Source organism: Rattus norvegicus, chromosome 20, assembly GCF_036323735.1.
Source record: "Rattus norvegicus strain BN/NHsdMcwi chromosome 20, GRCr8, whole genome shotgun sequence".
Lineage (NCBI taxonomy): Eukaryota > Metazoa > Chordata > Mammalia > Rodentia > Muridae > Rattus > Rattus norvegicus.
This window is the reverse complement of record NC_086038.1, coordinates 37,500,519-37,644,697: the sequence shown is the minus strand read 5'-3', so window position 1 is coordinate 37,644,697 and position 144,179 is coordinate 37,500,519. Positions and strand designations below refer to the sequence as shown.

Below are 144,179 nucleotides of genomic sequence, written 5' to 3'. Positions count from 1 at the left end.
AATTCGTAGGCAAATGGTTGGAACTGGAAAGTATCATCCTGAGTGAGCTAACCCAATCACAGAAAGACATACATGGTATGCACTCATTGATAAGTGGCTATTAGCCCAAATGCTTGAATTACCCTAGATGCCTAGAACAAATGAAACTCAAGACAAATGATCAAAACGTGAATGCTTCACTCCTTCTTTAAAAGGGGAACAAGAATACCCTTGGCAGGGAATAGAGAGGCAAAGATTAAAACAGAGACTGAAGGAACACCCATTCAGAGCCTGCCCCACATGTGGCCCATACATATACAGCCACCCAATTTGACAAGATGGATGAAGCAAAGAATGCAGACCGACAGGAGCCGGATGTAGATCGCTCCTGAGAGACACAGCCAGAATACAGCAAATACAGAGGCGAATGCCAGCAGCAAACCACTGAACTGAGAATAGGACCCCCGTTGAAGGAATCAGAGAAAGAACTGGAAGAGGTTGAAGGGGCTCGAGACCCCATATGTACAACAATGCCAAGCAACCAGAGCTTCCAGGGACTAAGCCACTACCTAAAGACTATACATGGACTGACCCTGGACTCTGACCTCATAGGTAACAATGAATATCCTAGTAAGAGCAACAGTGGAAGGGGAAGCCCTGGGTCCTGCTAAGACTGAACCCCCAGTGAACTAGACTGTTGGGGGAGGGCGGCAAGGGGGGGTGGTGGGGAGGGGAACACCCATAAGGAAGGGGAGGGGGGAGGGGAACACCCATAAGGAAGGGGAGGGGGGAGGGGAATGTTTGCCCGGAAACCGGGAAAGGGAATAACACTCAAAATGTATATAAGATATACTCAAGTTAATAATTAAAAAAAAAAAAGAAAAAGAAAGAAATGGAGTCTGCCCTGGGAGAACACGGCCCACAGAACTGACTAAGCAGGGCCTACAGGGGTTCCTAAACTGGGAAGCATCAATCACAGAGCCTGCCTGGGTCTGTGATAGGTCCTCTGTGTATATGTTATAGCTATTAGCCTGGTGGGTTTGTGAGACTAACCATAGAAGAGGGGGTGTCTCTCACCATTTTATTTGCTCTTGGTACACTTTTCCTGCTATGTTGCCTCATGTAGACCTGACAGAAGTAAGGGTTTGTGACTAGTTTTATTATATCTTTTTATGTTGTGTTTGGTGATATCCCAGGGAGGCCTGCTCATTTCTGAAGGGAAACAGAGGAAAAGTAGATCTGGGGGAGATATAGAGAAAGAGGGAAGGAAGGGAGACTGCAGATGGGATGCATTACATAAGAGATGATAAAGAAAAGGGAATGGGAGGCTTAAAAATGAAAAGAAATGAAGTCTTTGGAGGGAATGAAATCAGAAGGGTGGAAGTGTTATAAATTATTGGCATTGTCTTAAAAAATAGGCCCACACCAAACATGGAGTTTGCTGAAATCTTGATCTTGGACTCTTAAGTCTTCTAGATGACAAGAAAATAAATTCTTCCCTTTGAAGATTGCAACATCTTGAGTATTTTGTTACTAACAATTGAAAGCCAGAAATGCTGCATCAGGGCCATAAGATAGAACTTGAGTTGAGAAACAGTCAGGCGCTGATGATTATATCCTAGGGGAAGTGAGTGACTGGTCCCCATTACTGTTTTCATAGAGATAGCTCCACTGATCCTGTGAGTGTAACCCTGGGAGCCAAGATGGTCTCCACAGCCTATGGAGTGGAGAGTGGAGAGCTCGCAGTGAAGCTTTTGAGGTGAAAATGATTGAATCGTCTGAACTACGAAAGTCTAGACCTGTGAAATTTTAGGGCAAATGAAGAGTGGCGGAGGGGTTAAATTTGGGAGAGAAAGAAGTAGAAGGATGTGAAAGCCATAGTGTGGTTTGTCTGAAGTAGAAAAGGAAGTCTTGTGGGCACCAAGGCCAAGAAGCTAGCAGATTCTATGGAAGAAGGATGGAGACTTACTTGATTTTCAAATGAAATATGACATGTTTATCAACCATCAGTGAACAGATTATCTAGCATTAATGAAGAAACTATTCAGTGTATTCCCTATTTGAGAGAAAGTTTGGAGAAAATAAAAGATTTTTTAAAAACAATTAAATTGATTTATTATTTGGGAATGATGGCATGCATGCCATGGCATGTGTGGTGGACAGAGGACAACTCATAGGAACGAGTTCTCTTCTCCTACCATATAGAGCTAAGGGATTAAACTCAGGTTGTCAGGCTTGGTGACAAGTGTCTAACATGCGGAGCCATCTTGCTGACTCCACAAGTCATAGTCTTATGTAACTGAGGTTTGAAGATGACAGTCATACCCAACATGTGTTTGTGTTATTAGTACTCCATTAGACATTCCCACTCAGACACAGTCCATAGCCAACTGAAAGTCTTTATTCCAGTCAGCTGGGACCACACCCAGTTATTAGGATACCTAGCTATAACTCCAAGTGTCCAGTGCACAGGAGTTTTGAAGACAAAACTATGACTTAGGATCTTGAGGGAATTCCACAGAAATTGACAGTTTAACAGAAGATAAGACCAGCTAGGTATAGGGGGTTCTAGACAAACAAGCTAACATGAGTTAGCTAGGAAATTCTGACCCTTGATTCCTAGAATAGAGTTGGGTAATTATCATGGGATTCTTCATCAAAGAGATCAAATTCTAGTTAAACTTGATATGGCCTCTACAAGAATACATGATGGAGGAAGTTTTGCATTGTCTTGCCCTGTTACATATGTCTGTGGCAAACATGTACATCAGAGAATATGTCATCTTGTAATAACAGACTACAAGGGAAAACAAGCACATGGGTTTGTGTCTAACTCTATAATCAATAGCAGTTAAAGTTAAAAAAGGATAAACAACAACAAAAGCCACTAATGAGACTTAGCAAATTGCTGAATGCTTCAAGTTTGCTGTGAAGATACACACGAGTCTACATAAGGAAAGATATTAGTCAAAAAAGCTCCTGAACTATGAGATATGAAAATAAATTTTGTTAAAGTTTATAAGGTTTGGGGTATTTTGTTATTAGCAGCCTTGTGAATTGCCTTAGCAAGGCAATGGTAACACCTAAGGAAAAGTCAATACTATATATTTAGCATCCATATTTTTTGTGCATATCTTCATGTCTGTCTGTGAACAAATCTGTGCGTGCATGTATGTGCAACTGCACATGCAAGTGTGTTGTGAGTGGAAGCTAGAAGTCAAAGTCAGTATCTTTCTTTCTCAAGCATTCTTCCCCTCATGTTTTGAGAGAGTATGTTGAAACCTGGAGCTTCTTCATTCATCTAGAATAAATAGCTCCCATAAGCCCCATAAGCTTTCCAGAAGCCCCAAGGGTCCTTCTGTCTTCACTTTGCCAGAGGAATTACATAGACATGTTATAGAACTCAGCTTTTATACAAGAATGTCAAGGATCAGCTAAGGTTCTCATGCTTGGAATGGAAGAACTATAGTGACTGAGCTGTCTACCTAATCCCATTTTCTTTAAGCTCTGGATGTATTTCTTTAAAGGTTGGGAGTGAATATCTATAAAATCCATAGCAGGGCAGTCTTACTTACCCCTTTGAGCCTGCCACACTTAACAGTAGTCTCAGTACACACTGAAGACAGATGGTAACATGTAAAGGCCACAAAGAGACTCTCCCTCTTCTTTCCCAACCCAACCTCATCACTAGTCCTGTAGCAGACAACCTGCTGTGATCTTCCCTCCTGTTCTTCCCAACCTACAGCATATCACCCTTATCTTCTCTTCCAACCTTCTTTACCCATATTCATTCCTGTATCCCAGCCCCCAACACTAGCAGGCATTCCCTGGAAATCCACAGGCCAAGCTTGCCAGACAAGCACACAGGCCAATGAAACAGGCAGGTAAACGTCAGATCTTAACTTTCCTTCCTTTTAACCAACTCCAATCCTCCAGCCTCATTCCAGCTCAGTAACAGACTATCTACTGTGGCTTCCTCATCCTCTGTTCACATTCTTAAGGGACCAAGAAGATCCTAGTGAAACATCCTGTTTTCCTCCCTCCTGTAGACCTTCTCATTGTCCCACTTCTGGCCCATCTCAATTTCTAAGTGTCAGCTCCCTACCTAGAAACACATTATACTTGGAACACGTAGTGGCCACACCTGGAAGGATCTTAGAAACATTCCCTTCCAGGTAACAATCTGTCACCACACCCTCCTAAGAAACAAAGAGGACAATAGAAACCAAGGAACAAGACACCCACAAAACAATGAAAGATATTAAAGACCAGGTATCATTATCTGAATTACAATTTTCCCAAACACAAACACAGATGCTAGGTGCTATAACAGTCAAGACAATATGTCTCCACTACAACCCAGCAATCCTGCTAGATTAAGCCCTTAAAAATACAATCTAGCTGAAACTGGAGGACCTTAAAATATTCTTTATGATTATGATAGAGGTACTTAAAGATGAAACAATAACTCCCTTAAAGAAATATATAAAAACACAAACATGTTAACATGTTGTGGAAGGAAATGAATAAAACAGTCCAAGACATGAATCAATAAAAATCAACAAAATCAAATAGAATCAATAAAGAAAACCCAATATGAAGGCAAATGAAATATGGAAGTGAGGAAGAGAGCCTTCTTCTGGCCTCCTTCAGATCAAGATGTAGAACTTTCAGCTCCTTCTTCAGAACCATTTTTGTCTGTTGGTTGCCATACCAACACAATGATGATAATGAACTAAACCTCTCAAAGTGTAAGCCAGTCCCAATTAAATGTTTTCCTTTATAAGAGTTTCCATGATCATGGTGTCTCTTCACAGCAATAAAGCCCTAATTAAGGTGTGCAATAATCAAAACACTAGGTGTACAGAACAAAGAAAGAATATTAAAGGCTGAAAGGCAAAGGAGTAAGTTAACATATTAGAATGACATCTGACTTTTCATTGGAGACTTTAAGAAGCCAAAACCATCCAATGGAAAAAAGATAGCATTTTCAGCAAATGGTGCTGGTTCAACTGGAGGTCAACATGTAGAAGAATGCAAATCGATCCATGCTTATCACCCTGTACAAAGCTTAAGTCCAAGTGGATCAAGGACCTCCACATCAAACCAGATACACTCAAACTAATAGAAGAAAAACTAGGGAAGCATCTCGAACACATGGGCACTGAAAAAAATTTCCTGAACAAAACACCAATGGCTTATGCTCTAAGATCAAGAATCAACAAATGGGATCTCATAAAACTGCAAAGCTTCTGTAAGGCATAGGACACTGTGGTTAGGACAAAACGGCAACCAACAGATTGGGAAAAGATCTTTACCAATCCTACAACAGATAGAGGCCTTATATCCAAAATATACAAAGAACTCAAGAAGTTAGACCGCAGAGAGACAAATAACCCTATTAAAAAAACGGAGTTCAGAGCTAAACAAAGAATTCACAGCTGAGGAATGCCAATAACTGAGAAACACCTAAAGAAATGTTGAACATCTTTAGTCATAAGGGAAGTGCAAATCAAAACAACCCTGAGATTTCACCTCACACCAGTGAGAATGGCTAAGATCAAAAACTCAGGTGACAGCAAATGCTGGCGAGGATGTGGAGAAAGAGGAACACTCCTCCATTGTTGGTGGGATTGCAGACTGGTAAAACCATTCTGGAAATCAGTCTGGAGGTTCCTCAGAAAATTGGACATTGAACTACTTGAGGATCCAGCTATACCTCTCTTGGGCATATACCCAAAAGATGCCCCAACATATAAAAGAGACACGTGCTCCACTATGTTCATCGCAGCCTTATTTATAATAGCCAGAAAATGGAAAGAACCCAGATGCCCTTCAACAGAGGAATGGATACAGAAAATGTGGTACATCTACACAATGGAATATTACTCAGCTATCAAAAACAATGACTTTATGAAATTCGTAGACAAATGGTTGGAACTGGAAAATATCATCCTGAGTGAGCTAACCCAATCACAGAAAAACACACATGGTATGCACCCATTGATAAGTGGCTATTAGCCCAAATGCTTGAATTACCCTAGATGCATAGAACACATGAAACTCAAGAAGGATGGTCAAAATGTGAATGCTTCACTCCTTCTTTAAAAGGGGAACAAGAATACCCTTGGCAGGGAATAGAGAGGCAAAGATTAAAACAGAGACAGAAGGAAACCCATTCAGAGCCTGCCCCACATGTGGCCCATACATATACAGCCACCCAAATAGACAAGATGGATGAAGCAAAGAAGTTCAGGCCAACAGGAGATGGATGTAGATCTCTCCTGAGAGACACAGCCAGAATACAGCAAACACAGAGGCGAATGCCAGCAGCAAACCACTGAACTGAGAACAGGACCCCCGTTGAAGGAATCAGAGAAAGAACTGGAAAGCTTGAAGGGGCTTGATACCCCATATGAACAACAATGCCAAGCCACCAGAGCTTCCAGGGACTAAGCCTCTACCCAAAGACTGTACATGGACTGACCCTGGACTCTGACCTCATAGGTAGCAATGAATATCCTAGTAAGATCACCAGTGGAAGGGGAAGCCCTTGGTCCTGCTAAGACTGAACCCCCAGTGAACGTGATTGTTGGGGGAAGGGTGTCGATGGGGGGAGGATGGGGAGGGGAACACCTATAAAGAAGGGGAGGGGGAGGGGATAGGGGGCCCGGAAAACTGGGAAAGGGAATAACACTTGAAATGTAAATAAGAAATACTCAATTAATAAAAAAAAAGAACTAAAAGAGCCTGAATAGTTATCCAACAAAATCTGAGACCACAGATGCTGGCCCAGATGCTTATACCCATCAAAACTTTCAATTACAATAGATGAGGAAAGACATTCCATGCTGAAAATAAAATTTAATCAGTATCTACATATTCATCTTTACAGAAGATGCTGAAAGGAAAACTTTACAAATGCACAACTAATTTATACTGTAAGAGCAGAAAATCAAAAAAGTAGGAAACAGACATAGAGACAGACAAACACATACACACACATATCACACACCAACACAACAACAAAATAACAGGAATCAACAAATTCTTCTCCTGGATAACTCTCAGAATCAGTGATCTTAATCCTTCAATAAAAAGGCACTGACAGAATGAATGCAAAGAAAGGATCCATCCTTCTTCTGCATCCAAGAAACACACCTTATCACCAAGGACAGAAATCACCTCAAAATAAAAGCATGGAAAAGATATTACAAGCAACTCGACAAAGGCAACAAGCTGTGTCAATTTCTGTCAAAATACCCTTTAAACCAAAACTAGTCATCAGGCATTACATAGTCATCAAAGGAAAGCCTACCAAGATGATATTGCAATTCTAAACATTTATGCATCAAATAAAAGGGCACCCAAGTTTGTAAAAGAAATACTACTACAGCTAAAATCATGTATTAGCTCTCACATACTGATAATGGGTTACTTCAATAATCAACTTTCACCAATAGGCAGGGGATCCAGACCAAAACTAAACACAGAACTGCTGGAGCTAAATGGAATCATAAGTCAAATGGACCTAACAGATAATTGTTTATATAATATTTCACCCAAACACAAAGAAATGTACCATCTTCTCAGCAATTCATGGGACTTTCTCCAAAATTGACCACATACTTAGAAACAAAGCAAGTCTCAATAGGTACAAGAATCCTCTGCATCCTATCTGACCACCATAGATTAAAGGTGGGTATCAACAATAGAAAGATTATAAACACATAGGAACTGAAAAACTCACTACTGAATGAATAATGACTCAACACAGAAATTAAGAAAGACATTAAAAACTTTCTATGAATGCAAATGAATAAACATACTCAAACTTATGGAGCCCAATGATGATAGTCCTAAGTTCGCAGCAATGAATGCCTGTATTTAAAAGAAAAAAAATGGAGAGATCGAATACTAGTAACTCAATATCCCTCCCGAAATTTCTAGAGCAAAAAGAATTCTATCCAAAGGAAGTAGATAGCAAGAACTTGTTGAAATTCATAAAATATACACAAACAAACAATACAAAAAATCAATGAAACAAAGAGTTGATTCTTTAAGGAAATCAATAAGATTGGCAAACTTTTAACCAAATTTACTAAAAGATAGAGAGAAAGGATCCAAATGAATATAACTAGAGATGAAAAGGAAGGACATAACAGTAGCTATCCAGAGAATCAGAAGGCATACTTTAAACACTTGTAATCCGCAAACTTCCATTAGAGAGACCAGGGATCTAAATGATGATACAAGGATATTTCATATTTGTTATCCATGAGAAATCACAGCTACCAGACAGGCATGGAACAGGAAAGAAAGGAAGGGAGATGAGTGGAGACTACAGAGAGCTTTTCAGCTAATAGTCTCTGAAACATTCAGGAGGTTAGCCACCAAGTGGAATGAGAGATGGTAATAAACTTTCCTTAGCTTCCTGCTGAGGCAGCAGCTCTTAGAGTGTTGGAGTAGAGGTAACCATTTTCATTATAGGTAGCTGTGTCTAAGGTACAATTTCCTGAGCTAAGTGTCTCTGTCAACTTTTTATTTAAACTTTTTATTTTTTGAGAGGTTTATACATGAGTACCATATTTATGTCATCTCTACTCTCTCGTCTCCTCCACAGACTCAGGTCATGTCTCTTCCTCCCTCTTGAGTTCTTCTAAATTTTTTTGTTACACACCCATGTGCACACATGATATCTTGAGTCCATTTAGTTGTCTATTTTTCACAAATAGCACTTTGCTGTTGAATAACCATTCACATACAGTAGTGTCTGGTAAGACTGCAGCAGAATTGGGATTTCAAAGTGAATAGTTATTCAGCAGTGAACAGGTTGGAAGAAGCCACTTTTGACAAATATTACCACAACGTTAATACAGTACTAGCCAGTAACCAGTCACACCAAGGTCACTGAAGGTGAAAAGATGTAACATGGAGTAGCTGTCAGAAATATCAACACATTTTAAAAGTAAACACTTTCAGTTTCTCTTCCTCTCTGCCCCTCATCTGACCTGTGGCCATCAAGAATAGTCTCCATTGATTGCAGAATATCCCAAAGACCTTACTTAATTTCCAGGGGACCCCAAGCATTTGAGCTCAAGAGTAGTACAAACAAAGCACTTCTCAATTTTATTATTAAAGCAAGAAAAACATGAGGTGATGTTTATAATTAGCTGAAACAAAATCAAGTTCAAAGAGGTCTTACGTCTTATCATCGTTGTTAATGTGGAAAGAGTCAAGAATGTTCCTTCTGCGCCTAACCAACCTTGTACATTATGTCAGAAGTCTGAACGACTAAGCAGCCCATGCCCAGAAATTGTTTACAGCCAATGTGTCCTTTTCAGCAGTACACAATCAATCGCCACTCAAAACTCTAGAGGCTTGTAATTTATCAGTCAGATGTACATTAGTAAATTCTCAACCCACAAAACACCCACACAATGAACTCAAAACTCAATTGATATAAACACAAGCTACACACCTAAATGGGGCAAATACACCCTACTCATTATTTTACCATCTATCTAAGAAATCCTCAATACTTATGGCTCCTAGGACTGTGTGGTTCTGGCTCCTCTTCCTCTCCTATATGTTCCATCTTGTGTCCTCTCCATCTCTTCCTTTGTCTCTCTGTGCTCATCTCTAAAACTCTCAACCCGCCTTCCTTTTCTACTGCCCAATCGCAGGTCCTCACCTAATCTTGAGCCTACCCTCACCTACATATAGACAGCAATTCACAGACTGACGCTTATATTTTTATCCCATTCCTGATTTCTCTCCACCAGTATAGTGTTGGTAATGTTGTAGTTCTGCCGAAGGCACCTGCCACTTTCCTTAACTCCTTCAACATCCCCACCACCCATCCAGGCATAGAGAGTAGGAACGCTGCAGCAATATCAAAGGAGGTCAGGTCCAACACAGGAAGGTTATCCCCACACTCATCAAGGGCAGCTTGTGTATGTCACAAGTGATTTGTAAGTGGTTTTAGCAGGATAGGCACAATACAACCCAATCCACAGATTCTGAAATTTTCTTTCATAAATCTGCAAAAGTATGGTGATAGATCTTAGAGTAGAACCCATTCCTGACATTTTCCTAAATCAATCTAGCTTCTAACGATATTCTACATATTCTTCCTCATATTCTCTGATAAGCATATCATATCTCATCAACAAAGTTGCTTTTTGCAACAGAGATCCACAGTTGGGCAAAATGCTGAGAATAAGTGGCCATGGAGTGCCCAACCCTAAATGACACATCAGCACCATAACCCCTACCACTATGGTGACCTTCTGATGAGATCTTAAGTCAAATTAGACAGCTTTGTTTGCCCATAAGATCCAAGCCTATTAATTGCACATTGAGGATGCCTCATTGGGCCAATCATGATTTAGAGTCCTTACAGCTGGGTGAGACTACAGTTTAGTTTTCTCCATTGGCAACTTGTACCCGGTATCTTTTCATACTTTAGGAGTTAACCTCAAAGAAGAGGCTTCCATGTCAGTTTTAGCTCAATTCCTCCACCCCCTATGTCTGAAGTGTGCGGTGTTTTCAACAACCTGTAATTTATGGGAAGCGACCAAGGGCAGTCTTGATAGCTTATATTGTTTTAAGAGTCTCTCTGGCCCCTGGTCAACAAATCACAGGAAGGTTCCCCTTGTCTGACACTAGGGTTTTTGATAGTCTATGAGTCCTTGAGGTGGAAGGGAGTGTCTATACAACAAAGAATGTAATCTACTGAGTATATATAGAAACTGTATATATATACATATATATATGTATATATATGTATATATATATATTTAGTGTAGAAACTCAAAGAATAAAGAGTGAAGAAGAAAGAAGGAAAGAGGAAGGAAAGAAAGAAGGAAGGAAGCCAACCAAAGACAATAGGCTATGGAAATAAAAATGGCTAAGAAATAAAAATGGCTCTGTGGCTAAATGGCTATAAGTGCTCACCATACTTAGCAATCAGATAAATGCTAATTAAGGCTATGTGTCTCTCCTGTGACAATGTGGCTGTGTAGAAACAGCTCGGGGTAAAGCGAAACCAAAAAACTCTGGGCAAGATGTGGTCATTAACAACTCTACAAACTTTAAAGAAAGATGGCCTCTCAAAGTAAATGCCTTAATATGCAGACCTTGCAAAAGAGGGGCCAGATACACCCCACAGCACCCTGCCCCTGGACTGTTAGCACTCTAACATACATGTAAATGAGGGACAACAGAGTGGATGGATCCAGTCTACAAAAGCCTTTTTCAAGGTCCAGACACTATTCAGTTTACATATGATTATGTATTTAATTCACATGCTTTAGTACATAGGCCACAGAACAATTAGTTTGCAGATGAGCAAGGAGACAGCTGAAAGTGCTGAATTCATGTAGAGCAGAGTGACCAGACTGATATCATCATTGTGATAGTCTTTTCTTCTTCTTCTTCTTCTTCTTCTTCTTCTTCTTCTTCTTCTTCTTCTTCTTCTTCTTCTTCTTCTTCTTCTTCTTCTTCTTCTTTTTCTTTTATTGGATATATTTCTTTATTTACATTTCAAATGTTATTCCCTTTCCTGGATTCCTGCCCATAAGCCCTCTATCCCCTCCCTCTCCCCCATAAAGCTGCCCCACCCCATCCACCTCCCCTTACCACCACTCCCCCACATTCCCCTGCACTGCGGTTCCAACCTTGGCACGACCAAGAGCTTCCCCTTCCACTGGTACCTAACAAGACTTATGCAGTTTATGTAGTTGGAGCCCTGGGTCAGTCCATATAGTCTTTGGGTAGTGGTTTAGTCTCTGGAAGCTCTGGTTGGTTGGCATTGTTGTTCTTATGGGGTTGCAAGCCACTTTAGCTCTCTCTAATTCCCCCAACTGGGGTCCCGTTCTCAGTTCAGTAGTTGCTGCTAGCATTCGCCTCTATATTTGACATACTCTGGTTGTGTCTCTCAGGAGAGATCTATATCCGGTTCCTGTCAGCATGCACTTCTTAGCTTCATCAATCTTATCTAGTTTGAGTGGCTGTATATATATGGGCCACTTGTGGGGCAGGCTCTGCATGGCCGTTCCTTCAGTCTCTGCTCTAAACTTTGCCTCCATAAACTCTCCTATGGGTATTTTTGTTCCCCCTTTTAATAAGGAGTGAAGCCTCCACATTTTGGTAATCCTTCTTCTTGAGCATCATGTGGTCTGTGGATTACATCTTGAGTAATTCAAGCTTTGGGGCTAATATTCATTTATTAATGAGTGCATACCATGTGTGATTTTCTGTGATTGGGTTACCTCACTCAGGATGATATTTTCTAGTTCCATCCATTTGTCTATGAATTTCATGAAGTCATTGTTTTTAAGTAGTACTCCATTGTGTAGATGTACCACATTTTCTGAATCCATTCCTATGTTGAAGAGCGTCTGGGTTCTTTCCAGCTTCTGTCTATTAAAAATAAGGCTTCTGTGAACATAGTAGAGCATGTTTCTTTGTTGAATGTTGGAACATTTTTTGGGTATATGTCCAAGAGAGGTATAGCTGGGTCCTCAGGTAGTGCAATGTCCAATTTTCTGAGGAATCTCCAGTCTGAGTTCCAGTCTGGTTGTACCAGTTTGCAATCCCACCAACAATGGAGGAGTGCTCCTCTTTCTCCACATCCTTGCCAGCATCTGCTGTCACCTGAGATTTTTATTTTAGCCATACTGACTGCTATAAGGTGGAATCTCAGGGTTGTTTTGGGTTACATTTCTCTGATGACTAAGGATGTTGAACATTTCTTTAGGTGCTTCTCAGCCATTCAATATTCCTCAGCTGAGAATTCTTTGTTTAGCTCTGTACCCCATTTTTAAATAAAGTCATGTGGCCCTCTGAATTCTAACTTCTTGAGTTCTTTGTTTATTTTGGATATTAGCCCTCTATCAGATGTAGGATTGGTAAAGATCTTTTCCCAATCTGTTGGTTGCCATTTTGTCCTAATGACAGTGTCCTTTGCTTTACAGAAGCTTTGCAGTTTTATGAGGTCCCATTTGTCAATTTTTGATCTTAGTGCATAAGCCATTGGTAATTTGTTCAAGAAAATTTCCCCAGTGCCCATGTATTTGAGACTCTTCCCCAGTTTTTCTTCTATTAGTTTTACTGTAGCTGGTTTGATGTGGAGGTCCTTGATCCACTTGGACTGAAGCTTTGTACAGGGTGAAAAGAATGAACTGATTTGCATTCTTCTACACGTTGACCTCCAGTTGAACCAGCACCATTTGTTAAAAATGCTATCTTTTTTCCATTGGATAGTTTTAGCTCCTTTATGAAAGATCTAATGACCATAGGTGTGTGGGTTCATTTCTGGGTCTTCAATTCTATTCCACTGATCTGTCTGCCTGTCTCTGTAACAATACCATACAATGTTTATTACTATTGTTCTATAATACAGCTTGAGGTCAGGGATGGTGATTCCTCCAAAAGTTCTTTTGTTGTTGAGTATAGTTTTTGCTATCCTGGGTTTTTTGTTATTCCAGATGAATTTGCAAATTGCTCTTTCTATCTCTATGAAGAATTGAGTTGGAATTTTGATAGGGATTGCTTTAAATCTGTAGATTGCTTTTGGCAAAATGGCCATTTTTACTGTATTAATCCTGCCAATCCATGATCATGGGAGGTCTTTCCATCTTCTAAGATCTTCTTCAATTTCATTCTTCAGAGACTTGAAGTTCTTGTCATAGAGAGCTTTCACTTGCTTGGCTAAAGTTTCTTCTAAAGAGCTCCAAAATTAAAATTCAAAGTATTTGCTTGTTTATTATATCTGAATTTTCATAAAGAAACTTGAACTCATGGAAAAGTTGCTTGTGATGAACTTTTAGGTGTGTGTCATAGATATCCATCAGGTAATGATCAGATTAACAAGATGTTAAGCAAAAGAGCCCAGGGTGAGTCAGAATAACACAACAGTCCAGAAATACAGTCAAAAACTTTGCTCCTAACCTAATATTTCCACAAGGTTGCATTCATCAGTTAACTCTTGCTTCCCTTTTTCTTTCAGCACAGCCTTTGTTCTAGACAAAAGACTTCCAATGCTGCTACTATGGGCATCTCAGATCCTCTCATGATTAAATCTAGAACAGGTTTCTTGCTCTGATTAACTGCCTTTAACATTGTTTCAGAGGAAGACCCATAAGTCAGGAAGCTCCTGTCCTATCTTCCTGTGCCAACCCTAGTTCCAGATGAGCCCTCTGTTTGTTTTTACAGCAGTAAGGAAAGCCAGTATAGGTCAATGAATGATTGGCCTCCAGATGATCCAAGATGATTCATGATAAGAACAGATCTCAACCAAAAGGATCAAATTGTCCCAGACATGATTTGCTGTAACTCTGGTGGGTAAAGCAGAAATTAACCTCTTATAGTATTTAAAAAGAGTGTTATCTGAACTGAGAATAGGTCCCCTATTGAAGGAATCAGAGAAAGAACTGGAAGAGCTTGAAGGGGCTCGAGACCCCAAAAGTACAACAATGCCAAGCAACCAGAGCTTCCAGGGACTAAGCCACTACCTAAAGACTATATACATGGACTGACCCTGGACTCTGACCCCATAGGTAGCAATGAATATCCTAGTAAGAGCACCAGTGGAAGGGGAAGCCCTGGGTCCTGCTAAGACTGAACCCCCAGTGAACTAATCTATGGGGGGAGGACGGCAATGGGGGGAGAGTTGGGAGGGGAACACCCATAAGGAAGGGGAGGGGGGAGGGGGATGTTTGCCCGGAAACTGGGAAAGGGAATAACACTCGAAATGTATATAAGAAATACTCAAGTTAATAAAAAAAAAAATAAAAAGAGTGTTATGTTGATAGGCATCTCCATATCACATGACTTGTCCTAGTTTGAAAAGTCAAACCCAGCTGAGACAAGCAAAACAAAAGAATGTGAGGCCTGTTGACAGCTAAACTGAACACTGACTTGAATACAACCAAGCCAGATACAGAGACTGCATATATTCAGAGCTGAGCAGCATTATGAATGCCCATGCAACTCCTCTTCAGAAAATGCAATGACAGTCAGATACACAAATCAATGCTTTTCTCTCCCCCTTTACTTAAATGCAGTGTGATTTGAGTTTGTCTTGCTATCAAAGGTACAGATAAATGCTTCAAATTCTCCACGACATATTAGGTTTCTAAAAAAAAAAATGTAGCTCAAGATGACGGACACTATCTAGAAACTGCAGTTAGAGTTAGAAGATGGTAAATGGTCACATTCTCAGGGGATGTGCAGGTCCTCAGCCAGGCTAGAAAAACTAAGAGACCTTGGAGCTGCTTAACTAAATTAGGGCCAACAAACCCAAGAAACTTGACTTAAGGGGACAAGGTTAAAATAATGACTGGTTACATACTCTGAAGAGGATGGGCTCACCACTGAGAAGAAAGTCACTGTTGGGCCTTCCATCTGTACTACCTGTACTTATTAATGATGTACCCCTTCTAGAGAATGCAAGGCCCGAGGATTGGGGACTTAGTTCAGTGGTAGAGCGCTTGCCTAGCAAGCACAAGGCCCTGGGTTCGATCCCCAGCTCTGAAAAAGAAAAAGAAAAAAAAAAGAAAAAAAGAGAATACAAGGGCCCAGAAAGGGTAGGGCAGCTTAATTATTGAAACTGTTTTAGTCTGAGAAATGTTTTTTTAACATGACAAAGAAATAAGAAGGCAGCAACGTTCGAGAAAAATAATAGAAAATGAGGTATTTGTGAAAATTCACTTGGTTTTAATCACCACTGTATTGAAGCATCGGTGACATAAAGAAAGCTGTGCATATTTAGCATAAGTTGGGAGCTAAAAATGCATAATGACTATTAAGGCATATGTGAAATACCAAGAGCTAGATGAAATGTTGAGGCCTAGGTAAAATGTCGAGTCCTAGGTAACTTACCTTGCCAGCCTAACATTTTGTTCATGACTAATACTCTAAGGAAGCTTTCACATACGTTGTTTCTTCCATTACTAGGAAATTGCTCCATGCCCAAGTTGACTACATATGCTGTTATGTTTGGTGCCCTTGGAAACCAGTCCCAATAGAAGTCAGTAGAACTGCTTTGTCTACTTATCCACAATAAGCCTGAACCAACCACCCAGCAGCTCTTCTGCATCTATGTAGAAGCTTTTATAATATCTGTCCTTATAAGCTGCCTCTGGGATGGACTCCAACATAAGAGAGACAACTGCATCTATTTAAAATAAGACCTCTATTTTGAGTAGAAGTCCAATGAGCTTTAAGTTCGTAGACGTTTCTGGGAACTGACATTCTACTTGACAAAAGAGACATGTACGTGGGTAACTGATATCTTAGTTGGCAAGTTAAGACATGAATATTAGACAAGTCCCATCCTGGTATAAAAGTTAAGACCTAAATATTAGGAAGGGCAAGTCTCCTACCACAGTTGAATACCGCAACCAATGGAAACAGGATAAATATATAACAAAGACATATTTCTAAGGGAATTTCTACTCCTAAATCCTGATTAGTGGAATAACTTGGCACAGGTGTTTGTGGATTTTAGGCTTAAAAATGCTAATGGATCTTAACTCAAATCACAGGCCAGTTCCCTAATCTGAACTTTGTCCTTGGTCAATCAATCTTGGGACATACCTGTCTGACTGAGTGTTCATGTGGTTTGTGAGGTGATTTCTGGACTCCAACAATGATACCATCACCACAGTTTATTTTATAGATACATCTACTACTAGATTTGAGTAGAAAAATCTCAGGGCAAGCATATGAATCCCAAAAGCTATCTTAAGGAGAAGTATGGGGGACAAAAGGAAAAAAACATATCACTTGTGCTGACATCTAGTTCAGACAACATGGCAGACAAACAGACACCTGAAAGGAAGAGATGCTCTAAAGAGTAAGGAAGCCCAAAGGAAAGGATCAGAGTGTTAAGAAAACATAGTTGTCATCTGAATAATACTCCACTGTATAAATGTACCACCATTTCTTTATCAATTCTTCAACTGAGGGACATATAGGTTGTTTTCAGTTCTGGCTCTGATGAAAATCTGCTATGAACATAGTTGAGCAAGTGTCCTTATGGTAGAATGCGGCATCTTTTAGGTATATGCCCAGGAGTGGTATAGCTGGGTATTACCATAAATCAATTCCTAATTTTCTGAGAATCTGCCAGATTGATTTCCAAAGTTGCTGTACAAGTTTGCACTCCCACCAGCAATGGAGGAGTGTTCCTTTGTTCCACATTCTCACCAATATGAGCTGTCACTTGTGGTTTTGATCTTAGTCACTCTGACAGGTGTAAGATAGAATCTCAGAGTCATTCTGATTTGCATATTGAATTTCTCTGTAAATGTTTCTTGGGGATTTGCTCTGTTGATGATTCTCTGTTTTTATCTGTACTCCATGTTTAAATGGATTCTTCAGTTTGCTGATGCAAAGTTTCTTGAGCTCTTTCTATGTTTTGAATATTATCCCTCTGTGAAATGTGGAGTTAGTAAAAAAAAATTACAGGCAAATGGATAAGACTAGGAAAAAAAAAATCAAGCTGAGTGAGGTAACCCAGACCTAGAAAGGCAAATGTGTTTTTCTGTACTCATTTATAAGTAGATAATAGTTGTAAAGTAAAGGGTAATCATGCGATAAACCACAAATCCAGAGAGGCTAAGTAACAAGGATGGCTCCAAAGGGAACACATGGATCTCTCTGGGAAGGGGAATGAGAATAGATTTAGAAGATGGACTGAGAACTGTTGGGGATCGGAACAGGTAAGAGAGTTGAGGGGAGAGAGTACTTAGAAAGACTACTGGAATTGGGAGGGGACATTTCAGGGGCAAGGTAGAAACCTAGTACAATAAAAATTTCCAGGAATCTAGGAGGGTGACATGACTAGTCCACCTTGAGACCCATGTCATGAGAGGAAGCCCATGTGTGACACAGTTGGAAGAGCAGAAACCAGAGGTCGGCTAGACTAGCAACGTAGGGTAAAACCAAACATGACTGGCAACAAAAAGACAACAAAAGTCAGTGAAATGGTTCCTAATGATACTCTGCTATATTATAGAATGGAACCCAGCATAATCTTCATCAGACAGGTTTCAACCAGCAACTGACAGAAACAGATGCAGTAGAGACCCACAGCCAACCATTAGATGGAGTTCAGGAATCCTGCTGAAGAGGGAGACAAAGGATTGTAGAAACCAGAGAAGTCTAAAATACTACAAGAAACCCCACAGAATCAACAGGCCAGGGTTCATAGCAGCTCACAGAACTTGCATGAGTTTGACTGAGGCCCTCTCTGTGTATACGTTATGGGTGTGTTGCTTGATCTTCCTGTGGGACTCTTAGCAGTGTGTGGAGGTGCTGTCTCTGACTTTTTTGTCTGCTTTTAAGAGACTTTCCTCCTACTGGGGTGACTCTTCCACCCTTAATATGAGGAAAGAGGAATGAAGGAAGCTGCCTAGACTTATGCAACGTGGTATCCCATGTTCGGTTGACGTTCCTTGGAGGCCTGCCCATTTCTGAAGAAAAGAGAGGAGTAGATCTGGGGAAGAGGAGAGAAGGAAGGAAGAGTCTAGGAGGAGAGGAGAGAGCAGGATTGGAGTCAGGGTGTAATATAAGAGAGGAGGAGAGGAGGGGGGAGATTAGGTGGAAAAAAAGAAAACTTACTTAGAAAATAGAAAACAACAACAACAAACGTTCTATGCTTTTAAATAATGCAGAAAAGCCAGCTAACTTACAAGCCATGGAGATATTACCATGAATCCTTGCAAGCTACTATATGAGGAGCAAGAATTCTGTTCAGGAAATGTATAGCATATCATTAAAGGGGTAGTTATTCCACCTTTTAGCATGGTTTAAAGTAGGACTTCCTTTCTAGGGGTGGCCCCTGAGTCAAAGTAATAAACCTAGATCAATTGGAATGTGGCCCCACCCGGGCCAGAACTTCTATACTTTTAACGTTATTTTCATTCTAAAAGGTCCCTACTAATAAAATCCTTACATCGCATAAAGAAATAAGAAATGTGGTTAAATTTCTGGCTTGTTTTATGTGATAAGTAGTAATACCAGTGCACTTACCAATCAAATAGTTGACTGAGTCTAGACTATATTTTGGCTCTTTGTTGTTTTTGAGGTAGGCACTTGAGGATTGTATCAATGATTATTACAAATAATTTTAAATAATCAACATACCAGCAAATTTAATTTTTGTATACAGAATGTCATGGTTAATTATTTAAAATTAAATCTAGATTTCATTACAAAACAGATAAAACTTCTCCTTTACTATTTATGAGGGTTTTTAAAAACCACTTTAGCCTTTGTTCTTTCATGTGTGTGTGTGTGTGTGTGTGTGTGTGTGTGTGTGTGTGTGTGTGTGTATACATGCACAACTTATCTCATGAAATGACATACTGAGTCAAAACAGCTTAGAACTAACTAGCCTTTGCTCAAGACTGGAATATCTAGGTTCACTCTTGTATTAAACAAACAAACAAAACCTACTCAATGTATGTCAAATACTATTAAATATGACATCAATATCACCTATTTTTTAATTAAAACATCTGTACTCCTCTACATTTATATTCACTTGAATAACAAAGATCTATTTGAATAAAATATCAGTTACTGTGCTAATTAATAATTCAGCCAATTCACTATTAACCATTCTATGATGTGGGAACTATTTATATTTCCAGTTGGAAGTAAGGGATATAGATTTGCCTCACGTGTGTGTGTGTGTGTGTGTGTGTGTGTGTGTGTGTGTGTGTGTGTGTGTGTGTATTACATGACCATTTCTATCTGATACGTCTTCCTCTTTGGCTCATGGTTTGAACCACTAAACCATATCTTTAATGTTGGTAAATAAAATTTTTTTAAAAAAGATGGGACTGTATTGTTTTAACTTTTTAAATTTGATTGTGTGTGTGTGAGTGTGTGTGTGTGTGTGTGTGTGTGTGTGTGTGTGATGTAAATGTAGATGTGTCTGCATGTGCCATGATGTTTTGTATAGGTCATGACTCAGTTATTTCTCTCTACTGTGTTTTTGAGGCTGAGTCTTTTGGTTCTGCATTGCATGGTCTTGTAGGCCTACTAAGTTCCAGCACCTACTGCCCTCTCTCCCTCCTCCACCAGATTGCTGGGATTACGGGTGCACACCAGGTTTTCACAGGGATGTGTTCCAGAACATAGCACAGATAGTCATCTCTGGGTGGCAAGTGCTTTTAGTTCCTGGGCTTTCTTGCTAGTTCCTTTTATTATTTTTCAAACATTGGGTATCTTTTTGTTGGTCACTTATTTTAGGATTTGAATGTTTAAATTTTTATCATTTTATTTTACTATTATCTATGTAACTAAGAAACACTTCCCCATTTAAAAAAGCCTCCTCTTTGTTTTTTAGGTAAGTAATGCTTAAACAGAAAAAGAACTTAAATAGGAAAATAACTTTATCAGAACATTTTAATAGATGATCCAGACCAATTTCCTCAGGTAATTGTTGAAAAGCGGGAAAGTCACAGATTCCCCTAAATTCTGGTCTTTGAGTAAAGCTAAGGGTAGGGGCATCACATAAAGCATACCAAAGATTTCATCTTCCAATTATTAGTATTTCTAAAATTATTTCCAATATTATATTTACCGTTGTTCACCTTAGTGTTTTCGTTAAAAATAGAACGTTTTCATATGGTATATTCTGATTAGTTTCCTCTTCCCCAATTCTTCCAAGATCCTCCCAACTTTCCAACACATCCAAATCATACCCTTTTTCTCATTTATAATACAGACAAATGTAATAATAATAATGATGATGATTATAATGATGATGATGATCATAATGATAATAAAACAAAACAAGACAAAATAAAAATAAACCAGAATAGGGCAAGACACACTGAAGAAAAAAACAAAACAGCTAAAGAAAAAATACAGACACAGAGATTACTCACATTAAACACACAGAAGAAACATAAAAACAAAACTGAAAACCAGAATATACATGCAAAAAAAATTTTAAGGTTAAAAAATCACTGCCCCTGGGAAAGAGAGGATATTAAAATAAAATAATGCCCAGACAAAGCACTGTCAGATGAAAATCATTTACAAATGTCATTGAGTTTACATTGTATTGACCATCTACTACTGAGTATAGGACCTGTGCTTCAGTGTAGTTAGAATATCTATTGAGAATCCATTGGAGAAACTGATTTTTCCTTTGTGAATGGTTATCAACTGGACAAAGCTTCTGGGTTAGTGAAAGTGTCTTCTGTCTATTTCCTCTATGTCTCTGATATTCTATCTGAAAGGGTCAGGCTCCTTTGACCAACGACTTTAGGATGTCATTTAGCTCAAGCATTTCTCTGTTGAGTTTTGATCTGGGTGACCTGTATATTGGTAAGAATGGGCCATTGAAGTCACTCACTCTCATCGTGTGAGAGTCAATATGTGATTTAGCTATAGTAGTGTTTCTTTTAAAATTGTGTGTGCTCTTCTAAGAAAGTTTCAAGCATCCTTCCTTGGGCCTTCCTTGTTATTTGGTCTTTGGGGGTCTGTAGATTGTAGCATGGTTGTTCTGCAATTTATGGCTAATATCCTCTTATAAATGAGTACATGCCATGCATGTCCTTTTGGATCTGGTTTGTCTCACTCAGGATAATATTTTCAAGTTCCATAAATTTGCCTGCAAAATTCATGATATTTTTGTTTTAATAGCTGAGTAGTATTCCATTGTATAAATGAACCACAGTTCCTTTTTTTTCTTTTTCTTTCTCTTTTATGTTAGAATTTTTAAATAGGGAGCACAGAGATTGTTAGAGGCAGAGATGATGGATGACTTCAAAGAAACAATGCTTTCCAGATACAACACTCCAGGTGCACCTATGGACTCCCAGGGACTGTGACCTCACACACAAGATCTACAGAAGCTCCAGCTACACAAAATCTCAATGTGGAGGAGGGAAGGTAAGCATGCAGTCTCTCTCCTAGCTTGGATGCTTGTGCACTGAATTCCTCCTGGAAGAAAGTCAGTTTTCTTCAATGGAGTGACACCCAGTTGTTGTGTTTTATAAAAAGCCAAGGATGTTTGACAGAGTGCAGTATGGTATGGTGGAAGGAAGTCATAACCATGATGAGGGACCCCATGCCCCCAGGTAACAGCCATAGGACGAGTGTAAGTAGAGAATAGAGTTTATTTGGGGGCATGGGAAGGGGAGTTAAGAAGGGAGCAGAGATAGAGAGAGGGGAGAGAGGAGGGAGGAGAGAAAGAGAGATAGAGATAGAGATAGAGAGAGAGAGAGAGAGAGAGAGAGGTCATCTGGGAACACATGGAAAGAAAGAAGGAAGGGGAGAGGAGAAGGGGAGAGAGGGAGAAAGAGAATCAGAAAGAAAAGAGGCAGAGAGCAGAACCACAGTTTCTTTATCCATTCTTCAGTTGAGGTGCATCTCGGTTGTTTCTAGTTTCTAGCTATTATGAATAAAGCTGCCATGAATAAAGTTGAGTAAATGTCCCTGTGGGATGGTGGGGAATCTTTTAGGTATATACCCAGGTATAATTGGATCTAGAGGTAGAACTATTCCAATTTTCTGAGAAACTGCCAAATTAATTTCCAGAGTTGTTGTACAAATTTTAACTCCCATCAGCAATGGAGGAGTGTTCTCTTTGCTCTAGATCCTTCTCAGAGGGGAAAATAAAATAGGTATCAGAGGTGGATGGAGGGAGAGATCAGGGTAGGAGGAAGATCAGGTATAGGGAGAGAGAACAGAAATCTGGAGATGGGGGATTTAGAGGTGAGGAGTATTTCTAGGACATGGCAGAGACCTGGGATGGGGGGAGGCCCCAGGGAGTCTATGAAGGTGACTTTCCTAGTGGTAGTAGATGTAGGACTTGAAGTGGCTACCTTCTGTAGCCAGGCAAGACTCCCAGTGGAAGGATGAGGACAGAGACCCACCCATAAACACCTTCTACTTAAAATGTGTCCTGTCTAGAAGATTCACAAGGAAAAAAGATGGAGCAGAGACAGAAGGAATGACCAATTAATGACTAACCTAGACTGAGATTCATCCCACAGGCCAGAACCAATCTCTGGCATTATTAAGGATACTCAGTTATGTTTGCAGACAGAATCCTAGCATAATTATCATTGAAAGGCTCCATCCAGCAATGGAAATAGATGAAAAGACCCACAGCCAAACATTAGAAGGAGCTCAGGGAGTCTTGTAGAAGAGTTGAGGCACTGACTAAGAGAACCAAAGAAGATAGGGACTCTACAGAAAGACCATCAGTGTCAACTAACCTGAATCCTTGGTGGCTCCAGAGACTGAACCACCAACTAAAGAGGGAGCACAGGCTTGACCTAGGCCTTGTGAATATATGTAGCAGGTGTGCAGCTTGGGCAAGTCCCCCAACAACTGTAGCAGGGAATGTTCCTGAATCTGTTGCCTGCCTGCTTGCCTGTGGATCCTGTTCTCATAACTGGGTTGCCATGTCTTACCTCAGTGGGAAAAGATGTGCCTAGTCCTGCAGTGACTTGATGTCCTAGAGTGGAGTGATACCCAGGTAGTAGGGCCTCAGGAAAGAAGGAGAGGGTGGAATGAGGGGAATTGTGTGAAAAGGGAACTGGGATGAGGGGTCCGATATTGGGATGTAAAGTGAATAAATTAATGGAAATAATCGTGCTCCTGTGTTTGGTGCATAAATATTTAGAATTGTAAAATCCTCTTGGTGAATTTTTTCCCTTTGATGAGTATGTAGTGTTCTTCCTTATCTCTTTCATTATCATTTTGGACCATTCATACCATTAATTTTGGTGTGAATTTTCTTTTTTCAGACATTGAAATGGGTACACCGGGTTGATTCTTTTGTTTGTTTGTTTGTTTGGAATATCTTTTCCCATTCTTTTACCCTGAGGTGATATTAAGGTGTGTTTCTTCAATGCAGCATGCTGGATTCCCTCTTTGCATTCATTCTATCACAAATCTAATCAGTGCATTTTTATTGAGGAACTAAGACCACTGATGCTGAGAGTTATCAATGAGTATTTGTTAATTCCTATTTTGGTGTGTGTGTGTGTATGTGTGTGTGTGTGTGTGTGTGTGTGTGTGTGTGTGTGTGTTTGCGTGCACGTGCATGTGTGTCTTTCCTGCTCTTGATTTTCTGGTCTGGAATTATAAGTAATACATTCTTGAAGTTTTCCTTCTATCACCATCTGTAAAGATAGATATGGAGATAGTGACAAAATTTGGTTTTCATCATGGAAAGGCTCCATCTATTGTGATGTAAGTTTTGCTGGGTATATGAGTCTAGTCTTAGTCTTTAGAGTATCTGCTCAGGCCCTTCTGGCTTTTAGAATCTCCACAGAGACTTTTATTGAAAAGTCAGGTGTTACTCTAATAGGTCTGTCTTTATATATTACATGAAGCTTTTAATATTCTTTCTTTGTTCTGAACATTAAGTATTTTATTATATTTGAGGGGGTCTTTCTCTTCTGATACAGTTTATATTTTATATGGTGCTCTGTACACCTCTTGTAGATATCTCCTTTTTCAGATTAGGGTTTTTTTCTTCTGTGTTTTTGCTCAAAATAGTTTCTATACCTTTGATCTTGGTTCCTCCTCCTCTTCTTTCTCCTCCTCCTCCTTCTCCTGCTTTTTCTTCTCCCATTTTTTTATAAACTTAATCTTTTCAGAATGTCCCATATTTCTCAGATGTTTTGTGTCTGGCTGGATTTTTTAAGACATTTTCTTTGACCGAGGTATCCATCTCTTTTTCATTTTGTCTTCACTGCCTGGGACTCTCTATCTCTTGGTTTCTCTTGGTGATGCTTATCACTGAAGTTCCTATTGGAGTTCCTAAATTTTTCATTCTCAGAATTCCTTTAGGTTGGGTTTTCTTTAGTGATCCTGATACTATTTTCAGGACTTGAACTACTTTCTTCATTTAATTCTATTTTTTGTATTTTATAGAATTCACTAAATGGGTTTGTTCATATCACTTTCAAGGTCTTTAAACACATTCATCATAGCTATTTTGAAGGCCCTGTCTTGTGTACCAAATAGGTTGCATTTCTCAGAGGCTAGTGCAGTAAGATTGATGGATTCTGGTGGATATATATTTTCCTGGATCTTTGATTGTGTTTTTATGCTGGTGTATAGATGTCTGAGTTTGTGATGATCTTTAATCTAGGGGTTAATATATGGTCTTGTCCTTTCTTGGATGGGTGTTCCATTCCTTAGTCTTTGTTGCCCTCTCTAGTTCTTAGGAGAGTGTTGTGGGTGAGAGTTCAATGATAGGGAGTGCTTCTGTATCCATGCCAGGAGTGGCCTCTAGGGAAAGAATGTGTTTCTAGGCATTAGGGTCTATTATGAAGAAATGGGGTTGGGATAAGGGTGTTCCTGAAAAGATCCACAGAGAAGAGGAAATGTAGGTCTGCCATGAAGATCTGAGAAATCCCCAGGGAGTGAAGTAAGAGAGGTGAGACAGGCCCCTTTAGGTGGTCTGGTACAGGGCTGGGGATGAGCTTTGAGGAATTTCCAAAGGTGAAAAGGATGGAGAATGAAGTCTCACTTTTACTACATTTCTGGGCTTCCACCTTATTATTTCTTTACCTTTTATTTTGAAAAATATGACCACTTCTGCTTAGAAGTTTGCCATGGGAAATTCAATGTTCAATATGTCAGTGCCTTTAATGTGTTTATTTTCTAGTTACTACTAGTAGAGCCAAGAAGGAAAATCACTGTATCCCTCAACAAACATTCAGGAGAAAGAGGACCTCTCCCAGTTATATTCCCTGAGTAACCATCTTGGGAAGTTTATGTAGCTCATTTTCTGTTTTTCTAGAACTGTTTCATTTTCTCCATACATATTTTTCTTTACTACTTAGTATTTCTTCTCCTATGTTGTCCTCCCCAATCCTTTGATCTGTCAATAGTGATCTAGTACTTTTCCTTTTCCCATTGAGAACAAGTACACTGAAGTTGTCTTCAGACACACCAGAAGAGGGCATCATCAGATCCCATTACAGATGGTTGTGAGTCACCATGTGGTTGCTGGTATTTGAACTCAGGACCTCTGAAGAGCAATCAGTGCTCTTAACTGCTGAGCCATCTCTCCAGCCCCCTAAATCAGTGTCTTTAGGACTGAGACCTTAACTACAAATGATCCTACTACATTGCCTTTCCCAGGAAACAGCAACCATGTCCTTTTTATCCAAAAGCTTGCTGTGAGCAGCTTATTAAGCTCCCATTTTGGTTCTATAACCAGGATTACATGCAATATTCACCACTTTCTGGTTTTTGCCTAATAAAAAGAGTTGAAAATTTGGTTTGCGTTGATCTCAATAGCCCTTGCCTTAGAGGAAGACACCCACAGATTCAGTTTGGGTGAGTACACAAGTAAAGCTTGGTTTAATTTGGCCATGATTTGGGTTGATTGTCTTTTTCCTTGTGTCTGTGGGGTTAACAGTTACTGCTTTACTCCTCAAATTCTCCTTGAGCATAGAAATTCTACTGACTTATGCTACCTGAGTGAGCCTGGTTTTGTGTTAGTGTTAGCGCCAACAATAGTTCAGAATCCAGTTTTGTTTGCCTATTATTTCCAATGCTATTTTTTTTCAGGCAATTCCAAAACAAACAGAGAAGAAATTTTTCATCTAAGGAGAGACTGCTTTTGTCAAGAGACCATCAACTAAACAAATATAGATATGCAATAAATGTATCACATGTCATCAAAGAGGTACGTGTGAATAATGAGCAGAGAAGTCTGTGTATCAAAGGATTGTGGGTTTTAATTTTGTTCAGTCAGATTTACTAATACTTTCCAGATCTTCATTTTCTGATGGGACTATCTTTTTTTGTAGTCAGGTAGGTATCTTTGTCAACTTCACCCAGCCTACAGTCATCTGATAGGAAAGTCTCAGTTGAGAAATTTTCTAGATCAGATTGGCCCATGAACATGTCTATGGGTGGAATTGTCTTTTGTTACTTGATGAAAGAGGGCCCAGCCCACTGTTAGGGTGGCCCTTCCTTAGACATGTGATCATGAGCTATATGAGAAAGCTGGTTCAGCTTGAGCCTGTGCATAAGCCTCAGCTTAGGAGGAGATTTCCTGTACTATCCTCAATGGTGAACTGTGACCTAGGAGTTTAAGCCCAATTCTTTCCTCCCATAAATCATTTTTGTCAGAATATTTTTATCACCTTAACAAGAAGGAAACTGCAAGTCACTTTTTGCTAATTGTCAATCACTTCACATTTACTGACGAAAAGGTAGGATTGGCTTTTGAGTGCATTTGTTTACAAGGGAAAAAAAAAACCCAGATGTCTTAGCCTGGTCTTCCTGGGTCTTCAGGATCTTTGCAGAACCTCATTTTTGACATTGAACCTTGTGTTTCTCATTGTTTCTGTGTGTACTTCAATAATCCAACTATGTGATTCTGTATCCACTCAGCACCTCTCGTGGGAATTATCTGCCATTCCAGCTGTGTTCAGCCTTCCTCTGTGAGTTCATTCCATTGCTTCTTTTGTACCCTTCAGTTATCACAACTTACTCTGTCATGTGACCCTCAATGATGCTGCCGCTCATCATCTGGCTGATCCTGAACTGAGGAGACAGCAGAGGCTCTTCAAAAGCATCCAGAGACGCAGCCACAGGGGAGGCCCTCTTCTTGCTCTCTGGCCACTGAAGACCTCAGAGTTCAATGAGAGCTCCAGAGCCATCCAGAACCAGAATGGGCTGCAGTGAAGGGAAATGGGAAGCTGTTTCCACAAGGAAGGAAATTCTTATGAGTTCAGTTCACTGACGTAGGAGGGCTCATTACCAAGGCAGCACCATGTAATATGCACGCAACCTAGGAAAGTGAGGCAGGTGTCAGAATGAAACTAAGTGTTTCTATATCTTGGAGAGGCAGTGAGGACTGAGGAGGGCTCAGCAGACACATGTAGAACTAAACTGACATGTAGCATTGAAGAACTTGTCGATAATACCTTCAATGTTGAGAAGCAAAGCCACCAAGTTTGAGTGTACTTTAGTAGAGATCAATATGCCCCATGTGTCTCTTCTCAAACTAGAAAAAAAATCAAATAGTGCAGGATAAAAATAAAATATAAATTTGTTTGCAAGAGTGCACATATCATTGTCAATGTTTTATTTTCTCAACTATCTTCCAAAATGAATCCCAAAACTCAGATAATCAAGTCTATGTTGTTAGATGGTTTTCCTATAACTTCAGTTTAAGAAAACTGAAACTCTAAGAATGTGCAATAAAAGAGTGTCTGCAAAGAATCAAACCACTCTTTATTCCTCTTTTGGATTTGGTGACAGAATTACCCACCAGCTGAGCCTCATTTTCTGCAAAGTTAACTGACCAGTTCTCTGTTCATCAGGGAGTAATCATTGCCTCATTGCCTCCTGGTCCATTTCCTAAACTTCCATTTTCTTGGTACAGAGATGTTCTGATCTGAGGAGAGAGACTGTTCGTTTGTTAATTATCACTGGGAGATGAACGCATGATCCAGAGACCTACAGACAGCCTGACTGTGTCAACAGGAAATACTAGCAAAGACAGGCTGATGACAGGAAGCAAGCAGACATTTGTGTCATGGTCCTGCAACCTTTTGTAAAACTAGTAAAAACAGAATTACTACAGGGTGTGGCCTACAGTGCAGAGGAAGTGAACTAAGTCGTGCCTTGCTTGTTCTGCATGTTTAGTGACTCTGTGTGTGTGTTGCCTGTGCTGTGTATACTTAAATCCTAGCTAATAGGCGCCAAGAAAAGAACAGAGATGATAGAAATCCAGTTTGAAAGCTTAGTTTCTAAAGCAAGCCTGCCTTGCTTTAAAACCTGGCTTTGCCCCTTACTTGGGTCATCGTGGGTAGCCACCACTTTCATGCATAAGGCTATAATCAGAATGAAATTATATATAAAGCACTCAGGATAATAGTTAATGCTTAGTGTTAGACATTACATTCTGCTTCTTCTCATGCTACCCACTTGTATGTGTTCTGTCTAGGAATAGAACTCGCATGGTACCAGCAGATATACTCATGGCCTTTATCCTTCAACAGTTCCTTGCCAAGACATCTTGGCCAGCATCCTCTTTGTGCACTCAATGTTCCCACACAACACACAGTGAGAAAAAAAAATCCATCTCTCCTATCCCTCATCCTGGAAAGACCAGGCAAATCACTTAGTCAACCTCATGTCCTTTCCTTTAGGAGTCCCATTTTCTCACTGCGGGGTTGTGCTCTGATAGAAGACAGTCTGAATCAAGGCAAGAATAAATCCACCCATTCACATGTTATTCACTTGGGCTCAAGCTGCTTTGAGAGCTCCAAATAAGTCTTAATTGGAAATAGCGCTGCTAACTTGAAAGGCCTCAAAGGCCTATTTGAATGTTAAGGTTTTAGACAATTCAGAATTGCAATTTGATTTTAATGAAAAAAGCATTTGTGCACAACCATATTAAATTAATAAAAAAAAAATCCAGCCATTTGTGTTGCATATAAAAAAGACACTCTTTGTTGAATAGAAAAAGCTGTAACCTTTACACACCCCTAAGTACATTTTAAAGGTGCATTATAGCCCCCTCTTCTGGCACCTAAGGACAACCGTGTTTCCTAAAATTGAAACGACACCAGTAGCCAGATTAGAGTACTTTATTATAGTCCAGTAAGCCATCTTTGGGGGAGAAATGTGTTTGAAAAACTGTAGTTTTGTGATTCCACACCTCCCCGCTTAAGATAATCCCCACCAACGCAGAGCAGAATCAGTAAAAACAAAGCAACAACAAAACACCCTGAAACCTAGGGCAATTGGGCAAAGGGTAGCTTTGATGGGTTAACAATGGAGTGACATCGCCACCTCGTGTCAGTTTTAGGAATTTTCATATATAAGCATTCAATTCGTGAACATGTAAGCAAAATAATTTACCCAAGAAGCAATATAATTTACTCAATTTTAGGTAAAAATCAACCCAAATCCACATAAACTTGGCCACCTTGCTCTGTCTCTCTTAGTAGCCATCACTTTGCGACACCGAAAAATGGAGGGGAAAAGTGATTGCAACTCCACATCCCTTATTGTGACTGCAAATCCAAATCCGGCTATTTTTTTCTTTTTTAATAAAACAGGGATATCTGAACATCTATTTGATGCACTGAGAGCTCTCATAGAACTGCCAAAGTCAAGTCCGTGGAGTCTAAGGAGTAGCAAATCCTTTGTTCTTAATTTCTTCCTCTCTGAAGAACGGCTCCCTAAGGCCTCAACGACTTGACTAGCCCGCACCTCAGAGAAGCTCGAAGTCACCGCTGCAAACACGTGCCCTCCAAGGCACAGGGAAGAGCACACATGAGACCAGCTCATGTGCTCAATGTGCTCTGTTTTTAAAATATTCGTCAGTGGATATCAGATTGTTTTTATGCTTCCCCTGCTACAGTCTGCATCTTGACTGTACCGCAAGGGGTTCCTTCATTGGAGCCGTGGAACTACTCAAAGCAGTGGGAGGCAGGACCTATGACAGAAGGATAGAACTCTGAAGGAAGCTTGTGACCTTGATCTTTTTGCTTCCCAGCTACTGTGAGACGAACAGGTCTCCTAAACACAGGCTCCCACCACGACCTTGCACAGAAACCTGTGAAATCGCAAACACACCTGTTCAGTTTCTCAGTGATCACAGGTACTTTTGCTGTAGTACTCCAAAGGTGCCTAATACCATTTCAGGATGTCTGCCCCAGGACACACAGAAAGGGTTAAGCTTGGGAGCAGCGCTTCTTCTCCCTCACTTCTCAACATCTCACCCTTGCTTCCTGCAAGTGCTGTCATCTACGCAATCTGTGGGTTTCCTGTTCTGAAGATTAAAGATAAGTTAAATGATTCTTGTGTTTGTCATCTAAAATCTTCCATGTGTTGGAGGGGAAGAAGAAAGAGAGAGGGAGAAGAAAGAGAGAGAGAGAGAGAGAGAGAGAGAGAGAGAGAGAGAGAGAGAGAGAGAGGGAGGGAGAGGGAGGAAGGTGGAAGAGGAAGGAAGGAAGGAAGGAAGGAAGGAAGGAAGGAAGGAAGGAAGGAAGGAAGGACAGGCAAACAATAACTCTTGAGCGATTCTCCCTGTATACAACTTTTTGCTAGGATTGGGGCAGACTGAATAAAACTCTTGCCTGAATGAATGTGGACAGAGTGGCCTTTTGGTTTAAGAGAGGCAGTGCACACCCTGGCTCAAAGAGTTCTCTGCCTGGCTACTGTGTGAATTCTCAAGGACACCCTCCGAATTCACTTTACTCACTTGTGCAAGTCAGCCGCAACACTTATGTATGGTTATTTCCCTGAAGCTTCAAATAGCTCTATTATGTGCTTAGCAAACACCAGTTCTCCAGAAGCGTGAGTTCACGGTCTCTACTGATTTGTGCTCAGTGAGAAGTTGTTTTCTGGATTCAAACAGGTGTTAACAACTCAAGCTTCAACCTTTCCTTTGAGCCAGGGATCTGATCCTTCAATAGTATCGAGTAATGTTCTGTCATTAGTAATTGGGCAGAGAAAAGGAAGGCGCTAATGAAGCTGTCGTAGTTTCAGACAAAATGCTGTGAAAGTGGAGAAAAGACTAAGGAGGGAGAAGGGACGTCTTGATAAATAACCTGGAAATAAATTGAGAACCTTAAAGCTGCGGTAAGCCTCAATGCTCTGGCAAAGAGCAATTTCTGTTGTGTGGCACTGTGCTCAGAATTTTGCCAGTATTTGATTCCTTCACTTTTATAACAATTTGCCAGTTTATACATTAATAAATTGAAACAAACAGCATAAAATAATTAACCAGGGCCATGAAAGCAAGCACAGTGCAGGGCTTGGAAGATGCCAGGTATGCAGAGACAGGCTGGTACGCTTGTTACATTCTCAGCACACCTTTGTCCCGCCCCTCTCCCACCTTCTCTTCTTATCTACTCTCCCATCTCCCTGTCCTTTCTCCTCTCCTCCATCGCCCTTCATTCTGTCATCTTTCTTTCTGTCTTTCCTCTCTTGGTTCCTCTCTTTCTCTCCTCTTCTCCCTCTCCTCTCCTCCTCACCCTTTGCCTCTCCCTGTCTGTCTTCTTTCCCCCTTCTTCTCTCCCTCCTTCCTCACTTCTCTTCCCTCTTCTTTCCTCTCCTCCCCTTTTTCTTACTCCTCCTTCCTCTGCTCTCTTTCCTCCTCTTCTTTCCTCCCCAATCAACCTCTCCCCTCCCCCTTTCCCATGCTCTCCCTCACCCCCTGTAATCCATCCAACATGCCCGAACCCCTGAAGATAATGCATTTCTTTTTGCAGTAAGATGCTCGAACCTTCGTCACATCCCGATAAGACTCCCCCGCCCCAACCCAGATCACAAAAATATCTCCGGCACATGACACATAATGGATCACTTTCATTCTTTCTCTTCGTCTGCAGAGAGTTAAGTTTGTGGGCAGCCACTTGATAGCTTTATTGTTCCACTTTAGCCTTCTTATCTGACAGGGTTAATTAAGGCTGTCTAATAATTAACTCAAGCAGGAAGCTTACACAAAGACAATGCAAAATTTGGCTGAAGACTTTCATCAATAAGCTACAACTGCCCAGCCAACCAATTTCTGTTGAAAGTGTCTACTTCCCTAAAACATAATAGTCTTTACACTAAAAACAAACTGATCATGAGAAATTTCAATTTTGTCTTTAAATAACTTCTAACCTCAAATTCTCCTTTGTCTTGGCTCCTCAGTGAAATAACAAATGCATTCTTTTTCTCTAAAATATTTTTTATCAGCATGTCTGATATCTTTATCAGACAAACATACACATAATATATACATATAATATACAATATACACACATATAATGGGGGATTGTATGTGTGTGCGCACTATGTTATATTGTGCTGCAGGAGATACACAATACACAATATTTATCACTGCTAGAAATAATGAGGAAAGACATTTCGGGTGTAAGTGAAAGAAAATGCCATTATTATGATAATGATGATAAAATGCTTATTTTCCTAGAAAAAAATTACTCATTTAAAGACTAACAATTATTTTGTTGAGCAACTGTCATAAAACCCTAGTGGCAACCATAAAAAAAGCAATATTCAAATATTTGATCACATTGTGAACCCTGAGATTTTGTTATTTACTGAAAAACCCTGTTTTTAGTTGTGGTGTGGTTCATTCCATTGCATTCACCTTTAATCACTCTGGCAGGAATACAGACACACCCTTAGTACATGCCCATAGTTCCAAACAATGACGGGCAATTTAGTTTGTTAAAGGAAGCAACCTTGTTTAAGAGTGATATCTAATTGAGTGGCAGACAAAGTGATAAATCAGAGGAAGATTTGACAAAATAAGAAATGCCCAATTCTCAGGAAATGAGAGGAAAGGGAAGCTACTTAAGAGACCAGTGTACCTCATAGACCTTCCTGCCTTCCTGCTATGTTCAACTGCATATCCCTTTCAACAGTGAAAAAGTACATCCTTCCTCCTTAACTTGATTATCTAATGCAACCAGAAACTTCTGCTATCAAGAACAGAGTTGCCATGATAAGCCTGGTTATGTGCTTCACCAGCCTTTAAAACCAGCTTTGAGGAGGAAGAGTTTTGAGCTCCAGGCTGGAAAAAAAAAAGCCCTAGAATGTTAAAAAGCAGTGCCTGGCTGACATTACTGGTAGCCCTTGGTTAGCAGCCAGGGCAGTAAGCCAAGGATATGACTATTCTATCAGGCAAATACAAGACACATGTATACTCGTCACCTGTCAGAAACTTATTAATATGACTGAATTTTCACGGATGTGGTAAATACTTCCAACTGTCCATTTCTAACAGTATCTATTCTCCCAACACTATGAATTAGGGACACTTGTAAAATTAGAGTCAACTGACCAATTAAGCTTCCTACTCACCTCCTGACCAATCAATAAGACCAAGTGCAATAGAGTGAAGCATGATGCTAATAACAGCTAATATTTATCAAAACATTTCTTCCAGGCATTATTCAAGTGCTTTACATGTACAGTCTCATTACTGGTTACACCCACTGCTTTAGTTTACCAATACAGTTGTGATAAAATACCCTGACAAAAGCAAGTTGGGAGAGACAGGGTTTATTGTAGGTAACAATTCCAGGTTACAGTCCATCTCTGAGAAGAAGGCACAGTACCATTTCAAGGCAGCTGTCCGGTCACATCCAATAGTCCAGAGCAAAGCAGAAATCAATGTAGGCATACCTTACAGGTACTCTGCCCATTTTCTCCACTCATGAAATCTAGGAGCCTAAACCTAGGGAATAGTACCATCCACAACAGATGGGGTGTTCCCATATTAATATAATCAAGACAGTTTCCCAGAGGTAAGCTAATCTAGAATATTCCTCAAAGAGACTCCTCCTCCCCCAGGTGATCCTAGCTGTGTCAAGTTGCTGATCAAAACAAACCATCACACTCACTATAAAATGGAGATTGTTATCAGTGCCTTTCCGCAGAGGATAATTTAACAGACAGTATCTTCTTTGCTCAAGATCACATCGCTAGTGCATAGGAATGAAACTCAACCCCAAGGAGTTCTTTCTCCAATCTCTCCACCTCAGTATCACTGACAGCAAAGGCTATACAACCTTGCTGTGGAGGCTTCATAAAGGCTACTACCTGTTAATAGCAGCATCTTAGCTCTGCCCTCTCCATTCCAGCAGCAACTTCGTCCCCACTTCCTTTCTCCACTGGTCTCCAGACTGTGTCAAAGTCCTCTAGGAGGCTGAGTTGTAATCCCAGCCCATTTGGAAACAACTGTTCTCCTTGTCACGCTGATCATTCACCATAACCCCGTTAGACAAGTTCCTAAAATTTAAAAAAAAAACTTTTAAAACTAATATATTTTGTTGAATATTAACTTAATGCACACCTCATACTAGGGTTGATAATTTTATCAAAAAAGATAAACAATGAAGCTCTTGGAAATCTGCCTCTGTTTGCTACAAAGTTGACCTGTTAAGTCCGAATTCCTCAGCCTCGCTCAATTCGGGAAGGAGCGGTGCCCAAGAACCACAAGAAACCAAGTTCGATGCAAAAGCAACAAGCTGTATTTGGGCAGAGCTCTGGACCAATACGTACGGGAGGCAGAGGGATTGGCCCCGAACCACAAAAGCACAGAGTTTATACAGGGTTTTGGATAAGGAGCGGGAAAAGGATGGCGGGGCAATACATGATTGGTCCTCGCGCTTATTCAAACTTAAGCAAGTTTTGAGCAGGCAAAAGGGATATCTGGGGTCCCCCAGATGTTCTTTGTGGCTTTTCTCGGAACTCTGGGTACAGGGTGGAGGGGGTCGTTTACACCTTTGGAGCACAGCTCTCTGATCTCATGATGCCTCCGAGTTCCTGGAACACAAACTTCCCAGTACATGGGTCATGTAAGAGTTAACTTGTACAGGCTGAAAGCCAGGTTCAGGCCTTGAGTGGGTAGGCGATGGGACGAGTTTTTGAACAACATTTCAGACCTTTATCCATACAGGTACCAGCAGCAGGGAACTTAAGATACAAGACCTCCTCAGTTCTTTCCTGTGTAATGGTCACTTTTTACCCAGCCCACTTCAGAAGACAAAATGAGGGAAATTTCTATCAGTTATGAATTTCTACTGTGGAATATTATTCAGTTAGTGTTTCTGTTCTCTTTTGAAAAGAAAACTATTCTGTGGAAGATGAGGAGGAAAGATTGAGGATACCAGAACATGGCCTACAGAACCAGCAAAGCAGGACTCCTATGGGCTCATAGAAGCAGCAAGCACAGGGTCTGCAGGGGTCTGAAGCAGATCTTCTGCATGTATGTTGTGGCTGTTAGCTTCATGTTTTTGTGGAACTCCTAACAATGGGAGTGGGTGACTCTGATTCTTTTGCCTACTCTTGGGACTCTTCTCATCCTACTGGGTTGCCCTGTCCAGACTAGATCTGAGGGCTTTTGCCTTGTCTGAATGTATTTCCTTTGTGTGTGTGTGTTTCCTGTTGTCTCTTGGAGGCCTGCTCTTTTTCTGAAGGGAAAATGAGGGAGTGTGGATCTGAGTGGAAGAATCTGTGGGGAGGAACTAGGAAGGGAGAGAAAACTGTGGTTGGAATGTCTTGTATGAAAGGAGAATCTATTTTCAATTAAAAAAAAGGAAAGAAACTTATATTTAAACATATATTAAAAGCATTTATTTTGCTATTTTAACTTATAGTATTATACTTTGGAAAAATATAAAAACTAAGACCAGCATTCCTGATGAAATTACTCTAGCAACAATTTGCGTACACACACAAAAACCTAGAGACAAACAGTCTAAGAAAAAGAGCACAATATCTTGTACAATCCATATTAAAATGAGAAGCACACATATAACCAAGTTAAGGAATATAGTGAGATTTATTCAATACACATGTTTCTTTTAAGCAAGTTTGTCACAAATTTTATGTTATGTGAGTCCATATTAAAAATCACAATACATCGAGACTAGATGCAAAATACATTAGACAAAAACATCATAGAGATGTTTAAGTTGTTACAACTTTTACAATATTTCCAGATCTCTCCTAATATTTTGCAGGAAATATGGTGCAATTTTAATGAAAAATAAACACATTTTATAAGAGTGATTTTTTTACTACTAATTCTATCTCACCAAAAATATAATTTCCTACAAATTCTACAAAGTATTAAATTAATAGGTATCCATTTATACATACCAAGAAAAAGGTTCTAACTTGCTAAGACAGAATTAAACATATATCTGACTAAGTAAATCCCGAGATAGACAGATAGGATATTGTTGGGATATAAACAGTGTGTCCTTCCTTGGGTGCAATTTGAAGGTAATAACTTTTAATATTCTATTTCAGTATCATAGCTGCAGTTTAAGGATAGCATCATAACAAAATTACTGAAAACACACACACACACACACACACACACACACAGAGGTTACCATGGGTTACCATGGTTACTACCAGATCAAACACCCCAGGAATGCATAGCTATGTCTCTCAATGTGCATAAAATCAACACCCTTGATAAATTCTAAGCCTTTATTTGTCTTCGTCTAGGGGCTTTTTCGGTTGGCCTTGGTCTTTCTCTTCATTCTTCATTTTTGCATCTGCAAAAATAAAAGATTTCTCAATCATATGCAAAATATGGTGAAATACATTCTATGTTTAGAATGAAAGTTCTTTTGTCCTTTGCCTCCTCATGTAGTTTCCATCCTGACTAGATCATATTTTGCCTTCAATATGGATAAGAATCTGCATAGAGAGGAAATACTTGAGTCCTTTATAGGTCTTTCTCCTAGTCAACTTCAGGGTCTATAGTTACTCCATGCCAGGCCACCTCTTAAGATGTCATTATACCCTCCACCAACAGCAGTGTTTCTCAACCTATGGGTCGATATCAGATAACTGCATATCAGATATTTATATTACAATTCATAACAGCAAAATTACAGTCACAAAATAGCAATAAAATAATTTTACGGTTGGGGCAGTCACCACAACATGAGAGCTCTACTAAGAGGTCACAGCATTAAAAAAGGTTGAGAGTCACTGAACTAGAGGGTGGCAAACTAAAGTAGAATCAGATTAAATGACTTGTGGAAAATCACAACTTGAACCTTGATCAAATGGCTACTTGGGCCCTCAATCATCCCCTTTTCCTGGGACATACTTTCTCTGTATTCTTTATATTTTCTATTTCCTTTGTTTCTTGGAAATACCCTTACATTCTGCCCTTTGTGAAAAATAAAATAAACGCCATCTCACCTTCCTATGACCAAATGCCTAAGCTCTTCTGTTACCCAGACTTATTTCTGCCCCCTCCCATAACAATGGAAAATGTGCCTCTCAGGAATCATTACGGAACTTGTTGGCACTCATAGGAAAATGAAAATGAAGCGACTGTACTGGTAAGCTGTAAAGAAAGAGAAGAGGGCTAAGCAAATGCAACCCTTTGTGACTACAGGAACCCTGTTCATTGCCGAGGACACGTTTGCTGTTGGTCCTAGTAATGCTCTTACTTCCAAAGCCTAATGCCCTCATGGCTCCAAGTCCTGTCAGTTTCAAACTCATTAAGAAGCTGACAATTCCAGCCAAACTTCCCTACTCTTTATTTGACTGAACTTCCCCTTTATTTTATAGATTCATTTTAAATCACTACTATCTTGAGCCATTCCTCCCCGCCCACCCCCAGAGAGGATCTCACTGTGTAGATCAGGGTAGCCTCAAACTCACTGAGATTTATCTGCCTCAGCTTTCCCCGTGATGGGACGGAAATATACAGCTCAGTTGCAATGCTGTTTTTCTCTTTCATCCTTTGAAATGTCCCATATTTGGCTCTCTTCATTTAAATGAAATTATTTAAGTCTCAACCATTCCCTCAAACTTTCTCCTAACAAAACCATCTTTTGTATTTTGAATATAAGTCTGATATTTAGGAGTTTTCGTTTGCCAGCAAATTATAGCAACCTTGGCTATATAATGACTGCAAGCCAGCTTGGACTATAATGTGAGACTTCCATCTAAAAATAAAATTGTACCAAGCTAAGCACATGTAGCAGTTCTCAGGTAACATTCAGTTAACCATGTGAGAATGACAATAAACAAAATATGTGGACTGTATCATTTTTAAGAAATGAGGTTATTAAATCAGGAGTAGAAAATAGGAATGGTTAAGCTGTCTCCAGGCCTGATACAGGGTAAGCTGGAAATAACATCTAAAAATGGAGGGATTTTAGTGAAAATCTGCAAAGGGAGGGTAGTATACACAGTTTGTATCACAGGAAGAAAGGAATTTTAATAAGGCAACAGTAAAGTCCAAGTCAGTGATTTGTGAGAGACACAACAGAAAGAAATGAAAAAGCATGAGACGGAGCACCAGGTAACAGGTAGAAAAATGGCAGATGTATGGACCAGTTCTGAAAGCGTAGCTAAGAGTATCCATTAAATGATGAGAGACAGAATGTGCAAAGTCAGAGGGAAACACGGATGAACCAACACTTCTGGGCAACTGGAGCTATCAAATAGCTGCTCGCAGTGATTGGGAAAATGCAGGAAGAATGGAGTTCCGAAGGAAAATCCAAAGATTGCTTTTATGCCCACTAAAGTTGATAATCCTGTTCTGTACCCTAGCAGTGAAGTCATGCAGGTAATTCACTCTATGAAAGCAAACTTCAGGGGCCTCCAGCCTGACATCCATGTCATTAATTAATGACAGTTAATCTTCCCTATCAACTTAAATGGATCTAGAATTACCCAGGAGATACGCATCTGAACATATATGTGGGAGTAGCTCGAGAGAGGCTGAACTCAATGAGACTTATCCTGAAGACACACAGCATCCCTCCACAGGATCCCAGACTGAATAAAAAAGGAAAGAGGAAAAAGCCAGCTGAGCGTCAACATTTATATCTCCCTGATTCATGCCTGCAAAGACAACAGGAATATGCACCTCGCCATCCTTCCTGCTATGTTCAACTGTACATCCCTTCAAACAGTGAGCCAAAGTACATCTTCCCTCCTTAATTTGACTGTCTAACACATTTGGTTATAGCAACAAGAACTTCAGAATACTACTGCTAAGAACAGAGCTACTGTGATTAACCTGGCTATGTGCTTCACAACTTTGAGGAGGAAGTTTTGAGCTCCAGACTGGGAAAAAAAAAACAAAACTAAAAGTCACCAACCAACAAGTGATTTACTGAAAGGTCCACTCTATGACATGGGTGCCTTGGTAACATGGAACCTGAGACTAGATAGCCCAGGGACATAGCATAAAACCAAATGCTACTGTTCTTTAAAAAAAAGGGGGGGGGAGCATAAAATGACTCCCAATGACACTCTGCTATACTCATAGTTCAATGCCCTGCTCAGCCATCATCAGGGAAGCTTACTCCTGTCGCAGATGGGAATAAACACAGCAACCCAGAGCTAGACATGCAACAAGTGAGAAATCTTGGAATACTAAGCCTTAATTGGGATATCTCCATCAAATCCCTTCCCTCAAGATCTAGGAACTCGGCATAAGAAGAGACAGAAAAAGTGTTCGAGCCAAAGGGAATATAGGACACACATGTGTGCCCGTGCGCGCGCACACACACACACACACACACACACACACACACACATACGCACGCACATGCACACATGCACACCACACACACCACACACACACACACACTACCACTGCTCTCTGAGTCAGCAGAATGGAGGCAGTTACAGAGACTGAGGCAATACACACAGGGACTACATGGGTCTGCACCAAATGCCGTCACAGAGCTGAAGGGAGAAGTAGACTCATGCCCCTACCCTTAGGCCAGAAGCAACTGCCAAAGGATAGCCACTCCAAGGGAGTCCCAATGTAGAAACAAAGTTCTCAATGGTAGGCTGCAGGCCCGGCAGGGGATGGTCAATGAGAAATGAACTCAAAGATATTTTTGGAGGTTCCGTGTCAGGACATTTTTTTAAAATTTTTATCTTATTTTTAAAAATTTTATTTTATACATATGTATTTTTTCCTGATCTTTTACCCTAAAAGTCCTTTGCGTACATATTACGGTTTCCAGTTTAGTGTTTTTATGAGATTTCCAAGGGTATACATGTGTGGGTTTATACTTCTATGTCTGTTTCTTGTGCTTTTTCTTGGGCTATTTTCCTGTTTATTCTGTCCTACTCCAATGTGTTAACTTTGTTTTATCTTATTGTATTTTATTTTATTATTATCCCTTAGAAGCCTGTTTGTTTTCTAGTGAAAGACAGAAAGAGAGTGGGTCCAGATGAGAGGGGAGGTGGAGAGGAACCAGAAGTAGCAGCAGGAGGAAAGTGTAATGAGGATATAATATGGGAGAAAAAAAAATCTGCTTTCAAAAAAACATTCCTTTCTTATTATGATTTTGTCAGTCTGTTAGTCATTGCAACGAGAACAGTAACTCATACAAGTTACTCAGTAACTCATAAATCTTAGAATCAGTAGGATAGAAATTATCCAAGGAAATCAGATAGCATTAGAAGCAAAAAAGCATTGAACAAGTTGTCCAAAAACTCTACTTTTTGCCTTCTATTCTTTTAAGTAATTAATGAGATGAGCAGAAACCCAAAGTGAAAAAAATCAATGAGTGGGGGAAAAAACACAAAAGCAAAGTGTCCAGGGAACCAAAGGAGGAAAACTGTTTAAGGGAAGAAGTAATAACCAGTCATGCTAAATGCTCTGAAAGATTACACAAGAGAAGAGCTAAGAGTTGACCAACAAATATAGCAAAGGCAATGTCATAAATGTATGTGTGATAGGATGACATCTTACTAGGATTAGAGGAAGAATGGAGAAAAGAAAATTAAGAAAGCAACACATTCTCATGGTACTTTTCTATGAAACAAAAACAGAGATGCAAATATCCGTTATAAGAAGACTTGGGCTATGAAAACATCTGGGTCATGGTCACAGCCAGTTTTTTTTCTAAAAGAACATGGTAGGCATTTCATGAATGTTCATGGAAAGAACTTCAGAAAGGATGTTTGGAGGAAAAGAGTATACATGATGTCGTGCAGCATTATGAAATACAAGGCACTAAGCTAATCCTGCTATCATTTTGTCATCACTGATTCTGAAGCAACCACCCACAAAACATCCTTCTGGGAAACGCTATTAGAACTGATAATCCTAGACCATATTGGCTTCTTCTATAAGCCGAAGAAGCAAATTATTCTGCAAATTATATTCTTAGTCATGGTTGGTCAAATGAGGTAGTGGTGTGAAGGCTTCCTAATTATTCTTCTTAAAACCCAACTAGAAACTCCCAACAGAAGAGACAAACAGGGTAGCACCTATTGAGAATTACTGATGAGACTATGAACAGTGTCTACGCCATCTGAGGAGCTATTTGCAATGGATGGCTGCTGGGATGGCAAGAGTCAGTTTTCCTCAGGGATGCGTCCCAAAGTCCAGCAGATATCCTTCACCCATGCACACAAAGGTAGCATGAGGAGGACTCAATGAATTCTTGTTTTTGTTCTGTTTTTTGCTTTTTAAGAGCACAAAAAGTTGTGAGGAAGAGTGTAAGGAAGACAGGGGAGGAGCTGAAGGGGAAGAAATACAAGCATAATCAAAATATATGCATGTATGAAATTCTCAAATTTTAAATATATTTATTATATATATATCAAATATATACATGTATACCTATATCTATACCTATACCTATACATATATTGTCTTAGTCAGGGTTTCTATTCTTGCCCAAAACATCATGACCAAGAAGCAAGTTGGGGAGGAAAGGGTTTATTCAGTTTACACTTCCACATTGCTGTTCATTACCAAAGGAAGTCATTAACAGGTCAGGAAGCAGGAGCTGATGTACAGGTCATCGAGGGATGTTTCTTACTGGCCTGCTCCCCGGGCTTGCTCAGCTTGCTCTCTTATAAAACCCAAGACTACCAGCCCAGGGACTGCACCAACCCACAAGGGACTGGGTCCTTCCCCTTTGATCACTAATTCAGAAAATGCCTTACAGCTGGGTCTCATGAAGGCATTTCCACAACTGTGGCTCCTTTTCCTGTGATAACTCTAGCTTGTGTCAAGTTGACACACAAAACTAACCAGTACATATATATTATGTAAATACATTAAATTCAGGAGACTTTCCATGACAGTATGTTGAGAAAGCTGGTCCTTAGTTTAATGGTCTTAAAGGTAGACACTGTGATGTCCTTGTTTTGCACATAGCCTGTTAGGGCTTAACTCTTCACAAAAGAATATATAAAAGTAAGTAAATGGATAGATTAGTAAATACCCTGAAGAGAACCATAACACTGAACTGCCCTACAAACCATGATCCTGTTGAGTGGGCATGACTCTTGCAGGGAAGCAGTGGATAAAGGCTTGTGACACCATAGTAGCTCATGTGGCACACAGGGCTTCTGTAGCTCCGTTGACCTTGTCTCCCCGAAGTCCCCTGGTGAAAGGGAGGCACAGAGAACTGACCCCAAGTCTGTTTTACCACCCTGAGAAAGAGTCCCATGAAAGAAGACTGTGCTCCCAGGCTGTCTGCTGACTTTCTGTTAACTGTACACCACAGAATAGTCTGGGATTGCATGTTTCCTTGTGAATACAAAAGTTTAATTTGGCCTAAAAAGATTTTTTTCCAGTGGGAATTTTACATCCATAATCTAACATAAATGCCTCCCTACCACCCATTTCCACTTCATATTTAAAGAAAAAGACTTTAAACATAAATCAGACGCCAACTGATCGATAGACCTCCTCTCCTTGGAAATGAAAATCCTTTGCTCCACCCACATTTCTAAAGTTTCACAAGATCTGGCCTTTGCATCTGTGCCCAAAGCTATCTTGAGGAACTTGTTCTCTCACTCACCCTCAACCCACAGTGGCCAGTTTTCATTTCTAGACTGCATCAACAGTTCATTCTGCATTCTTATTCTTCCTTCTCCTCTATCCATCCCCTTAGAGCTGGATTATTATTGTATGCACAGAGGAATCACTACATTTTTATTTGTTTTTAAGTATTTTAGAAGTTGTGAGTTTCTTTGAGGACTTCATTCATAAGCACTGCATCTGAGAACTTCATTCATAAGCACTGCATCTGAGAACTTCATTCATAAGCACTGCATCTGAGAACTTCATTCATAAGCACTGCATCTGAGAACTTCATTCATAAGCACTGCATCTGAGAACTTCATTCATAAGCACTGCATCTGAGAACTTCATTCATAAGCACTGCATCTGAGAACTTCATTCATAAGCACTGCATCTGAGAACTTCATTCATGAGCACTGCATCTGAGAACTTCATTCATGAGCACTGCATCTGAGAACTTCATTCATGAGCACTGCATCTGAGAACTTCATTCATGAGCACTGCATCTGAGAACTTCATTCATGAGCACTGCATCTGAGAACTTCATTCATGAGCACTGCATCTGAGAACTTCATTCATGAGCACTGCATCTGAGAACTTCATTCATGAGCACTGCATCTGAGAACTTCATTCATAAGCACTGCATCTGAGAACTTCATTCATGAGCACTGCATCTGAGAACTTCATTCATAAGCACTGCATCTGAGAACTTCATTCATAAGCACTGCATCTGAGAACTTCATTCATAAGCACTGCATCTGAGAACTTCATTCATAAGCACTGCATCTGAGAACTTCATTCATAAGCACTGCATCTGAGAACTTCATTCATGAGCACTGCATCTGAGAACTTCATTCATGAGCACTGCATCTGAGAACTTCATTCATGAGCACTGCATCTGAGAACTTCATTCATGAGCACTGCATCTGAGAACTTCATTCATGAGCACTGCATCTGAGAACTTCATTCATGAGCACTGCATCTGAGAACTTCATTCATGAGCACTGCATCTGTAGTCACTCCTTTCTCTAAGATCCTTCCTTTCCCACACAAATTCACAACCTCTTTTATTTAGTGTCACATGTATATACACATATACATACATATTAACATACAATCATATATGTATATGCACTTGTATGTATAACCTACTGAGTCTATCTGGCGTGTGTGTGTGTGAGTGTGAGTGTGTGTGTGAGTGTGTGTGTGTGTGTGTGTGTGTGTGTGTGTGTGTGTGTGTACGTGTTCAGGGCTTACCATTAGGGCTTGGGCAAACTTAGTGGGAATTCCTCTCTGGAAGTTAACTGACTCTTTCTCAGTGGGCACTGACCTTCCAAGGATCTACTTAATGGTAGGACCACATGGAATTTCACCTCTGCCTTGGTGTGCAAACTGATATTGTTATTATGTTGATTTTGTTTGAGAAAATATTACATTGTAGCTAGCACAGGCTGTCCTGGAACCTACTGTTATAAGATATTTGAACTTGTTTCTAGTTAGACTATGGCTCAGTCCTTAGCCATACCTTTAACCCTCCTGGCTGAAATACAGGCATGCCCTTAGTATGCCTTTAATCCCAAACAATGAAGGTAAAGTTACTTTGTAAAGGAAGCACTCATGTTTGAAAGTGATGTCTAATTGAGTAGCAGACAAAAGTGACAAACCGGAGAAAGATTTAGTAGAATGGGATATGCCCAACTCTCACAAGAAGAGAGAGGAAAGGAAAGCTACTTAAGGGAGAGACAGACAGTTCAGGAGTAAGAGAGAACAGTCCAGTATAAAGTAGAGTTCTTGGAGAGCAGTGCAGCAGAGTTGAGAAGGAGAGTAGAGTAGCACAGAGAGGGAGAAGGCCATTTTTACCAGGAGAGTTTTACAGAGACAGATTGAAGAGAGAATAAGCTAGACTCACATTAAGACAGAATGAATTTAAAAAAAATGAGTAGACCGAAGACTAGAAAAGACTGCTAGAGTTAGTTTGAGGCCAAACAACAAATTTGGAGAAACCGAGAGAAGCCAGATTGGGAAAGGGGTTTGAGGCAGAACAGCTGAGTTGAACCAGCCAAAGCTCAGAAAGAACTAGAAAGGGTGAGCCTCTTCAGCAGTCAGTCTCAGAGGCTGAAAACATTTTAGGTCTGGATAAGATTGTACAGAGGCTAGAAGCTTCTAGGACTAGGCCTAGGCTAGCAGACTGAGATAGTAAGCCACCCGAATGACAATTATACAATAGAATAAAAGGGACATTATACTGTGTAATTCCTGGATAGCAACAATCTAATAGCAATCCTTCTGCCTCAGCCTCATAAGTTATTCTGATTTCAGTGATGGATGCTCTGATTTCTTTTGTAATCACTGAGGAACTCTCTACAAAGCACAAATTCCAGCTTTCTGATAAAGCCTATCATTGTTAGGTTATATATTTATTCATTAAAAAACCTAGCATTCTCATTGGACTAAATTATTGTCAGAGTTTACATCTGCCCTATTCAACACTGGGGTTCCTAGCATTTAGCAGTTGTAAAATTGAACAGTAGACGACATAGTAATGATAGAAGTAAGAAAGACACCTTATGACTAGGATCATCTCCTATTGCCTCTGGTTATGTTAGAAGATACAGCAGTCATTGGCTTCTGAATTAGGCTTTCAAATTGGAAGTGGCAGATTAAGACAGCCAATGAACTAGAATTCAAATCCAGTTAAATGATTAATATTCATGATTACTTAATTACTTTTGTATTGGAGGTTGAACCTAGAATCCTAGCACCCGATCATGCACATCCAATAGTCAGAACTCCAGTTTCTATGTTCACCCTTAGGCCATAACAATGAAAGGCACAGAAATCCACTTAGCCTTAAAACCTTAGTCAAGAAGAAAAGAGGTCACTTATAACTAGTTAAAAGGCTGCTCTACAAAAAATGATTAAAAAGAGAGGCATGACCAGAGTTTTAGTTCCAAGGATTGGGAGTTTTACCTTCCTTCACAGCCAATGCCTCCAGCTTCAGTGCAAGATCAGGGGATCCACCTGTAGCCAGTGAACTCTGGATGTCGGGTAAGGCATTGCGGCGGCCCGCCCTTGCTGAAGACGCGAAGCTGCTGATTACAGATTCCACATCAGTCATCTCCGATGAATCTGTCCTCATCACAGAGTCTACAGATAGAATGTGTACATTAAAAAAGGAGCCTGTTCAGAGGTATAGAGGGACACCTTAGAGACCAATGGCTATATCAAAATCGCTACAGGCTAGAAAAGCTCATCTTAGGTGGCACAGTCAGGGTATCTGCGCCTTGGCTCCAGGATGCCCACGTGAGCATTTGCTGAATAGGGCAGGAAGTACTTCTGTGAACCAGATTGCTATAAATAAATCCGGATCCCAAGGCACCACTCGAACGCTTGAGGGTGTAGAAAGCCTGGACTTTTGTTCTGCTTTTTTACGGAAGAATCAGCCGACCCAGGACTTGACAACCAATGAAGACAGACTGGAGTGGCCACTCCCGTAGAATTTGTTTGTGGTACTTATTTGGGCTGAAACCAAATCACTGTAATTGTGGGGAATAAACAAAGCACGTTTCTTACTCTTTAGAAATTCTGTTTTATATCTGAGGTTTTTTCCCTCCACAGCTGTGACGTCATTTGTACTGATTCAGATAGGTTTCAGTAGGCTCAAGTTTATGCTAGGCAGTTTTGCTTGACATAGTGGACATAGTGGACATACCACCTAGCAATGACTCCTAGTAACCCTCCTGGTAATGATCCTTCTCTGACAATTCCTAAGAAACCATTCGTTGTATATGAGGTAGCAATTAGTACATGTTCTGAAAAACTAAGCTGACTGTCTTTCAAATAGGATTTTTTTTCTTAAGTTTTCCTAAGAATTGATTTTGAGCTGCAACTCAGAAGCTATGAAGGTATTTGTTGAATTTGCTGAGTAGGTATCACGTGTGAAATCTTAGAAAGGCCTTGAGAATGCATATATATATATATATATATATATATATATATATAGAGAGAGAGAGAGAGAGAGAGAGAGAGAGAATCTCTCTCTAGCTCACATTGCTGTAAGGCAAAAAAAAATGGTCTAGCTCTCCCCTACTCACACCCTTGTGGCCAGCTCACTGGCACCCCATGCACCCTCCTGTGCAGCTCAGGTGAGGAACAAGGCCCACTCTCCCTAGTGTAGCTCCGAGCTGCAGAGACATCCCTCCCACTCCCATGCCTCCAGGGCTAGCTCCCCCATGGATGCTCAGGCAAGGGCTGGAGCCAGCTCTGCACAGCCCTTAGACATGTCCCTGGGTTCAATCCCAGACCAGGGAAGTTCTCCTGGCCTTTGGTGGTAACAGACCCCCTTGCAGGTTTTTGTACTCAGAGGGAAAGCGCAGGGTTATCCTTTCTGACAAATTGCCTCAGAACACAAAATGTTCCCGGTGCCTAGCAAAGGATGGTTTTAATCCTCTTTGGTGTTTATGATGTAGCAAACTGTGACCTGAAGAAATCAAGCCAGTCTTCTCTCAGTAGTTGGGAGGACAGCTTTTCACAATCGATTTCCATTAAGAAAATGCTAACAACAATATGAGAGTGTGAACATATGATGCATCAGGAATTAGGAACACAGCTCTTGTTCATCACGTGTAAGAATTCGTGTGGTGCCCTGTGTGTTCTCAGGAGTGTTGTCGTAGTCTAAAGTGCCCTAAAAGAGGCCTTCTCTTACTGTGCTAGCTAGTCTCCTTTTGTGAGCATCATATAAGGTTTACAGACACAATCTGGAATTAGACTTTCAGCTATTTGATACTGTCAAGTGTCTGGCATTGATGGCTTGGAGAAGTGCAACGAACTCTGGACTATTAGTTCAAAAGAGTCCACTTGATTACAGAGCTGCAAGGTGACACTGGGGCAGTTCATTTAACTTTATAAGTCATAGTTTCACTTCTACAAATCAAATAACCCTGTCTGATTCACAAGATTATCTCAACAGATAATGGGTAAACATTTCTCTGTTCCTGTGAGAACAACTGACAAGTCACTATATGTATCATTGTTCATCTCGCCCTATAGTTTATCTGACCTTCCTTCTGTGTATCCGTTGTTCTCAAGAGAAGCACTTTCTTGCTAGCATTCTCTTGAACTTCCTAACAGTGATACCAGCATTTCTTCAATAATATCTAGAGATATTTTGTTTCTATCAGCTCATTAAACTTTGCTATAGCTCTATAAGGTAATAGGGTATGATCTAGATTTTATGAGTATAGTCATTGGGACTGAGATATTCTATGACTGACTTATAGTTACATAACCACTAATCTAACTGAAGCACAGTCCAGTTAGCCCTGAAATAAAAATGACACGGATCATTAAGAAGAATCCTGGTTATATATGCAGCTAGCTGCCCGTATGTTTCCTTTAGATTCTGTTCTTTGTTAACTTTGAACAGAGAATTTTCCCTGTTTAAAATTCTCCCTCCGTTTTGCACCGTTTGTGTGTGTGTGTGTGTGTGTGTGTGTGTCTGTGTGTGTCTGTGTGTGTGTGGTATGTGTGGTCTGTGTGTGTGTGATGTGTGTGTGTGTGGTGTGTGTGTGATGTGTGTGGTGTGTGGTGTGTGTGTGTGATGTGTGTGTGGTGTGTGTGTGTGTGATGTGTGTGTGTGGTGTGTGGTGTGTATGTGATGTGTGTGTGTGATGTGTGTATGTGATGTGTGTGTGTGATGTGTGTGTGTGATGTGTGTGTGTGGTGTGTGTGTGATGTGTGTGTGTGTGATGTGTGTGTGTGGTGTGTGATGTGTGTGTGATGTGTGTGTGTGTGGTGTGTGTGTGTGATGTGTGTGTGTGTGATGTGTGTGTGTGGTGTGTGATGTGTGTGTGATGTGTGTGTGTGTGGTGTGTGTGTGTGTGATGTGTGTGGTCTGTGGTGTGTGTGATGTGTGTGTGTGGTGTGTGTGTGTGTGATGTGTGTGTGATGTGTGTGTGGTGTGTGTGTGTGTGATGTGTGTGTGTGGTGTGTGGTGTGTATGTGATGTGTGTGTGTGATGTGTGTATGTGATGTGTGTGTGTGATGTGTGTGTGTGATGTGTGTGTGTGGTGTGTGTGTGATGTGTGTGTGTGTGATGTGTGTGTGTGGTGTGTGATGTGTGTGTGATGTGTGTGTGTGTGGTGTGTGTGTGTGATGTGTGTGTGTGTGATGTGTGTGTGTGGTGTGTGATGTGTGTGTGATGTGTGTGTGTGTGGTGTGTGTGTGTGTGATGTGTGTGGTCTGTGGTGTGTGTGATGTGTGTGTGTGGTGTGTGTGTGTGTGATGTGTGTGTGGTGTGTGTGTGGGGTGTGTGTGTGATGTGTGTGTGGTGTGTGTGTGTGGTGTGTATGTGTGTGTGATGTGTGGTGTGTGTGTGTGTGTGATGTGTGTGTGTGTGGTGTGCGTGTGTGATGTGTGTGGTCTGTGGTGTGTGTGATGTGTGTGTGTGGTGTGTGTGTGTGTGTGATGTGTGTGTGGTGTGTGTGTGGGGTGTGTGTGTGATGTGTGTGTGGTGTGTGTGTGTGGTGTGTGTGTGTGGTGTGTGTGTGATGTGTGTGGTGTGTGTGTGGTGTGTGTGTGTGTGATGTGTGTGGTATGTGGTGTGTGTGGTGTGTGTGGGGGGTGTGTGTGTGATGTGTGTGTGGTGTGTGTGTGTGGTGTGTATGTGTGTGTGATGTGTGGTGTGTGTGTGTGTGTGTGATGTGTGTGTGTGGTGTGTGTGTGTGATGTGTGTGGTCTGTGGTGTGTGTGATGTGTGTGTGTGGTGTGTGTGTGTGTGTGATGTGTGTGTGGTGTGTGTGTGGTGTGTGTGTGGGGTGTGTGTGTGATGTGTGTGTGGTGTGTGTGTGTGGTGTGTGTGTGTGTGGTGTGTGTGTGATGTGTGTGGTGTGTGTGTGGTGTGTGTGTGTGTGATGTGTGTGGTGTGTGTGTGTGTGTGTGTGTGTGTGTAAAAAGAGATAGTGTGAGACAAACACAGGCATTATCTTAATTATTTGGTAGTTTGTAAGAACCCCAACCCATGAGGAATTGATTTCAGTTTAGGTTTCTTATCTATAGCTTGTGAAGAAGTGGATGATAACATCTTGAAAACAGAGTCGGTTCTCAGGCCCCAACTCTATCCCCCATCAGTTAACATTGCCTCCGACATGATGGCCATGTTCAAATGCTTCTCTGCAAAAATCACCTCTCCATGTAACTAGAAACACTACGATTGGCTTGGTGGCCCAGACCCTGATTTCATGTTTGCTTGTCCATAGCCTTAAAGCTGAAGATAACAACAGATAAAATAACATTGAGATATAATATTGTAAATATTTAAATATTACATGTTATATAAAATGATACATTTCTTACAAGGTTAGAAAAGTTGAAACGTTTTTTTTATCTATCAAAAGAGAACTTCTAATTACGTTTATATTTTGAAATTTTTCACAAATCTCAACTTGAAAATTAAAAGAGACTTTCTAAAAGATGGATATAGCCATCAGTGTGGAAGTAGAGTTCTAGGCCTTTGCTATGGTTTGGTTTTGCTGTGTACTGCAAGCTAAAGATAAGCCTCCAAGGCCTGGTTGCCCCAGTAACAAGAGAATCCCCCTGTGGACCCTAACGTTGCTATGTAAATTTGCCTCCCAGTTATCCCTGATTGGTGAAGAAAGATGCCTTCAGCCTATAGCTGGGAAGAAGAAAGGTAGGCAGGGTTTTCTGTTCCTAAGCAGGAGACCTCCGAGTGGGGGTGGAGGGAGAGGGAAGATGGAGAGAGAAGACAACATGGGGTAGGAATCACGTGACCATGAGGGCTCACCAATTGACCATAAGAGCTGCCCGATGGAACATAGCAATACTCCTGATGGAGAGTAAATTCTAATAGCTTAGAGGGCAGATATCCACCCAAGTCTAGTGCTATAAAGGCTTATAAATTCAAAGGTTGTGTGTCATTCGTACGGAAACTGAATGATCAAAGGTCCGGTAGAAGCCTCCAATTTGAGATTAAATAATTAGTACAGCAGGCCCCGAGTTAATGTTTTTGCTATGTGGGAAGTTGCTCCTTTTACCTATACAATGATTACACCCTGATGCAATTTCCTAAACAAGAACGTTTCAAAACTATTTCAAAGTGTGCCAGCTACATTCAGTAAGGAGGATCATACTGAATGAGAGCTCAGCACTGGCAGGTCATGGAGAACCAGAAAACCAGCTGCCTTCCTCTGGGGCTTTGTTCTGCTGTTTCTCAGTTTACATCTTCATCCAGTTCCTCTCAGGTCCTGGGACACAAGCTGATCAAGATACCCATGACTGACAGACCAGAGAGATCATCGTCTCAGCCCTCAGAATTGTGGGAAGATGGGGCATTTTATAATGAAAAGCTCTCTATCTTTCTGATCCAACATGTGGTGGTGTACAGAGAGGAAGCAGGGCCCTTGGTTCTGGCTTTAGTTTAGGGTTCTTGGCATTCCTGGCAATAGGCTCCCTGTGGCCTTGGACATAATTGAAAAATCCGTTATAAAAATGTGAATAAATTGTGTACACGATGCTATTAATTTTATACTGCTAGGTTAAGGAGAAAGTGTCAGCGCTACAGACAGAGCATGTCCATAAAACGTTTTTGAAATGTGAAAGTAATATTTGTATTGTAGGAACAAAAAGGAGAAAATAACAAATATAAAATCATCTTGATTTTGTCCAAAGGGGAAAACAAGACCTTGGGAACTGCAGACAGAACAAAAACCATACCAACCAGTTTTCAGTTCCTTAGATAGTTTTTAATGTGTAAAAACCGAACAACATATATTACTTTTATAGTTAGAAAGATTGAGGCTAGACAAACTATGAGTCAGCAGACAATTCTAGCACAGAAAGGTCCTAACAATGCTATTTTGAGCATATAAAGAGCAAATCACAAAGTGAATGTTCCTCCCTTCCCTAAATAGCCATTTAATTATGTTTTTCTAGGCAGCAGTGCTTTTTATATTTTTTAAAGAATGGTATACATAGAAAGGCAACTGCTCTCTCTTAATGCTTTGTGAAATTTTGTTTTAAAAAGCACAGATAGGAAGATGAGGTAATAGAACCAAGGGAAGTGATCCTGAGAGAAGCTTCTAGGCATTTTAAATTCTGTGAGCTTAAAAAGCTAATTACACGAATGTTTGCTAACCAGGGTGGCTGACTCACTGGCAAAGCTTCCTCTTTCTCATTTTCAGAGTTAGCTGAGGATTCTAGTTGAAACGTCCTGCTTTCTTAGCTGTGCTGCTGGCAAGAGCTGGAACCATTTGAACATTAGAAGGTCCTACCGAAGCCATGTATTCCAACATGTATAGCTCTGGGAATACTGGATCTTACTAGGAATATAGCTTTTTTTTTTTTTTTGGTTCTTTTTTTTTTTTTTTCGGAGCTGGGGACCGAACCCAGGGCCTTGCACTTCCTAGGTAAGCGCTCTACCACTGAGCTAAATCCCCAGCCCCAGGAATATAGCTTTTAACAAAAGATCATAATACAGTCATGCACACATGCACTCCAGTCGCTTTGCAGCCTCCAAAATATGGAGGGAAAAACATAAACACAAATGGAGACAGCAAGATGTTCAAGCTAAATAGAGTACTAGATTTATACATACATACATGCATGCATGCATACATACATGCATAAATACATGCATAATGAATGCGTGTATATACATAACTGTGTAGATGAGTAATCAGTAAAATCCCAAGAGACTTAGGAGAAGACTAGAGCATGATGTGTTTCTTTGCTGAAAGCATAGCTATAAACAGATCTTAGGACAGTGCACCCTCTTTCTCACATCAGCCTTTCTGCAGACGTCCTTACTTGGAGCTGAGAATATAAGGAGGCTGATAGTGTCCTTCTTGTCTCATCTCTTGATCCCTCCCTGTTACCTCACTTCCCACGGTGAAACCCCTACTTATTCTGTGCATAACACTTCAAATACTTTTTACCTGCTAACTTAGTTCTTAGAGGGGTGGTATGAGTCAGACTGTCTGTGGAAAGGAAAAGATACTGGTCTCAGCTGACATTTAGACACTAAGGACTTAACTCGGGGATAGAATAAAGGCTTAGCATGTGTGAGGCTTCAGCAAGAACACTTTCCATAGAAAAGGAGAGGGGAGAGGAAGGGAGAGGAGAAGAAAGGCAAGGTTTTCTCTATCTCTCTCCAGCTCTCAATAGCTTTATACTTTATGCTAGTTTTTCTCCAGTTCTCTGTTGGTAGAGATCCTTATTCTGTGGTTCTCTGCTTTATATACATAGACTTCCTCCAAACATGGTGAAAGACATGGGGGAGTTGCTTCACTGGATATCTACAGATCGGATTTATCCATGCAATCACATGCAAGCCCTGTACCATCCCACAAGCCGCAAAGAGGAAGCAAAGTTTACTGAGATGAGACACAGTCTGCTTCCTTCAGCCACCTGTCCTATTGTTAAAAAAAAATTAAGTAAAAGAGTTAACCCACGTGACAACTCCATTTCAGGCTAAAGAGAGCTTAGAAGTATCTACATATGTATAAAATGACATTCTTGAGGGTTGGGGATTTAGCTCAGTGGTAGAGTGCTTGCCTAGCAAGCACAAGGCCCTGGGTTTTTTCCCCAGCTCGGGGGGGGGGGGGGGGGGGGGGGGGGGATGACATTCTTACTTGGAGATATGCCTCTTTGAAATTCCTCCATTTATGGCATATCTATGTCTCTAGTATAGGACAAAATAAATGAAATTTTCCTTTACATTTTAATGTTTAGATTCTTGCTTGCAGTAACAAATTATCAACAAATATTCATATGCATATTAAAGTTGTTCTAACACCAAAAAATTTAAGCAATTAGGCATTTAGTACTCAAATCTAAACAATTTTAGTCTCCAGTAATCTTCCAGATGAAGTCATACATAAATTTGAATACCCTTTCTGTAGTGTAATAATTACTCTTTCAAAACAGGACTACTTATGGTAGTAATATGACATGAAATGGAGTATGAGGAAGTACTTCAGTACATGTACAGGATGTTTAGCTATATGTGTGTTGGTGTAAGGAATAGGGGATCCCCTCTATAAATAATTCCAGAGGCCAATCTGTTATAAGGCCTCCTCAAATCCATTGCAGCTTCCCAAAGGAACAGTCGAATTCCATCTTAAGTCAACATAAAGCCAACTTGTCACCCTCTTCCCAAGTCCAGATAGCATTCTTACATTCATCACTATCATGCTTCCTCCTGCTCTATTCCTTAGCAGAAGAAAGCAGTCATTGACAAGGAGAAAACTTCCAATGCACTAAAAGTTCTCCTATAAAATAAGCATGCTTTCCTTTTAATACATGATCTTTCCCTACTCCCCCAGTGCTAGAGAGATTAAAACTAGAGCTATACACAATACACTTGAGTGTGTGTGTGTGTGTGTGTGTGTGTGTGTGTGTGTGTGCGTGCATGTTTCATATTTATGTGTCCCTGTATGTTGTATGTGCTGGGTAACATCTAAAAAACAGACAAATGTGTTCACTTCCTTTTTAGATGAGTGCCATTTTTTTCTAGGAATAAACAACAGCATGGCATTCTTCTGTTTTACAATTTCTATCACTTTAACTGTCCTCTTCTCACCTTTCTAAGAGATTCAAATTGAAAAAAGAAAACATGGCAAGGCTTAGAAGAGACCATTTGCATGAGAGAAAGAAGACAGAAAGAAAGAAAATTGAAAAAGAAAAAATCAAAACTAAAGGAGCACCACACCAGTTACTGTTCAGGGACATGGAGACAAGACGGGATTCCCAATTTTGACTGGTGGCTCACGAGAACCACATTCTGAGCATCTCAGCTCTACCAGGTGAGCAGAGGGCAAGCTTTATTCCAACACCAGAAGTGGTTGTGACTCCACAGGGAGCAAGCTAATGGGTGTTAGAGACTGACCTGCTATCTGCCCCAACTCAACCGTTTCCTTTTCTAATTGCTTCTAGACACAAAGTAAGTATCCTCATATCTCAAAACAGGAACAAAGATGCCCAACATCACATGTTGAACTTGTGGGGGAAATAATACACTTTTAGAATTCTTAGAACTGACTTACATTTACCCCAGGTGGATTGGCTTCTCTGCTAATGACATAGCTTTAATGTCAAATGACAGTTGATGACATCAATAGAGAGGTGAGAAGGAGAAGTTGATAGAACCATCACGGTCACACTAGAAGTGTTTTGTGTTTCTCTGATTTGTGTAAAGCCCGGAGGGGAAAAACTGCTTAAGAAATTCACTAAACAAATGTGAATCATAAGCTGATACCTATGTCAACTGTGAGTCAGCCAGCAGTAACGTTTACTTTCACCTTTCTAAAGAACAAGATAAAAAACAAGACTGCAAGTAAAGGTATCAACCACAAAGTAGATTTTGTTACACTACCACATTCAAGTATCTCTGCATGAAGACCGTAAGCTAGGAAAATACGGGGTGTGTGTGTGTGTGTGTGTGTGTGTGTGTGTGTGTGTAACATTAGTTATCATTTGCAGAGTAATAATTAATGTAAAACTCTTACAGCATTAACTGTTATCCTTAGCCAGGCATTCAGTATTCCATGCTCTAACACAAGCCTTCTCTAAAAGAGATTCATTAAGATTAATTGAACCTACTGACACAGATGAGGGACCCCTTGGTTGCAGCTAACCATTGGACTGAACAAGGGGACCCCAATGAAGGAGTTAGAGAAAGACTAAAGGAGCTGAAGGGTTTGCAACACCATAGGAAGAACAATATCAACCAACCAAACCCAAACAGAGCTCCTAGGAACTAAACCGATGAGTACACATGGAGGAACCCATGACTCCAACCACATATGTGGCAGAGGATGGCATTGACAGAGGGAGGAAAAGCCCTTGATCCTGTGAAGCTTTGTTTCCTCAATGTAGGGTACTGCCAGGGCATTGAGGTTGGCGTAGGTGGGTGGGAATGGGAGCATCCTCATAGATGCAGGGGCAGGGGGAGTAGGTATGGAAGAGGGGGGAAGTGGAATAACATTTGAAATGTAAATACATAAAATATCCAAGACAAATAAAATTATTTAAAAAATGATTAAACTGGACAAACTGACTGACCAAAAGTCAATAGTATAACCCATGTCATAGGTTGTCCTTAGAGACTTAATCCCAGGATGGTTTAACACAACATTGGTGTTCACTATACATTTCATTTGTGTAGTTACTAAAGACATTGGCTGCATGAGTCCAAGAGGATAAAATGGGTTATATCAACCTATTTTGTTATTAATAGGAATTTAGGCAGTAGAGAACTTCAAAGTTTTGCTGAAAGTCAAGAGATTATAAAAATAATCATGAGTCAATTTTGGAGATGTTCCTTTTTGGATAATTGGAGTTTTAACTTTTGTGTGTGGACTACATACATGAAAGGACCACATGGGAGGCAGGTATGACTTAATGTGGGTCACTACTGGGCACTGGCGTCCTTAAGAACTCACATCAATGCTCAAAGTGTGCATTGAAGTCCTCATTTGAAATGGTTTTCCATGTGGTATTTCAAAACATACACAATATACGTTAAATGTATACATTCACATATATATTATATATAAAATATACTATAATAAATAGTATATTTGTATGTATATATTATATATAATATTTATATAATTTATATGTATAATATATTGAATTGTCATATCTATGTCAACTTGTATGTCATACCTATAATCAACTTATTAATATTGTATATAATATATAATGTAAATATATATGTATTATATATAATACACACATATATTTATATGTGTATATTATATAAATATATTTATATAAATATGTGTATTTATATATGTTACATTACATTTATATTTATTTGGTATATTAATTCTTAGTAATGAATCTCATTTTATCCATTTAATGAAAAACTTCTCAGAATGTATCTTACTCCCTCTGTGAAGGAATATAAGTTCCATCATTTCTCCCTGGCTGCAGTGAAAAGAGAAAAAAAAAAAAAAAGGATTGCACCCTCTTGAGTTCTGGTTTGTTATCTCATTACAAGAGAAGAAAGCATTTTAATGTTTGATCAAGCAAAAAACAATCAAAATCACAGTAGCAAAATTTTAAGTATTTAGAGGACTTCTTTAGGTCATATACTAAAATCAAAACAAAACAACAATAATAAAAACTCAAACAAATAGCAAATGACACGAAAAATTGAGTCTTTAAAATATTTCTCTCAAATTATGTGTATATTAACCTATAATCAAACTGAGTAGATGAAAATGTATTTAAATGACCTGTACAAAATCTTTTGCAAAATAAAAATATCATTATTTTTGTTATATAAATATAATGAATTCATGAAAAATGATATCCAAAATATGCTTTGACAAGCAAGCGAAAAAATTAAACTTGTACAAATCTATGACTTTTAAGTGTGTGAGGAGACATCATTGTAATAGACCTATATTGAAACCACAACAGTAGTCTCGTGTGGGTAGAGTTGCTGCGATTTCTTGTCCTCTCTTCCAGGGTCATTGTTTTACAAACTGTCTGTTAATGACGATTTGTTAAAATGATAACTCTTCTCTTAGTTTTCGAAATTCCATCCTCCCTCTCCTCCCTTTCCTACCTCCAACCTCCCAGATACACCCACCCCCTTGCCCTCTCTCAAATGGATGGCTTCATTATAGTTGCTGTTACACAGATCCATATAAACTTTTATAGGGACACTGACGAAATCATGATGAACATGCACGGTTCTTAAGGTCTTCCGTGAAAATTTTCTTGTGTGATCCTGTGTTGTAGGGTTGCTATTTCTAAGTCTATTTTAAAGGAAAGGAAGCTGAGGAGCCTCGATATGAATTAGCTTCAGCCTAGAAAGACCATTACTCAGCCATCCTCACTAATTCCTTAGTTGCAGCTCCCGGAACAGTTCAGCTTGTCTCCTTTTACCCTTGTCTTATTGGGAATCTGTGGAACAGTTTGCTCAGTGCCAGATTCTGAGGAAATAGTGACGATGAGACTAAAAATTGTAATATACACAGTAGACACCCAAGTGTAAAATTTAAGTTCCCACTAAAGAGGGAAAAGTCTAGCTAACATAGACTGGTACTGAGTTGAGACATCTCATTACTGGAATTCTTATTACAAAGAAACAAATGTCATTAAAATGCATGAGTATATCTTTTCTCATGGGCACTGGGGAACCCTGAAAATCTGCCAGTTACATAGGAAAGATGAGTATGAGAAGTATTGTGTAGAAATAAAGACCAGAGTCAAGGAGAATCATTAGAAGGCTATTAGAAAAAAAAGTTTTGTAAGTAAACCTACTATAATACATACCATTTACAAATGCAATGACCAAGAACAAGAATAGCTTCATATTAAAATTAAGGCAAATATAAAGACCTTAAACTATCAGTCCAGATGACATATTAGAAATAGAAGGTAAACAATAAATACTACTAGGTAAACTTCATGCAAAAATTCTGTAAGTAGTGGGATCAGATGATTTTTACAATTTCCTCAGATTCTGTTTTTATGTCTCCCTTTTCATTTCTGATTTTGTTAATATGGATACTCTCTGTGTGCCCTCTGGTTAGTCTGGCTAAGGGTTTATCTATCTTGTTGATTTTCTCAAAGAACCAGCTCCTGGTTTTGTTGATTCTTTGTATAGTCCTTTTTGTTTCTACTTGGTTGATTTCAGCCCTCAGTTTGATTATTTCCAGCCTGCTACTCCTCTTAGGTGTATTTGCTTCTTTTTGTTCTAGAGCTTTTAGGTGTGCTGTCAAGCTGCTAATGTATGCTCTTTCCAGTTTCTTTTTGGAGGCACTCAGAGCTATGAGTATAGCTTAGCATTGCTTTCATTGTGTCCTATAAGTTCGGGTAAGTTGTGCCTTCGTTGTCATTAAATTCTAAAAAGTCTTCAATTTCTTTATTTCTTTCTTGACCAAGTTACCATTGAGCAGAGGATTGTTCAGCTTCCATGTGTAGGTGGGCTTTTTGATGTTTTTGTTGTTATTGAAGGCCAGCCTGATAGGATACATGGGATGATTTCAATCTTCTTGTATCTGTTGAGGCCTGTTTTGTGACTGATTATATAGTCAATTTTAAAGAAGGTACCACGAGGTGCTGAAAAGAAGGTATTTGTTTGTTTGTTTGTTTGTTTGTTTGTTTGTTTTAGGATGAAATGTTCTATAGATATCTGGTAAATCCATTTGGTTTTGTTAGTTTCTCTATGTCTCTGTTTAGTTTCTGTTTCCATGATTTGTCCACTGCTCAGAGTGGGGTTTTTAAGTCTCCCACTATTATTGTATGAGATGCAATGTGTGCTTTAGTAAGGTTTCTCATGTGAATGTAGGTGCCCTTGAAGGACAACTACAGTATGGATGCTTCAGTCCTTCTTAGAAGGGGGAACAAAAATACTCATAATAGGAGATATGGAGACAAAATTTGGAGCAGAGACTGAAGGAATGGCCATTCAGAACCTGCCCCACCTGGTTATCCAGCCCATATACATACAGCCACCAAACGCAGACAATATTGCTGATGCCAAGAAGTGCAACCTGACAGGAGCCTGACATAGCTGTCTCCTGAGAGGCTCTGCCAGAGCCTGACAAAAACAGAGGTGAATGCTAGCTGTCAACCATTGACTGAGAATGGGGTCCCCATTGGAGGAGTTAAAGGACTGAAGGAGCTGAAGGAGCTTGCAACCCCATAAGAACAATAATACCAACCAACCAGAGCTCCCAGGGACCAAACCATCATCTAAAGAGTACACATAGACAGACCCATGGCTCCATCTGTATATGTAGCAGAGAATGGCCTTGTTGGGCACCAATGGGAGAAGAAGCCCTTGGTCCTGCCAAGGCTGGACTCCCCTGCCATCACTGTAGGGGAATGTCAGGGTAGGTAGGTGGAAAGGAGTGGGTGGTTGGGTGGGGGAACACCCTCATAGAAGAAGGGGGGTGGGGGATGGGATAGGGGGTTTATGGATGGGAAACTGGGAAAGGGGATAACATTTGAAATGTAAATAAAAATAAGTAAATAAAGAGTTCACAAAGCTAATATTCCAAAATCTAAACAACCCATTCAAAAAAAACGTGATGTAGAACTAAACAGAATTCACAACAGAGGAATCTCGAATGACCAAGAAGCACTTAAAGCAATGTTCAAAGTCCTTGATGATCAGGGAAATGCAAATAAAAACAACCCTGAGATTCCACCTTAAACCAATTAGAATGGCTAAAATCAAAAAAGCAAGTGACAGCACATACTAGGTGGAGAAAGAGGAACACTTCTTCAGAGCTTGTGGGATTGCAAACTGGTACAACCATTCTGGAAATCAGTCTGGAATTTCTTCAGAAGATTGGTAACCTAAAGACCCAGATCTACCAGTCTTTGGCCAAAGACCCAAAAGAGTCTATTCTTTTTTAATGAGAGACAAATACAGAGTAAATCTAGACTGGAAAGGAGATGGGGAGGAATTTGGAATAGTAGAGGGAGGGGGGTATTATTCAGATTATATTGTATGAGAAAAGAATCTATGTTTAATAAACTGGAAAAATCTCTTTCTCAAAAAATTCAATGAAAATGCTACAGATAGTATAGTTTAGGAATATAGTTTTCATCTAGTGCACTTTGCAGTATAAGTATTTTCATTAAGACGAATGTTACCTGGCCTTTTTCCCTTGCTGCTTTAAATATTTTTTCTTTGTTCTGTAGGTTTTGTGTTTTGACAGGGCTGCCCACGTTCTCCCTATCTATACAATATACTACTTGAAGTCCTAGCTAGAGCAATGAGACAACTAAAAGAGATCAGGGGATACAAACTGGAAAGGAAGAAGTCAGAGCATCAATCTTTGCAGATGATAAGATAGTATACATAAGCAACCCCAAAATTCTACCAGAGAACTCCTACAGCTGAAAAACACTTTCAGCAAAGTGGCTGGATACAAAATTAACTTTAAAAAATCAATAGCCTTTCTTTATGCAAGTGAATAATAGGCAAAGAAAGAAATTTGTGGAATAACATCCTTTACAATAGTCACCAATAGTCTAAAATACCTTGGTGTGACTATAAGCAAGTGAAATATCTGTATGATAAGAACTCCACATCACTGAAGAAAGACATTGAAGAAGATCTCAGACGATGGAAAGCCCTCCCATGCTCATGGGTTCATAGGATTAACATAGTGAAAATGGCCATCTTACCAAAAGCAATCTACACATTCAATGCAATCCATTGATGTATTCATCAAAATTCCAATACAATTCTTTTCAGATCTTGAAAGAGTAATTCTCAACCTCATAGGGAAGAGAAAAACCAAAACCAAGCCAAACGAAACAAACAAACAAACAAACAAACAAACAAAAAACAGGATAGCTAAAACAATTCTGAACAATAAAAGAACTTCTGGAGGGAGGTAGCACCATCCCTGACCTCAAGCTGTACTACACAGCAACTACACAGCAATAGTTTAAAAAAAAAACACCAGTGAGGCCATGGAACCTGAAAAGGCCACCTCCTGTAGCTAGGCAGGAACCTCAGTGGAGAAGTAGAGACACCGACCTTCCACTCAAAATGTATTCTGTCTACAAGACATGCAAGGAAGGGGATAGAGTATAGACTGAGGGAATGACCAACCAATGACTAGCCCAACTTGAGACACACCCCATGAGCAAGCATCATCTGTTATGCTTGCAGACAGGAGTCTAGCATGGCTGTCCTCTGAGAGGCTCCACCCAGCAGCTGATTAAAACAGATGCAGAGAGCCACAACCAAACACTGGACGGAGCTCAGAGAGCCCTGTGCAAGACTTGAGGGAAGAATTGTGGGCCCTGAAAGGAATAGGACCTCAACAGGAACACTAATAGAGTCCTACTAACCTGGACTTTTAGGTGCTCTCAGAGACTGAACCACCAACCGAAGAGCATACATAGACTGGACCTAGGCTCTGTGAACATAAATAGCACATATGCAGCTTGACAATCATGTGGTTCCTCCAACAGCTGGAGCAGGGGCTATCCCTAAAGATGTTGCCTGTCTGTGGAATAATGCTTTCTTAACTGGGCTACCTTGTTTGGCCTCAGTGGGAAAGGACACTAGGATAGCCCTGCAGAGACTTGATATGCCAGGATAGGGCCTAGTCTGTAGCCGAGTCAAGCTGATGTGAAACCAATCATTGCAATACTCAAATTCCTTACTGGCCAATGTGGAATGATGTGAGATTATGTGAGGTGCTTGCTTATTTGTCATTAGAAGAGTCATTCCTGTTAGAATGAGGGAAAAATAGACTTTGAGGGAGGGTGTTCAAGACAGGGTTTCTCTGTGTAACAAGTCCTAGCTCTCCTGGACTTGCTTTATAGACCAGGCTAGCCTCGAAGTCACAGAGATCTGCCTGCCAAGTGCTGGAACTAATGTCTCATACCACCGTGCCCTGAAATATTTTTAATGTACAAAGATCAGCAGTCTCCATGAATTTTTAAAGTTTATGCTATAATGGAAAACTGAGCTATTTCAGGGGATATAACATATAGTAAAGAATTTTGCGAAAAACATACCATGATTTTATGGATATAAATGATCTGCTCATAAATAGATATATTATGTCTTTAGATTACAATGCCAAAATAAGTGGCCTTATTTTATGTACTTGAGCTATATGAGTGTGATTACAAGAATTACCACAAGCTTTGAATTGTTCAATGGGATGGAGGTGTGTACACTGCAGTTCATTCAACTTGTCTTTTTAAAACTTAATTAATTAATTCACTTTACTTCCAGATTGCTGCTCCCCCTCCTAATCACCTCTAAATCCCTCCCCAATCACCCATCACCTTCTCCTCTAATAGGGTAGAGGCCCTCCTGGGTATTAGCCTGGATATGGTTAGGAGAATGCCTTCAAATGAGGCTGATGTCTAACATAGTGGCCCGAGTCAAACATATTAGCCTTCTCACTAAAAATTGAGTGAGGGAGAACTGGATTCTCTGCCTGTGCTTGACTTACGACCTCACTTTTCCTCTGGCACTGAACTCAGACTTGGTTTGGAGCAATAGTCTTTCATCCCGGACCTTGGACTTGGAAATGAGACTAGAATAAACAATTTATCAAGAGTTGAGGAGAGAGAAACAGAGAGACAGAGACAGAGAGATACAGAGAAAGAGAAGGGAAAGGGCCTCATTTAGCACTCACCTTGATCCTTGTAATTTTTCATTCTTCTGAGCTTATGAAAAAAATTATCATACTTATTTTCCAAGATAGCTATCACTTAAAAGAGAGTTTAAGAAATATTTGATCCTAACATTAAAATGTACTGGGTTTTCATGGTTGTTGTATTTTGGGGTTTGCTTATTTGGTCATGAAGTCATCCGATACTTCTAGAAAAGTTAGTTCTGGCTTTAAATTTCAATTCTTCCAATCCATGTAATAGCAAAGTTTCCTTTTCATTTGGTCACACATCTTCACATATACAGATGTTCAAATACGTAAATGCATCGTTCTTTGACAGTACTTATTTTAAATCTCAGGTCTTCATAGTCTTGAGAGTCTTTAACCCAAAATATCATTCATTTTCACATTAAAATTTATCCTTTCTGCACATTTTAGGATAATTTGACCATCTACAGGATTCATTCCTTCATGTGGCTCATAGCATTAAAATTAAGGTATGCTGCCCCAACCTCTTGATAAAATGGCAAGGGCTTCAATTTACTTAATGCCACATTTTCTCTCTACTCGGCTGCCACAGTAAAACCCTAGTCAAATCATTAATGCAGGGAGCAGCCACTCCTCCTCCTTATCCCGAGGCCACAGACTTTAGCTCCTAGTTAGCACAAGGCAAATCCTATCCTCTTTGGTAACACATGGACAGCATATTCTCATTGCTGTTCACAGATCCTGGTCATTCACTCAACCTTCTCCAAGTCTTTGGGTGGACTGTAGTGTTCTTGGCCTTGTGCTATGAGCATGTGTGACCCCAATCTTTTGTGGATCTCATCTGTCCAGTGTTAGATATGTTCAGCCAGTGCCAGGTCTCCAGAGAGGGATTCTTTGCCTCAACAAGAGGATGGTTAGGAAGGAAAGTAAGTTACTGGTGTCAGGAACTACATAGCCTTCCAAACAGTCACAGCTAAAGAATATCTTGTCAGAATAAATTTACTTCTTTTGGTTAATTGGTCCTGAGATATGGCAAAAGCTGAAACAGAACATCTCATTCCTGGAGACTCTGAGGGGTGGACTGTATGTTGTCTCGGTCAACCAGTCCAGTACTGTCTTTTTCCACACTATGAAGCCCTTGTTTCTAAGATGAATATTGTTAATCACACCCTGATGTCACATGATAACAGGTTGAGTTTCTCTCACAGGTGTTCCTCTGAGGCTTCTTCTTCTAAGGGTATTTCCTTGACCAAGCAGAACTTCAGCCCTGCTTACTAAGGTTGAGGAAAGAGCTGGCTGTATCTATCCTGGTGACTGTCCTGGGTTCATTGAGGTAACAATACAGATATTGTAGTTGTACATACAAGGGACAGACCAAGGGACAGCACTCTTTGTAAGGTCTGTGGAAAGGAAAGAAAGCACTGTCCTGCAGAGAATTAAGGCATTCCAGTTGTTGTTCATGCAGGGTAGTGACCTTGCTGGGCTCCTGGGCTGCCGCCTCCCATGCCGTTCTCCACTGTTTTCTTTTGACCCCCAGGGGCATCAGGGTGCACATCCATGGTGTCCTGTGGCCCAGGTGCTGATGAAAACAAAAAGGGGATAGGGAGAGGAAGGAGCATTTGGCACTCAACCAGTCTTGGGATGCAAAACCCATTGCCAACATGCCCTGGGCTCAGCACTGTTGCCTAAAAGCACACCAAAAATCTAATTTTGCAATCCCAAACCCAAGACCACATGCAAGTCATAGAGAGATAACTTTGCTGGACGTGGACGTCTACCCCAGGGTGATGAATTAGGATTCCCAGGAGGAAGAGGTAGACACTTAGAATGTAGGTCAACAAGTTTCTGGACCTTTTCCCGTAACTGTACCAGAAGTCTGTGCAACAGACAGTTATGTAGACACAGAAATTGAAGTATGAATTTATATCTGTATAGAAATCCAAAATATTCCTAGAGAGTTATTTTTCCATAAAAGTTGGTAAAAGGGAAAACAGGAGTGTTTACCCATATAATAGAGAATGTGGAGCTGTTCTGCAGGGTGGTCTTAATCAAGTTTGACTTGCAGATCAAGCATCCTTTCCCTGCACCATATTTTTGACTGTGCTTCTGTTGATACAGAAACCCTAATCCATGGGGTTGGAGGATAATATCCACGGCATCCTGTAGGTCACACGTTGGCAACCTTGTGGCACCTGTTGTAGACATCAATCCAAACTCAATATCTTTAAACATGCAAGTCAACTATTACCATGAGGCAGACTTGTAAACTTGAAGATACTGATTTTAGAAAGAAACGTATAAATATGATAAAGGTGAAGGGGACCCCTCCCAAATATATCCTGTCCTCACAATCACCACACACACAAAAAAAAGAAAAAAGAAAAAAGAAAAAGATAACGACTGAAAATGCAAATACAGAGAGAGGAAAACAGCAAAACTACCTGAAACAAACCTGTGTGTGAGTTAACCTAGATGGAAATCCAAAATTGAACTGAAAGAATTTGTAGGTCAAAGGTAAAAGGGCTCTGATCTACTTTTGTGTCTCTCCAATATAGGTTAATAATTTACAATGTCTGCTGAAATGAACCAACTGGCAAATTACCATGGCTTTAAATACTTTTAAGGGGGCCTGAAAAAATATCTCAGCAGACTGCTCTTTTATAGGACCTGGATTCAATTCCCAATACCTATATGGCAGCTCACAACTGTCTGTAACTCCAGTTCCAGGGGATCTGATATCATCAAATGAGAAATATATTTAGGTAAAACACCAATGAACATAAAATAAAGGAAATAAATCTTTTTAGCCAGGTGGCACTGGGCCATATCTTTAATCCCAGCACTCAGGAGGCGGAGGCAGGCAGATCTCTAAATTTGAGGCAGCCTGGTCTACAAAGCAAGTTCTGAGACAGGCAGGGCTACATATAAAAACCCCACCTGGAAAAAAAGATAAATAATAAATAAATAAATAAATGGCGCACTAGTAGGTAAATCTGAAGTCCTTACTAAACTTGAACATATCATTTCCCATAATCTTAGGGAGAATAAGTAAGGTTAAAAGCAGAACAACTTCTTATTGCTTTATTTATTAGAACTAATATCTTACCCAAATTCCTATTATAATATAACACATATTGCCTTAAAATATCACATGGTAGACATAAACATTCTAACCCACTGCAAATTAGCTCTTAGACACAAATTTGTCTGCAAAATGAGAAATCCTAATTCTCCTGCCAGGAGCCATAACAGGACGAGCTAATAACTAGGGGGTGATCATCCTGAGATGGCCAGCCTCAGATTATCATATAGTCTGGGACTGGTTTGCCCTTATTAAGCAAGGCTATAAGGGATTCATTTTAGGAAAGATTCCTGCTATTAAAAGGCTTTTCCTGTTATTATTAAACACATATAACAATCATTAAGTAACAGCACACCCCTTTGGTGCAGATCTCTGAAAATCTATGAAGATATACTGCCTTATAGTGATGCTATATAGACAAATAGATGACTTCTTAAGTCTTATTATGATCCTATAAGAATTCCTAAAATTATAGCATGATTATTAACCTCTTTTATACTGGGACCGCTATTAAGTCTTTCTCTGATAATTAAAACTGCAGTGAGAACTCTGCCAGTCTCCCAGGTGTCACCAGTTAATTGCTCTTAATAGTAACCAGGCTTTCTCCTACTCAGAACACATTAGAAGAGGTTGTATTAAGAGTCATAAAAGGAGAACAAGCGATTTGTTACAGGTGCAAGGACAGAGGATACGGTATCACCTGGGTTTATCTACACAAAACTTCAATAACAACTTAGGTATGGTTTTAGACCTTCAGTGAACCTGTAGAGCTGACACTGGTGATGAATGTTTTGCCAGATAATTACTCCTGATGGATATGCATGTAATCATTCTCTGTTATAAACTTCTATTTCAATTTATGCTTTGAACTCTTGTATGAACTTGCCATAGACTTTGTAACATGTGATCATGTATTCTGAAAGATGTATAAGTACTGAGGACAAAGAGAGAGAGTCTCCCCCACCCCCACCCCCGTTAAGAACCAATTTTCCTTCTTCTTAGGATCTTTCCTCTTAGCTAGCTTTCATAAGAAAACCTTTTACAACTTAGTAATAAACATTATAATCACTTTTCTAAGTGTCCCCCTTTCTTCCTGCAACTTCTAACTAGCAGGCTGAAAGTTAGAGCCCAGAAGTTCCTGCTGAGATAGTGCAAGGGCTATTTACTTAACCCTTTGTTATTTTTAGGAAGAAGTGCTAAGTGCCAGAGACTGCAGTCTCTTGCCTCAGAGGAACACAGAAGACTGGTCAGTTACAGTAGCAGAGCATAGTGACTTAGACATAGAAAAGTAAATCAGCTACAGTAACATAGTAACTTAGACTTATTTAAGTAAACTTATTATTAGACAGCAACCCTAAATAACTGGTAAGACAAAGTCTTACCCTCCACCAATGCTCTAACCCCTCCACTGCCTCAAGAAGACCCAACAAGAAAGAAGACCTCCTTCAGGGCTGGCCCCAGCATTCTCCCACCCCTAGCCCCATGTTAATTAAGAGGGCTCACTTAATTTAAAATAGTACCCTCAGGGATTAAAACTTCTTATATAAGAGGTGATGGGTGAGGGAGTGATTATCCTGATTCTCCATTTTAGTTCACTTGGACTTTTTTGTTCTGCTTTACATCTTGGGGAGAAGGACATGATATTCTACAGTGGATTTCTGCATCTGAACATAAAGTCCCTTTCCATAAAGCCCCATATAGCTAACAACCTGATGACTAAAAGTGCTGACCAATAACTTACAAATATTTTATTACTATTAATTTGACTAATATGATGGATTTGCCACACATTTCAACAGTCTCTTGGTCATAGTTGCTTTTTACCTACAAAGAGTCACAGCACATCTTAACTGGGCTACTTTGGGGATTCATGAGCACGAATGCTATTTCACACTTTCTTCCATGCACGTGCTTAAAATCTATGTATTAATGCTAGAAATAGTAAGAAAGAGCTTACAAAAGCATGTGGGTCAGTACATCAGACATCAAATACTTGAAAGTCACTTGTTAGCCATTCCATCCCTGACACTGTGAAGGAATAGACACTGAGTTCTCAGTGCCCACAACTGAATACAGGTTCAACATCTGTGGTGGCTTGAATGGTAATGGCTCCCAGAGGTTCATATGTTTACATACCTGGTTCCTGTTTGCATACCCTGTTTGAGAAGAACTAAGAGGGACGCCTTTGTTGGGGAGATTTGCCTGTGTTTGAGACTCAAAACACTTGTAGCATTTTCAGTATGCACTCTCTGCTTCTTGCTTTGAAATCAAGATTTGACCCCTCAGCATTTCCTGATGCCATGTCTTTGCCTTACTCTCATGGCCTTAAACTGCTGGTACCACAGAACAGTTAAATGCTTTCTTTTATAAGTGACATTGGCCATGGTACTTCATCACAGCAATAGAAAATAAGACAATATATATCATTCTTCTTCAGGTTCTGAAGGCAACATACTCATTTAGGAACATTAATATTACTAAAACATTGGTCCATGTTGAAAAGGAATCCTTCCAGTCCAAAACTGGATAGTCTGTCCAAATTGCAAGGGATGAGCAACAGAGACTTTGACCACTTCCTCTCATACCCTTTGTCTCTGGGTTGCCTACGATGGTTGTAAATTGCCCTTGGGATTCTGATGGGGGAAAAAAAGCATGCTTTTTCTGACATCATAGTATATTCCAGTAGAGTGGCAGACAGTGAAATTAGAATAAGTTCTCATAGACCTTGAGTCTGTACTCAAGCATCCAGTACCCATATGCTCTGGGTCATTGAAGCAGTACATTATTACCTTGTCATATCTCCTGAAACACAATGAAGTAACAGCTACACATTTTAACAAATTCTTTCCCCAGGAGTAGTGGTCTTCTTGCTCTATCATTTGTCAGACACCATGTTGTTCATGGTTTGTCTATGAACATTCTTCCATTTCCCAATGTTCTTTGCAATATGACAAATTTCTTTGGATGAACTAAGTAAATACAGTAGTAACATTTCTACTACACATAATGAGTCTTCATGGAGAGTTATTTCCTTTTTTCTTTTACCAAAAACATTTCTAACAAAGGATAAAGCCAAGGGGAAGTTCACTGGGCACACTGCCAGCATTTGCCTTAGCATTGGATTCCCTGGTCATTGGCCCCATCTGATCACATCTGAATACTTGTCAACCATTAGGCAAGAGTTTCTCTTTTAGGTAAAGGAATTTCTTGCATTACAGATTCAGGGTTAAAGCATGAACCAGGATAATGCATTTCTCTTAGTAGGGTTACACCACAATTTAAGACCTATCAGGATACTCCTTATCTGACAAGGAGTGCAAGAGAGTAATAGCAACCTGAGAAATAATCTTGTGACAAAGACATTTAGTGGGAATTCAACCTTTCATAAAGACCCAGAGGTGATCAGACCTAGGATGGAGCCAGTATATGCAGCCATGATCTTTCCAAAGAATTCCTATTTTAAAAACAAATTGAAAAATGACCCCAAAATCCCTGGCACAGGCCCTTTTCATCACAGGTATAATCATGTGTCTAAAGATGATGAGGTCTACATCAATGTCACACAGGTCCCTTAAATCACCATTATTAGCTGGACAAGAGGAAGTGGAGTAAAGTTCATGTTTTCAATTGCCAGCTCAAAATATTTTGTCTTTTCTTTGTCAAGTAGGTGCTTCTCATCCAAGTGACAATGCTTTCACTTATTCCTAAAGGTCTTGCTTAACATCTACTTAGAAATGGTTGTCTATAATCTCCTAACTCAGGAGGCAGATGAAGAAGGATCGACACAAGCTTGAATCTTGCCTGCTCCATAAACCAAGTTATAGGGCATGCAAGGTAACATAGTGAGGTCTTATCTCAAGACAAAATGAAACAAATGAAAACAACCAACCAACCAAGCAAACAACAAAATTGACTAACTAACCAACTAACTAATTAACTAACTAATTTAAACAAAACAAATTGACAAACCCCCCAATGTCAGGCATGAATTCAGGAAGAATTCAGGCATGAATTCAAGGCTGAACATTTGATACAATACCTTGCAAATGACTCAGCCATAGTTCTCTCAGTATTCTTGCTGTAGATTAAATTTCTGAGCCAGACACATGTCCTTATCAAAAGGACAAAATACCGCAGCTTTTGAAAACCCTGCCATAGCAGGTTTCTATTCTCTCCCTGTCTGCATAATTGATCAAGCAAACAAATTACAGCCTTTTGTCTATAGTGGCACCTGGGTATCTTTATATATAAAAACTTCATCCCATAGTTATCCTCTAGATTTCCAGGTGTGGTTACTGTGTGACCCTATACGGGGTTCTTTCCATGCCCATCCCTATCCCCATGCTCTCACTATGTGTGACTAATGAATTGCCCTCAAAGTTATGTCTTTAGTGTCAGATGACATTTGACTGTTTTTTACCAGCAGTGTGAATACGTTAAGACACCCCAGAATACCAACACCCCTTTGCTCCCTTGAAAAAGAACCTGAAGGATAGAAGAGGAAAAGGCATTGGGTTCGTATATGTCCTGGGTCCACAACAGCCGTCAGTGGGGTACGACTTACTCTAGTCTGCACACTGCAATCTCCAGTTGTTGTTTAACTGTCTCATTCTAACACTGAGTTGAAATAATTGCGGCTACATCCTCTGCTCCAGCCTGGGATACTTGGAGCCTAATGTTTATTTCAACGACTCTTTGGTGCTTGAAACTTATTGAATCACTTTGGTGTCTTAACCATACTCCCCTGAGAGCCTGAAAAATCCAAGGTGACCTTTAAACTCATCTGCCTAGGCGTTTCTGTCCCCCATGACTTCTCTGCCTTCTGAGGGCCACAGCACCTATGGAACATCTCTATCGTGCTCAGATTTTCCCTGGGAACTAAGTTGTAATTTTTTCTCTTGGATTTGCTAACCCCATTGAAATTTCCATTGCTATGTCTTTGCTGCTCAACCAAGAGGGCTGGAAATCTGGAGACCTCAGATAAGTTAACCATAACTAAGTTCTCCTCCTCATAGCACGAGTTCTCCCACCAGCTAGTAAATGATTCATTTCCTTTCCCAGAAACATAAAACCTAATCCTTTTCTTTTTTATTGGATATTTTTTATTTACATTTCAAATGTTATCCCCTTTCTCCCACCCAACAACCATCCACCCCTTCTCCCTTCCCAGTCCTGACTTCCCCTACACTAGGGGGGGGGGGGGGGGGAGTCAGGCCTTGGCAGGACCAAGGGCTTCTCCTCCCTTTGAAAACCGAACTCTGATGACATTGTTTGCTTTTTCCTCCTCTAAGCCACCCTGTTGTCAGAAATAATCTTGGCTCTCAAGAACATGACTCTTTGTTTCCACGTAACCAATGATAGAAAAATAGGTGAGTGTGTGTCATTTTCAGCTAACTGTGTCTACACAAAACACTAACGGAGGTTTAATGGGTTAAGAAATCTCAGTTAATAATTAAATTGTTATCAGCCAAACAGATTTAGCAGCTCTTCTCGGCTGAGCCTTTAACAAGGCAGTTGCTTTCTATACATTTATAAACTGTATATTACTTTATTGTATTATTTAATGTAATCATTACCACAAGTATCAGCATGCGCTTGCACACACGCATGTGTGTGTGTGTGTGTGTGTGTGTGTGTGTGTGAGAGAGAGAGAGAGAGAGAGAGAGAGAAATTGAGAAAACTCATAATCATGAGATGACTAAAATTGAGTTTTCCAGATATCGAGAACCTTGCCCTATGTTAGGATATAAATTTCTTATATGTGACTCTAGAACATGGGTTTTTAGTGAATTCGTTAGGTTCTATCCAGCCTCCACTGGCCTTTATAAATTTTGGTAAGATTTGAATAAAACAGAAGTATCTTAATTTAAAATTATAAGCCACCTAAACGTTACCTACTACAGCCATTTGCCACGTACATGAATCTCAACCAAAACTGTTCTTTATGACCCAGATATTCTCCATAGTATTTCTATTTCTACTTTATTGTTTTTACTTTATTTTATCTCTGTCTGTATTTGTATCTGTATGTACTGTGTGTGTGAGAGAGAGAGAGAGAGAGAGAGAGAGAGAGAGAGAGAGAGAGAGAGTGTGTGTGTGTGTGTGTGTGTGTGTGTGTGTGTGTGTGTCATACACCAGTGGTCATGGAAGCCAAAAAAAGGAAGTTAGAACCCTGGAGTTAAAATTATAGGTAGTTGCAAACTGCACAGTGTGGGCAGAAGAGACACATCTGAATTAAATTCAGGTCTTTTGCAAGAACAGAAAGCACTCTTAACCACTAAGCCATCTCTGCAGCCCTGTCTCCATAATATTTTCCCCTCAAAACACTGCTTAAGCCACTCATCTAATTCAAAACTGATTTGAATTTGCTCTTAAAATTTGACTTGCCGCCTGGAGAGATGGCTCAGTGGTTAAAAGTACTGACTGCTCTTCCAGAGGGCCTGAGTTCAATTCCCAGCAACCACATGGTGGCTCACAGCCATCTGTAAAGGGATCCGATGCCCTCTTCTGGTGTGTCTGAAGACAGTGACAGTGTACTCACATCATACATATAATAAATAAATAAAATCTTTAAAAGATTTTGATTTGCTCCTAAAAATGTAAATCACAAGACTGAAGAAAATACACATAATTTTAAGACAATATATATTCTTTATGCTACTGTAATTATTATACAGTTTATATATGGGAATACACAATTCCATATTCATTAAAATTCTTTCATAGAATAAATAGGAAGAGAACTGCTGTTTATACAATAATATATTTACCATATAAACTTCTCTATAGTATAACCATTGCAAATTTCTAGGTGAGTTGATTTTAACCTTCCACCTTATTTTCCATTCACAATAGGTACCAGAACTCGTTCGTTGAAAACAGTGTGAGGCCAATATAAACTTTTGTTTTTGATAACCTTAAGCTTTTTTCAAATATTATTTTAAAGCTATTCAGATATTCTTTATCCTTATAGTTTTTATTAGAATATAAAATTATTTACATTTTATAAAAAACATTTTTCTTTTCTTGAAAAAGAAAATAGACACACATAATGGAATAAAGAAATCACACCACCGTTTGATGGATGCTCAACCTGACAGCTGGTGACTGAATGCTATTAGCCAGTCCTTTGAGTCATTTCCATACACTAAGGCAAACTCACATGAAACACTGTAAAGTTCTGAGATTTCGCCTTTGAAACATAAGATTTAATGGCCTTCTCCAAGCTACATATATGTCCGCCTAAAGAGCCTTTCTGCTCAGCAGCTGCTGGATGATCAGTCACTGGACTGCATCTGTCTGCCCTAGCAGTGACCTTGTCAAACAGTAAAGGCTTTAGATACTTTTATAGCTTTGCTAACAGCATCATTTTACCTCCTGATGTTAGGCAGTATAAATTAGCTCCTCTTCGTTCTTTTATACTGTTCCACCAAAAACTAGATTCTCACCTTTGTACTTAATGAAATTGTGGAAAACAAGGTCTCAGGAAGTTGCTTCCCACCTGTGCCAGCCTGGAGCCTGACAAACTGAATTTTCAGCAAATTAGCTCTTCCTGAGATCTTTTTAAAAATCTTCCTGTGAGAACCAGGGGTAAGTATGGGAGGAGGGAATGAATCAAAAAAGAGGAAAGAAAAATCCAAACTAGCCCTATTTGGTAGACTTAATCGTATGCTACAAGAATGAGGGCGGCGTTTGCCAAATTCGTGCATAACTCTCAGTGGTGACAGTTGTTATCAATATGAAGTTCTGAGCAGTCCCCAGAGCATTTCTGTCTGACACCATATGTATTCTTAATTCTGTAGCCAATTGAGGTTAACACATCTGAGAACAGAATCAAAATAAAGCTTAACTCGCTACATCTTTCTCACTACATCTTCTACTCTCCTACCCCTTCTCTAGAATGCATTGATTCCTTTATTTTCACACTACGACAAGATGTCAGTCACTTGGCAGGTTATAATTGGTAGCTTTAACAGTGTGACACTGCCCATATTCAGTCTCGGAGACCTGCTCGTTCAATTTCAGGCCTGAGTAAACTTTTCTTTATTGTAAATTAAAAACTGAACTAAAAAGAAAACTAAGTGTTCATTGCACTTGTTACATCAGGATGTATGTTGATATCTTCCTCTGCCGTCTTCCATTTTTATTTCTCCTAAGCAATCGTGAGGTTTCACTGATAGAGCAATTTACCATCATGTCACTAAACACTATGTAGGGCATCCCCCATGCCCCTGGAGAGATAAAGACTCTGGTTCGAGGCAAGAATGAATACTTCCTGTGCATTGACCATTGACATCAGAGGTTCAATGGAGCACTCCAACTGAATTTCATAACCATTGACCTTGTGTTGCTCTCATCACTTGAAAAACCCGTCTTTATAGGCAGAAAGTCTGGGGTGAATTTGACACAAGAATAAAACATCTGTTTATATTTTAAGCCTTCAGCTTCCATGAACCAAGAAAGACACTTTAAGTTATTCCACCACTATGATTACATTCAAATTCTGCACTGATATGCTAACGCATTTGGTAAAGGATAATGAAGAACTTTGGCGTAGGAAAATTCTCCTAATCTGAATTAAAATAACTGAAGAAATAACAAAACAAAACAGAAACAAAATACCCGAACAAGCAAGTAAAAAAAAGAAAAAGGAAAAAAAAAACCCACACAAGTCTACAAGTGTTTTTCTTCTCATGTTGCAACTTAAGGGAGAAAGATGTTTTTGTATTTATTTTATTTATTTATTTGTTAGTAGTTCAAGAGCAAAGACCATGGAGATGCCAGGATATGGAAGAAGTTCATGATACTGCATTCACTTACAGTAAGAAAGCCAAAAATGATGAAAGCCTGCACCTACTCAAGCGCCTTTGTCTTCTTATCCAGCCCAACATTCCTGTCAACAACAGAGGGTCTTCCAGTCTCAAATAATACTGGTAATACAGGCATGCTGAGAGGCCCGTCTCCCATATTCTGTCAAGTTAACAACTTAACACTAGCCATCACAATTAACAACCTACAAATTAGCCTTATTACAGACTATTCTCAGATGTCTTCCCAAGCAAAAGTGGTATACTGAAACATCAAAAAGACTTGCTCATGGGTCACTGGCACTGAAGGGAGACTGGCCATCCTGAATCTCTGAAATCTCTTTGGGTCACTTAATTGTGATTTTTTTTCTTTTACAATTGCTGTTACCAAGATTTAATTGCTTAGTTTAATTGGTTTTGTTAAAAAAAAACAAAAAACAAAAAAACAAAAAAACAACTCAGTTTAGGAATCACCCCTTTGCTGTCTGAATTTGCTTGAGCAAAATGACTTCAGACATGGAAACACCATTACACCATTATAGTACAAGGGAATTTTATATCACTCGGGTATTAAAAACAGTAATCAAGGTGGCTGAAAGTCATTTTGTTTTACCAAAGCAAAAGGAAATTCTGTTTTTTTTGTTTATTTGCTTTGAAATTCTGAAGAATATTTTTCCTTACACATGATCAAATATGTTATTCACTTAGAAACTCACCTGAAAATATCTAATGGGTGCCAACTATATGCCTGATATAGAACTCTTTATAGAATACGTAATCATAAATAAGCACCAGTCCAGGTCTAATATGATTTACAACTACAATAGGTCTCAGGAAAACATATAGCACAGGAGCACTGCATCAACATCAGACTCATCAGTCGTCTGAGATGAACGAATAAAAGAAGGTTAGAGAAAAAGAGTATTTCATGGGAAGAGAACAACATGGCACATTTCATGGCTATAAGAAGACTATGCAAGGTGCTGGAGAGATGGCTATTAAAAGCACTGTTATTCTTAAAGAAGACCCAATTTTGGTTCCTAGCACCCACGTGCTGGGTTCCCAACCACTCTTACCTCTAGTTCTAGGGCACCAGATTTCTTCTTTGAACCTTTAAGGAATGCACATGGTGTGCATACATACATGCAAGGCAAAACATGCAAGACACATAAAATAAAATTAATTTTAAAACAACGAAAGGGCACATAGTCAGTTCATAGGAAAGACGGTACCGAACAGCACAAGATAAAGGGGCACTTTGGTAGAAACCATGCCACCCGGAAATGTTAAAAATTATGTGGGTACAGCAACAGGCAGTTATTGAAGGATTTTAAGAAATAGTGGACAATCAAACCTGCATTTCAGGTTGGTTTGGCTACAACAAATGGCACAGATTAGAAAGAGCAAAAATGGGTTTCAGAAGTGAGGTAAGGGACTGGAAAAAATAGATTGGCCAGTAAAATGACTGGCACATAAGCACACGTACGTGTGATCCTCAGAAAACAGAAATGCTCGGTGTGAGTCTATATAACCAGCACTGGAGGAATTCCTGGAGTCAACTGGCCAGTCAGATACCTGACTAGATGATGCTAAGGTTAAAAAAGTGACCCTGTCTCAAGGTGGAGAGCAATGGAAAGTAGACATCCGACGCCAAGCTCTGGTCTCCACTGGCAAGCGCATACACATGTACTCTTAGCCACACGAACACACATCAACACATGTCAAGAAATGAGTTTGCAGGGATGGAAGAGAACTGATCAGTGAAGTACTTGCTAGTCTGACGAGTGACTATCTCAGCATGAATATTTGGGTTGGATTTCCCAAATCCATGTTTTTAAAAAAAAAAAAATGAAACAAAGAAGGGCCAAGGCATAGTGGCACACACTTATAATCCCAGAGCTGGTCAGGCAGAGGCAGGTGAACCCTAGGGCTTGATGGCAAGTTCCAAAAGAGTGAGAGACTCTGCCTCAAAATAAAATGTGCATAGTCACCAAGAAGCAACACCCAAGGTTGTCCTCTTCCCTCTACATACATACATACCTACACACTTGTAAAATATGAGTTTAGAGAGCACTGCAAAGTCTGAAAGGTGAAAATAATTTGCAAGATAGCTCATATGCCCTACTTAACAATTTATAAACTCTCAAGTTATTTGCATTTAAAATTGACCTGTTTTCACAGAATTACATGCAGCAAAGCTAAAAAGAATCAGCAATGAAGGGTGAGGCACACAGGCTTTGCAATGGTTTGTCATCTGAGCTCCATGCTCCTGCTTCTTACATAATACCTTGGGCAAGCTCATAGTCCGTCTAAGCTGCTTCCGTTTCTCTGAAGTTCACAAAACAAAACCTCCCAAAGTTTGGGAGAACAACCTACTTGGGTGAACAACCAATTCGTTTTGAGGAAACCGAGGACAGGTTAACTGGTGGCTTCCTCTCATCTGAGAGATGTGCATCTCCCTTCTGAAACCTGGTTTTCCTTCTGGAGCTTTTTTCTTCGAAAAGAACATAGTAGTGGAGCTTGAGAAGAGGCGGAAGGGCCACAATAAGGGTGGACAGGGGACACACAGCCTGCCCATGGATGCCTTCTTGCGTAGTGAGATTCTATAAGGATGACACTCTTGCTTTCCAAATGCAGATGGACAGGTAAGTCAGAGGTTTTATAGCTCACTACTCCACTGCTCAGAGAAACTAGATTCACTAGTGTTACTGGTTCCTGAAATGGCAGAGGCAGAAGTCAGCTTAGTATGATAGGGGCAGAGTGGAGTTGGGAGAAAAAATAGGATTTGTAATCCCTGTCTTCTTCTAAGACCGTGGGTGAAGCGCTAAGCACTACTCTACAAAGAAGAGACAAACTAGATGGTCTCCAACAGTCCTTTCAAGTAGGGAAAGTCAGCCATTTAATGATTTCACACCTGACTTTAAAAAGAAATATCCTCTCATGTATTATATCCCAATTACATTTTCCCCTCCTTCCTCTCCCCAATCTCTCTCCCTACCACCTTCCCTCACCTCCATATCCACCTCATCCTGCCCCACCTCAGACAAGAGCAGGCCTCTTGAAGACATCAACCAATCACAGCATAACCAGCTACAATAAGATCATGTGCATACCATCACATCAATGCTAGACAGGGCAACCTAGTAGAATTAAAAGGTCCCACAAGCAGGCAAAAGAGTCAGAGACAGTCCCTGCTCCCACTGTTAGAATTTCCACAGTGACACCAAGTAATTGGGCCACAACATATATGCAGGTCAAGGATCTAAGATGGTTGCCAAAAACAACAGCAAGCACGGCCAAGAATCCATCCTGAAACAGTTTTCAAAGTGATTCCATAAAGACCAACTTAACTCATAAGAGAGGTTATATATGTTTACGAAGAAAGTCATCATTGGATGAAAGGGCAAGGTTTATGAAATGAGATAGAAGAGATGGGGAAATAAATTGTAATGTAGATGTCTTCCATTTCTATGTAGGATAGTTTCGTTTTTTTTTTAAATGTATTTTTTCTCCATCTTTATTAAATTTGGTATTTCTTATTTACATTTCAATTGTTATTACCTTTCCTGGTTTCCATGCAAACATCCCCCCTCCCCCTCCCCCTCCCCCTCCCCCTCCCCTTCTATATGGGCTTCCCCTCCCCATCCTCCCGCCATTACCGCCCTCCCTCCAACAGTCATGTTCACTGGGGGTTCAGTCTTGGCAGGACCAAGGGCTTTCCCTTCCACTGGTGCCCTTACTAGGCTATTCCTATGCAGTTAGAGCCCAGAGTCAGTCCATGTATAGTCTTTGGGTAGTGGCTTAGTCCCTGGAAGCTGTGGTTGGTTGGCATTGTTGTTCATATGGGGTCTCAAGCCCCTTCAAGCTTTTTCAGTTCTTTCTCTGATTCCTTCAACGGGGGTCCTGTTCTCAGTTCAGTGGTTTGCTACTGGCATTCGCCTATGTATTTGCCATATTCTGGCTGTGTCTCTTAGGAGAGATCTACATCCGGTTCCTGTCAGCCTGCAGTTCCTACTGCAAGCTGTGAAGGAAGCCTTTTAGCCTGCACTGTACTGTCAACAGTATAGTACCCAGCGTTCAGGTACTTACCCCCAAGACCAGAAAATGAATAAGTGGATGGATTAGAACCAAAAAAGTAATGTCACACCGCTAGGAAACAGATCGCACTGCTACGGAACGTTTAAGAGTTGAATATCCCTGTTAACTAAGCAATTTGCTAGATCTTATCTGATGAGGCAAATTAAAAATACATCAAATTCCTGTTGGCTGGCTGTATTGGCTACTCCAAAAATGTTAAAGCTACAACTATTAAGTAACAGTGATTTGAGAATTTCCCTCAATCATAGAAAGATCTTAAGCAGTTATTATTATTCCAGGTCAATACATCCACAGACACAGATGTTTACAGTTGTGAGGTCCAGGCATGTGCTGTACACATTTCCGAGCCAGTGAGAGCCTTAGCTAGTGGCCTTGCTTTCTTGATCTCTCTTTACAGGGGCATTTCTCAACTTGTGGCTCTTGACCTCTTCAGGCACTGCATATCAAATATCAATGATATTTGCAATAGCAAATTCATTGATATTCATTTCATTGATATAGCAATGAAATGATTATATGGTTGGGAGGGGCCAGTATCACCACAAGGAGGCAGTGTATTAAATGGTCGCAGCATTAGGAAGGCTGAGAACCATGGCTCTACAGCATGACCCCTAGGACCGTACTCTTGAACTTGATGTATATCCAGTTTTCTTGCAATAACAGGGTGTAAAAATGGTACCATCACAGATAACACTTATACGACATGTTTCTATTTGCTTTTTTTTTTCTTTTTCTCCCTGGTTCTTCTAACTTTACCTAATAAGACATCTGTCAAAATGCATGTTCATCCTTAAACTCCTGATTACATAGAATAGGATGGGTCAGATTGCACCAGATCCTGAACTGAATGATTAAGCTTAATTATTATACACAGTAAAAGGCATTGAAGAAATGTACTGAATGTATTGAAACTGATTAGTCCTCAGCTATGTTCAGTGCAGTGTGAACCTTTAAATTTTTACTAAAACCGTTAAGCATACAAGATACACATTGCATGACTTTTAAATTCCCTTTCCTGTATCCATGTTCTATCATTTTTTTCTCCTTCTTACTTGTGTCATAACCATTCTAAAATATATGGATATAAGGTATGTCAATGCAATAATAGGTAACGCACTAGCCTCATAAAACATGTGGACACACAAGAGAAAAACACAATGAAAATGATGTCAGGAAAGAGGAATTTGCCAAAGAATAAATGCAATATTCACTACTTGCTCATACACATAATAAAAGATTTTTTGACTGGTGGTTGGTTTCTTTCATAATATTCAGTTGCTATTTTTGAAGAGTGGTAAGTTTTTCAAATTTTCATGTCCATTCATATTGTGTAGCTGTATTTTGCCAAAGGAACTATTTTTTCCCCAAATTTGTATCTAATTTCTTAAGTAGGAAAAAAATTAAAAGAATACTTACAAATCTGTGGTTAAAATGGGCTGTTGTTTCTGAGACAGGTAAAGGGTGAAGCTGAGAGGGGGTCTTTCCTGGAAATGAAAAAGAAAGAAGAAAAACTTTTTGAAGAACCAGAAAAAAAGATAATTACACTAATAACCAAATCTGAATATTTTGGATATGCTTTTTTAAAACAGGGTCCAAGTAATAAACATTAGGATTTTTCTTCCTCCTTGGGGAAACCAGAAACTCTGAGTAAATGGCGATACTGTGTGTTGAAAATTCAAAGTGAATGCACTCCCAATACCAGTTGTACAGAAGATTATCAGCTACAAAATCTAGGGGATGATTACTGCCTCAGCACTGATTAAAGACAAGTTGAGAAAAAAAAATCTCATAGACACGACACATCACATCAATGATCTCCTAAGAAAATACTTGGCATTGCTATATTTTTGAGAAGTTGTAACTATACGTATCAAACGTTTAGGATGTGATCTCATGTATCTTATTTGGATTGGATATGAAATGTCTCCTACAGGCTTGTGCCTCTGAACATTTGGCCACCAGATGAAGATGGACCCCTAGCTGTGTGACCTGTAAGTAGGACCTAGGTGGGCTTGAAGATTATAGCCTGGCACCAGGTCCATCTAGCTATCTCTTCTTCTTTCTCAACACATAAGAAATTGTATCATCAGCTCTCACTACCTGTGATGGTCCCAGTTGCCCCTTGTTTGTTGGTGTGATAAACTCTATTATCTACCTAACTGGTGACTCCGACTAAGCCTTGCCAATCTTAAACTGTTGTTTTTCTATCAGGCATCCTTCCACAGCCTCCAGAAATGTGAGAAAAACTGAGGTGTTGTATCCAGGTGCCTAGCACGGAAACCGCAGATAAGGAATGTAACCGTCTTCTTTCCGATTATGGGAATAAACTACATACATTCAATTCCTCTTCAGAGAATGGCCCCTGGCGCTTGGCGTAAGCATGAGGTGCAAAGAGGCTTGGAAGTAGTAGGAATATGACTGGCCAGTGTTTCCAAGGCAATAAAGGCCTGTAATTATCCTTACAAAGCAATAAAGTATCCTTATGTCCCAGTTCATTGCTCCATTTATCTCAACGATCTCCTAAATTGTATCCTTCTATGCATGCTTCCTTCCTGAAGATTCACTCTGAATCTTCGTGAGAATTACTTCAGGAACTCCGCTCACGTTCTCCCTATTACTGATCATTTCCAAGCTTCCTATCTCTGCTTAATCAAGCTCAAGACCCATTATTTGGTACAGGTTGTCCTGTAGGGATTAACTCCATTCTGTTTGCATCAATGCTAAAACTTGAATACTGTACACAAGCATTGGGTTTCTATCTGCTGTTGTGGCTGAGGCTCTTTATCCTCAATTTTCTCTCACCTCTCGCTGGCATCTATCCATATATTCTGGGTCACCTCGAGGACCCCTTCTCAGAAGCCTTTCACATCTCATTCAGACAAGGTAGAGCAATACATCTAATTGTACTTACCCCATGCATTGTAAATTCTTCACAATGACTGCCTTTCTTCTCATGAAAGTTTTTTTTTTTTTTTAAACATTTAAGGGTATAAACGGTGACTCATTTGGCTTACCCCTAGCACACTTTTTTGGCAGGTGATGGGAAAAATGCAATAAATGTCGTGTTGAGTGTCAAAGTGCACGAGGTACCTTCAGACTTACAGTCGTCCAACTAAATACTTCCCCACCTTGTGCGAATCTTAAAAATCGAAAGAGGACATTTTTTAGCCTTGTTCCTATACACAACTTCGCATACTGTTTTGTATTATTCCAATCACTTAGGGACAGTTTCCCTTCAGTCAAGTCTTACCAGCCAAACATAAGGAAGTGAAGAGAGGAAGTGTTGTGGTTTGCCCTGGAGTTATCTGTACTTTGATGCTAATTCCACTGCCCCAAGGACAGCTGCCTAGTCATGTACTCAGGAATCAAGTGACTTCACTAAAACCTCCCCATTGAATTTGTAAAATACAAGTGAGGGGCAGGTACAAGATAGAAAGAGGCCTCTCTTTGGAGGAGAAGGAAGGATGGGTGGCAGAGAAGTTTGAAGGAAGAGGAGGAGACTTGAACGAAAAGGAAGGGAGACAGGAGGGAGAAAAGCTGTGGCAGGACATTGGAGGCTGACGTAAAGATTTCGCTCAGTGTATTTACAGGTTGTTATCAATGTTCTTAAGGGATGGATGGTACCGGGCTTTGTATGTTTAAGTGGGCAATTATATTTTATCAATTGGATCTAAGATTATTGGGTTGTGTGTTCTTTTATGTGAGGGTTTGAGTGTAGGAAAGTGTGCGGTGGCTGGAGACACGGGGCCACCGCAGCGGAGTTGGGATGTGTTTCCGCCAAGATATCTAGCCAAGATATCTTGGGGCACCGAGGACCCGACCCATCGAGGTAAAAGACAATAATACATCTTTTTATTTTTATACTTTTACAACAACAAGGAAGAGAAAGTTAAATCATGCAGCAGTCATATGGGAAGTAGCAAGAAGGTAAAAAAAAAATTGTAAACTTAAACATTTATACACTATACTGCCTATATACATCATTAACAATCCAAATGAAAAAATCTTCATAACTCCACTTTCCTTCTTTAGCCATTTGCATATAGTCATTGCCAAAGATTCAGCAGAAGTCGAAAACAGAAATTCACTATTAAGTCAGTTAGATAAATCCATGTATTGGTATTTGTGTTTTTAAAATGGTAGTTTAAATTTCTATTAATTTTACATGCTTTCCAGAATCCAGAACATTAAATTGAACTTTAATGTTATAAATTTTCACCTACTCTGTCCATGACAGGACGAAATCATGAAATATGAATAGAAAAATTGTTTTTCCTCTTGACTTCTTTTTGACTAATGTTACATCTAAAATACTTCTTCTATGGACTTTGAAAATAGTTTTACACCCATTATTTTGCCTCTTCATATATCAAAAATCAGATGTACAGCTAATATGATAAAGTCAGTGGAAGTTGAAAACTTGTCTCTATTCATCCTTTATCATTAAACATTGTTTCAGGCAAAGTTCAAATATTCCTGAAAAAGTTTCAAGAAAAGTGGGATGTACTTACTAGTTTTGTAATAGTGGGATAACCTAGAGTCATCCAAGAGCAGACTCTCAACTGAAGGATTTTCCAGATCAGATTGGACCATGGATTTGTCTGTGAGGGGATGCTTTGATTGCTACTTAATATGGGAGAACCCGTCCAGCTCTCTGTGGCTGCCCACTATCTAGCCCAGCAGCAGGCAGGTGGTCCTAGGCTATATAAGAAGGCTATCAAACATGACCTTGAATGAAAGCCAATGTTCACCTGTGGTTTCTGCCTCAAATTCCTATTAGAATCCACGTGCTGACATCCTATAATAATGAAGTGTAGCCTATAAACAAAATAAACCATTTTCACCCTTAAATTGATTCAGGACATGTCATGTCATGCAACAAAAAGAAACTAGAATAATATCTTACATACTTTTATTTTTATAAATAATAAAAACATGCTAAATTATAATTGTAATATTTATTAAACACTTAAAGATAAATGTAAAATGGAATAAATATGAGTATTTGTGGTTAGTGAGTGAGTTTATACATCTGAATGATTGTCTCTCGTCATCAAAACTGTTTTGGGAAGGATTACGAGGCTTGGTCTTATTGGAGGAAGAGGAAGATCATAAAACTCTCCCTCTTTCTGTCTCCAAGTTATGAATAAGGATGTAAACTCTTAGCTGCTGCTCCAACACCATGTCTGCCTACCTGCTATCATGCTCCCTACTCTGTTAATCATGAACTCAGCTGGAGGAAGCACACTGTCCTTGTGCTCACAGATAAGCACTAGGAAAGTCAGGAATGTTAAACACCCAAGGTGGTCTCTTCAAAGGGAGAAGGTGTATAACCTGTTTTCTGCCCAGAAGGTTGGGAATGGAGGTGGTTAGTAGCCTGGTGATTTTCCCACTTTCCATATGATGAAGACCACACTAGATCTTCCCCAAGACCCTTAAGATGTAACATGTAGTCCATGTATAGAACCCATCTTAAGGAATAGGCTACATGCACTTTACAAAGAGTATTTTAATGTTGTCATGCCTTAAGCTCTATTAGACCCCATGAGATTTAGTTAATTATCACCAGGAAAATTTTTTCCCAAGTCATGATATGCTTAAATATGCCTGAAATAAACAATCTGGTGTCAAGACTCTCCATATTTGGACCAACATCAGCTACTGAGTTGTATTGAACAGAACTTCCCTTTTGTCTGACATAGGATTATCACTCTTCTGGCTGTGAGGTTTGCCGAGACCCCTACACCTCTAAGATTGTAATTAAACCCTCAATTAAATGATTTCTTTCATAAGTTGCCTTGGTGATGGGGGCTCTTCATAGCAATAGAATAGCAGTTAAGATGTGCTAATATGCTTTTCCTGAACCTTAATACGTAAGGAATAATTTTCACAACATGGATACCACACACAAAGTCTAATCCTTTCTGCATTATCTCTGCTTGAGTTATATTTACTTCCAAACTTGATCAGACTTTGACAGCTAAGAGAAACAAAAGGCAAAAGAGCAAGTGACCTCACCAAGATGGACTTTATTCTTATCCTTGTAAGAAAAATGGCTCAAAATGTAAATTTAACAGCAGAAATCCACCCAGTTAGATAAAAGCACCTTCAGGATTGTGAGCTACCAGATCGTGACTGTCATCTCACCTAAGCAGACGGACGGCCAACATAAAGACAGACAAGCGAAGAACTGCTACGGACTCCACAGGCTCCCAGGACTGAGGCTCCTCCTTTTCCGCCTGCCACTGTTCCTCTTTCTGACCAAGGTTATGGTTAAGAGAACTAAACAGTCACTCATTGTTATTGAGAGCTGATTCACTAGGCTAGAAATGGAGTCTGAGCAGCCACTTCACAGCTGAATGCAATAAGATCGCTCTAAGCACGTGTTCTGGGAGTCTGTCTTCCCCTTTGGAGTTCTCCTTTCATATACTTCCTCCACATCTCTCTATTTTTTTGGCAAGTGCAGATCTAAATATCATTTAATAAATGTGTGCATCATGAGTAAATAAGACTAAGGGTAATTTCGCCTCTAGGGTTAGCAAAATGATAAACATCATCTCTGCTAAAATGATGACAGGTTGGTTATGTAAGTTTCTATATCACAAGACTTAGAACTGTATTATGGAAATTTCGAAAGATAATCTTAATCAAAGGTGTGTTCCACTATAAAGATATGCATCAAGTGGTAGGATGGAGGATTGAAATAAGTTGTTTTGGAACAAATAATCAACTAGACACAGGATAAGATTTGGTCTAAGCTTGCATTGTACTGTTGTAAAATTTCCATGAGGTCCTAAGGTTAATTATGGCTCCACCATGAAATAATTTATAGTAAACAATTGTGTACTGTACAAACATATGTAAGTTGAATGTGTCAGATAAGTACTATTGATCTCTGTAAGGCAAATTAACTGCTCCGATTGTATGAACAAGCTTTAAAGGGGTGTTCTGAAAATGGATTTAACCTCCCAAGCATGACAATGGTAGAAACAACCATCTGAAGAGAATTGTGGTGGAAACGAAGTATAGGTATCCAGGACTCTGTCTTCTACCCACAATCCAGAGAATTAGCTTAGGAAGGAAGATAAGTGAGACACTGCACATGACACGCAGGAGGCATGCAACACATGCCTGCTAATGAACTTATTAATGAATGCAGTAATGAAAGATGGGCTTTTCTAAAGGGCCGAGGACAGGTAGATGAACTTAATACTTAAAGAGTCTTAGAGATTGTATGCTTTAAGCTACTGGCATAGTTTGACGAGTTTTAATGTTACACGAGCTTTTCCTTAAAAGAAAAAGGAATGGGTAGATTAAGAGTGAGCAGACAGAAACATACAGGGAAAGTCTCTAGACGTAATCTCAGAAATGGGCAATAAAATCCATCAAAAGGTGACGATAGTAAAATTGTAATGAAGAAATGACACGCTAGTTCTCCAGGCCTCTAGAGAACAAGAGAGCTTAACACAAGATGATTACGGTGCCCCCTGTGTTGTTAGGTGTGGTCATCCCAAAGGACTATTTCATGAAGCATGAGTTGTGAGGATTCTAAGTTACTTTTAGACTACACTCTGAAAGAAAGGCAGTTTTTCCCTGTTTGCAGAATGAACTGAATGTGTGGAGGTTTCCCTTAATTACGAGGTGGACAAGGACTCTTGGATCACTGCAGGTGACACAAGATGGAAGGAGTTTGTGACTGTATGTCCCTGATCACTTGGTCCAACTGTCTGGAAAGAAAAGCTAGGCTTATACTGTGGTTAAGCCACTGTTATCCTGAGGCTTGATTGTGAGTAGCATACCCATCTCCTAACAAATACATATGGTAAGGAAAACATTTTAAAATGGGAAAAATTCATGGAAAGTATTCCTACAAAATACTGGGTGAGGGCCAGCATGACCTAAAACATGGAAACATGTTGTAGGTTCAGTGTCTAGACAAGGGCAATAGTATAATCAACAAAATGACAGGAGAAAAAAGGAATCGAGAGGGAAATTGAGATTTATCAGCCTGTAGATGAGAGTAGATGAGACAAGGGAAGTACTCAGCCAAGAACTGGAACTAGGAGTCTGGACTCAGACACAGGGGCAAATTGAAAACTGGAAGATGAACAATTTTTTTATAGTATATACAGTTTACAAATGAGAAGAAAATGTCAGAATAAGATATCATGTACTGCCTGTCCAAAACTTAATAATGGAGTATTTGCACACAAATCAGTAGGAAGCGGCAAAAAGATCAGCACAGGAAAAAAAATGAAAGCATTTCTTACATAGGAATGCAAGATGATTAAAAACAGAATAGAATCAAGTCCAGCAGGCAAAGACATTTGAAGGATTTTAATGTTCTAGATATTTAAAATCCATGTAGAGGTCTGTTGAAAAATTAAGCAATCATGTCTTGAAACAGAGCAATGTTCCGAACAAGCCAAGTTCAATTTCAGAAATCTTAAGATAGACAGAACAAGGACGATAGCATCTTCTTTTGAAAGAACCCCTCACAGTAGAGAAAAAGGGAGAAGAGGAGAGAGAATAGAGGCAAAGGCAGCAGACAGAGACATCTTAGCTCTGACAGATGCTACCTCTAGGATACTGCTCACCCCAGAAATAACAAAATCTTCCTTGATCACTGTTTCTTACATTTTACATTTCAGCCTCAAAGTTAAAAAAAAAAATAACAGTTTACAAGAAGGAAATAAGCTGCCGCCTAGAAGAAATAGGCAACAGTTTGGGAATTTATATTCCAGTTGCTGGACAGTCACCACGGTTCCAGGATAATCAGGGATATTACACCGTGTACGCTCCACGTATCTTCTTTCTCCACCTCAACTATGCCATCCAACAAAGACAGAATACTTCAGGGAGGAATCAGAGCAAAGATTTCTGTTTCTCTTAATACCATGATCAAATTTGTAAAGATTGCTTCCTTTCTTGCAAAACGCATGCTATAAACACAAACTATAGCTCCTCATGAAACATTCAGGAAGAGTCTATGATTTTCTAACAGAACCATTGCACTTCTGTTGAAATCTCTCAGGCTAAATCTCTTTGTCTTAGAAACTGATCCTCCTTTCCTTTCCTTTGAAGAGAAATCTGGTGGTAATCTCTTCCTCCTTGCATAGTGACTGCATAGTGACAGTGGATAACATGGTCTTTCTGTCTTGAGTGGCAGGGGTGCGGTTTTTATGTAGTTTTAGGGTTCAATGTTCTACTTGAGTTTCATAAGTTCTCAATACTGGATCTTGTTTAGAACCCTTCACCCCTTCACTGTGGTGGGTGTTTGTTTTGTTTGTCTTTTTCAATATAATGATTGGACATTACCTACCATTCTTCCAAGTGAAGGCCCAACCTAAAATGGCCTTTCCAATGGAAGCACATGCAGAACACAGCAGCTGCTATAAAGCATTACGTTAGCTAGGGGGGAGCGAGAGAGCTTTCTTCTTATGTGGAGCTGCATAAAGAAAGAGCATGCGTGGATGGGAGATGAGTCTGTGGCAAGTGTGGACACTGTGATTCTTCCGTCCTTAGAGTATATACACCGTGACCTTCAAGCCACTCAGCTCAAACAGAAAAGTCCCTCTCCTGACCCCATGAGGTACCACATAATAAACAGAGCACCGAGCAGAGTAGCGGGCTCACATTTGTTATGGTTGCTCAGCCTGTGTTTCTTAATGTTTGCCTGCAAAGCTTCAGTGAAAGTAGAAATTTTAAGTTTCCTCCAGTATAGCCCAGTCAGTTTGGAAATGCCTCATGTCTGCTTGGATAGCTTACAGTATCTTTTTATGATAGAATTTTATTCTGCTTTCAAACGTCAACAAATCAAGTGATCTATTACCAGATAACCTTCACAAGTAAAAATAAAGTGAAATAAAACAAAAATGAAGTAACTTCTGGAATCTTTTTACCCAGAAAGAAAAAAAAAGACAAATAGATTTGGATAACTATTGGCCATTATAGTTAACAAAATATTATCATGGATAATTATAAAGTTAATTGAGCTTAAATATATATATATATATCTTAATTGATAATTATAAATGTAATATTTTAATTAGATATACCCCCAATATTGTTATAACCAACCTAGCAGATGTACCCTTTGTACCTGATGATTCGTATTCATAAAGGAAAGAAAAAACAAGTGTCTTTTTTTTTCTTTTTTCTTTTTTCGGAGCTGGGGACTAAACCCAGGGCCTTGCTCTTGCCAGGCAAGCGCTCTACCATTGAGCTAAATCCCCAACCCCCAAAAACAAGTGTCTCAAATACAAAATTGAACACCTTGACTTTCTGGGAAGGAAGGAGGCAGGAAAGTGTTATTGCCTTGATTTTCCTGTCACTGTCTACAGCTGCACAGACTGTCATCACAGCTGTCACTCAATACAGCTGCACAGACTGCCATCACAGCTGTCACTCAATACAACTGCACAGACTGCCATCACAGCTGTCACTCACTACGGCTGCACAGACTGCCATCACAGCTGTCACTTTAGCTATACAGACTGCCATCACAGCTGTCACTGTCTACAGCTGCACAGACTGCCACCACAATTGTCACTAGCTTTACAGACTGCCATCACAGCTGTCATTCACCATGTCCAAAGAGTATTCTCTGCTCAATTTAAAAACTATAGATGTCATTAGAGTCCAAATTTAGAACTTAACATGCTTTAATATGATTTTTACAATGGTGAATTCTCCCTAGAACAGTGGTTACTAGACAGTTTGGATCAGAACTGCATATGCTCAAACCAGACAAACTCCCAGCACAGATGAAGGCAAGCAAACAGAAAATCCCAACTCAAGCCAAGATGCTTTTTTGCAATAGATCCCATAGAAGAAGAAAGACTGGTCCACTTCTATGAAGTGATACTAATTATTCAACCAAACCTCAGGGCATACTCAAGAAAACTTGGCCATCACAAATTGAACTCCATATTTTTGTCGTTTGATTTGCTTTGTTTGTCAAACATTTGCTGAGGGGATTACCCAGCTGTTAAAAAAAATGAAATTATAAAATTTACAGGTAAATGGTTGGTGTTAGAAAAAAATAGCATCCTAAGTCAGGTAACTCAGACCCCAAAAGACAAATATCATATGTTTTTGCTTATATTTGAATGCTAGCTTTTAAGCATTCAGTCTGCATGCTCGAGGCTAAATAGTCACAGAGATTGGGTACCTCAGGAAGGACCAGGTGGGGTGGAGGGGTTGCCCTAAGTAAAGAGAAATAGAATATAATGTTATAGAGGAACAATGGTGAAATTCCAATTGGAGGAATAAATAAGGAGGGGATGGAAGAGAAGGGTAAGCAAGGGAATATAAGGAGGGAAAGCTAACACTAGAGGCCTTCTGAGAAAACATGGAAATCTACTACTATAGAAGTTTCCATATAGGAAAGGATTCTAAATGGAGTCACCAAACAATAGGGGGGAGAATAACCCAATTAGACTTCTTATGCCATTAATAAAATGTCCAGGGTCGAGAATGGGTTACATCTTTTTAAGACATTAGCCAAATTGGCCCCACAGAAGTGCCCTAAACATCACAAGCTACTGGATGCTCTCCAATATCTGGTGGTACAGCCATATTTCCAAATGCAACATTTACTTATGTCATGAAAAATAGAAGAAAACCCAGTGTGTAGCTAAAGATTTCATCTATACTAGAAAGTACTCAGCGTACTACCAAAAAGGAAAAGTAAACATCCATATCTCCCAGATCCACATCCTTCAACCTATAACAGTAACCATTGCAAGCTCAATAGTGAGACAAATGGGATGGGAGTCACCATCCATTTGTTACTCAGTGAAGTGATAGCCTAGTAGAACTCTTACCTGACACTGCTGAAGTGTCCAAGAACTTGAGACTAGGTAGGCCATGGGTCTAAGAGAAAAATTATTATAACCCTACTAAAGGACCATAGCAATAAAAATGATTCCTAGTAACATACTGTTATACCCATAGGTCAATGCCTCATGTCAACCCTTTCTTGGTTATAGCACCAAGACATAATAGGTAAGAGAAAGTAGAGATAAATTAATCTTCATGGAAGTGAAAAATTCTGTGCATAAAAGGACAACATCAGAAAGCGAAAGGGCCTCCCCTGGCATGAAGAAACTACTTGTCAATCACAGACGTGCACAGCGCCAATCAAAAGGTCCATCGATACACCTGCCAATCAAGGTGCATGCAATAGATGCATCTTGAGTACAGAATTAACACAACTAACAAAAAGAGTACTGACAACATATCTGAATGGACAGTCTTGAAGAAATCCAAGTGCACATGAAATGGTATTCGGCATTATTAACTATGAACAATATATAAAGAAAAACCAGGATGAAACAACACTTTACACACAGCTATAATTTACAAAACACAATGGCGGGTCCTATCAGGCATGACAAAAAACTGAAAACTTTATTCATTGCTGGTTAGAATGTGAAAAAGTACAATCTCTCTAGATAGGAGGTTGGCAGTTCCTTTTAATGTTCAGCACATTTGTCTTGTGACTCAACCTCTCCACTTGTGAATATATAACCAACCAGATGCTCACAAAAACATACTCAACAATGCTCATAGCACTGGCAAGCATAACAACCAAGCTGTGGAAAGACAAACATCCACCAGTAAAATAAACTGGAGTGTAACGACAGAATACAGTATTTTTGGCAGTATGAAGAGATAAGTGACTCATGATTTTACACAGAACGACATCCAAAGGAATATGCCACATGAACCAAACCACATTAGCATAAAATTTCCAACATATGCACGTTAAGACTAAGGTTTGAATGCCTTGGACAGAGTTGAGAGCATTTGAGAGCAATCAAAGCTAAGGGTCAAAGGTTTCTCTTTGGGATGTGGTATAATCTAGAATTGTGGTGATGCTGTTTGATTATACTATATACCAATAAACTGTGTGCTTGATATAAATTTATATGAATTATATGCCAATAAATATATCTTGAAACACAATTTACTGAGGTAACTAGTCAGGAGATGAATGTTTTCTGTGACCACAGAATTATTATACCAAGGACACACTTAACATGTACTATATATTCTGCCTATTGAGTTGACAGGGGTAAGAATACTGGAGGAAGACTCAATCCTCACATATAAGTGTCTTGTATATAAAGCAGATTATGAAATGAGTGGATTTTTAGATAAATAGTAATATTAATTACAAGAACAAGTCAATTCATGAGATTTTTCTTTTCCATTTAAAACTCAGTTCCAAATCTATTTTTCTGAATGAACTGCACATTTCTGGATGATAAATGCTCCTTTTAGCTGCTTAATGATAAACTCCATCATCCGTTAATCTGTTCAAAGCCACAGAAAGTGAGTCGTGTCCTCTTAATTAATTCTGATATCATTGCTGGGGTTTGGACCTTAAATGTACCCTAGCACTTCTTATTCTCAGAACGGCATGATAAAGGGAGGTGGAAATCTTATGAGTGGGATGTAATGTGTGGGTTCCTGGTCATTGAGATAGGTCTTTGAAGGAAACAGTGGGACTCTACTCTTCATCTTCCTGGCTGTCCCAAAGATAAAGTATTGAGCTTTTCCCTGCCCTATGGTCCCCATCACAAGATGGCTTCATAAGCCTAAAGGCAATGGAGCCAATCAATCCTGGATTAGAACTTATAAAACTATTCATCCCTCCTTCACTATTGATTATTTCAGGTATGTGCTAGAGTAATAAATTTCTGTCTGACACATTGCTTACACACCTTAAAGCCTGACAGCTCTCAGCCCAGAGTCCAAGACAAGGAGAATGGAGTAGGGGTCCCAGGACCATGAACTCTTTGAATAGAAATAGCCTTCAGAAAAGTAAAAACTTAACACTTTGATCTCATTTGTCCATTTCCAACCCTGAGCTCCAAGCATGCCTTTGTCTCAGTGAATTGCTGTGATGAATAAAGACAGAATCAGACCAGGTCTTCTGAGACCAGGTGCACTGTTCTTCCTACCACAAGGCACAAAGCAACCCATTTAGTTCTCTGTTCTTGACTCTATTGTCTGCCCATAGAACGGAATGTGTATATAATAAACCCACCATGTTTTAAACAGGTACTGTAAGTTGTGTCATCTCGGGGGTCTGGGACTGAAAGAAAAAGGTGAAGGGGAAAAGAATGCTTTCATATTTTTGATCCACAGAGATTCACAGGAATCTATTAACAATCCTCTTGCTATTGAACCCCTCCATGTCTTTTCTACCATGATGGACTGGATTCGTTTAAATCACATTCCTCCCTTCAGCTGTTTGTTGTTTTTTGCTGGGTATTTGGCAGAGGTGATAAGAAAAGTAATAATACACGAAAGGTTCTTGATTTTAAAAAGCAAGTATAAGTTTATTTTACGTTTTCATGAGTCTTTATGATCTTCACTAAACAGCTGATGAATATTAATTATTAAGGGAAATGCAGATCTATACCAGAAGTAATTTTTCAATGTTTAGAACCATCCATTTCCTGTAGCTAACATGAGAATAAAACATTATTCACTCAAAAAGTCCACAATGACTTCTCTTTGACAAAGTCTAGTTTTTATTTCTCATAAAAATATCATAATTTTAAAATAACCTCACTGCCTTCCTTAATACTTGTGTAAAATATTAGCTCCATTAATCAGCACACGATTCTCTTTGGCCAGAGTATACCCTCACTATCTAAAGAGCATCCAGAATTCTGGGTAAAGCAGCACTCAACCCATTTGTTAAATTAGGGTTACTCAAAGAAATGACATTGATAGCATAATGTCACCAGGTGCTTTGAATATACAGGAACCACAAGAATATCTTTGTGGATTTCAATGTTTTTCAGTATTAACCATTAATGGACAGCAATAACTGACATTTCTACTTTATAAACAAGCACCAAACTCTAACACTTTAAGGAAAATATCCAAACTTTCTCATGTAGAATGTTTAGGGGCCTCAAACAAATCCCCCACTCTAAGGTAGCCATAATAATGCTAAAACGATTGTCACTGATAATATCATCTAGCAATTGTGTAACTTAAAGTTTTAAGCATGCATATAAATGCTAATCTGACTAATCTTCATAATAATTCCACGGATTAGACCATATTATCTGTAATTTGCATGAGCACTGTCAGTTCTTTTGCATAAGTCATGAATCAATCACCTGACTGTATCCACTTGAGGGGAAGTGTTCTTAGTTTGGGGTTGTAAAGACTTTTTTTTAGCCCATACTTTCTTGACATCACTGCACAGGCAGAACATCATAGCAGTAGGAATTGTGGGCAGGGAAGAGTTGTTTGCTTTACGGTGGCCAGAAAGCATAGAGTAATTCAGGAAAGGGACAAGAATAAGACACCCCAAAGTACTTGTCCTACTGACCTACTTTCTCCAGCTGTGCCTCACCCTCTAAACTTTTCATAAAATATAATACAAGTAGTTTTTTTTTATGTTGTTGTTTTAAACAACTAAAAGATGCTACCAAATAGGCCTGATTGCATTTTCAAAATAGGTATGACCATCCCCAGTTCACCAATGAAAAGCACTTCGGGGGTGGGGGGGGATAAATAAAAAGGCCTTCCAAATGCACAGGCTCAGAATTGACAGTGCCAAGATTCAAACTTAGATCATAAAATCAATACAAATGTATCAATCACTGGTACTCAACCTGTCTAGGAAAACAAATAGTACATACAGGCTTTGGTAATATCCACACCTTCTATTACCATAAGGTAATAGAAGATATCGCTACTGTGTTTGGGAGGAAGTACAGAGTGTAAAAGTACAAGTAGAATTTCCTAGTGTTAGCACGTGCATTACAACATAGCTGACATTAGTCAGAGCCCATATCTTTAGTTGTGTTTTTTCAATGACTTCAGCATGAGTCACATGATTCCTGTGTCTGCAAAACTAATTTGAGAGAAATCTATTGGCTTAATGAATATACTTTAGGTGTGGGTGAAAGTTGGTGTTTAGGATAGTGTACACTCTAGTCCTTTACAAATTAGGAATGCACAACTGAAAAATAGATAAATACAAAGATAATTTGCTGCAGGGGGTGTCGTTGCAAACAAGATTCCAAGAAATTCTTACTAAATTATGGAGACACCCGAGGCGTCATTTCAAACAAACTCAAAATGAGAGGCTCCAAGTTCAAATGCATCCATTCACACATTAGACCCCCTACAAAATGCCACAGGTTACACTAAAAACTAGAGCCACATCAGTTCTAAGATATTATCCTATCATCAATCATTTATATAATTAAAAGCAATTAAAGACACTACCACAAACTACAATTCTACTTCTGAATGAATAGATACAGTTTAGAGGCAAATCATCCCCCATGTATGGTGAAGCTGCCCAGCTAAACATAACACATTTATTGCATTGTGGTGATAGTGGGTGAGTGCTCCCAGTGAACATATAGCCACCAGCAACGATTTCAAATGCAAGTTTTACTGGGTAAAGGCAGACACCGAGGCTAACTGTTGTGGTTTGAGTCTAAAATGTCATCCACGAACAGGCTCATGTTTTCGATGCTCAGCCCCCAGCTTATTTTAAAATCTGTGAATCCTTCAGGAACTGGGACCCAGATGGTTGAGGTGAGCCACTAGGGTCTGGACTTTGCGGAAAATACCTGCCTCTAGAGGCCTCGCTCTGTCTCTTTATGTGCCCAAGAGAACTAATACGGCCACAGACTTCCAACATCCAGGCGTCCTCTATGCCTTCCCCACTGTGCTGGACTAAGACACTGAAACCACAAGCCAAGCTAAACCATAAACCTGACCCCCCTTAAATTGCTTCTAGGTAGTATTTTGTCATCTTGAGGAAAAACATAGCTATTATGATAAAGTAATCAATCAAAAGCTTGGATAACTGTGCCTCCATTTAACTAGGAGCTAGCTGGGATAATCCTGTAATAAGCAAAAGAGAACACAGAACAACTTTTGTGTGTTTTGCTAAGAGACACGAAGGGGGAAGTTATGCTGTTTAAACACAAGGAGTCAAGATGAACTTTAATTAAATAGGGAGGTCAGAGAAGCCTCTAAGGAAGGTAGAGAGACCTGGTAAATCTACAGTGTGTATGCAGAGCAAACATGGCCACTGGTGGCCTTACCTTCAAGAAAATGATTCAATTTCTCCGCATTGCACATCTGTTTTTATGTCTTGGTGCCATACCTACAATTTAAGGATGTTGCTGCTCTTCTGGCCCTCTCCTTAGGGCTTCCAATCCCCCCAGAGTCCTCTTGACCACTTACTCTTCTCTGCTGAGTCCCTGACTGGCTACATAGTCTAGAGCCACACTTGGTTCTCTGCACTGAGGTCAGTGAGAATCAGCTCTGACAGTGGATAAATGAGGGCAAAGACACACTGGCTTTCCTCAGATTAAAATAGTGAATTGATTGAATGCATAGATAAATTCACTAAAAACTTAGGATTTGATTTTTTTCAACTGAGGTAAAATGTGCTAAAAAAGCAAATACATAGGCGAATGCCAGCAGCAAACCATTGAACTGAGGATGGGACCCCCGTTGAAGGAATCAGAGAAAGAACTGGAAGAGCTTGAAGGGGCTCGAGACCCCATATGAACAACAACGCCAAGCAACCAGAGCTTCCAGGGACTAAGCCACTACCCAAAGACTATACATGGACTGACCCTGGACTCTGACCTCATAGGTAGCAATGAATATCCTAGTGGAGCACCAGTGGAAGGGGAAGCCCTTGGTCCTGCCAAGACTGAACCCCCAGTGAATGTGATTGTTGGGGGGGAGGGCGGTAATGGGGGGAGGATGGGAAGGGGAACACCCATATAGAAGGGAAGGGGGAAGGGTTAGGGGGATGTTGGCCTGGAAACCGGGAAGGGGAATAACTATCAAAATGTAAATAAGAAATACTCAAGTTAATAAAGATGGGGGAAAAAAAAAGAAAAAAAATGTGCTGAAAAGTCTTAGTACAGTTGTGTTAATCAAGTGATATTCATACAACTGCCCTGTTTTTTAAAACCACTTAAATATTAATAATATCTATATATTCTTTTGCAGATTTACCAGATCTCTTATTTCTTAGAGGCAAAAGTTTTATTAGCCAGATTCTACATGTGCATATATTAGCCCCATAACCAAGTAAAATTACATCAGAAGTTACAATAATAATAAAGAAAAATCTAAAATATTATATATATAATATAAGCAAAACTTACACTACTACAAAATGTAAGATTACTGTCAAGTAAGAGAAAACACCAAACTAATGCTTTTGTCTTTGAACACAAAATTGCTAATTCCATACATTTTTTAAGTCTTTAAGTTTCACAGCTCTGTACATCTACAAAACACAACTGGTTTTTTTGTCAGTAATTTATAGGTAGACGTATAAAGCCTAAAATTAATATTTACCTATGAAATATTTTATAAGGGTTATTCAATTTTAAATAAATAGTAAGTAAATAGTAAAGATTACTCACTGTAGCAATCTATCTTTTCTATACAAGTCACCATAATTAGTAAGCACATATTTCTACGTTTGATTATGTCTATCTTCTATCCTAAACTGCAAAAGTTCCCAGCCTAAAATTAACTGAAATTTTTGCTGCAAAGGAAAACAGTCCACATTCAGTAGAAACTATACTTAAAATTTTGATCCTTTCCTGATACATAATAGGATACTATCTGGAAACCCTGAACAGTAACATGAGTGGCTTCCAATCAGCCAGAGTTGGGAAAACACAGCCTGTACTCTACACTGTGGAATTGCTGAGATGCTGTACTAGGTAGGTCATATGTATTAAATGCATTTTATATGGGATATTTTTGATTACCTAATATATTACAATGCATTCATCAAATGAAAGAGTATTTTAGCTAACTTCTGAATACAGGGGAAGAAAAGATTAACTTGGTGCTTGAGATTCCCAACTCATAAATGGGAATAAATGACTTGAAATATATGTATTTTCCCAAATAAGTCCTTGTCTCCTAAAATCACAGCACCTGCTTTTCAAACGAACTCTCATCCTTCTACGTTGCTTATTTGGAACATGAAATAATGCTCTGCCTTACAAAATTCCTTCTCTGAAAGTGGTTCATTGGTGGGAAGGAATAGGGTCAAGGAACTCAGGATGGGGATACAATGAATAGACCACTGAAGCTTGGAACAGCAACCTCCTCGTTGCTGGTGGATTTTCTTTGCTACTAGAAGACTTTCTCTACTATCTGAGGAGATTAAAGCTGCCTAGCCTAAGAGCCTGTATGGTGAGGTAAGATTATTCAAGTGGAAAATCCTATCACTGTTTGTACTTGGCAAAACAAAAAATGAAACCAGACTTCTTGATGCTCTGGAGAGATTCATGACGTCATGGAGGAATTGAAAGGTATCATGGTAAATTCCCACCTCCCTTTCCAGTTAGTTCACCTATACGATTATGTGGGCTTTTCCATACATGCTGAGTCTCCAGAGGTCTAATAGTGTAAAGCATTTTAACAAATTCCCTTAAAGGTAAAAAGGAAGTCACACTTTTCCCTTATGCCTTCTCCAAGGAACTGCAATGTCTAATGAGTCCATAGATTTGGAAAGCAACAGATTGTTAACTTGTGTGTGCTGCTCTGGCCCACTTACTGGGTGATCACAAAAGCTGCCAGTTTAGAACATGTCTGTGACTAAGGGCAGACACCACAAAAAGGCCAGGCTACTGTCTTCTGTCATTTGGGACTTAAGACTCATCAGAGCTGATGGAGCTTTAAGTCCTCGTAGCTAACAAGGATCCTGGCTGGAAGCCACAGCAGACCATATAAGGTTTATAGTGAACCCTCAGGACTCTTCTACAGATAACTACTCTCCCTTTGAGAAATAGCATTTGTTTAGTTTTGTATTAAGTCTTAGTAGTATGGTCTACCATGGGCCACCATAAGCATTATGAACCAATTGTTGGACCAACCAGTACAAAAGAACTTCAATACTAAACAGAAGCCATGTGAATAAGACTGAACTCAAGCAAATCCCAATGGCACAAATAATTTACATCCGGAGCTAGGCCACGTGTCTTACTGTCTTCTTACTACTTCCAACAGGAGTTTGCTATAACACACTAACAGGAAGAGAAACTTTAGTCTGCCTTACAAACATTGTAATTGCTATAGGCAGGTGAACAGCTATTGTAATAGAGCTGCTTTCTAAGGCATCCCTGAGGATGGTGTGGGTCACTTTATCAGACAAAGACATGCGGCTCCTTGAGAGCAAAAACAATAATGAATGGTTGGCACAGAGGTTTATATTAAAGAATACCAGCTCTGGCAATGTACCCAGTTCTAGAGAAAAGACCTACAAAAATGAGCACTTATTTTATTATGTGTGTGTAGTTTCGATTTCATCTTCTCTTTCAGCATTTATCCTCTAACCTTTATTACAAACAGCTATTATAGCTGTGTCACAGTGTTAAAGTAACATGACGTAACGAACAGTAAGTATCAACCAATGGCATATTCTCTTCCCAGAAATGGCTAGTATAGTGTTGATAATAAAACATGCTTCAAAAGGGTTGTATCATATTACAGAAGATTTACGTCATCTAATATGCATATGGGTGCTAAGGGACAAAGGTTGGACTTTGATGACAAATCCATGAGTTAGCTTGTTGAGGTCACTGTCCTCAGTTATCACAGACTGACTCAAGTATTGCTGTGAAGTATGCTGTCGACGTCATAGCACCTGCAGTCAACCAACTCTAAGAAGTTTACGTTTAATAATCAGGGTGAGTCAGAAACAATCACTTGAAAGGCTTGAGAGCAGAAGGCAGGTTTACTAAAATGAAATTCTATTGATCTGTGGAGAGACATTTCAACTATTACTCCAGAGTTTCTGTCTAGTCCTTCTGCCATCTCACAAAGTCACTTATTTTGTAACCAGTCACAAAATTCCTTGTAATTTTTTCCCTTCTAGATCAAATTCTCTTGTGTGCCTGGACAGATACAATTATGTTCATATTGTGAGGATAGGTAAGAGTAGAGCATATGCAAATGCTTAAAATATGAGATTTTTCAATAAAAATATTAAAGCTGTCTAATCTTGATTTTCTGAGGAATATCAAAATTACAGTATAAAGAGAAAAACTGAGAAAGTAAAGCCTCGTATATACCTATATGGTAAATAACCTGCCCCAAAGATGTACAGAAGGTCAGAATTCAAAACAAGAGATTCCATGAGATGCAAGTAATTAAATAATCACTTAAATGAACTGCCATTTTTTAAGTAAATGCTGTCACTAGGCCACATTCACCATTATAAACAATGCCTAAGATACTGATTTTCTAAGTTTCAAAACTTCATAGCAACCTACTAGAACAAATTTTTCTTTAATATACATATAGCACCAGAGTGATGACTCCATCCTTAAAGAACTTGCTGTTCTCATAGAGGTACTGGGGTTAGTTAATCACCCATGTCAGGAAGCATATGATCACTTACAACTTTAGTTTTAGAGTATCTGTTGCTCCTTTCTCACTTCCACAGCATCAAACATGCACACTATGCACATGCATACATGGAGATACCCAACATAGGCACATAATATAAAAACAAATATTGTTAAAAAACATAAAGCATGAGAGTGCTTGGATCTTGTTTTGAGGGAGGAGAGTATTTTACATTGATCACGGATACATCTGTATAGGTAAGGTCTGAGCCCAACAAGAAGGATGTTTAAACCAAAACTGGAATGATTCAGTGTCCAGTGTCCTTCTGCTCCTTGGAGTAAAAGAATTGGGTGTGACAGTCCCTGCCAGGAAAAGGGCTAATGACACTCATGTCAATATAGGTAAATGAACTCAGCAGCTTCCACGGTTTCTCTTCCTCTACAAGCAGGCTTCAACAGTAAACCTGCCACCATTCTTCGTCTCTGACAGATGACCTCTCCCCAAGGATAAAGCCATAAAGCACAGGAATAGCACATCCATGTTTCAAGGTCACTTGACCTTGGCTGTGTGTGAGCAGTTCTAACTGTTAGGAATTCTGACCGTTTTGCAAACAACTAAAGCTATCCATGATGAAACTGGCCAGGTTGGTCCCAATTTGGCTTCTTACTCTCCTCGTTAGTAATGCAGGGCACATACTGACTAACAAACTTGTGTCTTATACGTCTTGGAGAAGAGTCACATCATTTCTAGTTGACGAATTTCAAAGTGAGTATCTATAATACGGACTGGTATTCTTGCTCCAACAACCCTCACTCTTCATAACTGGCAAACCTGAAATAGCACAGCTATTATGAGCCAATGACTTCACAGAATGTAGCCTCTGCTTTAGCACCCTGGATGGCTCAATATCCTCTCCTCCCAAGCTCAACCCTGGGGCCTCAGCACCTATGACCAGACTTCTTTGGTTATCTGCCCAGAAATCACCTTCCTCCAGACTCTGTGCCTTCATGGCCAACCCACATGCTGGGATACCATCTGCTGAGTCTTCCTGGTCCTCATGGTCTCCCACCTCTTGACTGTCAGATCATCTCCTTCCTCTTAAGGAGCACGCTGACTTAACTTTGATACTCTCCCATCAGTTAAAGTAAATCACAATTCCAGGCACTTCTTGTACTCTGAGGCTGATGGAGAGTCTTTAAACGAACAGACATAGCCCTCTACCACCAAACTCTTAAGTGATAATGTACTTCTTTCCGTCCTGTTTCTAAATCAGAGAACACTCCAATTGAACAGGTTTCAAGCATAATGGAAACAGATGGTTGTTTACTAGTTTCAAGTAAACGATAAGACATGTGCCAACCTGTGCTAAAGGAGATCTGATAAAAAGTGGAAAGTTCCCACAGATAAACAGGGGTGAGAAATCAATCATGGAGTTAGCATCACAAACAGCCTACTGACCAAATTATATATACATGACGTTAGCCCCTTAGCATGGAAACGAAACGTTGGCACAATTAGGAAACCATGTTCAAAGTAGTTATAATTTTTGTCAACACACATTAAGCTATGAATATGTAAATATTTTATCATGCTTTTAAAACAATTCTTTGGTTCAGCAAATAGTCTTCGGGTTACAAAAAAAAATGAAAAGTACAATCATCGATCAGTGTTAGACTCTATTGCTATGTATTGATCAACATAAGTTTAATAAGTCAAAGATGCATTAAAAACACAAGCAGCTTTAAAGTGATATGACCTTCAAACTGGAAAAACTTCATAAATCTCATAGCAAAATAACATTAAATAACAATAATTAAATACTCATGTAAGGAAACATTCTATATACTAGCCACACAACAATGGCTTTCACTTTAATGACCTCAGGAGAGAAATACTATTATCAGTTCCATTTTACAGATAATACCCCTGGGGCCCATAAAGTTTAAATGACTTGCCTGAGTCCATGTAGCTCAAAAGGGAGCAAGGGACACTCAGGACTGGCGTGACTTAGCTTACTGAACTGTGCTTCATATCTGAGTGATTCCAGAGACTACTGTAGCCAGAGAGGGCCAAAGGATGTTAGGAAAGAGATTTAATTTCCAGTTCTCAGGCTCTTTCCCAAAAATCTTCACGAAGTTTAAACGTGCACCATATGTTAGAAATACTATAAGATGCCATGCAGCAGACTAATTGATAATAAGCAAAGACAACAGTGGGTTATAAACTGCTGCTGTAATCATAACTTCATGTGATAGGCTTAAGCTATGGATATGCATTAAGTTCTAACAACAGACTCCACACACTTCTAGAGAGGTTCAGGCGGGAGACCCCCCTGGAATAAGCTCATAGAGTTAAACCGAGTTCTCCGTTCCATACCAATAATAAAGGACCAACATACCAAATTCAACAAGAGAGATCCTTCACGTACTTGCAATGTGAATGCGACCTTGTCCTTCGCACTTTCAGCAATCATAGCCATACAGAGAATCTTTATGTGCTGAAACTGTTGATAATAATTAGCAGCCAAAATATCTACAATGCCTTCCAAAGGTCAGAAAATATGCCATCTGAGACAAATTAAAACAACCGCCTCATGGGCAACTCTAGGATAATGCTGTCACTCTGGGACAATGATGTCATCATTTTAGTTACTGCCTTGACCTGTGTATTTACATATACAGTTTTCTACCAGTGGAGTTTTTAGTAATTACCAAATATATATGATGTTTGCAAGGTAAGATAACTGACAGTTTATTGACTTATGTTGTGTTCTTGAGTATCTATAAGTTAGAATTTTATCAAATTTATCTGAAGAGAATATAAATGAAACCTGACACTTAATCCGTGACAGCAGTTATTACAGTGGCATGTTATTACACGTGACAGATATTACTTGTAACATGCTATATAACTTATGCCAAATACACTAGTGTTTCAAAATTCTGTAGCCAACACGCTGGTCAAGAACACTGATTTTATTTATTTTATAACTATGTAAAACACCTTAAAATACGAACAAATTTGAAGTGAATTTAATTTAAAAGTTAGTTACATTCCTTTTAATCTCAGGAGATACACTGGTGTCAAAGTTTAAACAAGATAAGATTAAGATTTACTTAGTGCCCAGTAATGCTGAGGTTGCCACAACTATAGAAAACTGCAGGCCTTGGAGTGCAGGTACAAACTCCTGTTTTTCAAGCTGACAGAGTTGGTTTTGTCTCCAGAAGAATGTGGATATGCCCCAAACCTTTCTAGAAATGGACATGTCATGTCCATTAATTAATTAATGTCATGTCCAAATCAATACACCATGGGTCAGAACATTGCCTAGAAGTCCCTAAGTAGGCGTTGGACTCTCATGACCAGTGAATTAGGAACCAGAAGGTGTGTTTCTACTGTGACTTTAAATCCACTTGACAGTGACTATTAGCCTCCACAGCACCCTAAATTTATGGGTCTCTATACGGTGAATACTGAAGATGATAAAAGTTAAAGTTGGAGGAACCTGGAACACATGAATATATTAAGATGAGGCCAGACAGGTCATACGGAGAGTCAGACTGTCTGTTAAGGAAGTGAAACCACAACAGGTGAATCGACTTTCTCAAAATAAACACAAGTTCTTGGGCCTGAGGTTTATCTGCATCCATAACCTTTACACAGGCCAAATGAAACCAACATGCTTGTCGTGTCACTGCTTAATTGTAAATCAAATGTCAACTTATCACAGGCCTCCACCTAGTCAATTGATTTGTTACATACGCAGAAACACACCAGCAAACGATACCGACGTGAATCGAACCAGCTGTTGCCAATCAACACACTGGTTTGCTTTCATATTCCGGTTCCAGGACAGAGCACTGTGTTTCATGTAAGACCTGACTCATCGTTCGGGGGCTCACTGGAGGGACTACAAACATTTTCTGTTAAACAAAAGCTAGCTAACGAAAATGGTTCTCAATCCCCAAACTGATTTACTTACAAATGGCTCTGATATTTAATCAGCCAACATGTCTGCAGCAGTGTTTGATCTTAATGGAACTGGTTGTTCTTAATTTTTTTGTCTAGAGCTCTCCTTTAGGTTATGTAGAAAGGTTAATGGTGGCCCTCTAACTCACAGCCCAAATCTCATAATCAAACAGTTACGTAGAATAAAGTATGAAAACATCTTTACACATCTCTTTATTCGCTGTTTCTTTTTTTCTTTTCTTTTATTGGATATTTTATGCATTTACATTTCAAATGTTATCCCCTTTCCCAGTTTCTCCTCTGGAAACCCCCTGTCCAATCCCCCTTCCTCCTGCTTTTATGAGGGTGCTCACCCACACACCCACCCACTCCCTTCTGCCTCTCCACCCTGGCATTCCCCTATAGTGGGGCATTGAGACTTTACAGAACCAAGGGCCTCTCCTCCCATTGATGCCTGACAAGGCCATCCTCTGCTACATATGCAGCTGGAGCCATGGGTCTGACCATGTGTACAATTTGGTCGGTGGTTTAGTCCCTGAGAGCTCTGGGGTGATTTTATTTTTTACTCTCAGTATTGCATAAATATTGCAAGATACAATTCGCAAAGTAGGCTAATGTTACAACAAAATTAACCGGGTTGGGGATTTAGCTCAGTGGTAGAGCTCTTGCCTAGCAAGTGCAAGGCCCTGGGTTCGGTCCTCAGCTCCGAAGAAAAAAAAAAAAAGAAAGGAAGAAAGGAAGAGAGAAAGAAAGGAAGAAAAGAAGGAAGAGAGAAAGAAAGAAAGAAAGGAAGGAAGGAAGGAAGGAAGGAAGGAAGGAAGGAAGGAAGGAAGGAAGGAAGGAAGAACAAAACAACAAAATTAACTTGAAAATCTTGTAGGTCAAAAATTTAACCTATGAAACAGTAGGCTTAAAATGCCACTGTAGAGCCTTTATTGTTTCTTTCACGGTTGCATGGTTGACTGGAAGCTGCAGCTTACATAGCCTGAGTATTGTAATATATAGTGCCATTCCAGAAAACACTAACATTCAAAATTCAGGATATAGCTGGTACTGAATGGGGATCACCTTCACATAAGAAAGTTGAAAATTTGCAATCAAACTATCTTGAGTTAGACACAAGGTAAATAACAACAACAAAGATTGTTATACACAAAAGCAAGGTGAGCTCATCAAAGGCAAACTGGAAAGGGGAGCATTAAGCCTGGAATGGCTCATTTACTGTAACTGGTAAGCATGTTTTAACACCAAACAGCTCATTGAGTTTACATGGCAACAGACTGTTTCTAACTGCTTTATTTGCCTTCTGTTACAATGATCTGGGAATAGCTCAACCACTGAGTCCTTTTGCATTTCTCAACGATTAATGTAACTTGTTCAAATGTTGATCACCACAGTATGGTGGGTAAACAGGAATTGATTGCAGTACAACATCCTAATTCTGGCAAACCCAAAGTCACTCAACATGCACTAGCAACCTGCCTTTGAAAGGGTTGTAACACATTCAGTCCAATCAAGATGTCTTTTGAAGTAACAAACCAGAGTTGACTATCTAGATCCCTGGGCATAATCCATAATCTACAGGATGAACTATAAATAAATTACAGTTGTTCATAAACTGAGCACATAAGTTAAAGCTTCATCCTTTTATCATTATTATTAAATTTAAATATTGTTCTGTATATGCACACATGTACACATGTGCATGGAGGTCAGAAGACTATGTTCAGGAGTCACCTTTCTCTTTCCCCTGTGGTTTCAGGAGATTGAACTCATGTTGGCAAGCTTTTATGGCAAATGCTATTGCCCACTAAGCTCTAAAACTTTTATTATTTTCAATATTAAATTCATCAGTGTACAGTAATGATGGTAGATTTCTGTTTCACATTAGCTTTGGGACTCCAGCCTTTAAAATGAGAGTTCCTCTAGATGGAGGTGAAATAGCCATCTTTCTTGCATCATTCGTGACAATAATAAGACAGGGCACATTTTTCTTCAAATTTTATCATCGGACCACTCCACTGCTATTATCTACTGCATTTGCAAAAGTAGAATTATTTCATTTTTACTACTGATGATACATTTTCACATGTGCAAAATGTTAATTATTCAAAGATGTTGCAAATAACTTCTAAAATATGCACAGATGTGAAAGAATTATAAAAATGTCTGCTAAAAATTCCCCTGTAAATACCGTAGCTAAAATTTAGTTGGCCTTTTGATAGAAAACTGCCACTTTTCCAGGTTGTTGCTTGGAATGCTGTCATTAAACTTAACTGATATATAAACATTATGACATCAAGATACATATGATCTGTATCTATATAATTTATCTATATATAGATTGCTGTATCTATAGATCTATGTCTCTGTATCTATATATTTATATATCTATATATACTGATATATAACTGGATAGATGGATACACAAGTAGATAGACAGACAGACAGAATGAGATATTTGCTATGTAATGACAAAATATCCATCCTTTGGAAAACTAACATACCCATAGGCCTCAGCTTTTCTAAACCTTTAAATAGTCATATTTTTGGAATGTTAGTCAGAACTTGTCAGATTCATTCATTTTAGTCTCAAAATAAAACAAATTCATTCTTAGGGTTATGCTACTTATGTCTCTTGTTCATTCACAGATAAGGAAGCTTTCATTCAATTCAGCCATGGAGTCTTCTTTAATACATTCAATACTTATGTATTTACATTTTTCCAAATGTGAACCAATTATTGCTACTATGGTCATTGAGCAGTCAAGAATTTATCAACATGAAATGTGTGCATTACATTCCTTTTACACACTATGCTCTTTGTGGGGTTTTCAAACTAATTTAATTCCTCCTATATTAATTACTTTTATGCTGCTGTGATACAAGACCATGAACAGAGAAACTGAGGGAACAATTGTTTATTTGACAAGGATAGAGTCCATAGAGACTGGAAGAGCAGGGGTAACAGGCAGGTCTGGCAGCAGAAGTAAGAAGCTGACTGGTCACATCTCAACCACACACAGGAAGCAGAGAGTAAAATGGGGCTGTGGCTATAAATCCTCAAAGCCCAATCCCCAGTGATACACTTCCTACAGCAAGGGTGCACCTCCTACAGATTCCATAACCTCCCCAAACAGTGCCACCATCTGGAGACCAAGAGTTCAAATAAAGGAGCCTATGGGGGACATTCCTCTTCAAATCACTACTGATCCTTTAAGTTTGAACTCACTGTCTTAACATGTTTCGATACTCAGAAAAAGCAAGTTCTTAAATTATCCTCTTTAAAAAACAAAAGGTTTTCCCCAGACCATTCTTCCATTTTAATGGCAAGCTTTCTCCCAAATTCTTTTTGAGGTTGCGAATCTAATTATATTAAATTCATAAGTGAATATGTGGTGGGTAACTTTTGTACAACATTATTATTCTTAGATAGGAATGCAATGAAGACATAGCTCACTGCTGATTTTGTTTTGTGTTTCTCATTCTCTTTTTACCCTCTTCACATAATTCTTATATAGTTCCTAGCCATAGGTATGCATGACTGTTATGAGATTGCTTTATAATAGTGTCTATTTATTGTGGACAAGTAAACTGATTTACACAGTTATCTTTTTTTAAATGTATGAGTATACAGTATCTGTCTTTAGATACACCACAAGAGGGCATTGAAGCCCCTTATAGATGGTTATGAACGTGGTTGTGTGGTTGCTGGGCAATGAACGCAGGACCTCTGGAAGAGCAGTCAGTGCTCTTAACAGCTGAGCCATCTCTTTTCTATGCCTAAGTAACTGTACCCTTCTATTCTGATACTCTTTAGTTTGTCATATTGTTCCTAATAATGATAACTTTTCGAAATATCAACTTTTAAAAAGACAACAATGTATGTACAGTGTTTAAGACTAAAGACTCAGATTAAACCACCTGACTACTAATTCAGTTTTGCTACTTAATGTCTGTGAACTTAGCCAAGTTCTTTAGCTTCTTTGCTTCTCAGTTTCTAAGTCTGTAAAATGGAATGATAGCAACTAGTACTTCCTAGAACTTAAAATTTGAAAAAAAATGTGTATTGTAAGAAACTTAAAACCATTTTTAACACAGATAATTTCTATTATATCTTTTTTCTATTATATCCACCAGAACTTATAAAGTAAGGTTAAGTTCAGGTGAATCAGACTTGTCATACGGTTAACCCTGAGACGTTTCTTTTTCTGATTTCTGGGATTTTTTTGGTCTATAACTATAAAATTATTTAGTTACAATTTCCAACTTTGACCACCATCACATTCTGATTACATATGCACTCTTGTGCTTTTCTCTTTTGTTGACTTGTAATTTCTTTAGCTAATATTTTGTAGTTTTCTTTTTTGTTGTTGTTGTTCTTCTTCTTTTGTTACTTTTTGAGAGGGTTGTAGAAGTTTAGTGTTTCACTATAAAATGAATGTGTATGATCAATTATTTCTTCATATACATCATATAATGTGTTCCTTAAGAGTGTATATTCCAGCAATGGAGGATAAATGTCTGACGAACATGAGATGTCTTGCTCTTTAGAGTCAGTATTTTAGCTTCTGCTCTACACACTGGTCAAGGACATAGGTTTGACAGCAGACAGAATTAGACTCATATCCAACTTCACCACCCACTGGCTAAATATGTGCAGTTGGCCAGCCAGTCAGCCTTCATGACAGAAGGGAACAGCCCTCTTCACCTCCTGCCAGAGCTGCCATGAGGATTAAGTTAAAAGGCTTCTGTTTAGAAATCCTGAGCATTCGGGCTACCATAGTGAACCTGTAATTATTTTATACATCAGTTTAAATTGTCTTCAAGTATGAAGCAAGAATTTATAAGTTTGCTTATCATTTTCACGAATATAGAGATTAGAATGTCTCCTGTAGAAATAGGCTTTTCACAAAATTATTTTACTAAAATCCTTTGCTTATAGAAAGTAAATGTCAAATGAAGACACTCTGCTTCGTTTGAAAGTTGACATTGAAATTAAAACATTTCAATACAACATAGAACTCATTACCACTGTCTAAATTTTAGTTGCTGCAAAGAAAATGCACACCAGTCTCCAGAACACAGGGAAAGAGCCTGAGCCCCTCTAGTATCTCCTTGTTGCTGCTGCCTCATGTTGTTTCTCTTGGGGAACCAGGAGCAAGGGAACAGTTCCCCCAAGAGGAAATGTTTGCCTCCATCACTCTATGGTGCAGCAGTGAATTCCTCACTCCAGACGGCAAAACACAGAGCTAAGGGTTAGAGTGGCCTCAAGGCTTAAAGACTTTTTTATTGTTTTCCCATTCCTCAAAATATATTAATTTGACTTGTATGTCTACCAGTCAAACCACCAAGAGTATTCCCTTGTAAACAGTTATACAATCTTAATATTTGCAAGGCTGAGGCAGAGGCCTGCACTACGTGTTCAAGAGCAGTTCAGGCTATATACCAAGACCCTGACTGTCTCACGGAAACAAAACAATTTACAGACATTGCTTACTGTGGTCTCTCAGAAAAACATTTCCACGGAGAGTAATAATTAATGAACCATTGGCTTTCACTGAGAGAAATTTAAAGAGACACAGCTAAGAAGAATAGAAATATTAAAATATGCTCTTTCTCTACTCATGCCAGGTCCTGAGGAGTCACCAGATGGAAATGCGTGTGGTGATTGCTATTTACCACTAGAAATAGTTGACAGAACAGTATTGAGTAACTGTCCAAACTGAGGTCATCGCTCCCTAGCTATTCTTTGCTGTCCCCTGACTTCATAGTAATAAAGATATATTCAGTGATACTCTCAGTCCAAGGATCGACGGGACCAAAACTTTACTTACCTTTATCTTTCCTCTCCGAACCTAGTCTCAGGGGCTTTATGGTTTCTGCCTCCCCAGACTAATCTTGTGTGGTTTCCAGTATATCATGACCCCTGAAGGAAACAAACAGGAGGAAAAATTATAAAGATAAGTGCTTCTAGTTCTTTGTTCATCACTAAAATAAACAAGTGCCTTCTTGAGCAAGACCATGTCACCTAAAAGGATAAAATAATCTCATACTTTTTCAGTTTCTTTAAGATTAGGTGGTCAGATTTCTTAAGCAAACAGCTGCCTGCTTTCATATATATGTAAATAACAAGAAATATGAGTATATATATATATATATATATATATATATATATATATATATATATAATCTTCTGATTCTTGAGCAACCTTTCTTGGTTCTTTTTCTGTCAAACTGTGTAAGAAGAGCTGCCCAAACAGTTAAAACGAAAACCCGTTTTTCTTCACATTTTTCAATTTCCATTTCAAATGGATTCTCTATGGGAGTGGCAGCCTTTCTCAACCCTGTGCCTGAAAAGGTGACTTATCCCTGTAGCAGTTGTCTCTAAATCCTAATGCCAAGGAGCAAGACCATTGTTTTCCCTCAGTCATATCCCACAATATTGGAACTCTTAGAGAAAAAAATCCAATAAAGTCCAGCTTACACATAATGCCTCGATGTCTAGAGTTACCCTGAAGGTTTCCTGTGAACAAGCAGCTAACCTACTTGGACAATTTTTCTGTTTGTATTCTTTTAGGTTTTCTACATAAAATGTTACCATTTTAAAGCTAATAACACAAAAAAACCTTGTTATTTTCATTTCCATAGATATGTAATAGACATGGTTACAACCAACCTCTGAGAAAATAAGGTCCTCTTAATTTAATCTACATATGTGAACAGACGTAAGATAAATACTTCTTGTCCAAGATGGAAAAAGAAAACAAAATAAGACAACAAATACAATACTTTGTTTTGTTCACATTTTATTGAGATTATCTAATCACTGTTTTCCTAATCCTAGGGCTAGTACTGTCAATGTTCTTCTATTCATCTGTGTTGTCCGATTTTGGTGGAGTTATCATTGCAGGAGAGAATCCAGCTTAATGCTATGTATTTGGAGACTAGTGCCATCTACTCTCTTCTCTTCCCTGCTTCATTAATCAAGTATCGAGTCCTAATGTCATGGTCTGTAGGTCACATCTCCAACTGCCTTCACTCTTTACACATCACACAGTCTGGCTACACCCTTCTCACATCACTCCCTTGCCACTCCATCCTCTGCAGAGGCTATGGCAGCCCTTGCCAATCTCTCTACTCTGAGACTTTTCTTCTAACCCGTCCTCCATAGACCCTTCATGTTAAATGAAGCAATCAAACTTTTAACTGGTTATGTGCGATTTACAAAGTGGTGAGATTTTTCTACGGTTCTCAGACAAGGTATCTGTTTCTTACAACGTAAACATTGCACTGGCCACTCTTTTATGTTGGTTTTCAAGCAACTCGCTGATTCTTTCTCCATTTCCTTCCCCAGGTTCTAGAGCTTCTGAGTGGGCATTAAGAGCATCTCAAGGGGATTACAGGAACATGAGGACTGATCCAAGTTCTAGCTCTAAATCATCCATTTATCAGGTCCTGACTTGGAGGCTCATCTTTTGTCTTAGGTAAGTGACAGGGCATTGGCAATCCTGGCTGTCTCTCTAGATTGCCCTGGGATTCAAGGATTGTCCCAGGCAATGAAGTAGCCAATGTGCCGCTGCTAACATCCCTGAAGAGTAAGAAATCACTAAAGGAAAAATCAACTTCTTCTAGCATTAGACAAGGATAGGGGTTACAAGAGGACAGGGGACAAGGGAATGGGAGATGGGCAAGGAGGATGGCAATGACAGATGATGAAGTACAAAGTCACCAGTAGGGAAAAAAAAAAAAACAGACATTCTGTGGTACAGTAGGATAACCATAGTTAATAAAATGTTTCCAATACTTTTAGAAAGGAAAATGTTTAAGGAAATGCCTATGATGATTACCTGAGTTTATAACATTAAATATATCAACACATCATGTTTCATGTTGATTAGAAATAAAATAAGAAGAAATAGGACTGGAAAAAACATGAAGTCTCAATTTAACGAACTTGGCATTTACCTAAAGTAAAAAAATATCATTTAGAATACAAGTATCAACCATTTTCTTTAATACATTGATAACAACAGAACTTAATAGATACTTTTAATAAAGAAATAGCTGGAAACCTTTCTCATCCATTAAGAAAATTTGTTGTTCTCATAAAGGGCTCAGTCCTAGCACCCTCATCACAACTGCCTGCGACTTCGGCTCCTGGGGATCTGATGCCTTTTTCTGACCTCAGCAGGTACCGCACACATACACACAGAAACACACACAGAGAAACACACACACAGAAACACACACACACAAACACACACACAGATACACACATACACACACATACACACACACACACTCACTAAAAGCATTATTTTAAAAACAGTCCTTATCTTGATCGTTGAATAGCAGGTTAACTAAAGATGTGTGCACAGCAAGACATTTGCTGTGCTTCCAAATAAAAGATATCAGTTCAGCTTCTATGTGGTCAGTATGATGGCTTCTGCTCAAAGAAATTTTCTGTTTGTACGAAAAGCTCACAATCCCACCACTAACCCACTTTTCTCTGCCCTTTGATATATGACCTTGCATGAACCATCCATCCTGCTGGGTTCCAGGTAAAATCTGTATGGGAGTATAGCTGACACCGAATGAAATAAATGCTGGTTGGAATTAATAAATAAGTGTCATCTTGCTTTGATGTCCCTACTGCTTTATACAATTTATCCTCAAACAAGGTTGCTGGGAATCATAAACCAAATGGAATAGGCAAATATATTCATGTCATAATTGATTTTTATCAGACTAATGGATAAAAATCATTACTTTAATACTAACTGTTCTTTTTTATCTTTATTAACTTGAGTATTTCTTATTTACATTTCGATTGTTACTCCCCTCTAACTGTTCTTTATTATAGAATAATATACATAAAATTACCATCTCCATCACCTTAAGAAAACAGTTGAGTATTCTATTTATATAGTTTATATATAACTATATTTATATAGTTGTGTAATTTATCTCTGAAATGTTATCTTCCAAAACAAAAACTCTATGCCCATTAAGCAATCACCCGCATCCCTCCCTCCTGGAACCCCTAGCCGTCACCATTCACTTTTCTGCTTTAGACTATGTATTTCTTACAAACTTGTTATTTTGTGACTGGCTAGGTTTTCTTTTCTTTTTTTTCTAGCACGTCATTCTCCAGGTTTCCCATGTGATAGCACACATCAAAATTCCCTTCCTTTTAAAAGGCTGGATAATGCCACAATCTACATAGTATCTATTATCTATATAGTGAACATGAGTTGCTTCTACATTTTGTGTCATGAACCGTGCAGAACACTCCACACTGCATTCCATTTAACCATACCAGAATGAATGCTTTTCAAATTTTAATATGATATGTCCCTCCCCAAGGTCACACCGCTAATAAATCCCAGAACCAGGACTTAAGCTTAGCTCTGTCCAACTCCAGATTTGGACAACATGAGACCCTGTGATATTCTTGGACTTTTGATTCTGCCTTTATATGTCTTCTCACCTAGATCATCTTTTTCTCTTGAGAACAAATGCTTTTTTTATCTTATGATTTTTAAAGCCCTAAAATCATTCTAGTGGATTGACTCCAAACCTATTTCAAATGTTACTTATTTCTACAAATTATTTTCTAACCACTTTTCCTTCATTCACTTAAAGAAAATACGCTTTCTTGTTTTACAAAACAGAACAAGGTAAACAACAAACAGAACAAGACTGTTAATGCCAGATGAATATATTCTACTGTTCCGAGGCTTTGATAGATACAAAGACTCTAGATCAAAAGGGTCTTACTAAGAAGGGAGTCAAGTCATAAGTCAAGCAGTTTAGTAACTCAAGTGATCATGACTTTGGTTGCTTGCACAGTTTAAAGGACAAGTTCACTGTAAACACTGACGTGGTTGCCCTTCTAAAATGATATAGTGCTATGGCAGAAAATTAAGAGCATGGGTTTTAAAGACTGATCTTTCTGACCTTCTATCTACACTGTCTTTGGCCAAGCTCCTAAGTTCTCTGAACCAGCCTAGGCCACCATGAAACAATAGCCTTAAGAGTCAAGGGTTGTGTATATAGTTTTTAGAATTAGCCTAGTTGCCTATCAACAAATGAATGTATAAAGAAAGAAAATGCCATGCTTATACAAGATAGAATTTTGTTTAGCCACAAAGAAAACTGAAATCACGACATTTGCAAGAAAAATGGATGGATCAGAAATAAGCTATATCAGAAATCCAAACATGTTTTCTCTGATATTCAAATATATATACGTACACATACACACACACAAATATATACAGATATATTTGACTAGGTGTGTTTGTGTGTGTGTGTGTGTGTGTGTGTGTGTGTGTGTGTGTGTGTGCGCACGCATGAGCGCTCGCGTGCACGCACACATTAGTCAGAAATCTGCCTGCCTCTGCTTTTCAAGTTCTGCGAATAAAGGTATGGGCCACCACTGTACATTGAAGAAACATATCTAAGGGAGGTAGGAGGAGATAAAAGAGAGGGTGATGGAATTCATGTGACAGGAAAGCAGAGAAGGATATTTGGGAAGAGGAAGAGAATCTGCAAGAGAAAGTAGGAGGTTGGGAGCAGTAGGAGAAGGGAATGAATTAGAACAAAGTATTTACATATATATGCTTCAGAGCACATATGCATATATATATATATATGAAAATGCCATAAAAATCTTTTTCTGTCCTACCCTAAAATTTAATTTAAAAATAAACAAATAACTTTAAAGTTTAAATACTCTATTATTTTAAGTCACATAGAACAACTTCTAGCAAAAATGAATTCTATATGTTTCAGATTATCAACATTCATATGAGATAAATCATGGTTCTTGCTCATTGTGAATGCTCATAGGCTCTCTACAGCATCAAGCACCTTACAGAGACGTCCACTTTCCTGTGGCTACTTATGTAACGAACCTCGGTGATGTGCTAACTCTATCGTCTTCCACACATCACTGTGAAAGAATGTGTGTTTAACAGATCTCTGAATGCAAGACTTTGCAAGAATTTTTAAATTCTTCATTACGTTTTTTATTCACTTTATATCCTGATTACAGCCCCTTCCCTCCTCTCCTCCCAGGCCCACCCGCACATACCTCCCTCCATTGTCCCCTCCCCTTCTCCTCAGAGAAATGGAAACTTCCTACGGGTACCAACCCACCCTAGCACATCAAGTCACAGCAGGACTAAGGGCATCCTCTCCCACTAAGGCCAGACAAGGCAGTCCAGCTAGGGAAAGGGAATCCAAAACAGACAATAGAGTCAGGAACAGTTCGCTCTAGCATTTGTAAAAAATAAAACAGATCAGAGACTGCACATGCCATTTCAAACAGAGGCTGGAATTTCCCCACTCTATCCTGGGCTGAATCTTGGTCTCTGGGGAATTTGCTTGAATCCTACTAAGTGTTTGCTCGCCAGAGAAGCATTGACTTCTAACACAAGAAGTCAGCCCTCCTCGGAGAGCTAACGCATTTCCACATTTTTTATCAATTTTTAAGTGTACCATATGTACTATGTAAATACTAAAAATGAAATAGAAATAAGTAAGACAATTTCCTGACCTTTCTGTACAGAAGGAAAACTCAATGTAGCAGTAAGTTAAGTTGTTATTGACTCAAGTACTTGACTCAACAGAGTCTCTCTACCAGATTAGAATTAGCTTGCTAGTTTTTCTCAAATGTAAATATTTGCTTGACTACATAATGTTAACAAGGTACATTACATATTCCATGGACCACAACGAAAAATGACCAGGAAATCTACCTTACAATCAAGCCTGAAGGACAAAAGAACCACAAGCAGATTATTTGTGTGAGAATTCCTGCCACCACTGCTATGTGTTTTTCCCCAAGTTTACGTTTAATTCAATTTACAATTCCATAAAAGACATGTATGGCCACAGTGTACAAGGTACCATATTTGATGATGTGTTCAGACACTTACTGATAACACCATGCCTCTGAGGGTAGTTCGGACACTCCCAGGATGTACTGCTCCTCCCAAGGGGAGTGGACCCACCACCACTTTGACTCTCATGACATGGAGGATGATGTGGCACCAAGAGGCCCCTGGTTGCTTAGCAACAATCCCTTATGACTTCCCCAGAGGGACTGCTAGGTAATAGTGCTTCATTCGCCCCAGCTGTTCCCAAGAACATGCCCAGCTCAGTGGTTCTCAAGTGGGCCAGATTCACAGGACACTAGAGGTACCTGATTCTATAACTAGTTACATAATATACACACATGCTTCTCAGGAAACTCTCCACTGTTGCTAAATAAAACTCCAGTAAGAGTTATTTTCCAGCATGAAGGATACTTTGAATGCATCCTCGATTTGAACTCTATCCTTGGAGAGTTACAGAATCTGCCAGGAAAGCTAAGGCCAGGGAGGCAAAAATCTAGAAAAGTCTAAGTACTGAAATAAACAATAAGTGAGCCAATATTTATTAAGTCACATTTAAAGTATGACTTCCAAAGTCTTCACTGTTTCAAAGAACTTAAATGTTTACCTACTTTCTGTTCATAGAAAAGTGGAGAAACACAAGAATTAAACCACAATGCTCCTGGAAAACACACATATTTGGAGCTGAACACCCTTGTGGTTCCAGGACTTGGGAGGCTGAGGAAGACATATTGTATGAGACTATCTGTGGCTATATAGTGAGACTCTCTCATTAAGGACAAAGGGGAGGGAAGGGAGAAAAAGAGCAAGAGAGAAAGAGGAGGAAAAAATTAACTCTACAAAATATTTGAGTTGTACAACTCTAGTTTGGCATAGCAATTTCCAGGCAAAACTTTTTATGTCTTTTATGTATTTCTAAACCCACATTGAGATGTTCTGTCTGAAAGTTGCAGTAACAACAAACCTAAGGCAGTTATATTTTCTATGTCTGATCCACACCTTGAAGGCAACATGTAGCAAATAAATCTGAAAAGTTTTTCCAACTAGCCATGAGTTCTGCCCTGTCCTCATTCTCCCAATGTCCCCAAACTCTTCAGGAGAAAAAGAAGAATTCACACAGAAGAACATGGGCATTAGTCATATCACCACAGTCCAAATGGAATTCCATTATTATTCTAGTTCAAACCCTTCAACAAAGGCTAAGCGTGTATATCCTGACTCAAAAAACACTTCTGAATCTATTTCCTGCTCAATGTCAAGCCTTGTCTGCTGTTGTCCCATACAGCATACTTCCGTTATGTTGAATGAGTCACAGTTCCTCAAACACACCTTGCACTTCAAGTCTCTTGTATTTTCCCAGAACACATTCCCCTTTACCTGAGAAATGACTGGTTATCTTTTAAGATCTAGCAATTATGTCAACCTCTGCAGAGTAGCTGACCTAATTTCAAGATTACTGATAAAGACAGTCGATCGTGTCCGCACTTGATTGAAGTTGCTATGGTGCATTCAGTCACATTGTTTTGAAGTTGTTTACTTTCCCATTAGTCCTGTGCTCTTTGAGAACCTAGACTACATCCAACTTGACATTGTTGAAACCTGGCCTAGTCCTTAGGATTAAGGAGGTGACCATGGGTTAATATATTGTTGATTAGAGAACAGTGCTTTGGGGGAAAATTGCAAAATTCATAAATACTGGGCACATTTTGGTGTCTTCTGCTGTTTTTTCTATCTCCCAAGTGATCATCAACATACCTCAAGGGAATAGGATGGGAAATGATATAGTTTGCCAAAAAAGTAAAACTCCATTTCCTGACTCCTCTTAAACTATAATGGATTCTCCTACACTAACTTCTCAGATATCCCTTGAGTGACATAGTCCTTATAATCTGGTGGTTTGTATTTTTTTCTTTTTCTTAAACTAATTCAGGTTATTTTGTTTTGTTTTGCTTTTGGAAAATTAAACAAGCATTCTTCCATTGATTCTCCTGAATCCCCACTCTGTGTCTCTCTTACTGTAATCACACGATAACAGAACACTCAAGATATACATCCAGGAGCCAATTGGTGATACTTATCTGGATCCCATCTCAGAAAAATAATTTTCCACACTAATGGGTAATTGGTTTTTGCTCATCTTTCTTTTGTTCTTTTTTTTTTTTTTTGGTTCTTTTTTTTCGTAGCTGGGGACCGAACCCAGGGCCTTGCGCTTCCTAGGTAAGCGCTCTACCACTGAGCTAAATCCCCAGCCCCCTCATCTTTCTTTTGAAATGGGCTCTCATGTAGCCCAAGCTGGCTTCAAACTTGGTATATGGCCAAAGAATGACCTTAAGTTTCTGATTACTGCCTTATATCACCATGTCAGGCTTATGTGGAAGTACTCTGGACTGAACCCAAGTTACCCTAACTGTAAATTTTCCAAAATAGTCTCAAGTCAGCATTCATTCAATAGCTGCCTCTTTCAAAGTACTAGTTGAAAAGTTAAATAGGACCATGGAAAAATAATACACATAAGCTTATGAATCCGGCAATCCATCCCAATATCACACAGCCCTTCTTCTCTACCACTCCCTGGAGATAGAGATACATATAAGCCTGTTTCTCACAGGTTTGTATATTACCAAAGAATCTTAGGTCCATACCTGTCCATGAGCAACTCTTGAGCATGCTTACATGAGTACTACATGAGTAGTGTGAGTATCTAACTTGAACACAAATTCTGAAGACTGGAAATCTTAATTCCTAACCTGCCTGTGTTTACACGTATGGAAAGAATTCCTAACCTAGTGAGTTGACCTGCTACCTGCCCTGCTAAGGCTGTGTGTCTTGTGTATAAATACATTTTTCTTTCTCCACCATTAGGTCTCAATGCACAGGCACCTCATTGACCCAGTCTAACCCTTATGTGCAGCTTTCACACTCAAATACCAGGCACAAACAGTGGAGATGTGTTAGGTGCTAGGTAAAGGGGAGAGAAAGAAATGCTGTCATCTTGATGATGTGAAGACAGTGAAAGAGCAAAAGTGAGAAAACTCTGGAAAATAAAAAGACAAATAAGTCATAGAGGTAAGTTCTGAATCCAGATCTAGCTAAATCTTACAGTTTGTATACTGACTTCCTTTGTTGGACAGCCACTTGATATTACTAATCACTAGCTGATCGATAACAAACCAACACCTCTATTATTTTACAGGTTCTGTCAGTGACCATCTCTCTTCCATGTATTTCAATATATGTTCATATATATATTATACACAAATTATATATTCATATACTTATGTATTTTATATATTCATATATTGTATTTATTATATACATATATATATAAAATGCCCCTTCTACAACACATAACAGACACACACATACATATATATATATATATGTATATATATCTCAGATATATTTAGACTGAGGAAAGACTTTGTGTTTAAATTTGTGGCTAATGTTAATAAATACTACATTTTACTAGTGATAATACACACACATGTATATAACATGTATATAACATGTGTGTGAAGCATATATACATGCTTCACTCCTAGATTTGTTCACATATAAACAATCAGTTAAAATGGATCAGGGCTCACAAAATACAGTAGTCATTAACATTGGCCACAGATTTAAATGCAAAGTCTTCAGTAAGATATTTAAAGCCCTTCACAACAGCTTCAATCTCTACTTCTGCCCATTCAGTCTCTGGATCCTGAATAGCCTTCACAGCTCTGTCTTATTCTTTTCTGCATTTGAGCTTTTGTTTTTACTACCTTCTAATTCCAGGATTTTTTTTTCCATTCATAGAATTTTTCTTCAGTGCTTAAAGGACCACCTCAGTTTCTACCTCTTCTGGACAATTCTCTGAAGTACTTCAACACTTTGTTTCTTTAAGAGATGGGCAGTTAGGCTGATTATCTTCCATCACCTGCTATGAGCAGACAGGATTCTAAGCACCTAACAAAGATGAGTTTCACACATTCCTGCTGACCTACATCACCAAGAAACACCCAGAAACGCCTGCATCCAAGAGGCAGTTAGCCTTTCACCTCAGAAACAGGCTTACGAAATTCCAAAGTTCATTAAAACTTTCAATAAACATTTTTAAATGTTCTTTAGTTTTATTTTATATATCTAAATGTTTTGCCAGCATGTATGTTGTGTCCCATGTGCGTGACTAGTGACCACAGGAGCCAGAAGATGAAACTGGGGTTCAAGATGGTTCTAAGCTGACATATGGACACCAGGATTAAAACTTGGGTCCTCTGGAGGAGCAGCAAGTGCTCTTAACCATGGAGTCATTGCTCCAGCAGTACATAAGTGTTTATGATCACTCTCAAAAATGAGCATGAAAATGCAACATTAAAACATGGAATTACGGGCTCTTTTTATAATAGGTAGTTTTATATACTGATTTGATGATGAAAAGTGAACTCAGTTTTTCATATTAGTATAATTATGTTGAGAAAAAACTGAAATTACAAAAAAAATATTTGTTTGTTAGCACATTGACTAATTAAAAGTGGAGGTAGCCATGTAACAAGGTTTTTAATTTGTAACTTGATGATTTTTGAGTTGTTATCTCCATAATCTTTGTCCATATTTTGTCAAGTGTTAGCCACAGATACATGCTTATGAGGAAGCTGGTGGGAGGTCTGAAGGATGGGAAAAAGATTGAAACCTCAGAGGCCAGATCACCCAGAGCTCCCAGGAATTAAACCACCAACCAAGGAGTGTAAGGGATCCATGGCTCCAGATACATCATAGCAAAGGACTGCCTTGTCTGACATCAAAGGAAGGGGGTCCCTTTGTCCTGTGGAGGCTTGATGCTCCAGAATAGGGTGATGCTGGAGCAGTGGGTCTGGATTGGTTGGGGAGCACCCTCATAGAGACAAAGGGGTTGGGAAGAAAGCAGATGGGATGGGGTGTTGTGGAGGGGTAACTAGAAAGAGGATAACATTTGAGATGTAATGAATGGAATTAAAAAAAATAAAAGAAAGAGTTTCTTTCATACTTATTTCTTTTCAAATTATTATTTGGATACAGAATATACATAATAAAGTTCATTAATGATAACTAAAGAGGATTATACTGAACAAGGTTTATTTCTACAAAGTCTACTTACTTTTCACTTGAAAATACAAAGAATATGGCAAAAATCAAGATATTAAAATATATAACAATGGTGATATATGTGATGAAAATAGAAAATAATAAATAAAAATGTCACCAACAACCTACATGCCAATAAAATTCATGGTTTCCACACATAAAACAGACTTTGGAACCAGACCTCAGCCTGGTTTTGCTACACTTCTGAAGGTTTCGTTTTAAATCATCCATCTTCAGGGTGGAAGTACATATTTTCCCTGCTCTTTACCTCTGTTAAGGAGTCTTCCTTCTCTTTTCATGCTCTCCCAGATTCACTTATTCCCAAGAATGACACTGAGACCAAGGCCAGATTAACCAAAATTTCACATGCCCCTAATCACAGCTGTTTGTTCAGTCCCAGCATGACTCAGAGCTGCCCAGAAAGCTTGTTACATTTCCCTGACCACAGCCTTAGCTTCCAATGTGGGTTTATGGTACAAACAGACTGGAACGTAGGACTGTTACTAAAGCCTGGGTGGAGATACATTGTTCTCTTTGAATGTATACTTTAGAAATTAGATAGAGAACTGCTGGCAGCTTTTTTTTTTTTTTCAGAGTAAAGCTTGACAATGAAGTAAAATCAAGAGAGAGAAAGAAGCTGGTTTCTTTCAAAATAATTTTAGTTCTGCATCAAGCTGTGGCTAAAAACCAAGTTTCACAAATCTCATAAACACCTCTTGTCCCTTGACATATATTTTCTCTTATGGAAAATTGTGATAATCCTTAAAATATGGTTAATTTCTTAAGCGACTCCATTCATAACAGATGGAAAAGGTTAAGAGATGGAAGAGAATTGTCTTAAGAGTCAGTGCACAGCTTTAAAGGGAAAATGAAGGCAAGCAGTGGTAAAAAAAAAATACATTTCTACTTTCAAAGATTTATCTTATTATATATAAGTACACTGTAGCTGTCCTCAGACACACCAGAAGAGGGCATCAGATCTCATTACAGATGGTTGTGACCCACCATGTGGTGCTGGGATTTGAACTCAGGACCTCTGGAAGAGCAGTCAGTAACCACTGAGCCATCTCTCTAATTTCTACTCTCAAAACCAGGAGTTTTTAAATCAAACTAGAAGCCCAAACATAGGTTTATAAAGGTGAAATAAGTTCTCGGATTTAGTAGAAGTTTACCATCTTTTCGCTAATATTTACCCTCTCTCAGAGACTGGCCGGGGTCCACTCTGAGGGGAAACTCTTCCTCACTTCCTCTGAAACCTTTTCCCATTATTCCCAATGTAAATGAATGAAAGTCAAGGTTCGCCCTCAGATTCATAAGGATATATCTAATTTCTCTATTGTTGATTCCATATGGACTCTGAGACGATTGGTTCCATCAATGGTAAAGAACAGTGGCCGGGAAAGGCTGCAGTAAATCACTACCCACTTTACAACACTGCCTTTTTGCGGCCATCTTTACATCTGACACTAAGAACGAAAGCTTGGTGTGTACCACACCTAGACTTTTTAAAATGTCCAGGATGCTTCAGTCCTTCTTAGAAGAGGAAACAAAATACTCACAGGAAGTAGAGGGTAGGAGGGACTTGGGAGGAAGAAAGGAAGGAAAGAAGGAAAAGGAGGACAGGATCAGGTACGGGAGGAGATAGAGATCATACACAGAAGGTCAGGAATTTGAACAGAGGTGTGTAGCAATGGGGGGTGGGGAACTTAGGGTAGCCACCAGCAAGTCCCAGATGCCAGGAAAGCAAGAGGCTCCCAGGATTAGCTAAAATGCCCAACAAAGGGGAGGGAGAACCTGTAGAGACCATATCCAGAGATTAAGCAAGGTCCCTGGTTGGGGAATGAGACCACCCACTCATCCCCAAATTCTTAACCCTGAAGTGCTTCTGTCTAAAGGAAATACAGGGACCAAGTGTGGAGCAGACTCTGAAGGAAAGACCATCCAGAGACTGCCACACATGGGAATTTATCCCATCTACAAACAGCAAACCCAGGAAACCCAGACACTATTGGGGATGCCAAGGAGCGCTTGCTGACAGGAGCCTGTTATAGCTGTCTTCTGAGAGGCTCTGCCAGAGCATGACAAATACAGAGTCAGAGACTCACAGCCAACCATTGGACTGAGCACTCAGACCCCAATGAAGGAGTTAGAGAAAGGACTGAAGAAGCTGTAGGGGGTCTGCAATCCCAGAAGCAGAAGAACACTATCGACCAACCAGGCACCCTAGAGCTCCCAGGAACTAAACCACCAACCAAAGAATATACATGGAGGAACCCATGGCTCCGGGCACATATGTAGCAGAGGCTGGCCTTGTCTGGCATCAATAGGAGAAGGAGCCCTGGGCCCTGGGAAGGCTCAATGCTCCAGTGTAGGGGAATGCCAGGGCATTGAGGTGGGAGTGGGTGCGTGGGTGAGAGGTAGAGCAACTTCATGGAAGCAGGGGGAAGGGGGATGGGCGATGGGGGATCTGGACAGGAAACGAAGAAAGGGGATAACATTTGAAATGTAAATACATAAAATATCCAATAAAAATACGAATAATAATAATAATAACAACAACAATAACAATAATAATAATAATAATTATATGTCCAAGATGGCAGGTGAGTTGTCCTTTTCAATTCAGTCAATATCCAGTGTGCCGAGGATTTAGATTTATGTACTAATCAAAATAGGCTCTGACGCTTTCTGTTTCACTAAATGGACAGAGGGGCTAGCGTATAGTAGAACCAGTTTCATCTTATCCCTGTCTAGTTTATAAATAAATGAGACTAGACTACCGGCTACCATTAAATTATTTGGCTTTGACAATTACTGGGTGTTGTATTCTCTCTAAGCTCCACCCTCACAGCTACCTGGGAACAGCCAGGTATGCTCCGCCCCACAGTTGCCTGGCAACGGCCAGCTGTGCCTGACTATATAAGGGGCTGCTTGCCCCCTTCTCTTCCACTTATCCTCTCTTACCCTTTCTTATCCCTCTTGCTCTTTGTTTGTCTCTGTTCTTGCCCCCATCACCCTCTCCATGTGCCCATGCCGGCTGCCTTTCCTCTCTTCTTCTACTCTTCTCTCATTAAACCTCTCCACGAGGAACCATAGTGTTTGGGTATCTTCTGTCCAGGCATGGGCCAAGACTCGAAAACCTAACACTGGGGATCACCCCTAATCTACTTTTCTAATTGTTGCCCTGGCTGCTTCCTCAACAGGGTACCCCAAATACTTGCTGTTTCTCCTGGCCCTGTGTTCATGCTCTGTTTCAGCTCATAGCAGCTTCTTCCTCTCTCCCTGGTTCCTCTTCCTCCTCCTCCTTCTGCAACCCCCAACCAGGTCACTCAAACCCCACCTACTTCTAATCCATCCAGTAATTGGCTGTAGTCATTTTTGTTTAACCAGTAGTTTTAAGTTAAGGAACAAGGTTCACACAACAGAAGTTTGTAAAGGTGAGAAATCACTTGTAAGCCTAGACCTTTGGGTACAGAATTTAGCATTATGATACACAGCAACGGTCCTAACCTCAATCATAGGGAGATGCCTCAGTGGGCAAAATGCTTGCAGAGCAAGCAAGCACAAGGGCCTAAGTTTAGATCCTAAATGAATACCTAGAAAATGCAGCCATAATACCAGTTCCGTACATCAAGAGAGAAAGGGAGAGAGAGAAGTGGGGCGGGGGATTGGAACATACCTAGTCTGAGCCGGCCTGGCAACAGATCACTCCCATTTCCTTAACCTTCCCACAGAAAATGTATAAGAAATGTTCTCCCTTAAACTCCATTACAGGTCAAAGAGCATACAATATGTTTGTGACTCCTACTTTTGCACTTAATATAACCCCCTTCCTTTGGAAAACAGTCCGGTAACTTATCTTTTCTACACTCACAGCCTCTCCCACCATTGGGAGTGTTTCTTTAATCATTGAACAAAAATCAATTAGACTCAGTGTCCCAAGACACCAACTTCTCCACCGTCACCTTCGCTCGAGTATGGAACAGGGACGCGTCTCCTTACCTGTTTGCTCCTCCTCACAATCACAAAGCCTGGCCTTTCATCTTGTCAAGTCAAAAGCTCTATTAACCATCCTCCTGCTAGTACTCTTACCACTATGGTCCGCGGCTATATACACATTCGGAAGTTCTGCCTGCACTCGTTGCTCTAAAAGTCTCTTTCCAGCTTCTTCCTGGGCTTCCTGGGGCACTACCTGCACTCTTCTGCTTCTGCATTCTTACCGTTAGGGGTCTTACCATACTCCCTGCTATATCCCAAAACTGACATTATCTCTTGAGCTTCTTCTATACAAGTGGCCTCTTAAATGTTGAACCTCTGATTTAACATTTACACATAAGGTAGGGCTTTTATCTCCGTATGTGGTCACATTCTGAGGTTCTGAGAAAGACAAAAAATGGAGGATACGTAATTCAGAATACCTATCAAGTCCGCCCCCATTCTCAAATCGCCACGCCCATAAATTGTGCCAACTCGCAACCTCACACCCGAGATGCATTTGGCAGCCCGTCCTTACACAACTCAGCTGTCATCAGGCCCAGTCCCTTTCAGGCTCTAATAATGCTGGAACTAGAATATTACCTACTCGTCCTCATGTGGATGTCTTAATGAAGGCTTAGAAATATTCGCTTGCACGCAATCCACCTACTCACCTAAGAACTGTAGGAGTGGGGAACATCTGTAACTTCCTAGAATGTGTGAAAGGCTTACGTGAGTTGGTCTTTATTTTCTTTCTAACTTTTCACTCCCATGAGCAGTCCTGCTTCTGTCCCTCCACACACACAGAGCGGTGACAGATGTCCGCGTTGTCAAGGACAGAGGAACTGGGAGGCAAAGCAGTTTCTGAGGAAGTGCTGCCTTTTGTAACTTCTTCTTTGTGTTTGATAGATGTCTTAAAAACCTTCAGAGTGTAACAAAAATTCATCGTGTCTGTAATATGGCTGTTTTATTAGATTCGAAAGACCTCTCTGGGAAAGTCAGGCAAAGAGGTCTTATTTCATTGCTTTTGAGTTTGGTATTATACTTCGCTCCAGAGCTTCCGCAATAACAATGGTTATTTTCATTTAAAAAAATCAACATAATAAAGCAATGTAATTGCTTGAACTATAAACGATTCCTGTTTACACATGTGTGTGCAGGGAAACAGAGACAGATAGAGAAACGTAATTTTCCCTTTCCCGCAGGTTAAATTATAGATAGCCCAAAACACGAGATTTAGAAAGATGAAAACATGGAATACAGAAAATTCTTGAAGCCAGTTAGAGAGATTGAGAGAGCCAAATTATTTTCTTTGAAACATGTAACCTCAGGGCATAGAAATTAAATTGAAATAAAAATTTTTCTGGTGGTTAAAACACAGGCATATGGAGGAAGGCCACGGGACTTCTTTTCGGTGGTTTTACTTTTGAAGTTGTCACACGGAGCTTCGGTTTCTCCTTTTATTTCATTTCCCAAGTGAGCACTTTCTGTGGTGGCCCATTCTGAACACCCGGCCCAGACGATGCTTCCGCTTATCAGCAGAACTATGTCAGTACTTGTAAGGAAGAGAGATCTGTGGATAGAGGATCCTAGGAGAGCTTCCTGTCTGTCTATCCTGTGCTCAAAGGCTTCAGCTGTTGCTCCAGCATTTAAGTGTCAACTACGTCCTGACTCCACACTGTTTGAAGAATCCCTGTCCCCCGGGCCCTCTTTCCTGCCCGAAAAATCTTGTTTCGAATTCATCCAGGATTCTCCTTTAGATTGCTACCTCACTTTCAGCAACAGACACAAATCTGAGTCCACCTCCTTATTATCTCAACATCTTAGAACCTTCTCCATCAAGCAAACAAACGAACACACAAACACACAAACTCAGCTCCTAGATATTGAGACTCTGAGTGACTGACGGACACACATCCTCATTTTCTATGAAGTCCACAGCAGGCACATACCTAGACAGATGCACAGAACTGCCAGTAGCCATTGCCTGCTGGGGGTGGAGGGGGTGCTTCGTTTGAGAGAAAAGTAGAAACTCTGTTTCATTTCTCAAAATCAGTTCTAATTCTCGTAGCAAGAAAAATAACCATTTTCGTTTCCTCAGGTATGCACAGGAGTGTGACCTAGAACTTGCCTTGTGAAATATCATTATCTCACAATGACACAGAAAAGCTATATGCAAAGTATGTGACAACGTGTGAAACCAACAGGCTATAGAAAAGCATGTGCCAATAGGAGAGGTTCTAGAAGGAAGACTTCCGTCTTGAATTTATTCCTAATATTTGATTTTGGTAGATGTAATTACTGAACCAAGGGTCTTAGATTTCCTCACCTGCATTGAGAGGATTAATTAGTATCTGTGTGGTATTTTAACTAAGGAGGCTTCTTTTATTATAGACTCTATCAATTGTTTTGATATTCAGAGAGGAATCTTTTTTTTTCTTAGCCAATATTTTTGCACTAAAGGAATGGAACATGACCAAATTTACTCTCAAGCCACACAAAACTGAGTTTTAGCAATATCTGAAAGCACAAATTTCGAATGTATTTCTCTCTCGTTTTAAATGCGAATTTAGTCTTGATTGAGCCTGGTTCACTTTCATTTGCCTACAACAAACCATTAAGCAAGAAATATTAGTGAAAACATGTTTAACAGTTTCTCAGAGTAGTTTGCTGTCCGTAGAAAGCTTCCTCTGTGTAACTCTATCATTTCTCTCTCTCTGTCCACCTATTATCTATCAGTCTATCTCATTCATACACACACTCTTAATTCTCTACAACTTTCTACATTTTTACATATAAAACTGATTCTATTATGTGTTTTTAAAGGGAGCCATAATTTTAATATATAATCAATTTTAATATATAATCAAGATATTTCATGGTTTAATATCTACAGAAAAGAAATTAATATATGATCTCACAAAGACATACATGTGAATATCCTTAGCATTGGAGTTCACAATAGCACAAATTGACAGGAATACAGAGTGAGGAAGAAGCATTTGTCACCAAGCCTAAAGATGGGAGTTTGGTCCTTGGACCCAAATGGTAGAAGAAATGTATTTACTCCCCAAAATTGCTCTCTACCCTCCAAATGCATGCTATGGCACACTTAGGGCCAAGAACCAAACAACTGAGTAGGTCTTGGGCCCTACTATTACTCTGCTGAAAGGGCATAATATTAAAGCCATGCCTAAAGACTTACACCCTGAGACTCATGCATCCCTCAACGCCCATCAGAGAAGCTTTGTTTTGCAGTACAGGTGATTAACCCCCACAAGTCATCCACAGGCAGAGAATAGACTTTGAGATCCTAGCACTTAACGGAATATATATATCATAACCTCTCCTCTCAAGGCTCAGAGATAATCACTAAGAGGATTGGAAAGGTTGTAAGAGCTAGAAGCAGCGATGACTCTGTTGAAGCAGTGTTTTCTGGAGAAAAAAAACAGGATAACTGTATAGAAACTCATAGTGGCTGTGACTGCATGCACAAGATCTTTACAAGATCAAACCTGATGAAATCCCAGCATGAATGGGGTGGACTCATGAAGTCTTCCTCCTAGATACGCCACCACTGACAAGTGATGACGGGAGAGGGGATTCCATTTTCTTATGCGATATGAGCTGTGAAGGCTACCCATGCTCCAGTGCACGGTCTCACAGTTATGCGTGTACAGGCATCAGTTTGAAAAAACGCTCAGTTTGAAAAACGCTTGAAATTTTAAGTTAATAGTGGGTGGATGGGAAGAAATTAGAGGTGATGTAACAAGGAGCTGGACTTGATCAAACCAGTGTATACATTCATAAAGTGCTCAAATAATATACAGCTGTATAATTCGAAATAAAGAGTCCAAGTAGATGTGCACATCTACTGAAAAATGCACAGACTGTGGTATGTCAACACAAAGAGAAATAATTCAGCAGCTAAAAAGGAACAAAATACAGATACATACTATAATGCAGATGTACTATATACACAGTGTACAGAAGCATGCTATGAATGAATCCATATAGTATATGTTTGTCTGCCATGTTTAGAAAAAGTAAACCCATAGAAACTGAAAAGTAGACACACAATTCCCTGGACTTAGGATGGGACTAGAAGGCTCCAAATAGGCCTGCTGGGTCTTATAAACTGCTGGAGATTAAAAGAGATCATAATAATTATTACACATCCTGGCGAAAGTTCTAAAACATTTGATAGGGGATGGCTTTCTAAAGATCATCTGCCTTTGAGGAAGGTAAATTTTATGATGTATAAATTTATAATCTATATCTCAGCACGTTTATTTTTAATAATCTCTATAATGCAAACTGGATGGGGATTTAAATAATTGTCAGACTGTCAGAAAAAATAAACTGATCTATCATTAACTTAAATATACACTTAAGTTGACTAGAGAGGAGGGAAAACTTTAACGAGAGAGGAATTTGGCACTTATTAAAATATTCTAGTCAAGTAATCTCCTGCCTGCAATATTTTGCTGAAGAAACTCATAAACACAATACTAACAAATTACTAAAACTCTTACTTTTCTTCTTTCTTTCCTTGTCATTTGGATTTTTTTTTTTTTTTTTTGGTTCTTTTTTCGGAGCTGGGGACCGAACCCAGGGCCTTGCGCTTCCTAGGTAAGCGCTCTACCACTGAGCTAAATCCCCAGCCCCGTCATTTGGATTTTTAAAAATTGAGTCCGTTGAACTTTGTGGAGGGGGGAGGGGGGACAAGCTCCCTAGAGACAGTGTCAGTTGACTGGCTCCGACTAGCATCTGGCAGTCACAGGATACAGTATCTCAGAGGTGCCATCTCTGGCATCGAAAAGTTGCGGTCACCACATTTTAATTTCCATTTTAGTAAGCCAAACTCTGAGCCTCTGAATACTAAATTCAAGGAAGTTAAAAAAAAAAAAACAAAAAAAACGAGTCAATAAGGGAAAAAAAAACATCTTGGGAAGTGGATAGATGGCTGTTTAAAGGTTACTACCGTTTACAGAGAGAAAAGCAAGCCACAAGAACAAGTCGAACCCATTACTTTTTTTCGTATCCAATCACTGGTTACAGTGATTCATTCTGGTTTATCTTTCCTAACAGCTGAACATGCCTCTAAGCGGTTGTCAGTGTCCAGTATCCACCTGCTGGCCCGGTGGAGTCCAGCTGCTAATCCATTGTTTGCTTTAATGGCTTCCCTTGGGCTCAGCATTTGCTCTTCAGGGAGCTTTCCTGAATCAGGAATGCATTCTGATACCATTTTTGAGAAGATGAAATGCCACTATCATCTCAGCTTGACTAAAGAAGGGAATTGAGTTGTGGGTTCCGGGAGGTCCATGAGACCGGGTCACCCTTTACAAAACCCCCAACCCTTCAGGAGTCCCCAAAAGGCTGCAGTCACTGTAGCCAAGTCCAATCTGGGCTAGGATGCCTTCTGCTTCTCAGTCTCTGGAACCAACTGCCACTTCAGTCCCTCTTCCTTTATCAGTGAGGGTCCTAGGAGCAGGAAGAGTCAGGTATAGCTGCAGGCCACAGGCAGTGAGGTCACTGGTTTCCTATCCAGCATACTTTACCAAGGAATGGAGGAAAACCGGTAAGGTGAGGTCTCTTGGTAAATGACACAGTTCTGGATGCTTGAAGAGGGTTGGAACTCGGACCTCTACTCATAGGAAAAACGAGGCCGGAAGAAAATGATGTGGCGTTGATGGCGCGAGCAGAGAAAGGCTCGGCAACTTATAGCCAGAGGTCTCCCGGAGTCCACTTTCAGTGGCCAACGAGGAAAAGCCAACGAGCAGACCTCCTGGGATCACCTGCTTTCAATCCAACAGTCCCCAATCTCCGGGTACAAGGATGGGATCGACTCTGAATTCCCCCCGGGCGTGTGCAGACCAGGCAGAAAATATAAAGTTGAGCTTACATTTTCCCTCGCTTGGTCTCCTCAACTCCCCGAGTCCTTTCCCTCCATCCTCTCTCTAGTGACACCTGCTCTCAGTCCGCCCGGTACTTACCAGCTGCGCGCTAGAGACGCTTGCGGCGCCGGGCCAGGTCCCTCGCGGTGCCGCCTGCCACCGGCCTCTCTGCGGCACCGAGCTGCGACGCGGCGGGAGCTCGCTGCCGCCCCTTCTCTGAGATGCGGCTGGGCTGAGCCGGTGGCTGCGAGGTGTGGGGCGGAGGGAGCCGCTCGGTCCCGCCCCCGCGAGCTGAGCTAGGCTTCACAAGACCTGCCCAGTTAGCAGAACCCGCCACCGCCCCAGGGGACAAACGCAACAGTGGTTCCTGCTCCAGGTGTCCTAAGAGGAAAGCTCTCTGTGACACAGCTCTCTGTGCACATACTTGGAGGACCTGAGGCACTTCCCCTAGGAATGAGCACCTCCTAGGAATATGCACCTCTGCTGCCGTCCTTCTGTCTGGGTGCTGTTATCCTTCCCTCCCTTGAGTGTGCGTTCCCGTACTTGGACTCCTGGTATCAGGAGGTTGCACTTTATCTAGCCAGGGATGTTTGGAGAAACTAGCTCTGCCTTAACCTGGAATCTGGGTGTTCGCGTTTATTCACTGATTCTTTTAGCACATTGGAGTCTCACGCTGTGACGAACACTTTTTTGTGTGTGTGCAATGAAAAGCAGACATATCAGGCTTCGGTTTTAGACTCTCACTAAGGAAAACAAAGTTCTTACTGTTAAGCTATCCTTGTGTCATTTAAAAGATGTAGAAAATGGAAGTTGTTGCTGCTAACAAAACTAAAGAGGCCCTTTCTGATTCTGGAGGAGGTGGCTTCTGGTGGAAGTCCCAGTGGCCTCTGATGCCCTGACAGTCACCAGAATTCCAAGTCTTCTCAGCTATGAGATGCTTTATTATCCTGCATCTGGCTTCCAGGAATTCACTGGATACCACTTCCCCACTGACGACTACAAAATAGCCTGCTTATAGAAAGACTGACATATTGAAATATAATTAAGTAAAGAAAAAGATCCTCATCTGAAATGTCTACAAGGTGTATGATGGTTAGACTCCTTAAGTTATTGAATATCTGTAACCACCATGGATATACCACCTTATGGTAATAATTCTCTACTTACAGGTAATAGACTGAAAGTCAATAAAGTTAGGTCATTTGCATAAGGTGAAACAGGAAAATCCAAACCCCGGCCTGTGAGATGTCCCAGAGGGTTAAAGTGCTTACTGCCAAACTTGATGACCTAGGTTTGATTTCCAGTACCTGGATGGTGGAAAGTGAAAACCGGCTCCCATAAACTGTGCTCTAATTATACACATGCCTCATGCACATATGTGTATTCACCAGTACACATGTGCATGTTTGATTTAAAAATTTAAGGGAGGACTAAGGCGATGGCTCCATGGTACAGAGTTCTTACTGCTCTCACAGAGAGCGACTGTGTTCCCAGCACAAAGGTTGCCTGTGGCAACTGGATGAAGTTCCAGTTCTAAAGGTTTTGTCACCCTCTTCTGGTCTCCACAGATACTGCTTTGTGTGATACTAAATATACTTGCAGGGAAAACACACTTAAGCATAAACTAGAAGTTAATCTCATTCTTTCACCAAGCTGATTTTTAAGACGCATGTCTTTCTGTCCTTCAGAATTGATAACATGTTTAAATTGCATGCTGGTAATATGGAGAGTTCTCTAAACCTTGGGATGTTGTGCATATCCCCCCACCCACCACAGAACAGTTATGTAGTCACAATGTATCCATGAAAGAGATCAAACATTACTTCTGACTTTAGCATATCTTGGAAACCTATTATTTGGCACAGTTCCAAGTTCAATATTAGTCCATAGTGTAATAGTTGTGTTCCGTAGTTATTCTAAAGCTAGTGCCCATTAGGTATTTATGATGGGGGTGGGAGTGAAACCTTTGACATATGAGCTATTATATAACAGTGGCAAAAGTTTTATGAATGTGCAACTGTAGTAGGTATGCTCACAATTTTTTTGAACATAACAACATAAAACAGCCCTGCATTTAGGTACAATTTTTATTTTTAAAACTAGGCCTTATGGATGTGTCTTTAAAGTACTGTATACTTTAAAATCACCTGAACCATTAGAAGGTAAGTGTCACAAGATTATGTCCTCAGTAGCTAAGGTAGCCACAGAAACAGATGCTAAGAGAGAAGATTTTTTTTAATTCTGTACTTCGTGATTTATTTATTTACTCACTTATTTACATAAGAAACGCAGTGCCACAACACATGTGTAGCAGTCAGAGGACAATTTTTGGGGACTTGGTTCTCTCCTTCTATTATGCTGGTCCCTGAACAGATTATCAGGTTTCGTGTAGTAAATGTCTTTACCAAATGAGTAGTTTTAAAATTAATGAATTGACTTCTTTATGCTTGTTTTTATGTATAGCGACTTAAGAAAACCTATTTGTGGAATGTTCTTTGCTACTCTGAGAAGACCAAAGATTTTGTGTGTGTGTGTTCTCTCATGTCTAAATAAAGTCAATGCCACCATGTGGCCAGCTCGAAGGTCTGCAGCAACTGCCACTGGAAAGGACTCACTGTGTATCCAATGAAATATTTCAAGTCCAGGAGTTGAAGGTAACAGTAGCTTCCCATGGTTACATTAAATTGTGTTAGATGGTATCTTTAAATACAGAAAGCTCAAATCGGCTTCAATGTTCTATCAGGACATGATAGAAAGATGGTGGAAAGACAGGCAGGACCCTTAAATGTGAGCTCTTAGAGTAGATGAAGGAGAGGGAGATGAAGCAAACTCAGGACAATATAAAACAGATGAAAGTTCAGAAAGAAGAGAAAATACAGCATTTCAATCTTAATCAAGTTACACAGACAAGAAGACAAAGGTTGAATATGAAAATAGGATGCCATTTATAGAAGTTTTCGCAGAATAATGATGGCATAATTTATGGAGAAGCAGTGAGTAAGACTGGCTGACCATGGCAATGGCCAAACAAATGGGGAGTAAGGTATCCACACAGACACCAAATCCACCAACAATGATGCCTGTGAGTATACGATCAGATCACGGTGCAGAAGATGTTCATGAATGTACAGGAAAGGTCTGGAATTGAAGGAAGACTCCAGAGTCACGGAAGAAAGTACACATGTGCACACCCGGGGAGGGAGAATCTAAGTGGGTGAAAGGTGAGAGGTGAGAGGTGAGAGGTAGCTCACAGTTCAATACTAGAGAGCAGCAGGGCGTGCAAGAATAGCCAAGGAAGCTGAAAGAAGAAACTGAAATCCAGAAGAAGAAGGAAGTTCTAGTAAAGGATTTATACAGATGGTGGTAGTGTTCCTCAATACTAAAAGGTCCTCCAGGGTTAGACTGGTTCCAAGGAGAAAATGCTTCAAGTCCCTACGACTTGCGCCCTTGAACAAAGCTTTGCCTCTAAGAAGCTCTTCTCTTCTTTCTGATCTCTCATCTTTTTTATCTTGTCTTGAATTTGCTTCATCTCCCTCTCCTTCATCTACTCCAAGAGCTCACATTTAAGCTTCCCGCTTGTCTTTTCACCATCTTAAATTGTTGTCTAACACAATTTAACGCAACCGTGGGAAGTTAGTCTTACCTTCAATTTGAAGTATTTCATTGGATATACAGTGAGTTCTGTCCAGTGGCAGTTGCTACACACACACACACACACACACACACACACACACACACACACACACACAAATACAAATCTTGGATCTTCTCTAAGTAGCCAAGAACATTTCACAATTGAATTATACAGACAAGAAGACAAAGGTTGACTACAAAAATAGGATGCTATTTTTAGAAGTTTTCACAGAATAATGATGGCATAATTTATGGAGAAGCAGTGAGTAAGACTGGCTGACCATGGCAATGGCCAAACAAATGGGGAGTAAGGTATCCACATAGACACAAAATTCACCAAAAATGACACCCATGAGTATATGAGTAGATATTAAGGGTTTCAAGGCAGGGACACAAGGTAGGGTTTAGATTGATGCTTCTGTTTCTAATGACAGGTCACTATTCCAAAGATCTACATCACTCTGCGAAGTTTCTTCCCTCAGAGTTTTATTTATATTATATTACATTTAATGTTCCAAATACCTCAGAACTGTTAATAAGTCAATTAATAGATATGTATAAGATAAGTCATTTCTCCCAGTTATGTAGGGGTAAAGAAAGGAAAGAAACATTTGTAATGGAAGGAATTAACTATAATAACCACCTGAAAATATATTTCGAGAACATTCTACAGTGGTAGATGTTCTTATGACTTTTTGGAAAGTATTTAGTATTACTTAGCCCTCTTAGTTTTTCTTTTCTACTCTTCCCAAAATATATCTGTACACATATAAAGAATACAAAATGTAGTACTGTAAGGAGACAACAGTGTCCCTCGTAGACACCACAGACTAGCAAGTAAAAAGGCCACTCTCGGGAATTAGTAACATCGTCTGAAGCTGTTAGCCAGTGAGGTCCCAAAGAACCCCAATCATTAAAAGCCATTGCCAACATTCCCTCTTGGCATCCCTCCAGAACTTGGTATATAGTTGACTATAGAGTTGAGTTGTAGAATATGGACAAATCAAGCTGGTATTGACCTGGATACTTCATCCTTACTGCTTAGCTTTATGAGTGCTAGAAGGTGCTTTGTCTGCTATTGGAAGAGAGTAGAAAGCATTATCCATGCACAGCTGTGAGGTCCGAGAATAACAGTAATTACTGGATAGAAAGACATACCATTGGTACAAGAGTAACGTGAACATCGTGGGAGTAATCAACCACTTTCTGATTGGATTTAATGCATACTTGGAACTATTATCATTCAAGAGGGCTGGGCAGGTCAGAGCCCCTAAATGAGAACACACTGCTACTACTTTGCCAAATGGACATAATAGTAAACCAACTCCTAATAACACCAAGATACTCATAGATAAAGACATCTCTTGAATCTCATTAGAGAAGCCTCCATTTACACCAAATGATGATCAACATAGAGACTCACAACTGGCCAAGAGGCTGAGACTCAGAATCTGCAGACAGGCCTAACTGGAGCATGTATACCACATCCCCTTTCCTTAAAGGGCAGGGATCACTGTAGAAAAGAACGCAGAAAATCAGTACGACCCAGAGGCAGGTAGGTGGCAACAATGCATTCAGTCACAGAAGGGCAGTGCACACAAACTCACAGCAGTGGCAGCATGAACAACACCTGTCAAGGCCAAGCTGGAAAAATCTGCAGCACAAAGAGAGGAGCTGGGCGTGAAGCCCCACACTTACCTGAGGGACTATCAGCAATTGTTAGCTGCTGGGAAAAGGGCCAGTTTTCTCCACAGTGTAACTGCTAATACATCAGCTATGCTCCACTGGAAGACCACACATCTATGAATACTCGAGCAGCAAAGACTGCCTTGGCAGGGGTGGAGGTGGGCACATAAAATTGGGAGGGAAAAGAAGGTGGGGTAGATATAGAAAGAGTTGGAGGAAGGAGAAAAAACCAATTTGTACAAATTGCTCAAAGAACTAATAAAAAGATTTTAAAGCACATGATGAGTCAGTTGCATAGATACACACAAGCTGAGCACACACTAGCTTTGCCGTCAGTGTTTTAATCTATAAAAGATCTTTCGGGAGCCAAATCCCAGCACTTGAAGGCAGAAGCAGGCAGATCTCTGTGAGTTCAAAGCCTACCTGGTCTACAAAAAGTGAATTTTAGAACAGCCAAGGCTACACTGAGAAACCATCTCAAAAAAAACAAAACAAACAAAAGGTCCATAGAGAAAGTGATCTCTCATGATTTCAATCAAGGATATTATCCATACCCAGTCCTAAGTATTAGAGTGGAGTGCAGTGTGATTCCATGAGCTCTCTGAAGTAAAATCAAATTGTTAAAAACACAAAATTATAGATCCATCCTAGATCTCAAAAATCTCAGTTGACATTTAATGAGATCTCCAACACTTTGTGTCATTTTAAATTCAAGAAGTCCTGTTGTCTGTGCATCCTAAAATTAGTAGTTAACCTCCTGAGGTTTCACTGAGGATAAACTGTGCTTACCTTACACTAAGAAAGAAAATTCCTTTCATCACTGATCAGTAATCCTAGTATTTAAGTTAATCCGATTTCTCGCATTGCAAATGCAATTCATAAACAATGTCTCTGGAGAGTGAGACAAATTACTGGGGGGGGGGGGGGGAGACACTCACAAATGTGAGAGTCCTCTCTGGAAAATGAGCCTCAGGTTGTTTGACTTTGAATCTGGATGGTATTTGACTTCAGAGTATTACAAATGTAACTCCTTCATGATTTTGTAAATGACTAGAGTTCTAGAGTTCTGCAGAATTCGCTTGAGACCGTAGTTTCAAATAAGACCACTTTTCAGTCTTCTGATTCGAGTTTCAATCAAGTTACTTAGAAATGCATCATCTTTAAAATTTTAAAGTAGGAATAATGGATATTTGGGTGAAAAAGGAATTCTGGAGTTCATTTAATCTATTCATGTAATCGTTTAGTTTAAAGTTATTTGATCTTGTCATTAAAGGAAATTAGCTGTAAAAAAATACAAAAAAAAAAAACACAAAAACGCTTGTAGAAATAAAGAGGTATCCTTGATGCACAAATTATCCCACCGGTTGTCAAGAGATATTCATTATTGAGCAGGATCAGATTTATTCAAAGGATCGTTAATTTAAATTCTTTGTTTTTTCATGTAAAAGAAAGGTGAAGTAAATACGTAACTATAAAAGCTCGGCTCTGTTTTTTGAGGTTGAACATTAAATTTGGAAAAGTCACAAATTTGATTCTTCATTAAAGTACAAGAAAAGGAAATTGTTCAGAGAACAAAGTGGCAAAAACCAGCCGTACACCAAGCAAGCATTTGTAGACCTGTTTTAGAATGCCAGCTGAGAATACTAAGGATAGTTCGTTTGTCCTTTGAAATCTTATACACAGATGATCAGATTGAGCTAAATATTTCTAAAAGATGGGGAAATTTGTTTTATAGTCAGTCTAGTTTACCTAGTTCCTAAATGTGGAGGTTTGAATGAAAATGGCCACGATAGGTTCCTATATTCGAATGCTTGATCCCCAGTTGGTAAAACACTTTGATAGGTTTCAGAGGTTTGGTTTCTTTGGAGGGTCAGGGTTAGGTTTTAAAACCCCACACCATTCTCAATTAGCTCTCCCTGCCTCGTGCTTGTGGATGAAGACGTAACCAAGCTCTCAGATACTGTTCCAGCCCATGCCCTACTGTCATGCTCCCACCATGACACTCATGGACTCTAACTCCCTGAAACTGTAAGTTCCAAATGAATTTTTCGGTAAGTTTCCATGGTCACAGTATCTTACCACAACGATAGGAAAGTAAGTAAGACATTGAATAAAACCTAACATGCGATACAAATTTAACCACCACTGAAATGAATTAAAATCTAATAGCACGTCGGTGGTTTAACTGCTTTAAAAAAAGCAGAGCAGGCTACTGGGATCTTGAATTTTAACTACTGTATTAACAACTAGCTTTATGAGTGCAGTCTATGAGGAGTTATTAGCAAAACATGACAAGCAAATGTTTTCTTTCCTTCATTCTTTGTTCTTTTTACACAGCCCTAGACCACTCAAACAACTTTAGAATTTACCTTCCTGCCACCTCTCTGAGACTCCCATCCATTCTGAACAGGAACTTCACTTCTAAGATACTTGAATTAGAATCAACATTTTCTACTCTAAAAAAAATTTAGACCCTCAAAGCAATACTATCTAGAAGTTCTTCATTTATCCAAACTTATGTACTCATAAATGGTTCTCCTAGCTTGGTGCAGCGTTTCTATGTGCTTTGTGTGCATGTAGACAGGAGGATGGGAGTGCTGAAATACAAAAGTCAGATGAAAGGGACATTGCTAACTCCAGAATTATTCAGCATTGAGAATCCGGGGCTTCTGGGATTTCCCTCCTGAGAGACAAATTTAAAAGGTAGGTAAACCATTGAGAGCCGAATCTTTTAAGTTCAGACTTCATTTTAGAGATCCTGACCTAAGTTTGAACTCAGGTAAACCAACAGCATTGTACCTAGCATTAGTTTCCAAGTTGTGCCCCCAACAAAACCTGAGCCTAGCTCCAGTCTCTAGGCTCATCCTCGACGAGACCAGCGTCTCCAGGTTACACCCTCAACAAGACCAGCATCTCCAGGTAATTTTCCCCAACAAACCTGAACCCTTAGGTTACAAACCCACTCCCTGCTTAATGACCATCAATGCAGAGGAGAGCAGAAATGAAGCTTATATGACTCCCAGCACCAGCCAATTACGTTAAAAGCCATAATAACTTTCCAATTAGATGCTTACACACTCACCCCTTGCTTGCTGTTTACTAAAAAGTTTTGCCCCAATAGATACTTGGTGCTCCTCCCCCACCAAAACCATCCTGTGTGACAGCGGTGTGCTAGGGGGTGAGTTCTCTTGAATAGAATAAAGACTCTGCTGTGAGTTGCATCAGATCAGCTCCTGTCTGTTTGGGAGGTAATCACTAACACTTCCCTGGCACATGAGACCAATTAGATTTGAGCCATTTGTTTGTTTAAAGTTTGCAAAATATGCACAGGACAGGAAGATGGGGGTCTAAAGGAAACACAGATCTGTTGAATAATTTAACACTCTCACATACCTCATATCTATTTTCTCTTTCCTCCTTGTAGATAGAAATAAAGATACAGAGGACAGACCTGTGGAAAACACATTACACATATACCACAGAGCCAGTGTCTCCCTTGCCTCTAGTCTCTCCCTGCATACCCTCTTGACTCTCCTTGACTCCTTGACCAGACTAGACCGGGAAAGATTTCTGATTGTTCTACTGTCTAAAACTTGAAATACTGGCTCTGGAGATTTAAACCCTCATCCCTCTGGTGTCTACATTCATCAGATTAACTACTAATATAAGGTTATCACATTACATTGTGTCGGCATTTTATAATTCCCCTGGAGACGAAAAGACAAAAAACGTAAAAACCCAAAACATGCCAGCTTCCTGAAATCTCAGGGCACCAAGCACTGTTCACCATTACCTCCCTCGTCATGGCACCTCCAAAGTGATCTTGACAATGTACAATGCTATTGCCTCCAACCCAAGAGGAAGCTAAAGCACAAACAGATATCCGTTCACCCTAGATCTTAGCAACTAAGTAGGAAAATGATGTTTCAAGACCTCTTCGCCCAGCCCTTGAGCGCTGTGAGCATCATCTCTCAGCCCACGAAGGAGACTCTCAGTGTCTTTCTAAAATAAAGCTTCATTCAAAGATGATGTGGTTGCTAGCCATAGACTCAGAGGTCAAAAGACAAATCTTTTAACCTGGTAGCATTTGTCCTTATCAATAACTTAATTGTATTAAGGTCTGTCCACAGGTCTGTCCTCTGTATCTTAATATTGATACTTTCTTGCTTTCACCGAAAATATTTTTAAGCACTCTCTCCCTTTTCTGATCCTGAATTTTTTGTTCTTATTTGAAATAATGGGGAAATGTATTCTCTGGTTAAATATATACGTACTAAAACCTAAAACATTTCATTATAGCCCAAAGTGAAATTCCTGTGTTTTTTAAAAAATATAAGAATATCAAACATTTGAAACACTCAGAATGAAAATATTTTGTTTGGTTTTTTTTTTAGTGAAATTGAAATTGACCTTGATGGAACACTTACAACTTTTTTCTCTGCTGGTATTGTCACAGTTTCAATGCATATGATAAGATTTCTACAAAACTGCTGTTAGTGTGTGGATATGAAGAATCCACTTCCTTACCTACACTACTACAAGCAGATAGGAATAAATTCTTAGAAATTTCTCAGATCTGCACAGTACATTCCAATATCCAGATATCCATTCAGTGCCTAAGAATCTATAAAACACACATTGTAAGAATCTACTGTGTAGGGATAGGAGTGTCTCAATGATCAAACGTTTACACCAGGTTCAATCTTCAGTGCCGGGGTGAAGAGGATCTATAGAGTTTATGATAAAAGGACTTAGGAAGTAGTATGCAAGGAAATGTACAAACAGGTTCGATGGAAAGTAGCAGAGGTAGGCTACACAGTGCATGTTCTTACTGGTGTGATGTCAAAGGACTGTAACCTCAGGCCAGAGCCTCCCTTAGCTAGGAAGCTCATTCTTCAGGCTCCATTTCCAAGACCATGTCCCATTTCCTTGGTTGTTCTTATGAGCACAGGTCACCTCATCTTCTGGTCAACCAAGCATTAAGTCAAACACATGACTGTTTATATATATATATATATATATATATATATATATATATATATATATATATATATAATGGGACATGAAGGGTGTGTGGGGAGAGATTTTCTCAGGAAGACTTAAATTTAATCCTCACTAAAGATACAATAAAAATAAGTATTTTAAGTCCCATTTCTAAGATTCCTCTCTTTTAGCACTGAGCCTATATTTCCTTTTTCATTTATTTGGGCATCCTTTGAAGATCTAATAGTGTCATGGGTACTGAGGATTTGAGTACACAGAATGGTGATGCAAACACCAGTGATGGGAAGTAATCTTGTAGCATCACATTATGAGTCAGCTGAAGAGACCGTTACATTCATAGACTGGTGCTCCTTTCAGCCTTGCTCAGAGAAACTTCTGTTTGCCATGGGTGACAGCTAATACAGAGACTCATAATTGCTCAAAGCGCTGAGAGCAAGTGATTGTTGAGCTGTCAGCCCTAAACTGTATCACCTCTTCCAATACTGTGGAAGAGAGTGCAGAAATAATGTAAGGGCCAGAGGCTGGAGAGTACTGTGAAGCCCTGATCTCTAGATAGGACAGGGCTGTTTCACCAGGAACTCACACTAGCCTTGTTTATCAGCATAAGGACTACATAAGCAGGAGCCATCAACCTTCAGTCATGGATGAAGAAGGTACTCACGAAGCCCCATCCCTAGCTGAGAAACCAGCTAATAACTCGGTAGTTAATGACTGCTGGGGGAGGTAGATCATTTTCTCCCATGCTACAGCTGTTATTACCTGTGTCCTGGTAAATAATCCTCTACTCATATTCATGCAAACAACCCTAAATAACTTTGGTAGGCCATTGTCCTAGTTGGCTTTCTATTGCAAACACTTACTGAAAACACAGGAAGTAAAGGGTTAATTTGACTTATAGGTTGCCATCCATCTTGAAAGGAAGCAAGGCAAAAACTCAAGGCAGGAACCTAAAAGCAGGAACTAAAGCAGAGACCATGGAGGAATTCTACATAGAGGCTTGCTTTCCCTGGCTTGCTCAGTTTGATCTCTTCTTTTCCAACATAATATTTGTATCAATTATTTGGGAATTTCACATAATACAACCTGATCACATTTACGTCCAAGTCTCCCCAAGTCCAACCCCCTCCCCTGTGACTTTCCCTACAAAAAAAGAGGAAGAAAAGAAAATGAAAGAAAGGAAGGAAAGAAGGAAGGAGAAAGGAAGGAAAGGGAACACAAGTCCAATTTGTGTTGCCCATGTTGCCATGGCAATATTCTATACAGTCCAGGATGACTTGCCTAGGGGTAGCACTGACCCCAGTGGCCTAGGCCCTCCCATGTTAATTATTAAGACAATGTCCCACTAGCCAATCTGATAGAGTCAATGTCTCAAGTGAAATTTTTTTCCTGCCAAGTGACTCTAGTTCATGTTAAGTTTGCAAAAGCTAACCAGTACAGTCCCCAAAATATAAGAAAAAGAAAACACAACAACAGCAGCAGCAGCAGTAGCAGCAGCAGCAACAACAACAACAACAAAAGATGTGAAGAGGGAGACTTGAAGAAAAGGTCTGGTATGGTGGGAAAGAAGATGATGGAAGAGAGTCACAGATGGTGAACATAACCAAAATATATGTGTGTGTGTCAAATCATCAAATGACCTTTACTAATTTTAAAGTACAGCTAGAACCATATAGTTGAAATAACAGTGACTTAAATGAGAAGTCATTTGGAAGTACCAAGACAAGTAAAGGCTGTCCTAACCCACTGAAAACAGAAACACCTCTGACCAAGGCTGCAAGCCTTAGGCTTTAGGACTCTAGCTATCTTTCATATGACTGAGAATTCACTTTAATTCACTTGGACTTACACGTCATTGCCATTTTTGGCTCAATAGATCATTGTTTACTCGAAACCGGTCTATCCATGCAAAGTAGAGAATGACTCATCAGCTGAGTAGATAATTGTAATCAGGATTTCAGAAACCCTTTTATCAATTTGGCTGTTAATTCAGTTCCAGAGAAGATTTGTCATACAGCAGGCAGTCTATCAGCTGCTGGAGATACAACCATGATCACTATCAGAAAGACATCACCTTGTGCAAGTTTATCTACACTCTCAAGTCTCAAAATCAAAGCAGTATTTGAGTGTGTCGCACATCCATATTTTACAAAGACAGCATGATTGACATACCAGAGAAGTCCCGAAGGCTCCAAATACCATTAAA

General features: G+C 39.6%; 1 protein-coding gene and 1 long non-coding RNA gene across 10 annotated transcripts; one reads left to right on the top strand and one right to left on the bottom strand.

Annotated features, from left to right (window-relative positions):
* Window positions 1–36,090: 36,090 nt before the first annotated feature.
* On the bottom strand, window positions 36,091–133,134 carry Pkib (cAMP-dependent protein kinase inhibitor beta). 9 transcript variants are annotated; one of them, XM_063278957.1, is made up of 7 exons: window positions 132,961–133,121; window positions 131,753–132,034; window positions 110,610–110,701; window positions 80,827–80,894; window positions 64,898–65,002; window positions 46,271–46,447; window positions 36,295–37,040 (listed from the first exon to the last, which is right to left on the bottom strand). In XM_063278957.1, the coding sequence occupies exons 5-7, from the start codon at window positions 64,980–64,982 to the stop codon at window positions 36,973–36,975; spliced, it is 330 nt and encodes a 109-aa protein (XP_063135027.1). In that variant the 5' UTR covers window positions 64,983–65,002; window positions 80,827–80,894; window positions 110,610–110,701; window positions 131,753–132,034; window positions 132,961–133,121; the 3' UTR covers window positions 36,295–36,972. The 9 variants fall into 9 exon arrangements, with proteins under 9 accessions (NP_001070021.1, NP_036759.2, NP_001258087.1 ...); XM_006256512.5 differs by having other exon boundaries at window positions 131,753–131,897; window positions 132,961–133,112; NM_001076553.2 differs by lacking the exon at window positions 132,961–133,121 and having other exon boundaries at window positions 36,091–37,040; window positions 131,753–131,861.
* Window positions 132,013–134,235, top strand: LOC134483929 (uncharacterized). Its single transcript, XR_010061140.1, has 2 exons — window positions 132,013–133,815; window positions 134,117–134,235. It is a non-coding gene; the product is annotated as an uncharacterized LOC134483929 (long non-coding RNA).
* The last annotated feature ends 9,944 nt before the right edge of the window (window positions 134,236–144,179 follow it).

Bases quoted from the DNA above. Each gene is read 5' to 3' on its own strand.
- Pkib (XM_006256513.5), bottom strand. From the start codon at position 64,982: ATGGATGTGCACCCTGATGCCCCTGGGGGTCAAAAGAAAACAGTGGAG. The intron at 46,448-64,897 runs GTCACTACCCTG...TTCTATCTGTAG, and splicing joins CAGCCCAGGAGCCCAGCAAG to ACTCTGTGATGAGGACAGAT. The intron at 37,041-46,270 runs GTAAAACTCCCA...TTATTTTTGCAG, and splicing joins GGCATTGGCTGTGAAGGAAG to ATGCAAAAATGAAGAATGAA.